We start from the raw sequence: 114,417 nt of genomic DNA, 5'->3' as shown, positions 1-114,417 counted from the left end.
TCACAGCTTACAATCTTTCCAAGTCAACAAGGCTGACTGGAAATGGTCCTGGACCTCGGGCTATTAAGGAGCCTATAAATTTGCATATTGTGTGCATCACACCATGAAGGTTGTGCACTGACCACAGTGCTGCCATCTCCCTCCGGTGCTGGTTCCCCGCCCCCACTCTCCCCCCGCCCCCTGCTCTGACAGCACTGCATCCACCTGCCTCTTCACCCGCAGCTCTTCACCCTGCAACTGTGTTCCTGAACTTTCTCATCTGTTTACACTGTGTGAAGTGCCACCATTTCACCTCCTTCCTCCCCTCCAGACCTGGCAGCGCTTCATCTCTGCACGGGATTTCAGTGCATTCCCTCCTGGGCCCCTGCCTTGGCCCATGGCACCACCACCCCCAACACTGCACCTGAATTAGAAGCCTGGGAATTATCCTACATTCCTCCCCACTCACCACCCGCCCCCACCACCACATTGGATGGTCACGAAATTGCACTGATTGTGCTTTCTGAAAGTCCTTCACCATCCTCATCACCTCCCTGACTGTTGAGGGGCCCAGCTTCTTGGCCTATTTACAAGAGTCCCCTAGCCTGACCCAATGCCCCCCAGTGTACCACACTCTACCCCATCATGGGTACAGCCAGGGCATACTTAAGGTCCTCCTCCTCACCACCAACACAAAGTCCAAGGTCCTCGCCAGGATTCATGTGGCCACTATTTGACCCCTACCTGTCTTTTCAGGCCCATCTCCTGTGCCAAGCCAGCCTAGCTCCAGCCATTCCCAGCTCGTCAGCTGGGAGAACGAGCACTGAGATGACGGACTGTTTACACATGTAACCTAGATATTGCCAGTCCCCTCCCTCTGCTCTTGTTTTCAGCCTGAACAAGAACCCACTCTGACACGTAGCCTGGCACCATCTACCCACTGAAGCATCCATTTGTTCTAAACTTTACTGATGGCTTTACAGGGAGGTACAGAGATTCAACCCACAGCGAGAACCTCACAACCCTCATAGAGATGTCGTGTGTGTGTGTGTGTGTGTGTGTGCACACGATCAGTTGTGTCCTATTCTTTGTGACCCCATGGACTCTAGCCCCCCAGGCTCCACTGTCCATGGAATTTTCCAGGCAAGAATACTGGAGTGGGTTGCCATTTCCTTCTCCAGGGGATCTTCCCGACCCAGGGCTGGAACGTGTCTCCTGTGTCTGCAGGCAGTTTCTTTGCCACTGAGCCACCTGGGAAGCCTAGGGCACCCTGAAGGGCCATCGCTGTCTCGCAGGAGGGGCTTCTCTGTTGGCCTCCGCACATGCACGCTCCCAGGCTCAGTGGCTTCTCTCGCAATGATTCAGGTTTGTTCAGCTTCTCCTAGACAGGAATCCTGAGAATGGGATGTTTTGTCCCCTTGGATCTCACGATTCTTGGGGCAGAGGATGCTGTGCAGACACCAGTTCCTCCCCAGGGAAGCCTAACTCGTCTTCCAAGAGAACCTACCCCCACTCAAAAGGCATCTCCAGCAAGACTTTGTTGGGCCATTATCCCTGCTCCCTCAGGAGCTTACATCTGTCCTGGGGGGCTGTGCACTGAGGGTTGTTGGTTGCTCGTTATTTATCTCACCCCCAACCCCCTGGGGGGCCAGGAATCCGTGAGACAACTTATGTTCCTGATGCCTTGACCCTCTGACTCTTATGGAGTTTTCAAATCCAGGCGGCATTAGTTAATAACTCCTGTCTAGGCATTATGAGCCAGAAAAAAATTTTTCACTACCATTTACATCCAGGATAGCCCAAGGAAGAGGCCTAGTATTTCCTAGGAATTCCCCAGAACCCACGAGGAAATGAGCTCTGTGAAGTCAGAGAAGTTTTCCATTTTGTTCACTGATGTATCCCCAGAGCCTAGAACAGAGCTTGGCATACAGTAGACACTCAATACCTATTTGTCAAGAGAAGGTGTCTAGGAAAGAAACGCAGCTTCTAAGGAGAGTTCTTAAATTTTAAAAACCTCCCTGGAACAGCAGGGGGCGCCAGAGAACTGGGTCTGTCCTGGGGGAGGCCGCCAGACAGAGTCCCAGAGCCTTCTGTGGCTTTGCTTCCTTAGGCTGGGGCCCTGTGGGGGTCCCTTCTAAACACTGCACCTCAGCTTGTTCCACGAAGCCTGGGAGGGCTTCACCCCAAGGTGACCAAGCCATACACCTAGTGCATCATCCTCGTTGGAGGGAGTCCCAGGAAGAAGACCTTGGCCTCTGCACTCCAACTCTTTGCAACCCCACAGACTGTAGCCTGCCGGGCTCCTCTGTCCATTGGATTATCCCAGCAAGAATACTGGAGTGGGTTGCCGTTTCCTCCTCTAAGAGATCTTTCTGACCCAGGGATCGAACCTATGTCCCTTGTGTCCTCTACAATGGCAGGCAGATTCTTTGCCACTGAGCCACCTGGGAAGCCCTCTGAATGCCTAAATCTCAATGACCCTGGCTTGTCCAGCCCCCACCCCAGCCCTCAGCCCCCAGCCCCTATTCCCTCCCAGCTGTGAATTCAGCAGGACTAGATGCCAGGATTTTTGTTTTCTTTTGTTTTTAAGCTTTTCAGGTGGAGATGGCAGAATTGGCAGTTGGAGCTTTAGCCCAGAGATTCTACTCTAGGACCTTCTGCCCCAAAGCTTCCGTGCAGAAAGGAACACGATGGGAGTTAGGAGGCTTCGTAGGCCGTGGTCCTAATTCTGCCACCAAAAGGCTTTGTGACCTTGGAGGAGGGGGGTTGGGAGAAAGGTGTCTCCCATCTTGACAGTCATCTGCTTTCTGAATGTCAGGCCTTCTGTGAAAACCAGGATCCCTCCTCCTGTATCAGTCAGGGTGGGGCCATTACCTTTCAGTAACAAATGGACTCATACCCCACCTAATCTCCCCAACCCCGCCTCCATTCCACAGACTATAACTGAGGACTCTGGCATTTCTTTTCAGCAGAAGAGGCCACAGAGAAGGCTGGGCACGTACTGATCTGAGAGCACTTCCAGCAGGTGAGACTGGAGGACTTCTGGTAGGTGAGCCCAAGACAGAAGGCCACTTCCTAAACTGTGAGCCACTTCTAGGATCCATTTCTGAGGCAGATTTGGAGCCTAGTTGGGTAGAATAAGTACAGTTACATTCTTCTTAGAATCCTGGAAAGAATGTTAGCAATCCAACGAACCCACGTGCTTCTGAGGGTCAGAGAAGCTTGTGGGTAGGCACCCAGAGTGAGTGACACCCCAGCCGGGACACCCCTCTGGACAAGGAAGGACAGACGGGTCGCGAGATGCCCTGCTCACCCCAGACTCACCAAAGTCCTGCCAGGATCCTCAGCACCAACCACCACCACCACCCCGCCCCCTCAGGGCTACTGCCTCTGGTTCTGGGGACCCAGGCATTAGAAGAAGGTATTAGACCCAGGTATTAGAAGACAGGTGAAGAAGGCCCATGTGTTCACACCCCCTCATTCCCCTCCAGAGCGATAATTATTCATGGTTAAAAACAAACAAACCTGCAGGTTGTGAGCAGGAAGAAACTGTGAATCCTGCCCCATTTCCACATAACATGGACAATGAATTCAAGGCCTAGAGATGAAAATCAGAAATGCTTCCCCGTTCATATTAGCTCCCAACCTCTCCGTGCCAACACGTATCATAATCACACGGGCCAAGTACATGCCAGGCACTGTGCCAGCCACATTACATTCATTTCCTCACGTGGGGCCCTCTGTAGGTAGGAAGCACTATCCCCACTTTACAGATATGCACACTGAGGCTCAGAGAAGTTAACTCATTATAGACTCAAAGGGCTAAATGAGCAGCAGGACTTGGTGCGTGGCACCACTGTTTTGGATTCCAAAGCCTGTCTCTTAATAATCTGTAATAACCTCCCCATGATATTTATACCATTATACTAGTTTCCTGTGGCTGCTATAACTACCACCAACTTGGAAACTTACAACAGAAATTCATTCCCGCATAGTTCTGGAGGCCAGAAGCCTAAGATCAAAGAGGATCTAGGAAAGGTTCATGTCCTCAACTCTTCCAGATTCCGATGGCTGCTGGCATTCTTGGCTTGTGGCCACACCCCTCCAATCTCTTCCTCCTGTGGCCACATCGCCTTGTCTTCTGTTTGCGTTAAATCTGCTTTTGCCTCCCTCTTAAGAGGATACTGTGATTGCACTTAGAACCTATCCAGCTAACCCAGGAGACTTTCCAGAGCTTTAACTTCATGACACCTGCAAAGAATCTTTTCCAATAAGGTCATTTACAGGTCCCAGTGATTAGCACATGGGTATCTTTTGAGAAGCTGTGTTTCTGTTTACCACACTATATGTGCCCATTCTTTCCCTAATTTATTCCTTCTCAGACCTCAGTTGTGTGTACTGGACATTGTGCTAGGAGCTGGGAATTAAGAAATCAAGAGAGAAATGACATAGTCCCTGCCTTCATGGGCCTTGTGGTCACTGTGTCAACTCTCATATCTACTTCCCAGATGTTCTCGTAATAAATAACAGGAATAAGAGACATCAGGACAAGTCACAATACATGATCAGGGAAGGCTTCCTGCAAGAGGTGCCATTTCCATGGAATCTGGAAGTATGAGAGTTGGCCAGAGGAAATGGGATGGGGACAGGGTAGGATTGAGCTGTCCCAGGAAGAGGGAGGCAAAAGGAGCTTAGATGCTCTTGGATATGGGGAGGAGAAGTGGGAGTCAGGGAGGGCTCCCCTGAGGAAGGGACTTTTGAATTTTGTGTGACCTTGTTTTGGGGGAGAAGAACCACAAATCTGGTTTGGGCTTTGAGCCTGGGTCACCTGGGATTTGTTCATGCTCGGGTCTGAGGCCCCACCTCTGCCAGCTGAGATTTTTCAGCTTCCCTGGTCTCCTCTTTTGGGGGATTTGATGCAGGGAGAGCTCTGAGAGTCATTTCTACAGCTTCCAAAACAGGGTAACCCAGCCCTGCCCACCTCCCTTCTGTCCTGAACCTCTTGGGAGGGAGAATCAGGGAAGCCACATGGCAGCCCCTGAGCAGGGTACACTCACAGTTGAGCAGGAAGACCACAGAGGGGGAAACTGAGGTCCCCCTTCTCTTCTCAAGAAGAGAAGCCACACAGCTCATGTGCAGAACTGGGCCTCGCTCTAGCCTCTCTGTCTAGGTCCCTACACTGCTCGTGGCTCCTGCCGATGATGGTGTAGGTCCGCATCTCCTCTGGGCAGGGGCTTCCTCCTTGCCTAGAGATGAGGAACAAGAAGTGATGAAGATACATCCTGCCCTGGAGAATTTCCCAGCATGCCATGGGGGGAGATGGGCAGCCCACCAGACAATGACAAAACTAAGTCGGCATCTGTACTTAGGGGGTCAGAAATCAGAGTAACAGGCAAAACGGAGTGCTATCAGGGAAGGCTTCCCAAAGGAGGAAACCTCTGAACTGAGCTGGAAAACTTAAGCGGGGGTGGGTTCAGCCAAGACCTGCATTTGGGCTGGGTACAACTCGTGCCACAAGGGCCCGGCAAGCTGAGCAACAAAAAGGAGAGCCAGGCCAGGTTCCGCAGAGCCGGGGGCGAAACCGGGAGTCCGAGGAGCAGGGATTGGGAGCTAAGCAGGACTGGGAGGAGGCTAAGGTCCAGGCCTGGAGGCTGCCATCAGCCCCAGGGCCAAGACTGTCCCGGGTTCTCAGCTTGAGGGTCCAGGGTGCGATAAAGGGGTGAGCGTGGGAACTCAAGGGAAGGGAGGGAACCTCCCCAAGATGCTGGGCGGCCCGGGCAGGCCTTGTGGGCAGCCCTTGCTTTTCCTTCCTCCTGACTGCTCTGTCTCCCCTTACCCGCTCCTGTCCCAGGGTCCCCGCTCCCGCTCTCCCGGCCCTTGCCCAGCCCGGAGCTGGCCCTGGGTTCTGCTGGGGAGGCCCGTGCTGATCTAAGCCTGGAAACTATTCTTTAAGGGGCAGCAGAGAGGAGGGGAAGAGTAGAGGGCCTAGCTCCATCCCGCTCCAGACTGGCTAGGAATCCTGACCTGGCCCCCCACTGGCTGAGTGGCCTAGGGCAAGTAGTTCCACCTCTCTGAGTCTCAGCTCCCTCTTCGATGAGTGGAACAAGTCCAGCGTGCTAATACAGGAAACCCCTAGGACATACTGAGCGCTCGGCACCGCCGGCGCCCACAAAGGGCGCGGTGAGCTGGGATGGGTTGGCGTCTGGTGGGGGGCTGAGGTGGGGGAGAGGCGGCTGGACCCCAGCGCGGGTGGTCCGGTGGGGGGGGATCGGGCTTCCTCGCGGACTCCTCCAAGCAGGGGCGGGGCCTTGGGGCCGCCCTGGGTTTCCGGGCGCGGGTCGCACACCCACCCTCCGGCTCTCTAGGGGACGGGACGAGCTTGGAGCGGTCCAGGGACCCTGAGCCTGGGGGCGGCGGCGGCGGGGCCGCGCAGGCGGCCGCCCTCGGAGGCGCGCGGCTCCTTTTGTCTGCAGCCTCCCGCTCCCCCGCCCGCCCCGAGCCGCGGGGCTGCGGCGCCGCTGCTGACACGGCTCGGCCGCCGCCGCCACCGGGCGGAGGCTGCGCGTCGCAGCGCCGGGCGGAGGGCGCGCGGCGATGGCGGCGGCGGCGGCGGCGGCGCGGGGCGGGCGGGCGCGGGGCTCGGGCTAGCTGCGGGGCCGGCCCGGATGGCGGGCGGCGCGGGCTGGGCGGGCGCCCCCGCGGCTCTGCTGCGCTCAGTGCGCCGCCTGCGCGAGGTGTTCGAGGTGTGCGGCCGCGACCCCGACGGCTTCTTGCGCGTGGAGCGCGTCGCGGCGCTCGGACTGCGCTTTGGCCAAGGCGAGGAGGTAAGGGCCCCGCGGCGGGGGCGCCCGCGCCCCAGTCCCCCCACCCCCGGCTTCCTCGCCCTTTCACCTGCCCGCTCCCAGTCCCCGGCGGCGGCGGCGGCTGCAGCCCGGAGGCATCCCGCCGGACCTGAGGACTTCGAGCCCCGGGGCTTCCCCACCCTGTCGGACCCTCGCTTTCCTCCATTCGCGCAGGTGCTGTGAGTGTCACCATCACGCCCCGGGGTGGGGGGCAGGGAGGGCTTCTCTGCCCACCTTGCTTACCCCGGGCCCTGAGGGTCCCTCTAACCTTTCTGCAGCCTACTCGGTGTATGGGGCGGGGGGAACCGTCAGGTTCTAGCTCCGGGACCCCCTCCCCTGCCTACCCTGCGGAGACCGAATTGCAGAGGTCCGGTGCAGGAATCCCAGGACGCGGGATGGAGTAGGGGGGAGGCAAGCGCCCCACTGGGCCTGGCCGAGGGGAGGGGAGGACAACTAGGGGCGCTCTACCGCCTCGGCTCCTTGACTGCACCCAGCCGGCCTGGAACCTAGCGGGAGGTGTCTGCCTTCGGCCTTCCTGGATTCTCAGCCTAGCGCCTGGTGACCACCCCTCCTCCCCGCACCCTGCGGGCTCCGAGGGGCAGGCCTGACTGGCAGCTGGCTGTGGCGGCTGCGACAACCCTGCCACAGCCAAGCTGGGGAACAGCAGCTGAGCAGTGTCTGAAACGGGGAGCCCGCGCGGATTTGGGGAAAGCAGAAACAGTGTTAGCAGGGCTGTGATCCGAGGGTGGGTGCTGCCAGTGGGGTGGGCAGAGACCAGTGTCCTCTCATGCCATGGAGGAGAGGTGGCTATGTGTGTGTGGCAGGGGATGTGTAAGGCTCCTACCTGGCAGGAGAGCATCCCACACTCCTGCTACTGCCCACTCTGAAATGGTCAGGGCAGGAAGCCTTGAGTAGTGACTTTCCAAGGCCACCTGAGGCCTCTGGCTCTGTATCGGCACTCCCTGGCCTTCTGTTCCGGGAACAGCTGGGGCCTAGCATTCCAGAACATGGGAGAAGCCGGGCCTGGTTAGGTTGGATCCATGCCTCCCTGTCACCTGGGAAGGGGGAAGATGATAGATAATCATCTGTTTGTGGTCACTGGGCTGGGCCAGGACTCCCAGGAGTCCCTGGGAGCGATAGGTGGAAGAGGATGAGGCAGGTGTCAAGTCTGAGAACTCAGGTACCCCATGTAGGAGAGGCCCATTGCTGCCCGCCCTTTGGAGCCCAGGGTCTCCCTCTGCCAGGATCTGCTCAGGGCGCTTTCCTGCAGCCCTTTGATCCTTCTTCCCAAAGGCTGGTCTGACCCCTCCCATCCTCTGAGGCAGGCTGCAGACCCCAAGCGTGGGGAGAAGAAGCTGCTGGCCCTGGCTGCAACTGGAGTCCCAGAGCCGCGGTCTCAGTGGTGGGAAGAGCTTCCCAGCAGGCTCTGGCAGGCGGCCAATGTGAGCTCTTGGTGAGCCCCTCACCAGCCCCACCTTCTCCCGGAACTGAACAGCTCCTCTTGTTTGCGCTTCTGCCTCTTAACACTCCGGAGCCAAACCTGCTTGTCACTTAGTCATCGTGGTTCTGCACAGGGACTCACATGGGTCTCACTTCTACGTGGCAGTCTTTAAATGTGAAAACAGCACTCCTGTCCCCTTCCCCCTCTCTCCTTCCCATCTTCCCTTCTCCAGGCCAAATACCCCCTATTCTTGAAGCCCCAGGCCATTTCCATAGGCCCTGGCAGGGGCCAAACATCTGGCTTCCAGCCCTGAAGCCACCATCAACTGTGTGACACTTTTCCTTGTAGTAACATGGAGGGGCTGGACCAGGAGACCCCCGGGACTGTCCCAACCCCAACGCATCACACACAGCAGGTGGCTTGGGGCGATGCTGTCTTTTGAGTGGTGCCCTCAGGTTAAGTTTCTGGCCACTGAAATCCCTTGGGATCTTTCTTAGCAACCCGTGCCAAGCCAGGATGCCCCTTCATCCTGGAGGAGGATCAGTGATTTTCTTTTCAGTGTGTTTGTTTATTTAGGGTCTTGGTTGTGCTGGGTCTTAGTTGTGGCATGTAGGATCTTTGATTATCCTTGTGGCACACGAGTTCTTTATTTCCAGCCTGTGGGATCTGGTTCCCTGAGCAGGGATCGAACCTGTGCCGCCGGCATTGGGAACGTGGAGCCCTGATTTTTCTTTTTAAAGCATAATTTTCTATCATTACAAAATCAGTTTATATGCACTGTGGGAATAGAAATATGGGCAAGCAAAAACCAAAGTGCCATGTTCCCATCCTCCCAGGTAGCCGCGCTGTGACACCTCGCTCACATCCTTCCAGAGCTGTTTCTATGCTTATATGTAAATTTTCTCCATAAAATGAGGTCATGCTGTGCATACTGTCTTGTAACCTGATTTTTTCCCAGTAAATGATCAGCACTTTTCTGCTCCAATAAATTCTCATCTTTATTATGCATAACTTATTCAGATTTCCCTATTTGGCCCCAAAAGGCCGATCTGTGCTGTTGTGTTCAAACCGCTTTCCTCACCAGAACCGTGCACTGCTTCCAGTTGTTCTGACCTCTAGGCCCTCTCTTACTTTAATTCAATTCTTTTTTTTTTCAATTTGAATAATCCTGACTTGTTGAAGAGATCAGGCCTGTTGTCTGTGTCAGTAATTTCTTGGATCTAAACCTGTAACGTGGACTTTATTCCTGTTGAATTTCATCTTGTTCATTTCATCCTGTTGTAACAGACAATAGAGAGTTTATTGAGTAGGCCAAAAAGTTCATTCGGCTTTTTCCACGCAATGTTACAGAAGAACCCGAACGAACCTTTTGCCTCCCCGATACAATCCTGCATTTGTCACTCAGATGCTGTGCTCCCTGCTAGTTGGAGAAGTGGGTGCTTCATGTCTCCGTCTCCCAGGCTGGTTGTAAACCCAGGCAGGACCACGGACAGAGCCTTGTAGGGGTGGTTCTGCTCACATAGTGTTAAGAACTGGGATCCACAGAATTACATTTTTTAGCCCTGCTCACTGCACACCAAATTCACAAATGCACACCTGTTTTGCACTAAAAAATAGGAATGTAATTTCCCCTTCAAAATACTATGTTTTCTGACAGTTTCTATCCCGTTTGTTTAAAAATCACATAGAAACCTTGATTTCCCAAACCCCCAGTGCCCTAGAGTAGATTACTATCATTCATTAGAGATGGAGTTCAGTAAATTTATCAGAGCTGATTATCCATATTTTATCAACTACACCCAGAAATACCAGGCACACCAGAATCAAATGCTTTGCAAAAGTATGCTAAGTTGCAAAGTATAAAACAGATATCTATGAGGCCATATTGATATCAGTAAGTGATTTAATAAATGAATAAATAAATACTAGGGAAGTCTCCTGTGCGGAAATTAAAATAATTTATGTAGATAATTGTCCATCAACGAGGTGGAGCATAATCCCCCACCCTTTAAGTGTCACATATGCAGAGTGACACCCCCTAAAGAGCACAGTATGGAAAGAGGGGGAACGTCCAGCTCTTCAGTGGAGAATCCCGACACACACTGCCTCAGCTGGGTCACCAAGGTCAGCATCAGGCATGATAAGTCATGTAGATATTAATAGTATGTATCCTTCATACGATGTGATGGAGAGGACATTTACCCCTGCAGTCTCCCTCCCAAACCTGTCACCCTGGTCATGAGAAAACATCACACAAGCCTCGATGGACAGACATTCTTCTACACAGCACCTGCTTAGTCCTGCACACATTTTTCAAATTCATCAAAACCAAGGGAAGTCTGAGAAACTGTCCTAGCCACGCAGAGTCTAAGGAGACATGACAGCTGAATATAATGTGGTGTCCTGGATGGGGCCCTGGAACAAGAAGAGGACTTTAGGCAAAAACTAAATGGCAACCCACTCCAGTATTCTTGCCTGGAGAATCCCAGGGATGGGGGAGTCTGGTGGGCTGCTGTCTATGGGGTCGCACAGAGTCAGACACGACTGAAGCGACTTAGCAGCAGCAAGGATGTTTGAGTGAAGACAATTGTTAATAATAATGTTATAAATAATATCAGGTTGGCCTCTGATATTCCCCTAATGTATTGACTTGGGAATCATAGTAGAAAAGAGAAGACATTTCTATGAAAATGTGAGTCATATGTGAGATACATAACTTGACGTTTCTCAGAATGTAAGAATGGGGGCAGAGGGGAGGAGACCCAACACTGTCCCAGCCCTGGAAGTCTGTACTAAGTAGGAGGGGGACCTCTATGATGAGGATGAGAAATGATGGCCCAGTGCCCTGAACTCCTGTTGACTTCTCATATCTTGCTTTTGTTTCTAACCTCGCTAGGCCTTTGTTTGCTCATCCATAAAATGGGGATGATAACAGGCTCCATTCCATAGCATTATTGTGGGGCTTGAACACGTTAATATGTGTAAAGCATTCAGTGTCTGCATGGAGTAGGCCCCCTGTCAGAACTGCTGCTACTCTTGCTTTTTTGTAAATACTTGCTAGCATCTTTGAGAGGCTGTTCTGGGCTGAGGGGTTCTTGGGGATTGAGGTCCAGATCTCTGACCAGTCCCTGGTGCTCTGGGCACACGCTTCTTGTCCAGCTCTGAGCTTCTGGCTCTGAGCTGCAGCTGTAAATGGAGGTGTCTCGGGTCAGATCCAGGTGCTCCCCCATATAACTTGGTACAGACAGGAGCATCCATGTTCGTGGGTCCACTGGTGTGGGGTTGGGAGGGGGTCCTGCCCCAGCTCTGGCACGAGCATGCGTGTGTTGGGGGCTGGGGAGTGATGAGGGCAGGTGCTCCTTTGCCTCCTGCTGCAGCGGCCCCCGTGGTCACCCCCACCCCAGGGCCCGGAGCATCCCACCAGGTTGAGCACAGGGGAGCCTAACAGCTGGCTGGGGTTGACGGTTAGAGGTGGATGAATGCAATCTGGAGTGGGATGGAAGGCAAATGCCCATTGGCCTAGAAACAGTGAATGTCATGCCTGGGTGAACCGCTGTCCTCAACATGATTGGGTGAATGCTCTGAAATTTTTATAGGATAGTCTTAATGCAAATACCTTTCACATTTGGTGGTTGTCAATACATGTGTCCAGGATTTAAAAAAAAAATTTTTTTTTCCATTAATATCTTGCATACCTATTATATGTCAAAACTCCTCCAGGCACCAGGACTCAGGAGTGACCTGGAACTCACATGGGGGAGGGGCTGGAAAGGAAACTGGCAAAGGAATGGCAATTACTGTCCGGTGGAGTCAGGTACTAGGAAGAATCAGAAAGTACTGAGACAAGAAGATTTTTGCCCTTAGAATGACCGTGGACAGCCTCTTCTCTCATAGACGGACATTTAGATGGAGCCTGGAATGAAGTGGGGGTTGTGCCTTGCAGAGATCTGGAGAAAGCTGATCCAGGCAGAGGCAGGAGGGGTCCCTGGAGGTTTGAGGCATAGCAAGAGGAGTGAAGGGAGGGGGCAGGGCTGGGCAGGGCAACCTGTGGGGAGGCTGTCTCTCCATCCACGTGAGACTTGCTGGAGGCATGGAGCTAGGGCGAAGCAGAAGGGACGCGCCTGCAACTGAATAATAGAGCCCATTGGAAGTGGGTGTGAGAGGAGAGAATTTGGAGAATTCGGAGGCAGCCATTTCCTGGATGGGAAAGACTGAGGCAGGAGGCAGGTTGGGCAAGGAGTCAGGAGTTCCAAGCTGGCCTGTGAAACCCGCCATGCACCTGGCGTCCCAGTGGGGTTGTGGAGCCGGCCAGGGACAGATCCAAAGAACGCGCTTCAGCCCTGCAATGCATTCACCTGGCTACCTATCTACCTGCCCACCTACGCATCAATCCATCCATCTCCTTATCCATTCCTTACCCATCCATCCATTTGTCCATCCGTCTGTACCCCCCATCCACCAGCCTCCCCATCTCTCCATCCACCACCCAACATTTACGGAATATCTTCGTGCACAAAGCCTAAGCCTAGATCCAGGGATAAGGACTGGCATTTGCAGGGAGTGACAAGTGGCTCCACACAGGGAAGGGCAGGAGGCACAGGAAGGGCAGTGGGGTGAGAGCAAGGGCCTGCTGGTGACCTTAGGGACCTTAGGGAGGGCTCAGGGGCTGGGACTGTGCACCCGGCTCAGAGCTGAGTTTGGATGGTGGCAAGCAGCCCAGCACCTGCCTCCGCTCGCTGGACTTAGCTGTTTTTACAATTTGATTTCTCACTTTCCACAAAGGCTGTTGGGTCTGGCAAGGTCTTTCTGAAAGAAGTGAAAGCCCAGGTTATTTAAAAGGCGCTTATGATGATGGACGGACCTCAGTTTCCTTCTCTGTAAGGTGGGAGTCAGCAGTCCTCTTTGTGGGCCTGTTCTGAGGAAAGGGGATAATATATAAGGCCAAGCAAGCCCCGGTTGGCATGTCTCTCCCGCCCACCGGCTCCATGAGCTGCTTTGGTGCCCCTGCTGCTCTCAGCCCCTGGAGGGCACCCCTGGCCCCTTTCTAACACCTGGTACTTTTCTGGGCTTGGCCTCCTTTGTACGAGGGCCAGAGTTGCTCCTGCAGCCACTGGTGGCTCTGTGGACAGAGTGGGGTGAGGGAAGGAGGAGTGCTGATGGCCTTCATATTTCTTATTCCGTTTCATCCCCGCCATAACCCTGAGGATCTGAGAGGTGCAATAAGTTGTCCCGGGTCCCACAGTAGTTGGAGGAGCTGGGATATGAACCCAGGTCTGTCTGATTCTAAAACTGCCTCCCTAGCTGCCTGCCATTGGGAGTCCCAGGTTCAAGTGCCAGGGGATGGGAAAATGATCAGATCTGAGTTTCACGAACTTGACATAGAATCTTCCAATCCGAGACCTCCTCGGGCTTTCTAAATCTGGGATGGTCTGGGTTCCAGATGCAGAGCAGTGCCAGGCAGGCGCTATAAGTAGATTTGTAATCTATAGGGCGGGCGAGCGCTGCATGTAGGTGGGGCTGCAGGCAGTGTGCCACCCAGAAGATGCTATGGAAGGTGGCAGGTGCCAGCAGGAAGCTGAGGTTCCAGAGCAGAGAGCGACTGCCTGCAGCCTCACCCTGCATTATGCATCACCACCACTTCCTGTGCAAACGGTGATTAAAGAGCCCCGGGAGGCCAGTGTTTCTCTGGCTGCTCCGGTTTCCTGCCTGGCATCCTTCTGAGATCCTCCGCAGTCCCTGGCGGGTATGTGGCAAGGGCAGGGCCTGGACATCAATCTGGACACCCAGTCCATGTTCTCCAGGCCCGCGCTGGGGCTCTTCCCAGCCATGGAAGGCCTGTGACCCCCTCTTACTCTCCAACCACGCCACCTCTCCCTGGCGTCTCAGCTCAGAACAGGCTGGCTTTTAACTTTCTCCCTGTGCCACAGAGAAGTGTTTGGGAGCCCGGCCCTGCCATCAGGCGCACCTGGTTTGAGACCCAGCTCTGCCACTTTCTAGCTACATGACTCCGAGAGGTTACTTAACCTCTCTGTGCCTCAGTCTGCTTATCTGTAAAGTGGGATAATGTTATTGTTCACTTGCTAAGTTGTGTCTGACTCTTTCCAACCCCATGGACTGTAGCCCACCAGGCTCCTCTGTCCTTGGGATTTCCCCAAACAAGACTGCTGGAGTAGCCTGCCATTTCCTCCTCCAGGAGATCTTCCCGACCCAGGGATCGAACCCACGTCACTTGGTTTTCCTGTTAATGTGACTGTTACTGCCGCCCACTCTAGGTTTTCTGGATGGGCTGTTTCCATTACTTTACAGATCTTTTTGAGCATCTGCTCTGTGTCAAGTTTGATGTTGTCAAACCGAACTTGGGTCCACTTGCCCCCTTGCAGTAAATCTCCTGACACCCAGGCTGCGGTGAAAGAAAGTGCAACATTTGTTGCAGGCACCATGCAAGGAATCAAGGCAGCTCAAAAGGCTTCAACTCCCCAGTGGCTTTCAGGGGAAGGTTTTTAAAGACGTAGTGAGGGAGGGCGTTGCATGCACGGTGCGTGATCAGCTCGTGGACGTTCTTCTGATTGGTTGGTGGTGAGGTAATCAGTAGTCATCATCAACTTTCTGGTTCCACCTGGTCTGGGGTCTACATGCTTGTGGTCAGCAGGCACTTAACTTCTTCCACTTGGTGGGGGTTTCAGTATCTGAGGAACAGGTCAAGGACATGGCTCAGAATGTTATCTGTAGCCTTTGAGGAGGAACTACAGGTCCTTGATTTCGCTTAATGGCTAAACTACTATTGTCTTGCTTGTCTTATTTTCCTTTGTTTCTGCCTTTTCTCTCTTCTCTGGTAGCTGGGATCTTTGGAACTCAGGGAAAACCTCAGAGGCTAAAAGTTTTCTACAGACAAGAGGCAGGTGAGGACATGGGGGATGTCCTAGGAAGGCCCCATAGGGTCCTGCTCGGTTATAATGCAGCAGGACACACAGCTGGCGAGGTTAGGACTCCTTCCCTGAGGGAGGGAGCTTCTGCGGGGGAGGGAGGCTCTAAGAGAGAAATCTGGGTTCCCAGCTGTGAGAAGGGCAGGGCTGGTGGCCTCTTCAGGTGTAGCTGGGGCGTGAAGAGAGTAGATGCGCTATGCCTGGAGATGGGAAAGGCTTCCCAGAGGTGATGCTGGGCCTGAGTCTTTTGTTTCCTTTCAAAGATTTCTTTATTTATGGCTACTCTGGGTCTTCTCTAGCTGTGACAAAACGGGAGCTGCTCTTCGTTGCGGTGCGCGGGCTTCCCATTGCGGCGGCTTCTCTTGTTGGGGACACAGGCTGTAGTGTGCAGGCTTTAGCAGTTGCAGCTCAGAGGCCCTGGAGCGTTGCCTCCGTAGCTGTGACGCAGGGGCTCAGCTGTCCCTTGGCATGTGGAATCGTCCCAGATCTGGGGTTGAACCTGTGTCCCCTGCATTGGCAGGAGGATTCTTTACTACTGAGCCACCAGGGAAGCCCCTGGACTTGAGTCTTGATCAGGGTCCCCCAGAGTGGAAGGGAAGGATGGCTGAAGGGTAACTTGGCAAGAGAGAGGGCGGGAGAGAGAGGGGAGGGGCTGTAGGCAGGTGAGGACGGGATGGATTTTATCCCGAAGGTGGAAGCAGAGGGTGAGGCAGCTCTGTTGTGTTTCAGACAAACCCATCTGGAAGTCGGGTGAAAGTCACTCAGTTGTGTCTGACTCTTTGCGACACCATGGACTATACAGTCCATGGAATTCTCCAGGCCAGAATACTGGAGTGGATAGCCTTTCCATTCTCCAGGAGATCTTCCCAAGCCAGGGATCGAGCCCAGGTCTCCCGCGTTGCAGGCGGATTCTTTACCAGCTGAGCCACCAGGGAAGCCCAGAAATCGGGTAGGGCTGGGGAAAAGAGACCAAGTTGGGAGACCTCTCCCCTTCCAGGGACAAGGAAAGGGGCGATTGGGCTGATGGAGCAAAGGGGAGGGTCAGAGGGCAGCTGCTGGGCCGTTTGCAGGACCTCACAGCACAGAGCTGGAACAAACAGGACAGCACATCCTTTCCTGAGTCAGAGCCCTGTGTGACCCGCTAGGTGACCGGGTGATGGGGTCTGAGTTCAAGTGCGGGGACTACCAGTTGGAGGATGCTCACACACGTGAACAGGTCCTGGGGCTCATGGCCCTGCCTTTACTCTCAGGAATTCCCACGAGGGTAGCTGCTCTTTGTTTTAAAAACAAAAAAGTTCCAAATATTGTTGTCGATTTATCAACAACTCTAGGGGACAAGGAAGTTAGCGCTAAACTGTGTTTCTGGATCTCAGAATCCACTTCCTGTCCTTAGCGGTTAACCACGTGCATCTGTGACCCACGTGTGTGAGCTGTTTCGGCTCATACAGTATCCACCTAATGCTATTTGCTGTGTCTAAGTCCCAGACAGAGAGCCGTGTCACCTCTCTGCTTAAACCTGGCCAGGATTGAGCATCCCTGGTCACTACTAATATCTTCCCTGTGTTCCACCTGGAGGGGAACCTGGCTGGCTGGTCAACCCCTCAACCGCTGACGGTCCAGCAGCTTCTGCCGGGCAGCCCCTGAGCTAGTGTGAGCAGGGTGGAGGCCAAACGGAGCTGTGCTCCCAGAGAGTGGAGGTGGGGGTGAAGAGGGAGGGGTCCTGGGCACCCCCCAGCCTGCAGGGCATGCTGGGATGGATCTCCCTCAGTACCACTGACCGTCCCCTGGCTCCCAGCCTGGGTGGGCTCTTCCCAGCCTAGCACTGGGCTGCCAGCCAGCTGACTGGCCTGTGGTACAGACTTCTGAAACCCCGACTCCAAGTGGGCATGACTAGGGGACACCTGCTCCCATGTTCTAGACACTGAGTGGATGGAATTGAAAGCCTGTTTGCCCACTCAACTGGCCACAGCCATTTGGACTTCTGGCCATACTTCTTGGGGCCACGGAGGGTCTTTGTTTCTCTCTGTGTCTGTCCCCTCCCCTTTCGCTTCCCTACCTCCTGATTGGCTGAATATCAGACCCTCTCTGAGGCGTGAGGGTCCCCATCAACAGTGAGTATTAGTTCAGATTTGTTTTGCAGTTTAATGAGTGTATAATAGGATTTCAAACTCATTTAAATTTTCATTTTTAATTGCTAATGCGACCTTGCATTTTTTTCCCATGTTACTGTTTATTCTTGGTATTTCCTTCTGCACAAACGGTTATGTCCATCTCTTCTGAGCACTTATCAAGAGGAATTTTTGTTTTGATCTTTATATTTTTAAATCAGTTCTTTGTATTTTTAATATCATTTATCTTTTTTTCTTATTCTGTTGCTTTTTCATTTTCATTTCATTCTATTTCCTGCATTTGAATAGTTCTGTTTTCAGTTATATCTGCATTATTGCTAATTATATTTTTCACTTTTTAGTAGTTAGGCACTTATTTCCCCTCTCTAGCAAGAAAAAAATAAGCTATCTTGTTTATAACCCCCAATTTATGAAGATATTTGACTTTTACTCATTTGGAATTTATCATGAGGCTCATCCAACATTTGGTTCTATTAATAGTTTGAATTTATTTCTAAACTGGAACTGAATTTCATTGTTTCTTTTTTCTATTTCTTTTCCTCATGCTCTGTTTTGAAAATGTTCAGACAGTTGAAGGCAGGGTCTGATAAACACTCAGATACTCTTCATCTAGATTCACTGTTACTTTCTGTCACATTTGCTTTTCCTTTCTTTATTTTGTCACTGATAATCTGTCATCTGTCTCCTTTCGTGTTGCTTTGCAGAAGCATTTTAAGTAAGTAAAGACATCTTGGCATTTTCCCCATAAACACTTCGGAATGTAGGGACAAGGACAGTCTCCTGTCTAAATAAGAGCCACCGTCACACCTAGGACTTAATGTTATATCAGATTTCCACAGTTGTCCTCAAAATGTCCTGCCTAGCTCCCTTTTGTTTTGATTTAGGATCCAGTCAAGGATCACATACAGCATCTGGTTTGCCCTATGCCTGTTTCATCTCCCTGCAATCAGTACTATCTCTGATTTTCTTTGCTCCTATAACCAGCATTGGTGTTTTCTGCCAACTCCAAGGCCAGTTGTCCTATAGGCTCTGCCATAGCCTGGATGTATCTGATGGTTTCCTCGCACTTTTGGCAAGAAGAGTTGATGGTGTGTGCTCCTCGGAGCATCACATAAGGGGTCACGTGATGTCGGTTTGTCCCATTAACTGGTGATACTGAGTTTGACCAGTTGGGTAAGGCTGCTCTGCTTGATCTCTTCAGTATAATGGTGCTTTTTCTCCTTTATAATTAATCAGTAATTTGTGGGATGATACCTTAGACAGTGTAAATATTTGGTTCTCTCATAGCTTTTCACACAGTGGTGTTAACATTCTTTTTTTAGAGCTTATTTATTTTTTATTTTTGGTTGCTCCGGGTCTCTGTTGCTGTCTGGGCTTTCTTTAGACAGCCCAGAGTGGGAGAGTGGGGGGCTACTCTCGAGTTGGTGTTCCGGGGCTTCTCAATTTGGTGGCTTCTCTTGTTGCAGGGCGCAGGCTCTAGGGCACACAGCTGTGGCACACGGGCTTGGTTGCTCTGTGGCAGGTGGAGTCTTCCTGGACCACGGATTGAACTGGTGTCCCTTGCATTGGCATGCGGATTCTTATCCACTGTGTCACCAAGGAAGTCTGATTTTAGTGTTCCTTGATGCTCCTGGCCCATGTGAATTACACTGGTGGCCGCAAAATGGTGGTTTTTCTGTCGTTCCTTCTAGATATAGAGGTTGTTCTATAAAGAAGGTCTTTCCTTCACTCCCTTTCCTGAGTGTCGCTATGGACTGATGGATGCTTTTCTCTCCCATGTATTATAATCTGTTACCATTGTTATTCTTTTTGATGTGCAAAGATTTTTTGTCTTGTTTTTAATGCAGCATTGTAAAATTTTGATCATTATTTCTTGGTATATTTTAAAATTGAGAAAAGTCAACCATCATTACCTTTAAAAAAAAAAGAGTTCTCTGATTCTTCACCATTTATGGATTTTTAAGTATATAAACACATTTTCAAGTTCTTTAATTGGTATTGCATTAAGCTTATTAATTTAGAGACTATCACCATCTTTATTATATGCTTAGTTCTCCCAGTAGGAGCAAAATATTAACATTAAAAATAAATGTCTTAGAATTAGGCTAAATTAGTGTTTAATATTTAATGTGCTTGGTTACTACTGAGAATGAAATAATTTTTTCCAATAGCTGCATGTCACTAGTATATAAGAATACTATTGATTTTTTTCAATTTATCACATATCTCCCCACTGGTCTGAACTCATTTATTATAGTACTTTTTCCGGTTGATTTCTTGGGATTTTCTAGGTAAACAGTCATGTCCTCTTCCAAAAGTAATGATTTCATTATGTCTTCTTTTCTTATTTTTATGAGTGTAATGACTTTTCCTTCTGAGATGGGACTCACACCCATTTCTAAAACTGTTTGGTTTTATTATTATTGTTGTTGTTGTTATTGGTCTTTGCGGCATGTAGGATCTTAGTTCTCAAACCAGGAATCGAACCCAAGCCCCTTGCAGTGGAAGTGTGCAGTCTTAATTACTGGACCACCAGGGGAGTCCCTAAAACTAGCTGGCTGTAAATCAACTATATTAACTATATATCAATAAATTTTTTAAAAAAGGATAATTGTATAATGTGAAAAAAATAAAACTAGTCGGAACCTGCCTGGGCACTGGAGACATGGCCCTGAGGAGGGCTCAGGAGTAGCTGAGTTGCAAGTTAAGAACAGACTGGGGTGGGTGCCTGAGCTGCAGCTACCCCAGGTGGTCTCACGACAGTGGCCCAAAGGCCGTGCTGCTGAGGCTGGTTTTGCTCCAGGAGCATGTCTAATGCAGAGGGAAGGGCCTGGCAAGAGGCGATCGGGTGTCTAGGCTGAGGATCAGCGGAGGACACCACCCTCCAAAGACAGAGAAACAGAAGCAGCGCACCAGAGGGATGGACAGATTGAAACTTGCTGGGCACAGATGACCACAGAGCTGGGGCTGGGACAGACATGGCTGGTGGGCTGAGGAGGCCGTCCCTCGTTCTCTGCCCTGGTCTTGAACTAGTTGGTGGAGCCACTCGGTGTAAGAGTTGGTGGGGATGTCAGAGGCAGAAGCCCAGCATCCTTTTCTCATTGTTCTTTTCAAATGGAGTGACTGTTACTCACGACTGTTGAGTATAACATTGGTTCCTGGGTTTAGGTTTATCATCTTTAGCATGTTACTGAAGACCAAAGACCACCTCCTCCCTGCCCCATTTTTCCCCTCTTTGGCTGTGGCCACACAGCTTGTGGGATCGTAGTTCCTGACCAAGGATTAAAACCTGGACCACGGCAGTGAAACCACCAAGTCCTAACCACTGGACCGCCAGGGACCTTTCCATTCTTCCATTAGAATGCAATTCAAGACCAGAGGGTAAATTGTACCACGTGTCTTCCCAGCATCTATTCAGTGTTTTAATGATGTTTGCTATTTTCCCAGTCAGGGCGAAGAATTAAGCCTGGAAGGGGGTGGAATCTGTGATGGGCCAGGAATGGGATGGGGTAGTTCCCCAAGGCAAGAAAGATGCACCTGGCAGGTGAGGAGCAACCTGGCACTGGGCAGAGAGAAACCGTAGCTGCGTGGGTCTACCCCACCGTGCAGCCTGCCCGGCAGGGTCAGGAAGGTTTGTGGGAGGCGGTATTGGTTTCTGTGGTTCTCTTGGGAGACAGAATGTGAGAGCTCCTTCAAAATTCCCAGCAGAAGTGACGGTTGTGGCAGAGAGGATGTGAGGGTAGCAACGCCTTAGACGTGGCAGCCTCTTCTGCCCATTTCCACCCCCTTGGGGTCAGGACTCCAGGAGGCCCAGCCAGCTTCCTTTCTGGAAGATGCTTAGTTCTGGAAGGTCTCTGGGAGATCCCATTAGACATCTCGTCTCTGCAGAGGTGCAGTCAGCACTGCACCCCAGGAGCTGCCTGGCAGTGGGGGATGGACGAATGGACCAGGGTACCTTCAGTCTCGAGGTACCACCGTGTGTCACCCACCTCCGTCACCCATCATTTTGCTATGGAAATAGCCCATTTAACGTCCTGCACAGAGAGAAACTCTGATGGTGGTGGCACCTAAAGCAGGGGGTTTGAAGAGCCCTGAGTTTGAAGAATCTTGGTCCTGCAAAGAGAGGGCATCCTGTCAAGCAAGTTCGGAAATATCACCTACTTACCCCTCGCAGCAGTTCAGTCAAAAATTCTGACTTGGGCCCAGAATGTCTCCAAGTTGTTGATCTCAGAATCCTTTTTTCACGGGACACCTTGACATACTCTTAAGAAATGCCCTCCTGGTGACCTTGGGTACGGGTTCAGTCTCTCTGGGTTCTATTTGCTTCCTTAGCAAAACTCGGACCCTAACCCCCATCCTGTGTACCTCACGGGGACAGTGATGAGAAGGGGCTGGGCCACGTTAGTCTCTGCTGTCCCCATTGGCCTGAGAGACAGCTGGACACAGTGACCAGACCATGGTCGAGCCTCTTGGTGTCTCCAGCCCCTACCTGGGCCTGGTCATCCGAAGTGTGGGGTAAACACCCACGAATCCCATGGAAATAGACAGGATCCTGGAAATGGCGCCCTCAGGCTCCAGGCACATGTGGGTTTCAGGTCCCCCTGCCAGGGCCACAGGCTGTGCAGCTCCGCTGAGATCCTTTGGGTTTTCCTCAAGGGAGAGACCTACGGTAGGCAAGACATCACCCTTGCCCTGTGGCTACCATCGGTATCTGCCTGACCCCTACCACGCAACAGGGAGGGGACTTGATTCACGTGGGGGACTTCAGGCTGATGGGGTGTCAGCAGCATATACCTACATGGTATTTACTTTTTTTAATTCATGTATTTTTAATTGAAGGATAAGCACTTTAGCATATGGTGTTGGTTTCTGCCATACATCACCATGAATCAGTCTGGTGTTTATTTTTCGCCAAGCTCTCCAATCCATATTCTCCGTGGGTCCCCACAGGAACAGAATGAGATGGCATCTGCCAGCTCCATCTCACAGGCCAGAACCCCGAGGCTTAGCGAGGTCAGGGTTCGTCCAGGGTCTGGTGGTGAGCGTGCGGCGCGGCTGCGTTTCTCCTCACCCTGATTCAGAAATTCCTCAGTAAGGCTCTCGGGACTCACGGTCTTTCTCGTTTGCCACCTTCTGTTGTGCTGACAGCAACAACATGGACATTTCTGGCTGAAGCCCCCTGTTTTGTTATTTCAAGTAACTAAACCTCAATTCACTAGAAGATAATGAATGAGATGTTTCCTGTTAGCCCCATTTTCTGGGCAACAGAGGGCTGGCAGGAAGGCATTTCTTTTTGACTTGAATTGTCTGTGCGGGGTTGAGGGGTGCAGCCTGGGGCTAAGGTGGGGTGACTGGACCCAGGATCTGGGTCAGTACTGGAGGGTGGGGGTAGGATGGATGGGATGGGTGTGGGAGGGGGTCGGGGGGCCACAGCCTGGGGGAGACACTGGAGTGGCACAGGCTCTCAGCACCCCTGGGCAGCACGCCCCTTTGATGAGCGACCATTCCCGTTAAATAAATAAATGGAACGGACCTAAAACCAACCAAAGCCATAGAGTGAGCCGCGCCTTTCAGACTATTCTGAGGATCCAAGATACCAACCGAGGGCCTAACGCCAAGGTCAGAACCAGTGGATGCAAGCTCCACCCTCCCGGGGCTCTTTGAGCCTGTGCCCAGCCCTCCCCAAACAGTGTCCCAGGACAAGTGCCCTCCCTTACCCCTTAAAGGGAGAGTTCCCTCCTGCCCCACTGGCCAGGAAACCCCCCCCAGGGGCGGGATAGCCTTGGCCTCACCACCCACCTGCCCTCAGGCCCACCCCTGGCCTTCCTCCCGGCGCTGGTACCCCAGAGTCCCAAGTGGCACACACAGACTGGCCTCGCTCTTGGACCCCTCCCTCCCAGTCCTGGAAGGATCCTGAGAAGTCACCCAAAACCTCACTTCCTGAGGGGTCACCTGGAACCTCACGCTGTCCGTGGTATCAGCGTCTCCCAGGAGCTGGTCAGAGATGTGGACTCTAAGCCTGGCCCCAAGCCTCCCTGATGACAGCCTGCATTTAAACGAGCCCCAGGTGTGTCACAGGCACCCCGAAGTCCCGGGCCCGGGGAGGGGATTTCCTGCATCTTTTCCATCCCACAAGAGGGCAGGTCTGCGTTTCCATCTCTTCTTCACACACGGCTGGTGCTGGACCTGCCCATGGCAGGCACAGGCCGACTGAGGGAGGGCACCCATGGGGGCCTCTGCCCAGACCTGCGAGCCTCTCTGAGTCCTGGTCTCTGAAGCCCTCAAGGCACAGCCTTCGCCTTTGTGCGGGTGGCCGTCATCCCAGACACGTTCCCTGCATCTGCCACCATGGAGAGGAGTCAGGGCTGTCCCGCCACCCTTGGAGACAGGTCAGTGTCACTAGTTAGAAGAGGAGGGGACTGTCTTCTCGGCGTCCACTGGGCTTGGCAGGGAGACCTGTACTGAGTGTCCCGGGATCTGGATTTGTGGTCAGGAAAAACCCTGGAGAGTCATCTCCAGCCGCTGAAGTCCTCCCAGTGTGCCTCAGGCTCCTCACCCCAAACTCCTCCTCCTTCTCGGGATCCTCCCAGGGACTGTCCCCATCATCCTCCCAGAGCCCAGAGACGGGGCCTGGGAGTCTGCGAACCTCCTCCCCACCCAAATCCAGCAAGCCCGGCCCCTGGCCTTTAAGCTCTTCCCTCTAGAACTCTCTCTCCTTCCCCCACGCAGCCCTGGTCTGCAGGCCTCCCATCTCCCTCCATGCTGCCCTGTGAACTCTGGGCTCCTTCCCAAACCACAAACCTGCTTCAATGGCCCTGTCCTAAAGGGGAGAGTCTGATGGGTCCCAGCCCTGTTCCCCTCCCCCACTTACTGTCCGCCTGCCCTCCAGCTGCACAAGGCAGCTGATGGTTCCCCAAGTCCTTCAGGCCCCTCCTTAGCCTGGCTGCCTTCTTCCTCCTCCCTGACTTTGCTCATGCAGTCCCCCCATCACCATCCCCCATCCAGCTGTCGTGTTCAACTCTACTGTCTTTTAGGTTCCAGCATAACCACCACCTCCTCCAAGCCCTCTGTTTCCTCTTGGCTCCCACTGCTGAAGATTTTGGTAGTGTTATAGCATTATGGGCTTCCCTGTTGGCTCAGATGGTAAAGAATCCACAGGTGGGAGACCTGGGATCGATCCCTGTGTCGGGAAGATCCCCTGGAGGAGGGCATGGCAACCCACTCCAGTATTCTTGCCTGGAGAATCCCGGGGATTCATGGACAAAGGAGCCTGGTGGGCTACAGTCCATGGAGTCGCAGAGTCGGACATGACTGAGTGGCTAAGCACACATATGAGCATTATGGTGGATTCACAAGTAGCTCAATGGTGAAGAATCCGCTTGCCAGTGCAGAAGACCCGGGTTTGATCCCTGGATCGGAAAGATCCCCTGATGAAGGAACTGGCAACCCACTGCAGTATTCTTGCCTGGAGAATCCCATGGACAGAGGAGCCTGGTGGGCTACAGTCCATGGGGTTGCAAAGAGTCGGGCACAACTGAGCATGCATGCATGGTGAATTCTGTTCTTTTCTAACTCCACAATACCGTGAGTAATTTTTTAAAAGAATAAAACAAACTTTTTGTCCCCTGCTCCGAGTTAAAAAAAAAAAAAAAGATCCAATCCATTTAAAAAATTCAACCAAGTAAAGAATGTAGAAAGAAGAGATGAAAGAACTGCTATCCCAGCTTTGTGACCAGCCTCCGGGCACTGAGTGCCTGGAACACGCTCATTTATCTAGAGTTTGCTCTGTGCCAGGTTCCAGGCTAAGCTCCGTGTCTTTCCCTTTAAATCCTAACACCCCATGAGGCAGACATTGTTGCTCCGAGAGGGTGAGTCAGTCAGTCTTGGTCACACAGCTGGTAAGTGGAGGAGGACCTTCTACTGACCCTGGGCATGTGGCAGTGTTAACAGCCATCTGCACACTTGGTTGCTGTTCCCTAGACTATTTTTATTTTATTTCACTGAGAAATACAGCCCGACAGCTGTCCTTTTCCTGGGAGCTTCCTGGGAGCTGGTCTGTTTCCCCCCCAGGCAATCGGGCTGAGGAGATGTTTCCTGAGGGACTGGACTGGGGACAGATGGATGCATAGGCCAGTTCACCTCAGAGACCACCCAGCTTCCGTCCCTTTCGTTCCTATTCAGACACCGAACAAAGCCCTCTTGGGTGGCCTGAGGGATTCTGGTCAGGAGTAGCCAGGCTGTGAATGAGGAGCCGGGTGGTGACGCTGGGGGGGTCTCATAATGGAAGGCATCTCTAGCCCTGGAGGCGGTGGCCTGGGTACCATGTGACTGGCCCTCCAGGCCACCTGGCCCTAGGCACCCCACCCCATTCCTTTCTCTGTTGTGCACTGAGCACCTTTACTCACACAGCCACCCTCCCACCCCTCCCTTTAACTCCTGCAGCATCTAGAGGAGAGCGTCTTTCATCTGTCAGCCCCCTACACGCGCGCGCACACACACACACACACACACCCAGCTGTAAGAACTAGAAACCAATGCAAAGTGGCTTAAATGCTGAGAAAATGTATTTTTCATCCTAGCACGGGGGCCCAAGGTAGGGCAGCTCCAGGGCTGGCACCTTCAGGGGCTCAGAGGCATCGTCCCGGACCTAACCTCATTCCATCAGCTCCCTCAGTTAGGCCCAGGGTGGTGACCCCTCTCCAGGAGGGCAAGAAGTGGGGGGAGCACTTCCTGTGAGTTGTTTTTTCTTTTTACCCATCATCAAGGAAAACCTCTCCCAGAAGCCTCCTATGGGGGTTTCCTCGTGTCTCATTGGTCAGAAGTATACAACATGCTTTTGCTTAAACCAATCACTGGTAAGGGGGCTGAGCCCACCTGTCTGGCTTGGTCCAGTCAGGACTCATACCCTGGAGTTGAGGTGCCCCAAGACACCTGGTCCAGGAGAGGGGGGCAGCCATCTCAGCCACATCAGGCCTGCCCAAAGGGGAGCGGGTAGAGGAGGGGCAACATGGAGGTGACCAGTGAGATCTGTTTAGGTCCTTGTTCTCATTTCTTGACTTTATAGAAGAAAGGAAGTGAAAGAGTCAGGTTGGATAAGCCCCCAGGGTCACACTTCAGTGTCCCCATGCCATTTATTTACTGCGTCCCTAGTGAAGCTGTTTTAGATGAAGACATTTGCTACTAGCCCTTTACTCCATCTATTTCTTCTGATTTTCTTCTCTATCTGCCTAACTCATTACCCCTCCAACCATGGACTTCCTGGGAAAAATATTAGCATCCTACAGACATCAGAGCGGAAGAGAGCCTCAATGTTAATGGCATCAGTGGCTTCAATTCATTTTCCAAATGGGGAAACTGAGGCCCAGAGAGGGAGGGTTCTCCCCAAGACCACTCTGTGAGGTCACTGATGGCAGAGTTAGCATGGGACTGAGGGCCAAGAAAGCACAGCAAATCTGAGACTCACAACAAGGCTTGGAGCCCACCCTACTGGTATGTGACTTGTGCAGTCACACGGGGTTTAATGCTCCGCAGTCACTATCTTGAAATTCCAAATAAAAATTTAAACGAAGGGTCTTACGTTTCCACCCGCACTGGCCCCACAAATTACAGAGCTGACCCGGAGCCCGCAGCTCCTGACTCCTCGGGGCGCTTCCTACAAGGTGCGCTGCCCCACCCACCTGTGGTCCAGTCAGCAAGTCTGACTGACTCCGTGGGACTGCCCTTCCCAGGGAGCAGAGCAGGCTTCCGGAGACTGGGGGTGGTCCCCAGCGGAGCCAGGGGTGCAGGACCTGACGGACCCCTTGGGAATCCCTCCCTCGTCTCCAGCTGGCTTGGCCTGACTTCCCTCCTCTCCGCTCCCTGCTGAGAATTAACAGAGAGGGCTGGTGGCTGCCCCCACCCCCAACGTCTGTGCCCCGTGTCCTTTGGGCTGGGGGTGGGGGCTCCAGAATACAGGGCCCCATTGTGTGCCCTGATGGCAGGCAGCTGGGCTGCTGGGAAAGTGGATAAACAACAAGCAGTCCTGAGCGCGTGCCCCTGAGGCCCGATGGAAGGCCAGGATCCCCTGGGGTGGTGGGAATAAGATTGGGGTGACCCAGCTCTGTCTCTCGGGAGGACTGGAAGCAGCGAGATGTGTGAAATGCTCAAAATAACCCCCGACACCTAGGCAGTGCTCTTCAGCTGGGGGCTTTGGGACTTGTGACTGTCACTGCTAGGTCTGTGACACTGGGGATAAAGTACCGCCTCCTGGGCGTGGCTTCCAAGCCCTTCTTCAGACCCTGTTCCCTCTCTTCCTGGCCTCATCTGTGGTGACACTCGGCTTCCCATATGCCCTCGTGGCCTCCCTCACCCCAGAACTCTAGCCTTGGCTGGTACCCCCTCTCTCCGCTGCTCCCTTGGCTGCCTGCCACAACTTTCCCCACCAGCCTCTCCCAGCGGAATACTGTCCAGCCAGTCCTGGATTCAGGATGCCCCGGGCCATGTTCCTTACCCCAGGTGTCCCTCTCTCTGGAGCTCTCGGCTCCAGCAGCTGCCTCACCGCCTCCGGGGGTCTTCTCCCCAGAAGCACTCAGAAGGCAGACTAGGCTGGCGGTGGGGCGCATGACTCCCAGAGGTGGTCTCCCATCAGAGCTGACAGCACATCCTGGCCCAGCCCAGGATCCTCCAGGGGCCTGAGCCTCCCCGCTTGACTGTCCACCTGACTTTGCAGCTGCTTATTTATGCTCGGGAATTTCAACTCCATCCAACTTCAAGCCCAGCCCTGGAACTCCCTCCCAGAAAACTTCAGGGGCTCAGCTAAGCCAAGTGTCCACCTAGGGTAGCAGGACCTGCCACTCAGATGCCCCCAGTTTCAGGAAAGGAAGCAGCCTGGGAGGATGAAGAACTTGGACGTTAGGGGTTACCATGACAAACTGGGAGGAGAGCAGAGGCCTGTCTAAAAGAGTTGCTCTGGGACTTCCCTGGGGTCCAGTGGCTAAGACTCCTAAAGCAAGGGGCCGGGTTTGATCCCTGGTCAGGGAACTAGACCCCACATGCCACAATTAAAGATCCAAATGCCTCCACAAAGATCAAAGATCCCGCATGCCGCACCTAAGACTCAGTGCAGCCAAATAAATAAAAATAATTACTAAAAAGAGAGAGGGTATGCTGTAACTCAATGGTGGCCCACTATTGCTGTGGGGAAGTATAAGCTCAATGTTCCAAAATCTTTAAGAAAAGCCTGCAGTTTCCTTGATTTAAAAAGAAATTTTTAGAGAGACTTCCCTGATGGTCCAGTGGTTAAGATTCTGCTCTTCCAGTGCAAGGGGCGTGGGTTCCATCCCCGGTCATGGAATTAAGATTCTGCATGCAGCAGCAGCATGGCCACACACACACAAAGTTAGCTTTACAAATAATAAATTTCACTCTTTGTCGGGGAGGGGACATATGATTCCAGGAGTTTTAACATTTGCATAGATTCCTATAACCACCACCACAGTCGGGGTACAAAACAGTTCACACCCTCCCCCACGTTCCCTGGTGCCGCCCCTTTGCATTTGAACTGTCTCCTCCTCCCTCCCCTTGACAACCACCGACCTGTTCTCTGTCTTGATCGTTTTTTGCCTTTTGCACAGCACTGGAATCGCCATTTGTAACCTTTTGAGACTGGTATCTTTTGCACAGTAAATGCGTTTGAGAGTCATCCATCTGTTACCAATTGTTCCTTTTTATTACAGAACAATTTGCTTACCCACTCACTGTCATAGAACAGTTGACATCTTTCCATGTTTTGGCGCTGTGTATAATGCTGTTAGACACATTCATGTACAGTTTTTTGTGTGTGAACATAAGTTTTTATTTCTCTAGGATAAGGACGTTCCGTTCTATTCCAAGTTGGCCGAGAGTTTTTATCGTGAATGGATGTTGAATTTGTCAGTTGCTTTGTCTACATCCACTGAGATGATCGTGTGATTTTTCTTCTTTGGTCATCTTTAGATTTCATCAATTAATGGTCAAATATTGAACTAGCCTTGGTGGATAAACTCTACTCGGTTGTGGCCGTGTAAATAAATAAATTAATTAACTTATATAAAAATAATACACAAGTATAGATCGCATATTCTGTGGGCTTCACAAATGTATAATGACATATTCCATCATTAAACAGTGGTCTCTCAGTATCTGGGGGTTGGTTCTGGGACCCACATGGATACCAGAAAACTTGGATGCTCAAGTCCCTAAGTTGGCCTCTGTTATCCACGGTTCCTCAGTGTTTGTGGTTCTGCATCCATAGATTCAACTAACCACAGACCGTACAGTATTATATGTACACCAACTGGGTTTTCTGTCATCTCCATGCTGCTTCCAATCCCCTCCAATGAATTTTTAATGTTTCAGTTACTTTATTTTTCCATTTTAAAATTTCCATTCAGTTCTTTTTTCATAGTTTGTATTTTTTCTTCTGAGAGTTTCTTTATTTTCATTTGTTTCAAGAATGCTCACCCTTCCTTCATGGAATACAGTTATGATAATTGCTTTAAAGACTCTGTCTACTAATGATAACATCTGGGTCACCTTGGAGTTGGTGTTTATTATCTTTTCTCTTGTGCGTTGCTGAGCTTTTCCTGTCTCTCTGCACTTCGAGTAATTTTGGACTGTGTCCTGGACATTCTGAATATTATGAGACTCCGGGTTCTGTTAATAATAACTCCTGCTGCATGCTTAGTAGCTCAGTCCTGTCCAACTCTTTTGCTCAGTCCTATCCAACTCTTTCTGGACTCCAGCCTGCCAGGTTCCTCTGCCCATGGGATTTCCCAGGCAAGAATACTGGAGTGGGTTGCCATTTCCTTCTCCAGGGGGATCTTCCCGATCCGGGGATCAAACCCTCATCTCCTGTGTCTCCTGCATCAGCAGGTGGACTCTTTACCACTGAGCCACCTGGGAACCCCTAAAAAATACTCTGAAGAGTACTGATTTTTATTTGTTTGTTTAATCAGAAAATCAACCCAGTTAGGTTGAAGCCTCAGATCCCAACCTGCCCTCTGAGTAGTCAATTCAGTTCTCAAAGACTTTGAAGTGCTATTTGGATCCTCCTCAAATGTACGTCTCCTGGGACCAGACTGTTCACTGTCTACACTGTAGTTCTGTTCTCAAAGCTTTTGGCCTACTCTTTCGGGTTAGTTCCATATATCTGCAGCTCAGGAATGGGCCCAGGACTTCAAGCACATCTTATCAGATCGTAATCTCGAACTCTTGTCTTCTCTGTGATCCCCGCCTCCCCAAACCCCAAGCTCCCAGGAGCCCCTTTTTTCTGGTCCTTTGACTAGAAATCTGAGGTCCTGGCCACGCTGTGCTGTTTCACATCTCCCAGGACTGGTCCACCTGCAGGTCGTAGGGGTGAGAGGGAAAAAAGAGAGGACTGAGGAACAGGAATCCCCCTTCCCCATGTTGACCAAGTTTCCCCAATTTTCCAAGTTTCTCATTCTACAAAGAGAGATTTTCCTCCTCTCTGAGTTTCGGGTGCCTGCCTGGCTGCTCCCACTCGCCTCTGAGACTGGGCCTTGCCTTGGGGGAGGGCTTAGAAACAAACATGTAGTCTTCCCTGGTGGTCCCGTGGTTAAGAGTCAGCCTTCCAATGCAGGGGGTGTGAGTTTGATTCCTGGTTGAGGAGCTAAGATCCTACATGCCTTGCAGCCGAAAAACCCAAAACATGAAAGATAAACAATATTGTAAAAAAATTGAATATACTTTAAAAATGATCCACATTAAAAAAAAAAAAAAACAGCATTTGTCCCCCTTTCTCTATTCCAAAAGGGTCCCCTTTCCTGACCTCTCATCAAAAAGAGAGTTTCTTTGTAAATTAATAAAAAGAAAGGAAACAAAAATTTTTCTTTAAAAAAAAAAAAAAATATATATATATATAAACAGAGTTTCTTTTAGAGCTTTTTCTGTTCACACCTGCTGTGCAGTTGTAGGGTTTGAGCTACCAGAGCCTCAGGCTAGAAATCGTGAGAAAAAGTAAATCAGGGGACTTACCACCATATTCATCTTACTTCAAGTTGTTTGGCTTGTTTTTGGTTTTTATTTTGTTGTTTATGTCGAGTTTTAATTTTTCTCCCAATTTGTCTGCTGTGATTTACTTTTCAGAGTCCTTGTATAGTTGCTTTATGTATATTCTGTCCAGAGTTTCTGGTTAGAACCAGTGCAAGAGACAGAGTGTAGAGCTACTGACTCCATCTTAACCTGAACCAGAAGCCTTTTGGATCTTGGCATTTCATTTTAAATATTTAAATTGCTGCATTTAGGATGTTAGTTGGAGACTTGTGCTTTAGCAAGTCAACATTTGAAATGCTATTATCTAGTATTTCACATCCTTTAAACATTCAAAAAAATTTTTTGGCCATGTCACAGGCTTGTGGGATCTCAGTTCCCTAACCAAAGATTGAACCCAGGCCCACAGCAGTGAAAGTGTGGAGTCCTAATCACTGGACCGCCGGAATTCCCGAAATATTTCAAATTCTTAAACAAAGGTTCTCTGGACCCAATTTTTCTAGGTGAAAAGAGAGTAGAATGTGAATTCTCTGGCTAAGTCTCAGCACTTTCACTATCGTGGGCCATGGGTTTGGTCCCTGGTCAGGGAACTAAGGCCCCACAAGCTGCATGGCGTGGCCAAAAACGAAGAGAATACAGATTTCTCCTTTCTCTGGCCAGAGCAAGCCCCACACTTGTGATAAGAATAGTGAGTATCATTATATTAGTAGAAATAATAGTCATTACTGGTTAAGAGCATGAACTCTGGGGCCAGGCAGCCTGTGTTCAAATCCCAACTCTACCTCTTACTAGCTGTGTGATCTTGACCCTGGATGAGCCTTCCTGAGCCTCAGTGTCCTCACCTGAACAATGGGAATAATAATAGCACCTTCTTCTGAAGTGGTTGTAAGGCTTCCATGAGTTCATATGTATACAGTGCTCAGAGCTGGCCTGGCATCAGAGAGGAGTTACTAAGCATTTGTTTGATTAATAATTTAATCGCTAACATTTATTAGAACTGCAGACTGAGCCAGCGTATCTCCCTTGTTCAGATAATAGCTTGCCTGAGTCCGTCTGGCTTGCAGATGTCCAAATTGGGGAGGCGTGGGTGGCTGGGCTCAGGCTCAGGGCGATCTGGCTGATGATCAATCAGAGGGCAGCGGCAGTGATGCTCCAAACATCGTCTGGCCTGAGATAGAAGAGCTATGACCCGGGGAGGAATGAGTGGGGGAGAAAATCAGCCTGAAGAGAAAGGCAACAGAAATAGAAGGGGAAGCCTGGTAATTGAGTGGCCCAAAAAAGGACGATCAATATTTTGCTGCCAGGGAAACTGATTGCTCCCCTGGCAGCCAGCTCCGCGGCCCAGCTGTGTGCACGCCAGCAACAACAGCTGCTCCTGCAGCCCCTGCCAGGCCCGGTGTGCCCACCCCTCCCACCTGGGAGCCTGCAGGGCAGTGCAACCCAGCCCTGCGTGGTGTGTGCACCCCACACAGGTTGTGAACTGGGGTCCCGGTTCACCGCAAAGACCATATGTGTGTGCTAAGTTGCTTCAGTCTGACTCTGCAACCCCGTGGACTGTACCTCAGCAGGTTCCTCTGTTCATGGGATTCTCCTGGCAAGAATACTGGAGTGGGCTGCCATGCCCTCCTCCAGGGGATCTTCCCAACCCAGGGATCGAACCCGCACTTCTTAGTCTCCTGCTTTGGCAGGTGGGTTCTTTACCCCTAGTGCCACCTGGGAAGCCCAAAGACCACATGTGAGTGGTTATCTACCATACTCACCATGTGACCTTGAGCAAGCCCCTTTCCATCCCTGGACCTTGGCTTCTCATCTGTAAAATCAAGGGCTGGGCCAGCTGAATCCCCCACCACACACACCCAGGGGTACTGGCAAAAGCCTGTCTAGTATCCAGAAAGGCTGAGACTCTTGGTGATCTAGGTGAGGGGAGTCCAGCCATAGAAGCTAAAACTCCTTCCATACATAAGCGGCCAGAAGAGCGAAAGAACATTTTGGTGCAGACAGCCTGGCAAGAGCCGCCTCTGGGAAGTGCAGGGTCAGCGGGACCTGGGGTCAAGGAGGAGTTCCCACTACAGGAACTGTCTAAATGTCTTAGCCTCTCTAAATGTCAGAATCTCAGTTTCCTCAACAATAATGGGAGACTGTAACAGTAGCCACTATTAAGGTTGTTTTAAGGATCAGATGAGGCTAGTCTGCCAGAGTTTATGGCAAGCCCTTGGTGAGCTCTGTCTGGTTTTTAAAGGGCTGTACAATTAAAATAAGCCATTTTTTTTACTGGGCTTCCCCAATGGCTCAGACAGTAAGAATCTGCCTGCAATGCAGGAAACCTGGGTTCAATCCCTGGGTCAAAAAGATCCCCTGGAGAAGAGACTGATTAAACTTAAAGACAACTTACATTAAAAAAAGAAAATTAAAAAAACCAAATGACTGTACAGCAGTTGGTGTGCCGCCTGATTCACACCCACCGTGTTCTGAGACCTTCCCTCTTTGAAGACCCTGTGGGAGTCCTGCGCCCACAGCTCAGGGGCATTCCAGGGACTTTGCAGGGACCCTCATCTATCTGCCTGTCATCAAGGACCCTGGCACCTCTGCTCCAGGTTGGCTTTCCCTGGAGGCAGGGGGATGGACAGTCTGCCCCCCTCCCCCAGTGTCTCCCAGCCGGGGGGAGTCAGGGACTCCACCCACCGACTACAGAATCCACAGCCTGCCTCCCCTTACGTGGATCTGAGGTTGAGATCAACCTCCGCATCAGCCATTCAACACTCCGGGGTAACCTTGACCCTCATCAGAGATAATTAAGGCATAGCTCCTGACCTTAGAGAGGATTGTAGGTGTGAACACCGGGAGCCCCAGCCCATCCCTGCATTCATAGCCCCCCTACATTACCACTGACGAGAGGGCAGGAGGAAAGGAGGCGGGGCACCAGCTGGGAGGGCGGGTGGGGTCCTCGCAGCCCTGCAGGTGGCACCTGGGCATCGCTATTCTCAGAACCCACGTCACTGCCTGGCAGTGTCAGAGGCTGCCTGAGTGATGGGGTGGGGTGGGGGGAACAGCTGCAGTGCTGAGGCGCCACCAGCCAGGATGGGAGCTGGTAGGAAGCCACCTTCCTCCTTCCCTTGGATTCTTCTGGCCTTTCCTGAGGGCCTGCTGGGTGCCAGGTTCAGTGGTGGGGAGGTTACAGAAACAGGATGTAACCTCTGCCCACCCTTCACCCCCAGACTCACACTGGGTGGAGAAGCCTGGTCAGCAAGCTTGGAGACAGAGGAGGGGTGCTTTTCCGTGTAGGGTATTCCCTTGCCACTCATCTTCCAGAGCCCAGTGGGCACATCCCCGTAATTGCAGGGGGCTCCAGAACGTTCGTTCTCCACATGCCAGTCTTTGCAGAAATAACTTGGAGACGGAAGCTCCGCCCAAACAAACCCGGGTTCTGAGCACTGCGCGAAGGGATTTGCTTTTCCTCACTCATGTTGTCCGTCCACCTCAGAATAAAGTGGGCCCCCCATAGTCTGGGCGCGGGCACTGACCCCGCTGAGGGGGCGAGGGCTAGGAAAGGACCACCAGTGTCCCCTTGGCTCAGGTGACAAGCCCTCTCCCCTGGCCAGCCTCACCCCAGCTCTGGGGCGTCCTGGGGGCCTCATGCCTGTCCCTCCTTCCTTCCCACAGGTGGAAAAACTCGTGAAATATCTGGATCCCAACGACCTGGGGAGAATCAACTTCAAGGACTTTTGCCGAGGGGTGTTCGCCATGAAAGGTGAGGCCTTTCACCTGTGGCTTGCCCTCCACATTTGGGAGTCTCTCTTCTGTGTGTTCCCTGCTGAGGTTAGTCCCAGTGGAAGAACACCTGGAGGGCAAGAGCCTGTCTCTCCTCCCTCCACCCAGCCCTGGCCTGGCTTCTCTACAAACTGGATGCCCCATCTCTCTGCCTTTGAATGATCAGCTGGTCTCTTGGAGACTTGGGTTATCTGCCTCCCAGCAGCCCTACCCACCCAAGGCTTATTCATCAGGAGCAAAGCTGCTGGGCTGGGCTCAAGCCCTGACCCTTCTCTGTCTGTCTGTCCATCCACAGGGTGTGAGGAGCTGCTGAAGGACGTGCTGTCCGTGGAGAGTGCTGGGACGCTGCCCTGCGCACCAGAGATCCCAGACTGTGTGGAGCAGGTAAGAGGGCTGCGGGGAGGGGAGGGGAAGCCTCCAGCCGCCCACCTGGCCCCGCTTGGTCTTCTTGCCTTTGCTTCACGTTTTTGGTGTCAGGAAGACACCAGAGCCCCCTCTGAGGGCCCTTTGGCTTCAAAATCAAGAAACAGATTTTGAAATTGGAACAATGCAAGCCACAGCAGAGGATAGGGGAGCTGGGGGCCCTCACGGGGGACCTTCACCCCGCTCTGTGCTCCAAGGAGAAGCTGAGTCCCAGAGGGCAAGTGTCAGCTGGTGGTCAACAGCAGGTGGGGATGTCAGTGTCTCTCTTTTCTCTGACACCAGCTGGATGTCCAGCAACTCAGTTCAACTCTGACACTAACTGCCCAGAGTTAGTGCAGGCCCCAGGGCCAGCGCCTCTGTTCCACCAAACCACCCCCGTTGGGGGCAGCCGCAAAGGGGGTGCCTAGGCACCCTGCACGTCTGCTGGGCTGGCTGCAACCGCAGGGGTTCCCACAACCCCCTTCAGTAGAACAACTTACAGAACTCAGGAAGACACTGTATTTATGATGATTGCTCTATTATAAGGACACAATTCACAAAAGATGCATGGGGCAAGGTCTGGGGGCGGAGCGGGGCCTCCCCAGGGCAGTGTCTCACCAACCCGGAAGCCCTGAGTCTCACTGCTCCAGGGTTTTTATGTCCCCATCTCCAGTCCTCTCACCTCCTGTAGCTGGGGCTGTGTGGAGCTGAAGATCCCAACTTCCGAATAATCACCTGCTTTTGTCTTTCTGGTGACCAGCCCCATCCTGAGGCTCACTGGGGGCCCTGCCTCATTAGCATGAACTCAGGATGGGTTGAAAGGGGCTCCTAATAAATGATAAAAGTCACTCAGAAAGTTCCAAGGGTTTTAGGAGCTCTGTTCTAAGAAGCAGGACAAGCACCACAGGTCCTCAAGGCGCTGTCTTACTGTCATCACCTAATGGTGTGTTCACTGGTGAACTTCGATCATTTCCCCAAATACTTGCAGCTGCATCTTACAGCTAACACAGGTCACCATGCCTGAACTGACAGTCTGGAGGGTCCCTCTGGCTAAGACTCCCAGAACTGGAAGACGATTATCTTGATTTCCAAGATACCAAGCTGGAATACCAGATACCAGGCTGGCTCCAGAACCTCTGCTCCATCCTCTGGTTGGTGCTTCATCTGGCCTCGCAATACAGGCGTATTTTCTGTAACTGAAGGAGGCTCAGGACCCCAGAGGTCGGTCACTTTGGCCAGTGGTGCACCTCTTGGGATCCATCTGAATGGGGAGGTCAGGCTTAGAAATGGGAGAGGGGGACTGTGGACAAAGAATGCTGCCTGCCCTATCAGTAGCAAAGGATGTTGTGGCCATCACACCATCAGCCACTGCAGCCTTTTCCCCCCCTCCAAGCAATGCGCCCTGAGGGGATTCAGAATGGAGAAAGCAGGTTCCTGGCCATAGATAGCTAAAGAGAACGTAAAAGTGAAGTTGCTCAGTTGTGTCCGACTCTGTGACCCCATGGACTGTAGCCCACCAGGCTCCTCTGTCCATGGGATTTTCCATGCCCTTCTCCAAGGGATCTTCCCACCCTAGGAATCAAACTGGGTCTCCTGCATTGCAGGCAGATTCTCTACCATCTAAGCCACCAGGGAAGCCCCTAAATAGCTAAGGTGCGTGTCAAAAAAATGATTTCAACGAGTCCAGACTCTTGCATCTTCCCATACATAGACAAGCGCTAAATTAATCAACTCGAGATATATGTTTTTCTTCAATTGATAGTAATCTTTTGACATTCTGACTCCATGGATTTTGGTTTGCTTGTTTTGCAAAACTCCTGTGTATCCTGGCTCCTCATTACCTCTTAGGAACAGTCTGGCAGAGCTTCTGAGAGGCTATCTCTCAGGCTTAAGTCCTCAGTAAATCGCCGAATAAAACCTAATTCTCAGCTTTTAGGTTGTGCATATTTTTTTCCGTTGACAGGGCCATAATGCCCAGAAGCTGCCCAACAAAGTGGTGTTAGAGAGGGCCAAGGCTCAAAGGTGGCGGAGACCAGGTGTAGGCCAGGACCTCCAAGGTAGGGCTCAGGTGGTTGGACCCCAGGGTGGTGTGCCCAAAACAGGGGCCCGCAGGGAGGAGTGAAGCGAGTTGACTCGAGGAGCCACAGAGGCCAACAGTGAGGGCTCCAGGCCTGCCTTGGGAGGGCCAGTGGATATGGGGTGAGGATGTGTTTGGGCAGAGGACCCTAAAAGCAGGACAAACATGTAGTGTCCTGGACCTCTGGGGAGTGAGCCCCTTGTCGATTGAACAGGAAGCAAGGCGACGAGGTGGGCCATGAGGCCGTTCAAAACTGGGTCCACACTCCCATTTTTGCCACTGACTAGCCTGCAGGCCCAGGCATGTTACCATCCACCCTTGTGAGCCTCATTTCCTGCAGTTGTAAAGCAGGGCTCGCCATACCCGTCTGGTGATTCAGTGAGACAACTGGCTGCTAATACGAGAGAATCCCCTTCCTCCAGGCGTGCAGTGTCTCGGAGATTGGTATGAGAAACAGGCTGAAGTCCGCATCTTTCTTTCACCCTTGAATAGTGTTTCAAAATCACGTCAAAATAAAGACCTGCGTGTGAGGAGCTGGAGGCCAGAGCGGAGCCCCGGCTGGGTTTCCCCGCCAGCCAGCCACCCGGGGCCGGTCCCGTTCCTGCAGCCGTGGGCTGCTTTCATGTCCTCCACACTAGGCCATCCACACTTTCAGGTGGAGAAGAGGGGAGAGGGGGCCTGGAGCAGTTGGCCTCCGAGGGGGTGTGCCTCTTTTTCAAGCAGCATTGTTATTTTATGGAATCTGGGGGTTACAGAAAAGCAGAGAGACCAGGTCAATCGAATTTCAGCAACCCTAACACTCCCACAGCGCCTCTCTCAGGACTTTAGGTATAAGCCCGTCCCGTGAACTCTTTTCTGCCCCTCATGTAGGTCTGGCCCTTACAGGGGGCTCTGGTGGCCGGAGCCCAGCAAGGTGGCCGTTGATTACTACATGCGCTGGGCAGCCTGGTGGGCAGCGTCCATGATTGAGGCTCTGTTCCTCACCAGAGAGTCCTGGGTACTGGGAGAGGAGGGGGACAGTGCAAAGCCAGCCTGCTGGGCTGGTGGGCTCCCACAGGGAGGGGCTGAGAAGGCCTGGGGAACTCTGTGGACAGAGGAGCCTGGCTGCAGTCCTGGAGGCTCCGTGATGTCACTGAAGCCCTTCCTGCAGGAGCACAGGCTCCTGCACCATCTGGGCAGCTGTGGGGTCCATTCGGCTAAAGGCCAGGAAGGGTGAGACCACAGCTCCTCAGGTTGGGAGGGGCCGAGGGGGCCGACTCGGGGCGGTCCTCGTCCTGCAGTCCTGTTCCCTCAGCGGCCTGCCGTGTCTCTCGTGTCCCCTAGGGGTCAGCTCGAGACCAACGAAGCCAGAGCGCGCCTGGATGGTTACTTGGGCTTCCCAGGAGCCACTCGAGGAGGAGGGGTTTGGGACCGAGTGTGGATGACAATGATGACACAGGGTGTTGGGACCACAGGAGCCTGCCCTCCTAGCCTTTCCCCTGACCCCCACTCTCAGGGTGGGGCGGAGACCTCGTGAAGTAGTAAAGCAGTGAAACGCTTTGTGTGCTGGTTGGTAAACTGATGCAAACCCTGCATCCTTAGGGCACCCAGCCCCGCTCAGCCCTCTTCCGGGCCCCTCAAACTTCCCCCGCCATTGACTATCACCGCAGAGGCTCTGGGCCTGCTGTCCAGACAGTGCGAGTCCATCTGGGTTGGTGCCTTCTGCATCCCACCAGCCCTTTTTTCTCTCTGCTGGTGGAAAACTCACTCTCGCTTCCATCTGTGTCACTGTTTATGGTGAAGGATAATATCTGGTATTTCCTTAATGTTGCCGGTTGTTCACACTGCTACTGTGGAATAGTCCCTCTTTCTCCACGTATTTGAAACTTCACCCCTTTATTGTGAGCTAAATTTCTGTATAACGTGGGTCTCTTTCTGGACTCTGGTCTATTTGTGTTGATCTATTTGTCTCCCTATTTCTAAGCCAAAACCACAGCTTCAGTTACTCTTGCTTTATAGTGTAATATCTGATAGAGAAAGCCTTCCTCATCATTCTTTTTATAGATTTATTTATTTGGCTGTACCAGGTCTTAGTTGGAGGATTTGGGATCTTCAGTCTCTGTTGTGGCATGTGGGATCGAGTTCCCTGACCGGGGATCGGACCTGGGTCCCCTACATTGGGAGTGTGGAGTCTTAGCCACTGGACCACCAGGGAAGTCCCGATCATTTAAAAACAAATATTTATTTATTTTTGGCTGTGCTGAGTCTTCGTTGCTGCGTGCGGCTTTTTCTAGTTCCTGCAAGTGGAGGGCTACTCTCCAGCTGCAGTGCGAGGGCTTCTCACTGTGGCGGCTTCTCTTGTTGCAGAGCACGGGCTTTAGGCGCGCGGGCTTCGGTCATTGTGGCATGTGGGCGCAGTAGTTGCGGTTCTCAGACTCCAGAGCGCAGGCTAATTAGTTGTGGCCCGCAGGCTCAGGGGCCCCTCGGCATGTGGATCTTCCGGGACCAGGGATTGAACCAGTGTCTTCTGCATTGCAAGGCGGATTCTCAACCACTGACCACAATGGAAGCCCTCTATCATTCTCTGTTTAAAATGTTTTTTGTTATTCTTGTATATTTTCTCTTCCAGAATACTCCTTTTTTTGGGGGGGGTCAAAATTCATTTTAAATCCCACTAGAGATTTTGTTTGAAATTTGTACATCAATGGAAGGGAACTGTTATTTTTTTTTTTTTCCAATTTTGAATTCTCTCATCCAACAACATAGTATATCTCTTTATTTTTATGTCATTCAGGAAAATGTTACAATTTTCTCAAATAGGCTTTGCACATTTCTTCATAGGGTGATTCTATTTTGAAGTTTCTATTTCTGTTACACGTAGAATCTTTTTGCCATGATATTTTCTAATTGGTTATGGCTAAATGTCTAGGAGACCTCTTGGTTTTGGATGTTAACTTGTCATAACAACCTTACTAAACTCTTTTACTAGTTCTAATAGTTCATTTACAAACCATTTTCTAGTCTGCTTAATCTATATAACAATGCAGTCATATTCTTTTTTTCTGCATAAATTTAAATGGTTACATATTTCATTGCAAGAAGACAATCAAATTTATTTACCAGTTACTTATTATTGGTTTTAAATATATATACATTTTTATATATGTATGTATATGAAAGTGTTAGTCCTTCAGTTGTGTCCAATTCTTTGCAACCCCATAAACTGTAGCCCTCCCGGCTCCTCTGTCCGTGGAGTTCTCCAGGTAAGAATACTAGAGTGGGCTGTCATTCCCTTCTCCAGGGGATCTTCCCTGACCCAGGGATCAAACCCCGGTCTCCTGCATTGCAGGCGGATTCTTTAGCAGCTGAACTACCAGGGCCGCCCCGGGCTTCCTGTTATAATCATTATATAATCATTCTTGTAGCTAAATTGTTCCCCATTGTTTTAGGGTAGGACAAAGGTTGCCAAACTACATTTCCCATGGGCCAAGTCTAGCAGCCTGCTTTTGTAAATAAAGTTTTATTGGAACACGGCCACACCCATCATCTGCTCACTAGTTTGGCTGCTTTCCCACAACAGTGCGGAGTTGAGTGGCTGCCACAGGGCCTAAAATATTTACTATCTGCCCTTTACAGAAAAGGTTTACCAAACTTTTTTATATTATATATTTAGTTATTTATCTTTGGCGGTGCTGGGTCTTCGTGGTTACACAGGCTTTTCTCAAGTTGCGGTGAGTGGGAGCTATTCTCTAGTTGTGGTTCAAGGGCTTCTCATTCTGGTGGCTTCTCTCGTTGCAGAGCCCGGCTGTAGGACACGTGGTCTCCAATAGCTGCGGTTCCTGGGCTCTAGAGCACAGGCTCAGCAGTTGTGGCACACAGGATTAATTGCTCTGCAGCATGTGGGATCTTCCCGGACCGGGGATCGAACCCGTGTCTCCTGCATCGGCAGGCGGATTCTTTACAACCGAACCATCAGGGGAGCCCGTTCACCAATCTTTAAAATAAATTCTGATAGGTGGAAACTGTTTGATCCAAATGATGCAGTTCTTAGAATTTCTCATACATCTGTCAAATTCCTTTCCAGAAAAGTTGTGTCAATTAATCGTTCTTCAGAATTGTGTCAGATTCCTCCTACCCTTGGATACTGGCTGTTCTGCTTTCTCAGATCTTTCTCATTTGAGAGGCTAAAATTAGGATTGCTCTTTTGAATCATAATATGGTTGAACTTTTTATATTGCCTTTATCAGTCACCAGGAGTTCTTTTCTTCATTAACTGGCAGCCCACATTCTTCACCCTTGCTTCTGTGGATGTATTCATTTCCAGTGCTTTAAAAGAACTAGAAATATTAACTTTTAGACATACATCACAAGTATTTTTTCAGCTTGTCATTTATTTTTAACTTTGTTTATGACAGCAAATTTAAAAGATTTTTATAGCCAAGTCATTAATCTTTTCCGTTGTGGCTTCTGCCTTTGGTGTAATACTTAGCTTTCCTGCCCAAGGCTGTGACACTCTTCTGTTTTATTTTTTTTATGTGTTTGGTTTTTATATTTAAAGCTTTGATTCACAGAGTGAACGTTGATGTCTATGGTAAGATCAGCATCCAATTTTCCTTTTTAATCTCAGCCCCTCTCCTGCCCTCTTCACCTCACAGACGAGAAGTTCTTTACAGAGTTATACTTAAGGGGTCCCTGGAGGGCAAAACAGACTGGGGTTTGCTGGGAATCAGGTCTTCAGCCTGAGCCCAAACTGGCTCATAATTAGAGGGAGCTTTGCCCAACTCATCTTTTTTCTTTTTTTAATATTTATTTATTTGGCCGTGCCAGGTCTTATTTGCAGCATGGGGATCTAGTTCCCCGACCAGGGATCAAACCAAGGCCCCTGGCGTTGGGAGCATGGAGTCTGAGCCACTGGACCACCAAGGAAGTCCCCAGACTTCAGTCTTGCCCGCACAGTTTTTATGTATCTGCCCTGAGCTTCTCTTCTAAACTGGGGGTGTGTCAGGCTCGAAGGTCCAAGTCCGCCATTGCTTAATTCCATCCCTTCTGAAGCAAGCATTTCTAAAACCACTGGCAACAACGGTACTTTTAAATTCTAAAAATACTTTTCCTGACAAACAGCGCTGTGATTCAGCGGTGCTGGTGAAGGTGTGGGTGGCGGCACCGAGCTCACACTGGTAAGGAGAGGGGGGCGGCTGCTTCCTAGCTCAGGGAGGGGCCTTGTTTGATCCTCTCTGCTTATATACGGCCCCAGTGCGTGTGTGTGCTTTCTGTTTCAACACCTTCCTCCTTCCAAAGGAAAGAATAATTTACTTATCCCAAGCCCGAGAATTTCTTTAAGAATAAAAAGATCCTTGAGTCATATCTTTGAGAAGAAACTAAATTCTGATTAACCCAAAGGCGGCTGGGGCGAAAGAAGAGGCGATGTTGATGACCTCTGCTGTTCGTTCCCTGGTCTGCCCTGGACCGTCTGTCCCCCGTCTTCTGCCCCAACCATCCCTACCCTAGAAAGGCTGGGCTAAGCCAGGCTTGTAAGTCCTCCTTCCAGGACATCAACTCCATCTTCTGCCTGCATGTACGCATGCTCCGTCACTCAGTGGTGTCTGACTCTTTGCGACTCCATGGGCTGTAGCCCTCCAGGCTCCTGTGTCCATGGAATTCTCCAGGCAAGAATACTGAAGTGGGTAGCTATTCCCTTCTCCAGGGGATCTTCCTGACCCAAGGATCAAACCTGGGTCTCCCACTTTGCAGGCAGATTCTTTACCATCTGAGCCACCAGGGAAGCCTCCACCTCCTGCCTACTCAGGTTTTAATGCTCAAGTTTACGCCTGCTTTTAGAACTTAGATTCACTGAGTTAGAGTTTGAGCAGACTTGAGAGAGTGACCACTTACATCCTGTCTTTTTAAAGCTGAGCAGAAGGAGAAAGGTTTGGTTTTACTATCCTGTAGGATATTAGCCAGGTTCATAAATAAATTGGCCATCTCTCAGCATCCTTTCTTTAAAATATATATACTTTTATATATTAATATATATTTATTTACATATATTAAACATTACATATAAAATATATGTATTACATATAAAATATATTAGTTATATATTATAATATATATACAAAATATATATACATTTGATTTCTTTACTTGGCTGCATTAGGTCTTAGTTGTGGCACGGGGGATCTTCCATCTTCATTGCGGCATGTGGGATCTTTAGTTGCGGCATGCAAACACTTACTTGCGGCTTGTGGGATCTAGTTCCCTGACCAGGGATCGAACCCATGACCCCTGCATTGGGAGCACAGGCTCTTAGCCGCTAGACTATCAGGAAATCCCCTCAAGCATTGTTTCTTTCATTGACTGTACATACTTTGATCTCTCCTGTTCTCCTTTGAAGCTATCTCAGCCTGCTGGTTCCCTCCCTGATGAGTTAAGTAAATTTATGACACAGGTAACTGGGAAAACACACATATACACAATCACTTAAGGACAGACGTTAGTTCACGCATACAGTCGCATCAAGATGGGTGCTAGTGCTCAGAAAGCACCGCCTAAACAAACAGTTCTTAAGCCAGGCTTCAAGCTGGAGTCATGCATTGCATGCCTGCCCAGTCGTGTCAGACTCTTTGCAACCCCGTGGACTGTAGCCTGCCAGGCTCCTCTGTCCATGAGATTCTCCAGGCAAGAATACTGGAGTGGGTTGCCATTTCCTTCTCCAGGGAATCTTCCCCACCCAAGGATCAAACCTGAGTCTCCCGCATTGGCAGGAGGGTTCTTTACCACCAGCAACACCTGGGGTCATGCAGAATGCTTTCAAAACATACTAATACTTTGGTCCCTCCTCCCAGAGATTCTAATTCATTTAGTCTGAGGAGGCATCCACTCATCTGTTTTTAAAAGCTCCCCAGGTAATTAGAATGCACACTTGATGTTGAAAACCAAGGATCTACATCAGGAAGTCTCGATGTTGCAGCATATTAGAATTCCCTGGAAGCTTTTACAATTCCAGATGCCCAGCTGTCCCTCAGACCAATGGACCCAGAACCTCTCGGGGTGAGACCCAGGCGTCAGCACTTTCTAAAGCTCTTCAGGGGATTCCATGAAGCTGTGACCCGTACAGCATCCTGGATTCTCGTCAGTTCACATCAATACTTTCCCTGAGGATGGAATGCAGGGGCTGGGGGTGGAGGTGGGGAGAAGTCTTATACCTTGAAAATGGCCAGTGCCTGGCACAGCACCAGTGTTCAGATGCCAGCTGCCCTTCTCACGTGCTCCTCCTAAAAGTGTCCTCTGGGGAGAGTGGTTCGGGACCACAGGGCCCTGGCGGGAGGTATCCGTCTCCCATAGAACTTGGTTGCCTGGGTGCTCAGGCCCCGGTCAGGGAACATTCTTGGTGGCCAGTGAGCCGTGACTGCTTTCCCGCAGAGAGGCCTGCGAGGACCCATGGGGAGCAGGGCGGGCTCCATGCGTCAGGGCCAAAACAGAATCTCATGTAGAGGGTTTCTCATTGCAAGAGTTCTTCATCTGCGACCCAGTTTTGAAAACCTCTGAGAGCTCAGGGCGCCCCGCAGAAGATGCGAGAACAGAGGGCCAATCACATTGACTTCACAGAGACCCGCAAACGTGCTTGTCCTCCCACTTTCTGCAAAGTTGTGAGCGAACAGTACAGTGAGAACCCATAGATCCGGCGCCCTGCATTCACCAATTGTGAACGTGTTGGCAGTTTTCCTTCTCTGCATCTGCGTGTCTCTGTGCACACACTTTTGGGGGCCTGGGGGGCTTGTCTGTTTGAGAGCTAGTTGCTGACATTATGACACTTCATTCTTAAACACTTGACCCTCCCTCAGACCCTCCTCCATAACCACAACAGTCATCAGCCGTGGGTGTCTAACGTAAACTCCATATTTATTTTTTTCTTGCAATGAAGCCTGCTGCTTCTCTTTTAATTTGTTTCGCTGTGCTGGGTCTTAGTTGTGGCACCCAGGATCTTCAGTCTCCATTGCGACATGTGGGATCTAGTTCCCTGACCAGGGGTTGAACCCAGGTCCCCTGCATTGGGAACTTGGAGTCTAAGCCAATGGACCACCAGTAAAGTTTCTTCCCAATGTATTTATAGCTTTTCTTTTTGATCTCAGATCCAAGTGTTACATTTAGTCGTCATGTCTGTTTAGACTCGGTTAATCTGGAATAATTTACCAGACTTCTGCTCTCTATGCACCATCACCTCCGAGCCCCCAAAAGCACTCTCCCCACTGATTTTGCCTTTGGCTCCAGACTCGTATGGAAATGCTGGGCCCCCTGTGCTAATGTCTAGTGGGTGTTTCACACATGTCTGGCACTAAGCCCTCTGATCCTGCTCCATCCTCTCAGCCGTCTAAAACCTTCCCCGTCTCAGTACCTGCCACCGCCACCCACCTGATCACTCAGATCAAGGACTGAGTCGTGGCCACTGTCTCTCCTTCCTTCCATAGCCACCTGTCCACAAGGCCTGCTGGGTTTTACTTCCAGGATATGTCCCGAGGTGACCGCTTTTTTCCACCTCCATATTACACCCTATCAGAGCATTACACCACCCCCCACCTTGTCACTGCATTGTCACTTGCCTTTCTCCACACCACAGCCAGAGTGTCCTTCCAAACTCTTACATCAGGTCCTACAACTCCCTCACTGAAGAGGTTCCGACCACTTGTCATCTGAGGGTCAGATCCTAAGCTCTGACTTCTCACTGTGACCTAGCAGCTTTCACTTTTGCCTGAACCTCTGACCTGCTCCCCTCCCATCCTCCCCGCGATCCTCGCTGTTCCAGCCACACTGGCCTGTTTTCTGTTCCTCAAACCCCAGAAGCCAGTTCCTTTCCTTTGCCTTGCTATTATTTCTACCTCTAACCCTCATCCTCTAGTCTTTACACAACCATGCTTGTATCCTTCAAGTGTCAGCACAAGTGTCACCTCTCCAGAGAAGCCTTCCTTGCACACTCATCTCAAGGAACGCCCTCTACACCCTGTCCCTGTCATAACACCCTGCTTGTCCTGCACCATTTGCCACGATCTTAACTGTCTGGGTCTTGTCTGTCTCCTCCACGTGGGTGGAGGGCTGTGCCTTCCACGTGGAACACAGTGCTGGCAAGGAGCAGCTGGCAGGTGCATCTCAGCAGTGCAAGGTCAACTCTGCCAGGGAGGGGCGGGCGGTTTCCTCCCACCCGGGAGCAATTGAGAGGCGCTCTCTCCAGGCCAAAGGGTGTAAAAACCACACCGGTGCAGCGAGGGGAGGTAGAGGGGTGGGCATAGGCAAGAACTGAAAAAGGGCTGTTTGTTCTGCCACAGCACCTAGACTCTGAAACTCTAGTGTGTATAGGGCTTCCCCGGTGGTTCAGACAGTAAAGACTCTGCCTGCAATGCAGGAGACCCAGGTTCCATCCCTGAGTTGGGAAGATCCCCTGGAGAAGGAAATGGCAACCCACTCTTGCCCGGAGAATTCCATGGACAGAGGAGCCTGGTGGGCTACAGTCCATGGACTTGCAAAGACTTGGACATGACTGAATGACCAACACTTTCACTTTCTCTCATTTTCTCTGCCTCTGCACTGGGGCTCTGAACCTCTAATATGTATGTTAATGAGTCACTGGGGGCTTGATAGTGCAGACTCTGATCCACACAGCTCTGGGGTTACCCAACTGTGCGTCTCCTACAAGCTCCCCCATGGTGGTGACCGTCCTGGTGAGGGGCCACACCAACCGTGCTTTTGCTACCTTTTGGGTCCACACCTCACCCCCTTCCCTTCAGTGCCATGGGGAAATGTGGAAAGAAAGAGCCTGGACATGCCTCCATTGCCTCTGTCCCTCCCACCCTCTGCCAGGAAGTGTTGTTTCTAGCAGTCGCCGTCCCCTCCGCCCATGCAGAGGTGCGTGGTGTCCGTCTCCACGTGTCTGCTACCGTGGCAGAAAGGACATGCTCTCCCGGGAGCTGTGCTCAGCCGCCTGCTCCATCACTGCTCTCTTTTCTCTCCGAGCTGCTTTCCTTAAGCAGACTCCTGGGGGCTCTGTGTCTTGGGGGAGGTCAGGCCCGGCTCGCTGCCCTGGTGCAGGACGCCACAGCTGACCAGGCTGAGAATCGGGCAATGGAGGGATTCCCGAGCTTCGGCTCCGACTGGCTCTGGCTGGCTTCAGTGCGATCCTTGGGTGGGGAAGATCCCCTGGAGGAGGAAATGGCAACCCGCTCCAGTACTCTTGCCTAGAGAATCCCATGGACAGAGGAGCCTGGTGGGCTACAGTTCACAGGGTCGCAAAGGGACAGACATTGCTGAGCACACACGGACTTGCACTTGGAGGCAGCCTTGGGGCAGGCTTGATCGGCCCCGGGGGCAGAGGGCTGAGTTAACCTTGGGAAGAGCGTGGCCTTTGGGGTCTGAGGGGCCTGGATTTGAATCCCGACCCTGTTACTTACTAGTGGACCACCCTGAGCAAGTTACATAACGTCTCTGAGCCTCAGTTTCTTTTATTTGTTTGTTTATGGCTGCACTGGAGGGGTTACTCACTCACTGCAGAGCATGGGCTCCGGGGCCACAGTCTCAGGAGTTGTAGCGTGCGGGCTCTAGGCTCCAGTGGGCTTCAGTAGTGGTGGCGCGTGGACGTATTGACCAGGGCATGTGGGATCTTCCCAGAGCAGGGATCGAACCTACGTCCCCTGCACTGGCAGGCAGATTCTTAACCACTTGACCACCAGAGAAGTCCCAAGTCTCGCTTTCTTGCATAGCTAAATTGGTGTCTTCTACACAGGGTTATTGTAAAAACAAGAAATGAGAATGCATGCAAAGCACTCAGTAAGGTGCCTAGAAAATGCTGGAATCTCTGAGCTCACAGTGCCTAGACTGGGAGATTTGAAGGTCTTTTGCCCCAGGGTTGCTGACTTCCTTCCACACTAGCATCCCAGAAATTCAGCCCCTGGGGCTTGGGCCCACCCCTGTGTCAGACCCTTCTCCCAGGGTAGTGAGGGCTTGAGGGCCTGAAAACTACACCTACTGAGCCTGAGGGAAAAAAACAAACATTTTATGAGGGATAAACAGCTGTTTCCTTTCCTGACCAGGATAATAAAAATGACTGAACAGAATACAAGACACTGCAGGAAGTCTGGCTCTCAGGGAACTTTCTGTGGGCTCTGTGGGGGCTCCCTGTTAGCTGATGATTCTCCCCCAAGCTTCTCTGATTATCAGCACAGGACAGATAATAAGCACAGGACGGAAGGGCAGGAGGGACACTGCACAAGTCCCTGACTCAGAGCCTTGCCCAGCCCCTGATTTGTTATGGTTGTTCAGTCTCTAAGTCTTTGCCACCCCATGAACTACAGCCCAACAGGCTTCCCTGTCCTTCACTATCTCCAAGAACTTGCTCAGACTCATGTCCATTGAGTTGATGATGCCATCCGACCATCTCATTCTCTGTTGCCCTCTTCTCCTCCTGCTCTCAATCTTTCCCGGCATCAGGATCTTTTCTAATGAGTCGGCTATTTGCATCAGGTGGCCAAAGTATTGGAGCTTCAGCATCAGTCTTTCCAGATCAGTCCTGCTGTGTACACACTCGCTGCATCTGGTTGGATAGAGGGGGACTCCTTTGACCACGGGGCCGGGCAGCTGAGCATCTTCTCAACACTGACACTGTGGCTCCATTCAGAACCCATCTGGAACGGCTGGCTTTACCACTTCTGGCCTAAGCTTTTTCTGGTGCTGAAACTTGGGATTTTCTTGCTTTCCTCAAGGAAATTTTTAATCTGGGCTGAACAGACCCCTGAGATGGGTGAGGGGTTTGGCACCCAGGCAGAGGCTTGTCAGGACCTTTATCTGCTGCAGTGAACATCGGCTGTGGCCTGGAAGGAATCATACCTCCCTCCACCAAGAGTGTGGTCCTGAATTGACAGGCAGGAGCTCAGCCTGGAAGAGTGATATGGGAGAACGTTTTCCTGAGGACACACTAACCCTCATGCCTTTAGACTTTCCACTCCTGGTATCCAGTTCCACGTCAGAAAGCGCTGTTTCATCTTACCTTCTTGCAGAAACCTCTTCATAGACGTGCATTTTTGTTTTTATTCCCTTGGCTCAGTGGAAGGCAACGCTGAACAGCATATTTCTTCAGCCTCCTTCAAATTGTTCCTGGAAACTTTATCCAGTTTGACATTTTTCATGATTTGATCTTTGTGTGTGTGTGTGTGTGTGTGTGTGTGTGTGTATTAGGATTTTGCACCAGAGAAAAAGTCTCTCCTGATGCACTGATTTCCTTCTCGCATCAGATCATGAGAATTGTGCTGTAACTACAGACTTGCTTTCCCTTTTTTCGGTCTTGGTAGTTAGAAAACTTAGAGCCAATGGTGAATCAGCTTTTCATTTTCTTATTTACCTGCTTTTTCTGTAGGGCTTATCTTTATTTTTTTAAGCCCAACTACTATGAGTGTCTTATTATAAATAATTTTACAGATGTCAACCACAACAAAAAAATGAGTCCCCCCCCCAAAAAAATGAGTTTGGATTCAGTAAGAAGAGACTAATTGAAAGGATTATTTCAAGGGAGGGCAAAAAGAAACTCTCAATGTTGAGGAAGCTCTGCAAGCGTCTCAGGCAAGGGTTAGGCAAGAGGAGATTTCTTTACAGGAGGAATAAACAAAGGAAGAACCACTGGGGGGTGGGGGGCCACAGGGCAGCTTGGCCCTCGGGGGTGGATCTGAGGCCAGCCTCTGCTTGGAGAGCTGTTGAGAAGGGGCTGCCTGCTGACTCAGCAAGGGTGGCTGGAGTTCACAGTTCACAGCTCCCCTTTGATGAAGAAGGGAGGCTTCATCAGAGTTTGGTAAACAAGCATTTTGTTCTGTTGGTCATTGGGACCAGCAGTTCAAGAATGGCAATTTGGAGGGTGGGCCCCATTGATTCCTGTTTCCCTCCATCTAGACTGTGTACTCTCGGGGCCCGGGTCCAGCCTCCCTGATTGCTCTGCCCTGCCCAGTCCTGGGCCTGAGCGAGTTCCTCGGTTAGTGTTCACTGACTGGCTGAATGAGGGCCTTCCTGGAGTTGGGAGCTCACCTCTCTGGAAGTGCTGAAACAAGCAGGCTGCACCTACCCCCTCCCTGAGGGACCCCAGCTCTGGGCCATGACCCGTGCCCCCTTTCCTGAGGGATCCCTAGCTCCCCCACCCCCGTCCCCTTCTCTAGAGGGCGCCTGACTCCAGGCAAGCACTGCTGATTCCCACCCACCCCCTCTCTGGGGGGCAAGGTGGAGGAGAGGGTGGGGAGGTGGGGGAAGGAGACAGACCCAGAGGGAGCAGCAAGGCTGCGGCCCTAGGAGTGGGAGCTGGGCCGGGCAGGGCCCCCTTTTGCCTGCTGGCGGGCCTGACCTTCCCCAGGCAACCGCGCGCGCCCCCGCCCTGCTGCCAGGACCCCTCCTCTCAACTGCCCTGTCTATGCCAGGATGCCCTGACTTTTCTCTCTCCCCTGCTTCTTCTCTCTCTGGTCTCTCTCCAGCCCATCTCTCTCTGGCCCTCTGATCTCTCCTATCACTTCGAGTTGGCCCCAGATCTCACCAGGAGCCAGATACAAGGGCAGGGCTGGGGCAGGAGGGATGGAATGTCAAACCTGCAAAGGCTTTTTTCTTATCTAATCTCTCATCACTACCCCCTCCTGTCTACTCAGACCAACCCTGCCAAGGAGGTACCATTACATCCAATTTACTGGTGAGGAAGCTGAGGCACAGACGACATTAAGTAGCTTGCCCACGGTCTCAGGACTGCAGTGTGCAGAGCCAGAACTTGAATCTGCACCTGTCTGGCCCCCCGGTAGTGCAGATAGCCAGCTCTGTGTCCACTTTTCCTGAGGCTTCTCAAGTTTCCCAGGCCTCTCCTCACTTCCCTGACCCCAGTCTGGGAGAAAGGGCCAGAGAGGTTTTCTTAGGACCCAAGGTAACTCATCTGAAATATCTCCATTGCTGAAGGACAATCTTTTACTCAAAAAAAAAAAAAAAAAAGAAACCAAGTCTGGGGGATGGGGGTTAGGCCGGGGCTGGGGAGAGGAGGCAGAATTCCCCCGGCCATTCTACTGTGTTTGGAGCTCTGAAGTGACCTCTGACCTGCACACCAGAAATATCAGTAGCGTTCGTGCTCAGTCGAGTCTGATTCTTTTGCAACCCATGGACTGTAGCCTGCCAGGCTCCTCTGTCCATGGAATTTTCCAAGTAAGAATACTGGAATGTGTTGCCATGCCCTCCTCCAGGGGATGCTCCCGACCCAGGGATCAAATCTGCGTCTCCTGCATTGGCAGCTGGGTTCTTTACCACTAGCACCACTCGCACATAGAGGGTCCTAGAGCCTTTTGGTTGGTTGGTGAAGGCGGCAGGTCATGCCAAGCCTCCCCGTGCGACGCTGTGCTGAGATTGTTAAAAGGTACTTCTCAGAAAGGGGCTCCTCGGGACTTCCCTGGTGGTCCAGTGGTTAAGAATCCACCTTCCCATGCAGGGGACGTGGGTTCCATTCCTGGTGAGAGAACCAAGATCCCATATGCCGCAGGGCAGCTAAGCCCACGTGCCACAACTACTGAACCTGTGACCTCTGGAGCCCAAGAGCCACAACGAGAGAAGCCTGTGTGTTACAACAAAGACCCAGCGCGGCTGCTCCCCCCCCCCCAAAAAAAAAAGAAAGAAAAGAGTTCCTCTGCATGGGAGTCTGATAAAAATGAGCTGCCTTCTCGGCTGCAGGGAGCCTTCAGGATGCTCCGTGCATCTCTAGGGCCGGAGGTGGAGGCCGATGCCAGTCTTCTTTGCTCTGGGAACCCTTCGTGCATCAGCATCTTTGATACAGAAATGCAGAACTGACTGGCCCTGTGGGTAGCCCAGAGTGTGGTGTGAAACATGTCTGGGGTGTGGCTGCCACTGCTTCCCCAGAGGAAGCAGAATGTGGCTTTGTGATAACAGTGTGGGGTTTGGTCAGCAGCTGTTTACTCGGGGACCTCAAGGATGGTGGCAGCGTACACCATCACGTGCGAGTCTGGACCCTCTGTCTCCTAGGAGGGTCGCTGTGCTACACAACTTTGAAGGGGGCTGGATGGCACATCTGGGAGTTGTGCGGTGCACAGCCTGTGCAGCTGAACATGGTAGTCCTGGGCCTGGGCCTCATCGTGGTTGTCTGACTGTTGCAACAGCCTGTCTGTTGACGTCCTGGCTGCAGCTGGTGGCCACTGGTGGCTCCTGCCCCCGTCCCCTGTGTCCGCTCTTCAGTCCTATCCTTCTCCAAGCCCCTTCTCCACTCAGCCAGCTGCCAGTCTACAGGTGCCCTCCAGCTGTGCAGGGCCCTGGGAGAGGAGTTCTGCTTCTGAGATGGATGGGCTGTATCGTCTTGGGCAAATCACTTAACCTCTCTGGGGCCAGCATCTCCATTTGTGAAATGAGGATAAGATGCTTGGGTTGTAGTTTTCTTTATCACTGGATTCTGAGCTTCGGGAGGCCAAAGGCTGTCTGGCACTCATCTCTGTTCTGGTGTCTGGCACCTCCTAGGTCCTGGTGAATGTTTGGTCATTTTGATCAAAACCTTTCTGCAGCCTCCCTGCTTGTGTTAGATTGACTTACCCCGTATTTTTCGAACATTGCCTGCCCTCCTGACTCCCAGGCTTTGCCTCTGCTGTTCTCTTCCCTAGGATTCCCTTCTGCTCTGTCAGCAGCCCTAAGCATTTAGGGGACTGCTCAGCTGCCACCCCAGAACCTTTCCCAGCCCTCTTTCCCCACCCCCACCGACCAGAAGCAGCCTCCCCCTCCGCCATGGCCCTCACACCTCTGTCTGATGGTGGGGTCCTTCTGTCCCAGCCAGGCTCCTCTGTTGTTCTAGGCAGAGGAGGGGTTGGCACTTCACTGCACCTTCTGGGGGTTCCAAGAGCCTGCATGGTGCCAGGTACAGGGCAGGGCTCGGGACGGAAGGGCCCAGCGTGGACCAGAAGTTGCTGATGGCCGCAGTGCTCTTTCCATCTTTCCAGTCTCTCCCAGGCCTCTCAGGTGCCCCTGATGGAAGGAGGAAATTCTGGGCAAGATGGATGGCCCAGCTGCCTCCCAGCATAGGCTCAGGTGGGGCTGGGCTGGATCAGTGTGCTAATACCGACGTGGGGTCTGGGGTGGGGCACTTCAAGTTCGGGTTTGGAGTCCACTGAAAAAGTAGTCTTTGGGTCTAGTGCAGAAGTAAGCACGTTGGACACTCATATTTGGTGTCCTGGTTCACCAAGCCTGCATTGTTGTCATTGCTTAAAAAGGAAAAACACAACATTTAAAATGCTTAATTCAGGACCCGGCCTTGTGGTAAGTGAGCAGTGTCTGCTGTCTGTGAGAGGAGGCACACAACTTTGCCTTGAGAGCCTGGACTTTGGGGTCAGAAAGACCAGGGTCTGAATCCCAGCTCGTCCCATTCCTAGTGAGACTTTGGGTACATCCTGTCATGTCTCAGAACCTCAGTTTCCTTGTCTGTGAAATGGGCACAGCCTGGTACACTCTTCCTCAGACTTGTGAAGATTCAGGGAGATGGAGTCGGAGCCCGAGGCTTTGGTTGTGGAGCCTGACAGCGAGTGGAGCCCTGGAAACACGGATAGCTATAAATATTACGACTTCACTTCTATTGTCTGGCAAAGAACCAGGAAGTTCTTGGACCGCTTTATTTTTTTCTCGCTTTCCATGACTAGCAGGTGGCTTTCTCTCCAGGACTGTTTTTTCATGGAAACAAAATTGTATTTTTTTTGGTATCACTTCACAGGAGTGATCACACATGACTAGTAGAGAACAACTCTGCTGTAAACCTGGCTGGGTGGCGTGCTAAGCCCTCACCTTCCACAGCCCACCACCCAAGAGCCCCGCACCCATGGTTCCCTACCCACACCCCGCCACAGACGCTCACTGCCCACAGACCTCCACCCACTGCAGCCAGAGTTACCCCTGGCGGCCCTCTCACCCACCTCACAGCCCCACCATCCCCAGCCTCCCGGCTCCCCACCCCCAGCTCCCCATCCCCACCTGTCCGATAAGTACCTTAAGGCCATTTGCCACAGAGGAGCAGGTGTGCGGGTGAGACAGAAAGCCCCCTCCCCACACACAAGCCTTGACTCAGGTCAAACGCCATCCACACCTCCATCCTCCCCAAAGACCCCTCAGCCGACCCCTAAGATGCACAGATAAGAACCACGACTAGGAAGCCTGGCAACGCCATGAGCCAAACAGCCAGTCGGAAATCGATGGGGTGTGTCACTGCTGACCCCGTGGTTAAGACTCTGCGCTTCAAATGCAGGGGGCGCAGATTCTATTCCTGGTCAGGGAACCGAGATCCCACATGCAGCAAGAAAATAAAGAAATGGGTGTCAGACGCCTCAGTTTGACGTGGTGCTTTCCCTCGGGACTGTCAAAGAGGCTGACAAGACTTGTCTGGGGACCCTGTCCTCCCCTCAGGAACACGCTGTGGGGACCGCTGTCGCCCAGACTCCAGGTCCTTCCTGTTCAGAGTGTGGTCCGGGGAGGGTACACAGGTGCCTGTCTCTGAGGACTCTGCAGACTCTGAGGCTGAACCCAGACCGGCTGGGACAGAAGCTGCGTTTTAGCAAGAGTCCAGGTGGCTCATTCACGTGCTCCCCCGAAGTCTGAGATGTGCGCCTGAGGGTCCCTGCGATTGAGCTTGGAATCACCTGGGGAATTTAAGCTGTGCTGATACCTGGGTCCCACGCCCAGGTCTGGATTTCACTGGCTTCATGTTTGGCCTGATGCAGATAGTTTTTTTTTTTTTTTTAATTTATTTCTGTATTTATTTATTTTTGGCTACATTGGGTCTTTGTTGCTCTGCACAGGCTTCCTTCAGCTGTGACAAGAAGCGGCTACTCTTCGTTGCAGTGCGCAGGCTTCTCATTGCGGTGGTTTCTCTTGTTGCAGAGCACAGGCTCCAGGTGTGCGGCTTCATTAATTGCAGCACGTGGCCTCATCAGTTGCAGCAGCGGACTCGGTAGTTGTGGCACACAGGCATAGTTGCTCCTAGCGTGTGGGATGTGGGGTCTTCCTGGACCAGGGATTGAACCCATGTCCCCTGCATTGGCAGGTGGATTCTTATCCACTGCACCACCAGGGAAGTCCTGGATGTGAAGAGTTTGTAATGCTCTTCAGGTGATTTTAATGTGCAGAGAAGTTTGGGAAATCGCGGTTCGCAGTCTTATCAATGGACCCCTAAGCTGTGTTATTGCTTGTGTAAGTAGAACTTGGTGAGAGGAAGGGCACAAGTTCGGGCGGCCCTGGCCGGTGCGTGGATGGGTGCACAGCAGACAGGGTCTGGGATATCGCCTTGGAAATGTGCAGGGAAGCAGTGAAGGCCTTGGACCCACCTCAGGGGGGGAGCAAGGCACCATCCTAGGGTCCCAGAGCTGACTGGCTGCAAAGCTGGACCCAACACTTCCTTCCCTGGCATTCAGAGGTGCTAGCTCCACCCCTCAGTCCTCTAAACAAAACCTTGGCTAGGTACTGATCAGTAAGCCCGCTTCGGCTCTGATCTTGCTTTGCTGGCTGTTGGCTCAGGACTGCAGCCAACCAACCCTGAAGCCAAGAAAGGTAAATCCACCAAAGCTGGACGTATTAACCTAGGGGTCCCCAGCCTGCGGGATCTAGTAATGCCTGATGGTCTGAGGTGGAGCTGACGTGATAATAATAGAAGCAAAGAGCATAATAAATGTAATGCGCTGGACTCATCCTGAAACCATCCCTCCTTCCCTGCCCTCGTCCGTGGAAAAATCATCTTCCACGAAACCAGTCTCTGGTGCCAGAGAAGTTGGGACCCGCTGGGTTAACGCCCTGGGACCTCGTCCTCTTGTGTGATGAACACACACTGGGAGGCCCTCAGGTTCACGGAGAGCAGCGGACTCCAGGCGGGAGCCCCAGCCCTGCCACCTGTCAGCTGTGCTGCCTCACACCCGGCGGCGTCTCGGCCCTCAGTTTCCTCATCTGTAAACTGGCACAACAGTACTTCCTGGCTTCAGGGAGTGTTGGGGTTGAGTGGGATGAAGGGGACAGAGCTGCAGGCCGGGCCTGGCAGGGTGGGCACCAGAGAGAGTTGGGGTGGCTGAGGGCTCAGCATCACTTGGCGTGGCCCCGGGGGTTTTGGGAACACCAGTCTCGGTCCCCAGCAGCACACCCTGGACCTCTGGGACCCAGGGCCAAAGGCGCATACCGTTCTTCTCCTCTGCCAGACACACGGGCTCAACTGCCGTCCCCCACGTGTGTGTTTGGTGGCTTCGGGGAGACCTGTGCTCCCTGCGTGGGGGTCTCCCCAGCCTCCCGGGGCTCATCAAGCAGAAGCTGGCCACGGTTTGTGCCACGCTTCCCACTGCATGGGCCCACTCACGACTGAGCAGCTGTCACTGTCATGGTTATTTTTATTCCTCCCTCTGGGAGCCCAGAATCAAAAGGAAACGTCAGCTCTGCAGCCTCGTTACCAAGAGCAGAGGAGCGGGGTAGGGTGGGCGGGTTTAGATCTTCTCAGCCAGGGCTGCACAGGCTCAGAGTCACAGCATCTCAGAGGGCAGGGCCCCTGGAGGCTGTCTCATATGATGCTTCATCTTAGAGATGGGGAGACAGACCATCTGCGGCCCTGGACTTCCCCAGCTGTGAGTGGGGCTGGGCTGGATCCTAGTTCTCCTGGCTCTGGGTCGGGAGGTCATTCCCCTGCCTCCTATGATGGCTGCAGCCAGGGAGGAATTAGGGTTGTGCTCCAGAGACCTCACCCCCTAGCCAGTGTTTCGGTGGGAAATGCAGAGTCTTGGGCCCCAGTGCATGACTCAGGAGCTGGGGTGGACTTAGGGATCTGCATCCTTAGCAAGCTCTTCTGATCAAAGTTTGGAATCACTGGTGTGGACTCTGCCCCTTGGTCCCAAAGCCCCAGACCTGAGCTCTGGGCCTCCTCGCTCCTCTTGGGCATCAAAATCCCAACCCCAAATCACAGAAGGACACCACCTGTGTGGCTCAGCTGCCAAGGGTAGGTCCCAGGGGAAGGGGACAGAGACAGGGTCCTGTCATGGATAAATACATGCACCCTGGATCCAGGCAGCCTGGGATCGAATCCCACATCTGCCACTTCTAGTTGTGGGTCCTTTCATTCATTTAGTTTTTTAGGTCATTATTGAATTTGTTATAGCATTGCTTCTGTTGTTAATATTCTGGTTTTGTGGCAGACAGACAAATGGGAATCTTAGCTCCCTGACCAGGGACTGAGCCTGCACCCCCTGCATTGGAGGGTGAAGTCTTAACCACTAGACCACCAGGGAAGCCCCTAGTTGTGGGTCCTCAACACGTTTCTTCATCCGCTGGTGCCTCTGTTTCCTCACCTGGAGGTTGAGGAAGTGAAGCTTCCCTCCTGAGGTGTTGTGAGGATTCAATGAGTTTGTACAAATAAAGTGCTTAGCCTTGTCTCTGGCACATAATAAAGTCCGTAGAAATGTCGCTGTTTATACCCCTTTTACAGGCTGGGTAAATTATGCTGAGAGAGGTTAAGAAACTGTCCTAAGGTCACATAGCCATTATGCAGCAGAGTTGGTTGGGGTTTCAATCTTTGTCCTACACAATAGCTGCCTGGGTGTCCACAGCCTCCCCAGCCCTGCCAGCCACCTGCAGCTCTGGTGGTGGGTTACAGATTGGCCAGGAAAAACACCCCCTTCCCCACCCCTCCAGCCCCTCATTGCACACCTCGGGTTAGGCTTGGTTATCAGTTCTTTTAGCCCCGGACAGAGCCACCTTTGCCCTAGAATTCCCTTATTGGGACAGAGGCTGCTGCCCCCCTCAATATCGAAACCTCAATTTTTGTTATGGCAACACCCACTTATACTCAGTTGAAAGCTTACTTTCAATTTCTGATAGAAACTGCACTTCCAACCTCTGCACTTTGGTCTAACAGCACGCTTTCAAGCATCAGCTCTTCTGGCCCTGGTGCCACTTTCTTGTCTGGGAAAGAAAGTGGAGTTAAGAACTTCCCTGGTGGTCCAGTGGTTAAGACTCCACGGTTCCAATGAAGGGGCCGCAGGTTCGATCCCTGGTCGGGGAACTAAGATCCCACATGCCACAGAGTGCAGCCAATCGGAAAGTAAAGTCCAGATGTCCTTAAACCGAATCTCTGCCTCGAGCCTTCTGATGTTTGGAAAGGACCTCACAGCGCCCCTCTATCCCACTGCCCACCACCCCATAGTCCTCCTCTGACTTCATTCTCATCTGAGTGGTACCGCTGGAATTGGGAAGTTTGGTCTAGCATCTGGCTGGTGCCCACCTTCAGAAATGGCCTCGAAGTACCTCTCTGGTTGTCCTGAGGCCTCAGCAATAGAGAGGGGCCATTCAAGCCTGTGGAGGGCCTGGCAGGCGCCTCGCCCGCTCTTTCCGCCGCCCACCCCTCTCCCTCTCGGTGGCTCCATTACGGCTCCTTTGCTCTTCTTTCATCCCCGCTGGGATAGAATCTGCCCTGAGCGGTCAGGGCCCGGCCAGCTCTCAGGGCCCATTCTAATGAAGGTAACTGAATGCCCGGGCAGCTGAAACCGGCCCTTTGCAAAGCAGCCAGGGGAGGGCTGCCTTCAAGGGCAGAGTGTGCCAGCTCTTGTTTGCCTCAGCCTGGCATTCGAGATGGGCTGGGCCCTGGCACGCGGGTGGAGGGGCCCAGGAAGGGGAAGGGGCCGGAGAGCAGGTTTATTTGGGGTGAACTGGCCTGGTTCATGGCGGTTTGCGCTCAGTGCTCCCAGAAGTTGGAAAGGCAACAGTGGATTTGGGTCACAAGGGGGTGTGTGAAGGAGACGGTTGGATTAACCAGGATTCTGCTGCCAAATGCAGGGGCCCAGGGCTCTGGACTTGGGGCCCTTCTGATCAGAGCTTCTCCTTCCCTCCTTTCCTTCCTCCTTCCCTCCTCCCTCTGCTCAGATCCCATAGATGCCAAGGTGCCTTGGGCAGACACGTGTCACTACTGTTCGGGGCTTTGTTTCTTAGACTCGAGAGGTCTGCAGAAGAGTGGAAGGGCTTGGGAGGCAGGCCTGCATCCAGATCCTGGCTCTGAATGTCCTTGGGCAGGTTATGTAATGGTTTTGAGCCTCAGTTTTCTCATCTGTGAAATGGGAAAAGTAGCGCCTCTGCTCTGGAGCATCCAGATTTTGTGAGACCTCAAGCTCTTAGACTGTATGGAGTCATCCTTCAGGATCTTGTTGTAGCTTCCTTGTGCAAATTTTACAGAGCACGTAACCGCCTGAACACACTGGCAGGGCCCCTCCGGAGCACGTGAGGATCTTAGACATTTAAGCTTTACTCGCTTCGCGTGTACACATCTACCTGGTGGGACTGTGAAGGATCGAGTGAGCTAATATGTGTAGAGCTCCTAGAACAGTGCCTGGCACAGCGTGAGGCCCTCGTAAGTGTTAATTTTTAATCTTACTGGCTCTCAGGGTTGTCTTGAGCATTAGGTGTGTGCAGTGTTAACTCCTGTAGCCCCACACTTAGTGCTGAAGATATGCTATTAGCTTACCTAATAGTGTTCGCGGTGGGCTGGCCGCAGTGTTGAGGTCTGGGGTCAAAACACTTTCAGTCTGGGAGAGGTAACCAAGACATCAGTTAATCACGTGCATGAGTGTATGCTCAAGTCTCTTCAGTCGTGTTAGACTCTTTGCAACCCCGTGGACTGTAGTCCACCACGCTCCTCTGTCCATGGGATTCTCCAGACAAGAATACTGGAGTGGGTTGCCATGCCCTCCTCCAGGGGATCTTCCCGACCCAGGGATGGAACCCGTGTCTCTTATGTCTCCTACATTGGCAGGCAGGTTCTTTACCCACTAGTGCCACCAGGGAAGCCCCAGTTAATCACACAGATAGGCGGTTCCGAATGGGATGGTGACGGTATGAGACGCTGAAGGCGTGTTGGGTGATCTCTGAGTGAGTGGAAGTCACTCAGTCGGGTCCAACTCTTTGTGACCTCATGGACTATACAGTTCGTGGAATTCTCCAGGCCAGAGTACTGGAGTGGGTAGCCTTTCCCTTCTCCAGGAGATCTTCCCAACCCGGGGATCGAGCCCAGGTCTCCCACATTGCAGGCGGATTCTTTACCAGCTGAGCCACAAGGGTGATCTTTAAAGGAGAGAAAAATGAAATCATTTGACTTGGAATGTAAAGAAAGTTCTCTCTTGAGACATGAAAAGAAGGAACGAATTCTTATTACTCTGATTTATGCATGTCCATCTGGAAGGGAAACTGGCACAGTGACCAAGGCCCAGCTAGAAGCTAAACAAAGGTTATCTTGTTTGATCTCCTTGACAGCTCTGAGATGAGAGAATGGAGCTCAAGTGGGAGAGGTCTTCCTTAGCTGATATATATGTACCCGGTGGTAGAGCTGGGATTCAAACCTCTACCATCCCAGCTCTTTCAGCTACACCACGTGGTTGGCATAGATGCACAGATGCCCTTGTAGGCTCATGGGACCTCATGACCTTCTCAGAGGTCAGACTACCGCTACTACCAAAAGCAGCTGTGACCTCCCTGGGATATCAGACTCCAAGAGCAGTCAGCCTCACAGACTTGGAAAGCCTTCCTGACGTTCTCATGTACCTGCGTCATCAATACAACTCCACAGACCCAGTTCCCATGGCCAGCCCTGTCCTGGCTTTCTGGTCTACCCACTCGTATTCCTTCAGGGGCTACTGATGCTCTGTTACTTGTTACCTTGGAGGCTTGGAGGTGCTCACCATGTGAGGCACAAGATGCACTCAAACCGTTAAGACAAAGCTCAGAGTTCAAAAAAACAAGTAGGGAAGGAGGAGCCCGAGTACTGGGTTCAGAAAACCACAGTAGGGGAATAAGCTTCTCCCTCAGATTGACAGGCATAGCAGAAGGGGGAATGGATGAAACGTAGCTCTCATGACCCACTGGAAGGAAGCAGGTAGTCTGGGGTGGGGTAGGATGGGGACTAGCACCCCTTAAGCACCTACAGTGAGCCCCCCACTCTGTTAGGTGCTCAACACATTTTTGTTGTTGTTGTTGAAGCTTTGTTGACTTCTTTGGCTGTGCCGGGTCTTAGTTGAGGTACGCAAGATCTTCCGTCTTGCATCTTCGTTGCAGTTGGCAGGATCTTTAGTTGCGGCACGTGGGATCTGGTTCCCTGACCAAGGATTGAACCTGGGCCCCCTACACTGGGAGCATGGAGTCTTAGCCACTGGATCACCAGGGAAGTCCCTTCCCTGGCGTCTTCTGGAGACAACACTGAAGGGCTATCCCAGCTCCAAAGCACCTGCAGGGTCAGGTGAGGCTTCGTTACAACTGTTTTACGATTCACCTCTCCCTCTGCTCCATCCTGCTTCCCTCGTGCCCTCTCTGGGTCGACCCCTAACTCGTCCCTCAGTAAACTTCCTCCACGGACAGTAGGGACCTCGGGGGAGAGGTCCAAGCTGGACATAAACCTTTGGGAGCCCCGGGAAAAGGAGAAGTTGGTCCTGGGGAGGAAACCAGGAAGGCAGGCATGCTAGGAAACCAGGCTGACAAGGTGAAGGAAATAGGTCCCATGGGGTCAAGTACTACGGTGAGGTGAGGACCCATGTGGCTCTGGTTTATTCATTTCTGCCCTGTGGAGCTTCGGGAGGGATTTTCAAAGCCAGGGCATAATCTCATATGGAGATAAAGACATTTCAAAGGGGACACTGATGATACAAGGAGTGTCTGGGGTTGGGGGTGGTTGCAGGGACAAAGAAGGATTTGAGAAGGGTCCCTCTGTGAACCAGGCATTGCAGCAGATCGAAGGCAAGAGGGACCTGCACAGGTGGGTGTGCGGACCCATGGAGGGATCAGGAGCAGGGTCTCTTCTGGTTGCTTCTGTTAGGCAATCATCAGCTGCAGGTGAGCAAGGGGAAGCAGTGCTCCATGGCAAGGAGGAGACCCGACTTAGCCTGAGGGCTCCCAGCTGGCCAGCAGTGAAGGTGTGATTCAAACCCAGCCCCAAACTAACTTGAAACCCTGGCCTCTGGGCTTCCTGAGCTGGAGAAAGTGCAAGGAATGACATTCCAAGCAGAGGGAGCAACAAAGGTATGGATTACCTGTTCAGCAGGTAATAGAGGTAGTAACACTACAGACAGATGTGGCGCTATCGCTGTGCTAAGTACCCTTAGTGATCACACGCATTAGCCACCGTGCCGCTGGCCCACACCTCTCAGTGTTCTTCGAGAGTTATTTCACTTAACACCCACCTCCCTCTCCATCCCTCAGTCACCCTATAGCACAGACCCAGTCCATCCTCATATCTTACAGACTCTGTAGTTGCAGACTTGCTAAAATGTATTTGTAATCCCCAAATCAACACCCGCAGCATTTTCGTGCTCATCGGCAGACATGCTCAGAGATGACAATTGGAGTTGCCCAGCTGAGGTCTTCACTTTCAACTCGTTCTGCAAACAAGTGTCCCTTGTTTTTTTCAAGCCATGTTGTTGCAGTGTTTTTTTTTTTTTTTTTGCGGGGGCGGGGCCAGCTTTTGCTGTTTAAAAATGACCCCCACACGTAGGACTGAAGTGCTCCTCGTGTTCCAGAGTGTGGGAAGGCTGTGATATGCCTCATGGAGAAAATGCATGGTGCATAAACTTTGTTCAAGCGTGAGTTATAGATGGCGCTACTGGAAAGAACTCACCTGCCAATGCAGGAGACATAAGAGATAAGGGTTCAATCCCTGGGTTGGGAAGATTCCCTGGAGGAGGGCACAGCAACTCACTCTGGTGTTCTTGTCTGGAGCATCCCCATGGACAGAGGAGCCTGGCGGGCTACAGTCCATGGGGTCGTAAAGAGTCGGAGACGACTAAAGCAAATTTACCCGACACGCACACAGGGCTGTGAGTTCAATGGTAATGAATCAACACCATCCATCAAATAACGTGTCTTTAAACATGCGGAAAACCAGGTCAGGGATTGATTGGTTAACGAAAATGTGATGAGAGGCTGGCAGGAATCGACTTGAACACCAGCTATCTGCTTGAAGCAGAGCTGGGGTTCGAACCTAGCTGGCCAGTGGTGAATGTGGTCCTGTGGTTGAGTGAGACGGCAGGAGGCTGGGCCTAGAAGAAAGGTTTCTTTTTCCGGGCGCAGGGAGCATTCCCTCTCTCCCTCCCTTGCGAGGGCCTCCTCTGGGCCAGGCCCCTCCCACGTCTGTACCTGGACACAGCAGCCCCTTCCGTCTGCCCGCCCGGGCTGTGGTTTTCCCCTAAGTGGGAGGAACACTGGCTCAGTGTCCTGGGGCCAGGGCCTTTGGCTTCCCGTTGCCGAGCCCAGCCCTGGAAGAGAAGCCACAAACGAGGTGTGTGTGTCTGAGAGGGAGGCTGGCTCCCAGCTCCAGATGAGCTTGTTTATTCAGGGGCAGCCGGGCCCAGCCTGCCTGGGTGGGTCCCAGTGCGCCCTGGCCCTGCCCCACCCCACCAAACCTCCCTGCCTGCCGCCCGCGGCTCCCAGCCCTGCTCCCGGCCTCTCATCCTGCAGAACCCGCAGCCCTTCTTTTGTCGCTTACCGGCCGGCTTGTTTGTCGTGGGTTTGGGGTGTTTTCTCATCTCCAGATAATGGAGGAGACAATTGTGGGGGACTGTGTTCTCCGAGTGGAATTACAAGCCCTTAAGGATACGTCCTTCTGCCCTGAAAAAAAAGATGTAAGGTGACGTTCATCCACTCCCAGGCTTGTCTCAAAGTCATGTTCCTCAGCAGCGGCTGAATTCCTGAGATGAATGGCCTCCAGCCTAGAGCGTTCCTGGGGCATGTCTGAATTGCTGCTGAGAGCAGAGGTGCAAGGAGGACTCAGGGCTGTGAAGAAGGGGTCGTGCCCGTGTGAGGGGGCCTCAGCGGGCCTGGGGCCCCACCTTGTTGGAGAGCAGCTGTTCTGGGCAGGCTGCCTCCAGAACGACTCTGGGGAGGGTTGGGGTGGGTGACCCAGCAGAGAGGGCAGCTCGGATGCTAAGCTGTGGGAGCTGAGAAAGGAGCCCGGGCTTGGAGTGAAAAGAGCCGGAATGGGACCCCATCATATACAGAAACTGCAGCTCAAGGACACAGCAGCCCAGGTAGTGTTTGGACCCCAGCATCTCAAGTGGAGGGCCTCTCTGGGGATTCACACACACAGCTCACACGAGTGTGCACCCGCGCTAGTGCCTGGCAGGGAACCCCCCTGCCTTAGCTCTCAGCCCTGGGTGTCCAGCTCTGACACCAGTGAGCCCTGGACTCTGCGTCCCCTTCTTATATTTCCAGGTGGCTGGCCTGTGGTTTCTGCTCAGTGAATGTTTGAATAACTAGTGACTGGATGAATAAATGATCTTGGCTCCACTGTGATTGCTTTGAGGAAGTGATGTTACAAATCTGAGCCTCCTTTTGTTTTGGTGCACTGTCTCTGGGGTCAGCTCCCGGGGTTTGAATTCTGGCTCTCCATTTACAGGCTTTATGTCTTTGAGTAGCCTCGTTAAGCCTCAGTTTCCCCATCTGTAGAATGGGGATAATACCTGCCTCACCAGATTGTTGTGAAAGTTAGATGAATGCATATCATGTGAGGCACTTAGAACAGAGCCTGGCGCACAGCAAGTACTTTGTAGATGTTTGCTATTCTTATCTTTAAAATGAAGACACTAACATCCTGTTGTTGTGTGTGTTTGTGTGTCTGAGTGTGAGCGTGCCAGGAGCCTGATGCATTGTTTTCCCAAGTATGTTCCTTACAACACCGAGTCCTTTTGTTGTTAGTTCAGTGAGAAGGGGTTCTGTCCAAAGCTGGACAGCCTTAAGAAACCCCCAGGCTCTCTCCCCTGACATGCTCTGTGACATCTCCAAGGAGGAGCCAAGAGTTTTGCCCGCTGATTGAACCACAAAGCCCTTTTTATGCTTTCACAGTGCGATAGGGGCTCTGCAAAATACATTTTTGAAAGCAACAAATATTTCTTCCTTCTCTCTCTCCCTAGAGCCCTGGCCCCATCCTTCTTCTCTCATCCAGTAGCACCCAGGGAAAAATGAGGGCTCATCTCCTTGGGCTTGTCTCTGGGGCAGGAGGCAGCAGTCAAGTTCCCACCAGAAGGGTGGCTAGCTCTCCACTCTCATGTGGTCAGCCAGGCAGGGAGGATATCTCACCTTCAAGGGCAAGACGCTTTCCAGGACATATCACAAGGTGCATAGGGACACATCACAGAAGCCAGGTAAGAGCTGCAACTGATTAAAGTAATGTTGAGTTGGACAGTGGATGCTGCCCCAAGAATGATGGAGAAGGGCAGGGGACCTGACTTGCTCACAGTCTTTTGTCACCCTTATTAACTAGTTTCTGGTGATTTCAGACCATTCAGTTGCTGCCAATAAACTGGTTTTGCAGTAAGAGAGGCAGCTGGGAGTCCTGGACATGGGCCCACAGATCTGAGTGTGCATCTTGGTTCTGCCACCCTGGCTAAGCACTAACCCTTTCAAGCCTAAGTTTCCTCATCTGTAATCTAGGTGCAGAACATCTATCACACAAGATGACTGGAGTAAAATAAATGAGAAGAAATGAAATGACAGGCATACAGTGGATGTCCAATAGTTAGCTATTGCTGTTCAGTCACTCAGTCGTGTCCAACTCTGCGACCCCATGGACTGCAGCACGCCAAGCCTTCCTGTTCATCGGCAACTCCCGGAGTTTACTCAAACTCATGTCCATTGAATCGGTGATGCCATCCAACCATCTCATGCTCTGTCGTCCCCTTCTCCTGCCCTCAATCTTTCCCAGCATCAGGGTCTTTTCCAAGGAATCAGTTCTTTGCATCAGGTGGCCAAATTGTTGGAGCTTCAGCTTCAGGATCAGTCCTTCCAATGAATATTCAGGGTTCATTTCCTTTAGGATTGACTAGTTTGATCTCCTTGCAGTCCAAGGGACTCTCAAGAGTCTTCTCCAGCACCACAGTTCAAAGGCATCAATTCTTTAGCGCTCAGCCTTCTTTATCATCCAACTCTCACATCTGTACGTGACTACTAGCTGCTATTAATAATAAGCTGCAGGGGAAGTGGTCTCTCTCTGGTTGCAGAGCCCCTGGCCGAGGCACTCACTAGGGCAGAGGGTGTCTCTTCAGAGCTCAGAGCTGACACGAGCTAGGAGGAGGGCATCTGGATCTTGGAAAACATCTTTCTCATTTCCTTGTTTCTCTCCTTTCAGATTCCATCTCAGGAACTTCAGAAGAGATGCCAGGCCCCACCTAAAGAAATAGCTTAAGGGAAAGACTTAAGCAGCGAGCCCTGTGAGGGGCCAAAGGCAGGACCTTGCGGAATGTCCAGGGAAAGCTGTTTTTTACCCAGACGGCAGGATAAAGTCCAGGACAGTGGGCGGGGGCCCAGCTGCTCTTCCCTGAAGCAAAAGTCAGTGTCTAAATCCAGGGTGAAAATAGTCCTCTACCCCCAAGGTCTCTGTCCTGCTTTGGTTTCCTTCATTTCCTTCATAGTACATGTCACACATCATCATCCGTTCATTGAATTTTGTCTGACTCTCCCCACCTGAAAGCAGGGGCCACAGGAACTGAGACTGTGGATCACAGCTGTGTCTCCAGCACGAGGAAAAGGGTCTGGCTCATAGAAGATGTGTGAGTGAATGACGAAATGAATGAATGATGCCTGCGCCTGCGATCACTCCAGCTCCCACTCTAGTCACAAGCCTTTGGCAAAGTAGTTCCCAAACTTTGTTACATTGCAGTCACCTGGGGCATCTTTAAAAACAGCTGACTCCCGGTTCCCATCCAAGCCATTGTTTTGGTTGCTATCTGATATAACCTGGGCATTGACTTTTTTTTTTTTTAATTTTGGGGGCTGCGCTGGGTCTTTTTTGCTGTGTGCAGGCTTTCTCTAGTTGCAGCGAGTGGGGCTGCTCTCCTTGGAGTGCACAGACTCTCACTGAAGTGGCTGCTCTTGTTGCCAAGCACAGGCTCTTGGGGCACTGATCGCAGCACACTTAGTGACTGTGGCAGGCAGGCCCTTGAGCACGGCATCAGTAGCTCCAAGGCATGAGGAATCTTCCTGGACCAGGAATCCAACCTGTGGCAGATTCTTATCCACTGCGGCACCAGGGAAATCTTGGGCATCGACCTTTTTTAGGCTCCCAAGTGAGTCCAGTGCGCAGGCGATTTTGGAACTGCGGCTTTACTATAGTATAGTGAAGTCGACTCTCTGCAACCCCATGGACTGTAGCCTACCAGGCTTCTCTGTCCATGGGATTCTCCATGGCAAGAATACTGGAGTGGGTTACCATTTCCTTCTCCAGGGGATCTTCCCAACCCAGGGATCGAACCCAGGTCTCCCGCATTGGAGGCGGACGCTTTAACCTCTGAGCCACCAGTGGCTTTACTATCCACTCCTAAAAATCAGAGACGTGGGCTGCCAGGTCTGGGAGGAGGTAGGGAGGGTCAGGGGAGGCATTTGAAACAGAAGAGAGTTGTTTATGCTCTTAAGGGTTTGCAGTCACCTGACTTTACAGAGAGTAAAGGACAGGGAAGTTTTCCCTCCTTGCCCTCTCCCAGTCCAAGTTCCATTTCCTCCTCACTCACCACCACCTCCTCTTAGAGGACTGGTTGAGTCAGAGGGAAGGCAGGTTATCTGACCATTTTCCCTGCTTACTGGGTTTGCATGAGTAAGAAAACCCATTGTTTACATGAGCACAGGTTGACAAAAATAGAGCCTAGCCTTCTAACACTCAGCCCGTGTCCAGAGTCCATAGGACCTGGTCCCAGCCCAACTGCATAGATATCAGCCAGGTACCACACAGGACCGCAGGCCCTGGGGCAGATTGCTAAGGCATCCAAGCCAAAGGACAGACACCAGCACTGAGGTATTTGCCAGTAGGAGGAGGCTCCTGTTTCCGGGGCACACACCTGGTCCAAGACCTGCTCCTGGGCTAGGTAGGATAGGAAGTGATGTGCTGTCCGAACCGCAGCTCCCAGAGCAAGGGGTGGTCCCGGGTGCCTCTTCTTCCCTGTGCAGCACAGACCCTTGGACAGGCCCTCACTGGAGCAGTCGGGGAGTGGGAAGGTCTTTCCCTGGGGGTTAAGAGGCCTCTGTAATCCCATGATCCCACCTACTTCCTTAGTACCTGTTTCTCTTTCTGAAGCCACTGCTGATGTTATCAAAGGTTGAAATTGTCCCCTGGAATGGAAAGCTGAGACTGTTTTGTGTGCATGTGTTTGGCCACACCCTGCAGCATGTGGGATCTTAGTTTCCCCAACCCAGGATCGAACCCGTGCCCCCTGCAATGGAGGAACAGAGGCTTAGCCACTGGACCGCCAGGGAAGTCCCAGAAAGCTGAGACTTGTTTAATACTTGGGGTGATGACTTTGGAATCAAGGGAAGACAAGTGCTAGGGGTGGGTGAAGTCTGAGACAGCAGCGTGCACGGCTTTTTTCCACACACAGAGCAGTAGCTGGTGATACGGTGTTTGGACAGAAATAGAGTCCAATGTGTGACCAGGTTTGACCAGTTTGACAGTCCTGGTTGATGACTGATGTTCGTCTTGGAGAGCCCTAGACAGAGTCAGGAGCCCGGCGCTAATCCCAGCTCTGCTGTGAACTGTGAGAGGAGAAGCCATTTCCCACCTCTGGGCTTGTCTCCTTGTTTGGAAATGAGTGGTTTCACTAGTGATTTGAAACACCTTCTAAGCCATGGCACACCTTGTCCGCGTGCAATTTCCTGTGGAAGCCTTCACGGAAAGCAGATAGAAGTGGAGTTATTCCTATTACTTATGTAGAGCACACCCTCACCCCGCTTTTGCAAGGTCTCCATAGAACCCTGAGGGTTTCAAGGAACCCAGCCTGAGAACTACTGGACCTGACGCTTGCCCCCTGCCCAACTCTGGTATGATTCATGTTGTTCTCTGTTCACTTGGCTCATGTTGGTTGGCATCAGTTGTTTGACTAATGTTAACACCAGGTAATGTTGAGAGAGCTCTTTTCCTGTTTTTGTTTTTTTTAATAATATTTATGGGCTTGTAGGATCTCAGTTCCCCCGCCAGGGATTGAACCCTCACCCCTTGCATTGGAAGGTGGATTCTTTTCTTTAAAAAAAACATAATCATGCTCATTTGTTTTTATTTTGGTTTTTTATGTTTATTAATTTATTTTTGGCTGTGCTGGGTCTGCCTGGCTGTGTGGGCTTTTCCCCAGTTGCAGTGAGTTGGGGCTACCTTCTAATTTGAGGGCTTCTCATTGCTTGTTGTGGAGCATAGGCTCTAGGAGCACAGACTTCAGTAGTTGTGATTCTTGGGCTCAATAGTTTCGGCTCCTGGGCTCTAGAGCACAGGCAAAGTGGTCATGGCGCTCGGGCTTAGTTGCTCCATGGCATGGGATGCTCCATGCTCCAGGGATCTTCCTGGATCAGAGCTCCAACCTGTGTCTCCTGCATTGGCAGGCGGATCCTTTACCATTGAGCCACCAGGGAAGCCCCTGGAAGATGGATTCTTAACCCCTGGACCATGATGATGCCCTACTTGCTTAGCCTGGCCTCCCGCATGGCCCCAAACATGTACAAAATGTTGTCTCTTCACACCCTCTGATGCTGAGCTAACTACTGCACGGTGCAGCAGAAGGAAAGTTAACAAGGGTAGATAACCATGGTACAGAGAGAACTCACTAATCTCTTTCCTCACCTGGATCACCCAGGTGATCATGTGTTTTCCGCCCCATCAGCTTCTGGAGGACCATTAACTCCTGCTTGTCAGCATTCCATCTGCTTCTCTCTGGCTTTGGCATTCAGCGTCATGGGAGTATGCTCCTATCAATGGTGGCATAATCAGTTTCATGACGTAAGAAGAATCCATTAGAATGACTTGCAATCTGAAAATTACTCCTGGGTACGTTCCCTGGGAGAGGGCTTCTGTTTTTAATGAGAATGTTATTTCTCCTGAAGAGACAAGTCGGACCCCTTAGGAGATTCACAGCGCCGGGGAAGCATGTGAGGGCATCACCTCCCTGCCGCTCCCCACCTCGGGCCTGTCTGACCCCATCCCTAGGAAAGAGAGGGTCTGGCACTGGCAGTCAAGAGCCCTGTCTCTACTCATCTGATATCTCGCCGTGTGACTTTGGACAAATTCCCAGCCTTCTCTGAGCCTCTGTCTTCTCATCCATAACATGGGGGATGAGTGTTTTATTTTATAGTATTTATTTATTTATTTGGCTGCACCAGGTCTTAGTTGCGACACACAGGATCTTTGATCTTTGTTGCGGCATGTGCAATCTTTACCTGTGGCCTGTGAACTCTTAGTGGCAGCATGTGAAATCTATTCATAGTTCCCTGACCAGGGATGGAAGCCCTGTATTGGAAGCAGAGTCTTAACCACTGGACCACCAGGGAAGTGCCTATCATTTCATTTAAACCTCACAACTGGAAGAGGCAAGGTCTTGTTCCCACTTTTTAGAGGTGGAAACTGAGGCTCTGAATTATTACATGACTTGCCCATGGTACACTGTAGAACTGGCAGGCTTTAACTCAGCTTGTCCAATGCTAGCATATTGTGATACTCCTCTCTGTCATTCTGCTTCTTAGGACAAATACCTGGAGATGCTCCCTACCACACCAGTTTCAGGAGAAATAAAGAGGGATCAGTAGCATCACCCCCTCTACGGAGCTCTGGACCATGTCCATCAGGTTCCCCCTGGTGGGGGCAAGGAGGGGCTTGCCAGTCTGACTCTCCACTAACCTTGACTGGGAGAAAGCCAAGATCACCTTAGGTTTCTGCTTCTCTTCCCCTGTTCTGGGTGACCCTGTCATGTGACCTGCCTTCTGGAACCTCATAGTCCTTAAGGGGCAACAAGAGACTTGGAAGGAAAGAGGAGAAACTGAGACAGAACCCCAGGATTCAGTGCCACCCTAAAACCTCACCTGAGGGAGCTAAGCTAAGGTCTCAGGGTGGAGCTGAAAAGGCAGAGCAGGCCCAGGGTGCATGGACTCATTCAGGCAGCACACCTTTGATGAATGCCTAAAATCAAGTGTACCCACTGGCTCAGGGTGCAAAACAACCCATGAAGTAGACAGTGCCAGTCCCATTTTACAGATGAACACACTGAGTCTGAGATGTCATAGAACTTGTCCTAAGACTTGCAGGCCAAAGGATTCAAACCGAGGTCTGTCTGATTCCAAAGCCACTGCTCTTTCTGGTACACCACAGTGCTCCTGAGTGTTAGGACTGTGAGGGTGGACACGAAACCAGAGTGAGAAACAGTCTGTGGCCTCCACATGTAGATCTCAGAACTGGAGCGCATAAGCAGGGAGGAGAGGGCCAGTTATGATAGTTTCCACCTACACTGCCCCAGCCTCCTCCCACATGCAACCCTGGCCAGAAGGCTCCCCGCCCTCTGGCTAATGCTGTCCATTTTGGAGAGTCCCCAGCAGGTCTGGGAGCCTCAGTGGAATGCTTTGCCTCAAAAGACAGGCCCTGGTAAACAGAAAGGCAGCTGGAAATTTGTTTACAAGGGAGATATTGGGGCGAGAGGAAGCTGAGAGCAAAGAGCCAAAGATAAGGGGGCTGAAAAGCTCTGTGTGTGTGTATTGATGTTGGACCAAAGGGCGCTACCCATACCAAAGTGCCACCTCGTTGGTCAGTGAGAACTCAGGGATGGCCAAGATAGCTTCACATGGGCTTGAACCGGACAATTAGGAGGGTAAGTCTGCTCTGAACCCTCCCCTGGTTACACAGTGCAACGTCAAGTCAAAGGGAAGCCACACTTGCAAAATTTGCTGGTTTACAGTTTGCCGTCTTTTAATCTGCAGCATAATGAAGAGTTATGAGGGAGCACATTTTTGACTCGTTATATTTACTAAGCTCCAACAGAAGGTCCTTTCCTTGTTTTGATTTTTTTTTTTTTTTTTTTTTAGTTCTTTTTGCTGCTTGCTTGGTTCTTTGTATTCCAATACTGGTTAAAAAGACAGCTTTGACTTTACACCACAAGGTCGGGAAATTTGTGGGTGGGATTCAGGATGAGAATCAATTTAGGAGTCACTAGACTCAGGCTGGTGGTGGTGGCGGCAGTGAGCATTGACGGCGGGTGTAGGGGCTTGTCGGCAGGTCTCAGTTCGCGTCCGCAAACGTGAACCAGGAAGCAGTGACAGCAAACTCAGAGTAGCTTGGAGTGGGTAGCGGCGGCCACAGCGCCCGCCTGAAAGGCGCGTGAATTTACAAACTCCGGAATCCCAGGGCCCCGGCCGCGTAAACGCCGGCGGCAGTAACCTGGCGGCGCGGGCTCGGGAGGGCCCGGCGAGCTCCACCTCCGGAGGCGCCCGCTGGGGCCCAGGGAAGGGGGCGTGGCCCGGGCCCGCCTCGCGGCCGCGCGGCCAATAACTGGCATTGCCCTCGCCACCTGCCCCTACCTTAATGGGCGGGGTTACCTGGACCCCGCCCCCCGCGGCTCGGGTTCCCAGGCCGCGCTTCCTTCTCCCCTCGCCCCGCCCCTGGCGCGAGGTCCCGCCCCCTTCGAACCCTGAGCCCGGGCGCCTCGTGATGTCACGGCGGCTTTGATACAAAGAACCCTTCGGCCCACGCGGGTCTCCCGGCAACGGGCGCGGGTGGGGGCGGGGTCGGCGCCGTCAACTGGTGCCGAACCCGGCACGCAGTCTCCGCGCGCACCGGGCTGTTCCCTGCGCTGAGTCTCCGTTCGCCCCGCCGACCCGCTCCCGCCCGTTTCTCTCCTGCAGCACGCCGACCCGCGCGCGGCCGGACGGGGATGCGCACCCCGCCTGCCCCCGGGGGCCAGGTAAGCGGCTGCTGGGGGTGGGGGAGGCTTGGGGCCCCGACGACGCGCACCTTGCCGGGCCCATGGGCCCGGGACTGGGGAAGTTGCCGGATCACGGAACTTCGCCCGCAGTCCGGGCGCCGGCTCCTTCCCTGGGAGGGTCCGCCTTGGCCGGGGAGGTCCGGTTACCTGCGCCTGGGTGCGCTGGGCCGCAGGGGTGTAAGTCGCCACCCCCGACCCTCTCCGGGTCCCTGGTGAGAGGGTGGGTAGCGGTAGCCCCGGGGCGCGAGGAGAGGCGGCCAGTTCTCTCCTAGGCGCCGTTTCAGAAAGTGTTTAGAGGGGGATCTAGTGGACTGGGAAGGAGGTTTGTTTGTCCGGACGCCTCCCTTAGGACATCCCCCGCCCCCGCGCCCCACCTCGGCTCCCAGGGTTCCTGCCCCTCCGGGGCCAGTGTTGCCCTAGCTCCCTGCCCTTGGCCCTGCTGAGTCCCAAACCGGGCCGTGCACGGGCGAAGTTTTCCCGTAGCTCTCGCAGGCTGCACGGACCGTGTTCCCGGGCTTCCCTCATCTCCAAGGGTCTCTGCCAGACAGGAGGGAGGACCAGCCTGGTTTGGGGTTTGGGCACAGGGCCCTGCTCCTTCCCAGCGGAGGCCGGACGTGTGCGCGGGTTCTCAGCTCCAAGCTCTCAGGGCCCCAAGAGCCCTCAGGTCCGCCCCGGTAGTCGTGGCAGTTGTCACAGCCGCTCCTCTGCGGGCGACAGGCGTCTCTGAGGTCTGGGCGGAGCAGAGACTTGGAGAACCGAGTGAGAGCTGCAGGAACCCTACGCAGCCCCGGACTTTATTTCTTCCCATCCTTGCACACCCTCCAGGGTACCTCTTTCCACAGGTCCCTTTCTCCCCTGCTCTCCTACAGATGGCTGGAGAGGCACATTTCTCAGCCCTGAGGGACATGCCTGTGTTCCTTGACTGATTTACAGGCCGCCTCCTCAAAGGAGGGTGAGGGAGCTGGGCTCTGGTAACTCAGCGTGTGGGGCTTGGGTGGCAGCCCGCTGGGCTGGTTCCTGGTGATCCACCAAACCTCTGTCCTCCCTTCCTGGAGCCTGGTGCTCATCTCAGGGGCTCCTGGGAAGGGAAACCCCCAGGTCCTTTCCCTGGTGAAATGTATTTACAGTGAGGGCTGGGAGGAGGGTCCCAGCTGGTGCACCTCAGAACCCTGCAGTAGGGTTCTCTTATCTCTCTCTCTTTGTAACCATCTAGCCCAGCCTTGGTGGAGTCTTAGAGTCACTGATTTTGACTGGCAAGTCACTGGTCTTGCCACCCACTCGCCACCAGCTTACTCCACGATTGTCCCAAGCTTTACCCTGCTCAGCTGACATTCATGAAATGCCGATTATGTGCCCCGGGGACTATAAAGTGTGGACACTTTCCACCCCTCCAGGTGTTTGAAGGCTGTTGGGAGGTGGGGGACTGATATCCTGGGTTGAATTGCTCCCTGCCCAACCCTGCCCCACCCCAGCCCTCGAGGAGGAGTTGATCTGGCTTGTTTCCAAGGTCCCTGTGACTTCACTCAGGTGCCTGTGTCCCCTGTGGGATTCTTAAGTAGCAGGCAGTACAACTCGGGCAGATGCCAACTGGGGAACAGCTCTGTAATTTGGTAGACCCTGGCTTTGATGGAGACGGTGGGGCAGATGACTAAGGCAGGCATGAGATAAGACTGTACCTAGAGGACAGACAGGACCAGCCAGACCAGGTGAGCAGGCAGGAGGCGTGGCCTTTGCCCCGAGGAGGACCATTGAGAGAGACTGCCTGGAGCCTGTCCTTGGAAAGGACTTTCGTTCAACTGAGGGCAGAAAGAAGAAATCAGAGTGCCTGGAGCAGCCTGCCCTGGGGAGGCACTAGGCTTCAGCTGGAGAACTGGTTGGTGAATATTCTCCTGTTCTTCACCTTCCCTCCCTCCTGGCCTCTCTTCAGAGCATTCAGGCCCCTCCCCAAAGCACACTGGCCCCTTCATGGCCTCCTGGCCCCTTCCCCACCTGCAGGGACCAGCTACCTCTACACCCGGGGCTTGCTCTTCAGCTGCTCACCTGGAGCCCTATCAGCCCTCATCTTCCAGCACCTTCCTCATTCCTCACCAAGGTGGCTAGAAACTTCTTTTCCTAGGGCTCCAATCCCCCCTCTGAGGTGGCTCTTATGCCAAGGGATGTTTCACAGCTGATTCAGCTTTAAGGGGCTTCACAGTTTCACTTTTTATTTACTTTTAAAATGGTTTTATTTGTTGGCTGCGCTGGGTCCTCGTTGCTGCACGGGCTCTTCCCTAGTTGCACAGGGCAGGGGCTGCTCTCTAGCTGCGGCGTGCGGGCTTCTCTGTGCAGAGGCTTCCGTTGTTGCGGAGCACGGGCTCTAGAGCACGGGTTCAGTAGTTGTGGTGCACAGGCTCTGTGGCATGTGGGATCTTCCTGGACCAGGGTTCGAACCTGCATCTCCTGCATTGGCAGGCAGATTCTTTACCACTGAGTCACCAGGGAAGCCCTCACTTTGCCTTTTATATTTTAGGTGTAGATAGAGAAGAGAGGTTCAAAATTAAATAGCAGATGAGCATTTCTGGGAGGTAGACACCTCAGGGACTCAGGACCTTAGACAGGGGGCAGGGGGCAGCCTGGGCAGAGGGAGCCCACCCTCTAGCCCTGTGCCCTGTTCCCCACCGCCCCCTGCCCCCAGCACAAGGCTTATTGCCTTTGGACGAGGAAGCATCTCTGGCATTGTCTACTGCCTGGGCAGTGGGCACAGTGCCTTGGCTCTGCAGGATCCTTGGGGGTGGACGTTTTCCTCTGTGACTTGACCCAGCAACTGGGCATTGATGGCATCAAGTCACTGGCCTCTTGGATGAGGAGGACCGTGCAGGACCATGCCTGATCCCACAGCTGGATAACCTGCCCACAGCCAGCTGAGCACGGGACAGGCGTGCTGATCGGGGAGACCCACCTGGTGTGCGTCTGGACATTGTGTGAACACGTCCCCGGGCTGTGGTACATGGTCTCCTCCTCCAGGCGGTCTCCAGGGCACAGATCCTTCCCCATTCCTATTCTCCCAGCCTGCACCAAGCGCATTGCCCGGCATAGGCAATTCCTTCATTCAGCAATGGTTGAGCATCTAATTCGTGTTAGGTTCTGTGCTGGACACAGTGAACCCAGCCAACAACAATCCCTGCCTTCAGGGAGTGCACTGTGACAGCAGAGAACAGGCGAACAGGGTAAGCCTGCAGCGTGAGAGGTGCTGAGAGAGAAAGCAGGGTCCTAGGGAGTGCGCGGAAAGGTGTTTGAGAGTGGGGAGGGAAGTCCTCCATGAGAAGCCAGCCTCTGACCCCAGAGGCCTGGAGGATGGACCATGGCTGACGAGGTGCACCCACGGACCTGGAGGGAAGCCACCGAGATCGGGGGAAGAGAGACAGGGGCAGGTGTGCTGTGCCAGGGGCCAGCTGGGGTGCCAGGAGGAGAGCAGCCGTGCAGCTGAGAACGCTGCGGGCACAGATGCGTTTCAGTGCTCGGTCCTCATCAGGCCCCTGCTGTCGAGGGGTTTGGACATGAAGGCGTTCCTGGGGAGAGGTGTGGGGGTGTGGCCATCTCTGGGTCACATGGGCCTGTCCAAGTAAATATGGAAACTGTCCTTGTCAGACTGTTGTTTCCATTCCATAAGTCGATACCAGCGAAACCCACCTGGATGGTGTCCATAAACGCTGTCTAAGCCGGTGGATCACAGTCGGGGCTGTCCCTCTGTCCCCATGGGCCAGGTGCTGCCAGGGGTGCGGCAGGCGCAGCCCTCAAGACCCTCAGAGAGCTGGCAGCCCACACTTGACGTCGCTCTGGCTGGCCCCCACCCCCCGGCCCCCAGGGCTCAGCTTCCTAGTCTCCTCCTCCAGCTCCCTGTTTTCCCTTAGCGCCATCTTCACTCCCTCTACCCATGGCCAGGTGGCAGCTCACCTGTGTGCCCCAGTCTCCTTGGGGGGTTCTCACGCACCTGGGCAGCAGCCTCGGGCTCATCTCTTTGTAGCCAAGGGCCCTGATGGTGAATGTGTGTGTGAAGTGGAAGGAGACGCTGGGTATCCAGAAACCAGTGCATCCTCCAAGGGGCACGTGGAGGTCTGGGGGAGGCAGGCTCCCGGTGACCTTGACACAGCTCCTCCTGGCAGACAGTACAAGTAACATTGACTTTTCTAACCCCTCTTCTTGACTTCTTTCAAGAAATGGGAAGTTGCCCGACTGTTGGACATGTTTTTAATTGATTCAACCTGCTTCGTCTTTCCAGACAAGTGGGTTCTTCCCCAGCAATGTAAACATGATTCAAACAAAAACAAAGCTCTATAGCAGTTATTATTAATATCTGCAGCTCTGCTTATGGGTGCTTTTCTCTCTTAAGGGATCGAAAAGAGGAAGGCCTAACCAGAACGGCAGTGTGGGAGAGTGGGTGGGAGCTAGCTCACCCTTGAGTCATCTTTTATCACCCCCACCCTCCTGTGCTCTGCAGGCCTAATTTCCATAAAAAGGGACCACGTGCATTTCATGTAGCCAGTGCTGTCTGCGGTGGACCAGAGAGCAGAGAGGAGTCTTCCGTCAGCCCCAGACTTCAGTCTACCTCCTAGGATAGGAGAGACATAGGAGCAAGTTTCTTCTTCTTGCTCACCTGTTATCCTGGGAGAAATATCTGCTTCAAAACACAAGTGCTCAGGCACCCAATGCCTGTTTTCTTAAAGCGGGAAAAAAAAAAAAAAATGTTACAGCCAGAAAACACCTGCATGTAGATCCCTGGCTCTGCTGCGTGAAGTTGTGGTTCTTCGGGCAGGCTACCTCAACTTCCTGGGCTTCCCTGTTGGCTCAGTTGGTAAAGAATCCACCTGCCAGTGCAGGAGACACAGGTTCAATCCCTGTCTCGGAAAGATCCCCTGGAGAAGGAAATGGCAACCCACTCCAGTATTCTTGCCTGGGAAATCCCTTGGACAGAGGAACCCGGCAGGCTACAGCCCATGGGGTCGCAAAGAGTCAGAGACGACTTAGTGACTACACCACCAACCACTATCTCGACTTCCTGAGCCTCAGTTTTCCCACCTGTAGAATGGGTGTGATACTACTATCCACCTCATAGGGTAGTAATGCAGATAACGTGAGCTCCTGTGACCCGCAGTGCCCACAGTGGGTTCTGAGTCTTGCTCAGTTGGCGCCTGGTGGATGGTTAGGTAACTAGGGCCAGCACAGTCCCTGAGAGTCTGGGCTCCGGAGTCGGGCTCTCTGGGTTCAAGTCCTGGCTCTGCCAGTTGCTGTTTGTGGAATCCTAGGCAACTTATTTAACCTGTCTGTGCCTCAGTTTCCTGTGTGGGAAAAGAGAATGATGCTCCTGCCTCCCTCTAGGGTGGTTATGTGGATCAGATATGTAAATGTATGGGAAGCATTTAAAACAACGCTTGGCATAGGAGCCAACTGTTATTTTTAGTTCCTTCAGGTTCTGCTGGTTTGATTCTTGTGACTGATAGCCATACCACCTAACAGGACTGCTTTTTATTTTTATTTTTTGGCTGCATCTTGTGGCATGTGGGATCTTTGTTCCCTGACCATAGAGTGACCCCTCACCCCGGGCATTGGAAGCACAGAATCTTAACCAATAGACCGCCTGGGAAGTCCCTGACAGAACTTCTTGCAGCCTCGAAATAGGAAGGTGGTGGGAAAAAACCACACTACCCGAGGACCTTTATGGGAGGAGCAAGATTGTACTTCCTTAGCCTCTGGGCTTTTTTTTTTTAATCTTTAAATATTTTCACTTCCTGTAGATAACTTAGATTTTTTAAAAATGTATTTATGTAGGGCTGTGCTGGGTCTTCATTGCTGTGGGGGCTTTTCTGTAGTTGCAGAGAATGGGGGCTACTCTCTAGTTGGGTACGCGGGCTTCTCACTGCACTGGCTTCCCTCGTGGTGGAACATGGGCTTTCGAGCCTGCAGCTTTCAGGAGTTTTGGTGCATGGGCATGTGAAGTCTTCCCGGACCAGGGATCGAACCTGTGTCCCCTACATTGACTGGCAGAAGCTTAACCACTGGACCACCAGGGAAGTCCTTCTGTGCTTTTAAATAAGCCAACATGGCCTTTGCAGATGCCTTCTCTGAGGTTGGATGAAGTAACTGCTGCCTGCCCAGAGGCAGTCTGTGAATGAGATGCAGAGCGTGTTCCTAGGTACCAGCCATCTCCTCCGGGGCTTGGTGTGGGGCTTGGCCTGGCCCTTCCTCCCAGAGGCTGCCTGCCTGATCTGCAGGGCTTGGTCTTTCTACCCAGGAGAAGGGATCTGCGCCACTGCCCTTCACCTCCAGCCAGGGCCTGCCTGTCTGTCCACCTGTGCTCAGCTGGAAAAGCCAGCTTAGACCTGGGCTGCCCGCCTGCCGCTGCCATGCAGTCCCTGCCTTATTGAAGCATTGGGGCTCTGGCTGGTTGCAGGCCCCAGGAGGCTGGGAGAGGGGCTGGATGGAAAGGTGTGGGCTGTGCAGCCACCTGGCCACATCGAGTCATTGCCCTCAGGAGTTTTCCAAGGAGCAGAACTGCCTGTCCCTCCAGCTTGGCTACTCGGAGGTCTGCAGCACCCCTGAGGCGAAGCTGGCCAGGCCGGCCAGCCAGGTGGGTGGTGGTCAGGACAAGCTCTGGCTGACAGTGTTGAGTAACCTTGAATTGGTGGCCTTCTGGCAAAATGAGGGTTCTCATTGACAAGGCAGGTCTGGCCAGTACATTGTTGTGTGATTATCTGCACAAATCATTAGCAGAGAAGGAGCTCACAGTACAGAGTGTGTGTGTATGTGTGTGTGTGTATGTGTACACACACATGCGTGCATGGAGTTGTCACCTGCCCTTCAATGAGTATACACACAGCCAAGGAATGGCTGAGTCCCTTTCCCCTCTAATACCCACGTTTTATAGGTTCTAAGACATACTTTTTTCCCACGTTTTAACATCTCAAATTGCTATGTGTCATACATTTGTTGGTGTGTTATAATTTGACAGTGCCATCTCTTAGCATACTTGAAATAACAGTGCATCTTGAAATCGAAGGCATCTTGGATTTAATGGAACACAAACTAGGTAGCCTGTGGAGGACTTATCAGTGCCCAGTTTCATGAAGGAAGGAAGCAGAGCCACGTTATAGTGGTGGGAGGATTTATGACGTGACGTTCTGATGTGGTTCAAGGGAATGAGCTTGGAAACCGGGCAGACTTGGACTCAGTTCCCAGCTTTATAGCTCAGAAGCTGTGTGATCTTGGGGAAGTAGTGCGACCTCTCTGAGCCTCGGGTTCTTCCTCTACCAGTTGTGGGTCATGGCTCCACGGCCGTCAGGATTGTATGCTGTGGCTGACAGCGTGGCTTTCGCTGTTCCTCTCTTGCTGGGTACTGACCGTCTAAGGTCACACTGCTTCCTTCCGCCTGGGTTGAAAGGGAACATGAAGGCAGCAAGTGGGTCCTTGGCCTTCCCAAGGTAACAGAGGGAGGCTGGCCTTCATTCCCCGGCTTCTTGACTCAGTGTATAATCCCTGAACACATCTTTTCCTTCCTTGCCTCCTCCTCCTCCCACTTTGCCCGAGTTTTCATTTTCACATGTGTTTCCCTTTAGCAATTTTCTTGCAAATCTCTCTCCTCTCCCTTTCTGTAAAATCTTCCCACATGTAGCCTCTTTGAAAAGCTCCCTGTGCTGGGAGAGGGGAGGAGGCTATGCCCCGTTTCCAGGATGGCACAGGCCCCTGGTGCCTCAACAGATAGTGGTCAGTGGTCTAGTGTGCTGTGGTCCCTGCAACCCTCAGCCAAGTCCAACTTCTGATGCCACCAGCCCGGCTTATTCCTGTTCCCACGGCGTACAGAGCTCAGCCTGAGAGGCTGCTGCAATGCTAAGTGATGGATCCTGCCATCGCCAAGAGTATTTAACATTCCTGTACCTTCCTTGCTGTGCTGAAAGCAGATCTTGTTCAAATCCTAGTCCTGCGGTCTTGTCAAATTGCTTAACCCCTCTGAGCCCCGGTTTTCTCATCTGAACCATGGCTGATGCACAGAAACACCGGGCACGTGCTAGGTGCCTGATAGATGTCTTCTTTCCTGGTCTTCCTCAAATGTTTAAGACCCCTTGTGTTTCTTCAGCTGGGTGCCAAGGGCTCAGGGAGTGCCAGCCAACAATGTCACTCCAAGTAAGTCCCCTGAAACGGATGAGGAGTTCAGGGCAGGTGAAGGCACAAGGACCCGCCTGTGTAAGCGGGATGTGATGTGTGGGCTGGCTGGGCTGCAGGGGAGGGAACGGGGTGACCAGTCAGTACTTGGCACAGTACTTGGGGGTGAGATTAACAAGGTGGGGGCTGCTCACTAAGGGAGGAGCAGGTCTGAGGGAGCAGCAAGTTGAGATTGAGGCCTCGTGAGATGTCTAGCTGAAAGTAGGCCACACTGGAGCTCAGTGAGAGATGCAGGCTGGAGGGAAACTGTCAAGAGTGGGCTGTGGTCGCTTTCTTTTTTTCTTAATCTGTTTGGCTGCACTGAGTCTCAGTTGCAGCACTCTAGATCTTTGATCTTATTACAGCACGTGAGCTCTCAGTATGTGCAACATCTAGTTCCCCAGTGAAGTGAAGTCACTCAGTCGTGTCCGACTCTCTGTAGCCCCATGAATTGTAGCCCACCAGGCTCCTCAGTCCCTGGAATTTTCCAGGCAAGAGTACTGGAGTGGATTGCCATTTCCTTCTCCAGGGGATCTTCCCAACCCAGGGATTGAACCCGGGTCTCCTGCATTGCAGGCAGACACTTTACCGTCTGAACCACCAGGGATAGCCCCTTCTAGTTCCCCAACTAGGAATCAAACCTGGGACCCCTGCATTGGGAGCACAGAGTCCTAGCCGGAAGTCCCCGGCTGTAGTCTCAAACCTTGTTTTCATCAGCAGTCTCTCTCTGCCCCTCTTGAGATCCTGATGAAAAGCCAGTAGCCTGACTTCCTCCATTTTGCATTCAGTGGGGGGGGGGGGGTTCGCGGCCCTACCCTTGATGAGATCTGAGGGTGCACCTCAGTTATTTGCGTGTACCAAGGGGTGTAATGCATTAAAACAGACCTGAGAGGCATGGAGATGCGAGTGGGGTAGAACTCTGCTCAAAAGGAGCCCGTATCAGCTGGTGCCGCGGCTCCTCTGGGGCCCCCGGGAGGCAATGCTCCTGGCTTAGGTTGGGGGGGAACCAGTAGGTTAGGTGTGCTAAGGCTGGGACAGAAAAAAAAAACTGCCTGCTCAGTAACACTTTTCTCCTTAAAATGGTACGTAAGGGGCAGGGGAGGTGAATTAGAGGACCCAGCCTGGCGTGTGCCTCTTTACCTGGTGCCCCAGGGAGGGTCATGGGTGGAGGCAGGGCTTACTGTGGGGAGGGCGCCCCGAGATGGCTGGAGGGCTCAGGGAACCCAGTTCGGGGGTGATGGGGGATGGGGGGGGGGAGGGGCTGCCATCCCAGATGTGGTGACTTTCTAACTGGGGGCTTGTTTAGGGACAGGCATGTGTGGCTCAGGGAGGAGTTGTGTTTCAGGCAAAAAGGAATAGCACGTGCCAGGACGTTGGGGGTGAAGCTGGACAGGAGCTTGGGGTATGGGGGCTGGCAGTGTCCTGTCCTGGGGCCGTGTGCGCTGGTCTGAGGAGTCAGGACCTGGTTTTTCTGCGGCCAGTGGGGAGGCCACAGGCTCTATGAGGGGACTGGAGGGACTTCTGTAGTCCTGGACTCCCGGGGGCCTCTCAGCTCTGAGCCCCACGCTCAGTGGTCGGACCTGGTGCTCTCCCCTGTCCCCACTGTGGGGTGGGGGTCCTGGGAGGGGGCCTGGCTCAGTCCACCCTGGCCGGCCGTGCGCTGGTGGCCCTGGTACTGGGCTTCACCCCTGGAACCTAAAGCTTCGGTAGCTGGACCTGGCAGAGGCTGTAAGACAAAAAGGAACTGCTGGACTGAGCCTGCCGGGAGCTTGGTCCTGCTGGGGACCTTGAGCTGATGGAACGTGCTGGAAGGGTGGCTCTGCGGGGTGGGGAGGAAGAGTCATCCTGTCATTGGCCAGCTGATCCCACTGTCTGCTCCAGGTGCTCAGTCACTAAGTTGTGTCTGACTCTTTGCGACCCCATGGACTGTAGGCTCCTCTGTCCGTGGGATTTCCCGGGCAAGAATACCAGAATGGGTTGCCATTTCCTTCTCCCCTGTCCGCTCCAGGAGGATGGGTCAAAAGGAGCCTTGGCTGTCAGCTGTGGGTGAACCCTGGCACCTGCTTGGCCTTTCAAGGCCCAGGGTTTCTGCGGCAGAGAGGGAATGGGTAGGGCTGGGTAGGTACCCAGCCTGGCTTTAGACTGTCAACCCTGCTTAGGTTGGGTGGCATCACCAACTCAAAGAACATGAGTTTGAGCAAATTCCGGGAGACAGTGAAGGACAGGGGAGCCTGGCATGCTGTAGTCCATGGCGTCGCATAGAGTTGGACACAACTGAGCAACTGAACAGCAGCAACTGCTTAGGTATGTTCCCCAAGAAGGTCGTGTCATTGCCTTGTCTGAGGGCGCCCTACTGAAGGGAGTGCAGCTGGGCCCACCTGGTGGACTCAGGGGTGGAGAGCTGGCACCTGGTATCCCTTCCCCAGCATTCACTTTAAACTCCTCTTATCAAGATGGGAACACAGGGAGCCCCCAAGACAAGCCCCACAGACTGTTGGCCGTGTGAGTAATTAAGCCCTCCCTTCAAACAGCCACATCTTTAAAAGCTATAATTTGTAGCCCAAAATAGCTGCCTGTTTTGAGAGCCAGGAGAGCCCTTGATGCGCAACCCCACACACACACACCCCCCAGCGTGCAGCCTGAGAATTCACTTTTGACATTTGGCCTCCACCTCGCCCACGGTTTTCTTGAGGAGAGCTGTAGAGACAATAGCTGGTGGGAACTGGGGCTTCCCGGTGGGCACTTGGGGACTCTCTTTTGAGAATTTAGAGGGGGCCGTGCAAGTTAGGGTTCTTGATTCAGGTTCCCATGGCTGCTCCTGTCTGTGTGATGACAAAGCGGCCCAGAGGGAAGAGTCACAGCATCACTTGAGGGCAAAGTAGATTAAGTTCTCTGGAGTCCTTATCTGTAAGGAGGAGACAGTATTTACTTGCAGGGATTTTAGGGGAAGGAAATGAGACCCACCTCCACAAAGCATGCAGCAGACACAGGCCAGGCAGCTAGTGCTGCCGCGTCTCACCTTCCCGGCCTTGCTTCCTCCCTGGTGTGGTTCCACCTGGCTTCTCGCAGACAGTTCTTGCGTATGGATTCGGGGAGGTGGATGCCAGGGACTCAGCCAACAGGAAACACCTCCCCTGACCCGCAGCCTCTCTGGGCTGACGTGCCTGGAATTCTTGGGGCTGGCTGCTGGGTTTGGTTTCCAGATGTGGAAGCAATTTAAGTTCTGTTTTCATAATCCCCAACAGTTAGCCTCCAGAGTCCACGTTCTCACTTGAAAATCAAGACCTTTGGCTTGACTTCAGGGGCAGTAGGAAGGCTGGATGGCCTGCTTGAATTCTTTTTGTTCAGGAGGTAGCTTCACTAGGGTGCTCAGATCTGGACCCTGGGGTTTGCAGGGACAATTTAAACCCCACCAAGAGCTTGTTCTCTGTGGGAGCAAGAGCTGACCCTAGACCACCTCCCTTGTGGGTTCTCCTTGGATGTGGGTCACTTAGCCTCAGCTGCAGTATCTACCTGGCCTCTTGGTCACTGACCATCATTGACCTTAGACACCCAACCCTGGGGGGGAGTGGAGCCTCTGGTTCTGGCCATGGCAGGAGCAGGCTGGCATCACAGCTGAGTGGGGTGCCCACGTGTCCCAGGAGTGGCAAAGCGCCCTCCTTCCCAAACTGACCACAACAGAGGGAAGAAGTCTGCCCTGGATTTCAAGCAGCCAGAAATACTGCCTGGCGTGGAGAAACTGGTAATATCCTCCTCAATTACTGGGCACTGCTGGCCACGGAGGTGGCCTGGCCCAGGGTTAGATGCTCTGTGGTTCCAGGGCTAACTGCTGATCTCTTGTCAACCAGTCACTATTTAGAGGAAATAACTTTTACATTTATGTAGTATGTACAGTTTTATAGGCACACAGAAATTGCTTTCGCAAGTTTTAAATGCCTGTGGTTGAACTGCATACACACTTCTTTAAAATTAAACTATAATTCCTATGCTATTGAGAGAACACAGGAAATGGAAATAATTTATTTAGGATCTATATATAAATAGTGCTACAAAACATTATCCTGATAATTTTAGATTCACCAGGCTTTCAGTATCTATAAAGTAGTGTATTATCATTTTTAAAGTATATTTATTTGGCTGCACTTGGGGTCTTCACTCTCCATTGTGGCAGGCCGTATCTTTAGTCGCAGCATGAGGCATTTAGTTCCCTGATCAGGGATCAAACCCTGCATTGGGAGCTCGCAGTCTAAGCCACTGGACCCCCAGGGAAGTCCCAGTACAGTCTCTAAGAGCAGCAGGATCTCAAAATGATCATGGAAGAGAAGCCAAGAATTTCTCTAAGGAGAGACCCCTCCCTACCCCCCAAAAAATCCCAAGTTTCTTGACAAGGTTCTGGAGACCCAGCAGTTCTCTGCAGAGGTTGCATTGAATTGACCTTGAAGGAATTTGCTCTTCTTACCTGGATGAGAAGGTGGGTGGGAAACGTGGACCTTGCTGAGGGGTCTCCTCGAAGGCTTCCTGGAGGAGGAGGAAGGTGTACTAGCTTGCTAGGGCCACAGAGACAGTACCGCAGTACCACACTCGCACATCTGAAGTGTCTTTTTTCATGGTGCTGCTGGATTGCAAGGGTCCAAGATCCAGGTGTCCACAGAGTTGGTTTCTTCTGAGGCCTCTCTCCTTGGCTTGTTTTCTCCTTGTGTCTTCGTGTGTGTGTGTGTGTGTGTGTGTGTGTGTGTGTGTGTGTGTGTGTGTGTGTGGACACTGGTCATATTAGATTAGGGCTACCCTTATGACCTCATTTTTCATTTTATTACCTCTTTAAGGACCCTGTCTCCAAATAGTTACATTCTGAAAGACTATTGGTTGGGGGGGTAGGGGGGTTGGGCAGACAGAATTCTGCCCAGAACAGAAAGTTTCTCCGAACCATCCTCCAAGGGTGGAGGAGGTGAGCAGAGCCTCCATCCAGAGAGAGCCTGAGTGGAGAGTGGGCAGCTCTGCCTTTAGGCAAAGGCCCACCGTCGCTGAGGGGCCCTTCCTTCTTATAGCCTGAGCCACCCTCGCCTCTGCATGTAACCCAGACTGCTCACCCTTCAGCTCTCATGCTCAAGGACTGCTGTTACCTGAGGAGCTTGTGCTAGCCCTCCAAGCTCCCTCTTTCTGCCAACCCTGCCTTTTGTTGTCTAGTCGCTGAGTCGTGTCCTGCTCTGTTGCGGCCTCATGGACTGTAGCCCACCAGGCTCCTCTGTCCATGGGGTTCTCCAGGCAAGACTGCTGGAGTGGGTCGCCGTTCTCTTCTCCAGGGATCAAACCCAGGTCTGCCTGCATTGCAGGCCAATTCTTTACCGTCTGGGCCACCAGGGAGACTTCAAAATGAAGCAAGTAATTATCAAAACGAAGGGTATTTCTCCCTCATAACTAGATACAATTAACGTATCTAGTGAAATCAAGCATCATTCTAATATCACCCAGCATCTGTTGAAAGTCCATATTCCAGCTTCCTGTCTGTCCCCAAAAGATCCTTTACAGATCGGCAGCATTGCTTGCTTGCCTGTTTTAACCAGGATCTAACCAAAGGTAATGTTCAGTGTTTATGTCTCATGGTTAATCAAAAACAATAGTTCTCCCAGTGTGGCCTTCACATCCAGCATCTCCTGACAAGTGGTGAGAAATGCACTTAAAAAAAAAAAAAATCTCTTTCAGCCTATCAAAATACACATTTTTAGACCTCACCCCAGACCGACTGAATCAGAAACTGATTCAGTCTGAGTTTCAACCATCCACCCCGCCCTCTCCATGACTCTGGTGCACATTGAAGTTTGAGAACCACTGGTCTAGAAAAATCCCCCTCCGTCTTTATGATATTCTTTCTTGGAAAAGACCAGGCCAGTTGTCTTGTAGAAGATGCCACTCTCTGGCTATCTCCCCCTGGTGATGTGTAACTTTTCCCTCTGTTTGCTGCTTTCCCATCCAGTAGAGGTTAGGCGTTGAGTCTTGATTAGAATTCAGTGTTTTGTGAAGGCTGTATGGTAGGCGATGCTGTGTCCTTCATCCTGTGACACGTCTGGAGGCCAGTGTGTGGTGTTCCCCATTAGAGTGATCGGTTTGATCCCTGCATTAAGATGACAGTAGCCTGTTTTCTCCGTAGTAGCGGTACTAGGGGTGCGGTGGGGACTTCAGCAGTCTGTAGGGTGATGCTTTGATATTGTGCCAGTATCCAGATCTTCATCAACCTTTGGTCTAGCAGTTTTATTCTACAGCTGCTGGGTGTAATGCTCTGTTTGTGTCAGGGCGAACTTGTGTTCGCGTCTTCTGTCTCCCTTGTAATTCGCTTGTTTGTGTGCTCTGTCATTTGCTGAGAGAGAGGAGTTAAAATCTCCAGCTTGTTCTTCTAAGGTTTGCTTTGTGTTTTGTGGCATTGTTTGTTTGGTCAAGCCCCACAGCTTGTGGGGTCTTAATTCTCCGACCAGGATTGAAGCCTGGGCCCGGCAGTGAAAGCACTGACTCCTAACCACTGGACCGCCAGAGAATCCCGGTGGGCCTTGTGTATTTTGAAACGATGTTTTTAGATGCATAAATGCTTAGGAGTGTTACATCTTGTTAAATGATTTGTATTGTTTTTTAATGTCCTCTATCTCTTGCCTTAAAATGTGTTTTGGTATTAATAGAGCCCCTTCAACTTTTGGTTGGTGTTCGTGTGGTCTATTTTCTACCCATCTGTGTCCTTACATTTAAATTGTGTCTCTTATAAATGCCATGCAGTTGTTTTTTTAATCTAATCTGACAATATTTGTCTTTTTTAAACCTTTTATTTTTGGCTGTGGTGGATCTTCATTGGTGCTTGGGCTTTTCTCTAGCTGTGGAGAGCGGGGGCTACTCTCCAGTTGCACTGCACAGGCTTCTCACTGCAGTGACCTCTCGTTGCAGAGCACAGGCTTAGTAATTGGGGTGCACAGCCTTAGTTGCTCTGAGACATGTCAGATCTTCCCGGACCAGGGATCGAACTCATGTCTCCTACACTGGCAGGTGGATTCTTCACTACTGAGCCACCAGGGAAGCCCCAATATTTCAATAGGATAGTTTGTTCCATGTTATTTAATAAATTACTGATACAGTTGAAGTCTTTATATTTGATTCTCTTTTCCTCCCATTTTCCTGAATCCTTTCAGGATGACTTACGTGTTTCCCTATTGCATTTTTTTCTCCATTAGATTTTTAGCAGCAAATTTTTCTTTTTCTTTTTTAACGGATACATTTTGACATGCTCAAATGTGTTCTTGGAACAGAAGTGGGGACAGAGAGCTTAGAATGTCTCCTGGATGGGGGGATGGTGAGGGGTGTTTCCAGGGAGGCCCAGGGTCTGACCCCTTGCCCAAAGAGCCAGATCTCACTGACCCTTCCCATAGCCTAGGATTCGAGTGCCACTTATGCCCACGGATTATCCCTCCGTGGACACCCAGAGCCCAGGTGCCAGCTGAGCCCTGCACTCCGCCGTGAGCTCGGGCAGCCACCTCTCCTTGTCATCAGCCTCCTGGAAAGTCGTCCTGATCCAAGGGGTGGAGGGTGAACTTGGACCCAGGGGAGCTGGTTGGAAGATCTGAATGGACACAGACTGGTATCCAGCTCTGATGACAGGACAGCAAGGTCCCGCAGCGTTTGGGGCAGACAGGACACGCGGGTCAGCTGGACAAAACACGCCTGGCCGGTGCCTGGGTGGTCACTGCCAGGATCTGCCTTAGACACCCCTGCCCGCCACTAACCCTTAATACTTCCAGGCCCTCTGCTCTGCTGCCCTTCAGGGAATTCACCCACCTCTCGTCTTGGTTTGGCTACCAGAGGGACCACCGGGCATCCTTCACTTCTAAAGTTTTCCTGGGGCTGTGTCATGCCCCCAGCCCCTTCCAGTGCACTCCTGCTGCTGCTGCTGCTGAGTCGCTTCAGTCGTGTCCGACTCTGTGCGAGCCCATAGACGGCAGCCCACCAGGCTCCCCCGTCCCTGGGATTCTCCAGGCAAGAACACTGGAGTGGGTTGCCATTTCCTTCTCCAATGCATGAAAGTGAAAAGTGAAGTCACTCAGTCGTGTCCGACTCTTAGTGACCCCATGGACTGCAGCCCACCGGGCTCCTCCGTCCATGGCATTTTCCAGGCAAGAGTACTGGAGTGGGGTGCCACTGCCTTCTCCCATGCACTCGTGGGACACTACTTTATCAGCAGCGCGTGTTGGAGGGAGGGTGGAGAGATCGGGCCAAGACACAGCTCAAGAGCTGAAATTAAAGCACTGAATAAAAGGCAGCGTGGGCTCACATGCCGCTTCCATTGTGTGCAATAGTGGGCCGCCTCATCTGACCACCTTGGCTTTATGTAAATGCATGTTCTTGAGAAACATGAGCATGGCTTTCTCTTCTGTTCGTTACCAGCCTGAGACTCCACAGCTGATGGGGGCCAGATCCAGGACTGAGCCAAGTCTGCTTGAGAGCCTCAGTCCCCCCATCTGCAAAATGGTCTGGTTTAATACCTCCCTCCAGAGGGTGATGTGAGAAGCAAATCTTGTTTGTATTTTTCACTTGAGACTAATAAAAAGCTCCTGAGGAAACCCAGTTGTCACTATGGTCCTGCTTCTAGGAGCTGTGGATCCACTTTATGGTGGAAGTAGTCTGGCAGGTGGGGCTTCCCAGGTGGCTCAGTGGTAAAGAGTCCACTTGCTATGCAGGAGACGCCGGTTTGATCCCTGGGTCGGGAAGATCCCCTGGAGAAGGAACTGGCAAGCCACTCCAGTATTCCTGCTTGGAAAATCCCATGAACAGAGGACCCTGGTGGGCTACAGTCCATGGGGTCACAAAGAATCAGTCACGACTTAGCGACTAAACAAGTGTGGCAGGTGGGGGCGTCTACTCTGAGATCCGCTCCCAGAGGCTCCTGGGGGGACCCCAGTTGAGCGGTGATCTTGAGCTGCCGGTGGCACCCTCCCTAAAGTGAGGGTTCAGGAGGTGGACGCCGCAGCCCCTGGCTGGGAGGAGACAGCTTGAGAGCTGCTTTGGCTGCCCCACTGGCCCCTCTCTGGGAGGGGGGTTAACTAGAGGGGACTCTGCTCTAGGCCTGGCGCTGGAAACATGGAGTCTGTCTGCCTGCCTGGTGTAACCACCCCATCAGAGCACAAAGCTTGAGCTCCAGAGCTTTGATCTCACAGTATGAGATCAGTCCCCAGGGCTGCCTGAGATGGGTGATAACCTGCAACAGTTCAGTAGGCAGGAGCTCCCACTTTGTCTTTGGCTCTGATGGGGATGAGTGTATCTGAGTCAGGGTTGTTTTGTTCAGAAGGCAAGGCTAAGGCACCAGCCTCTCTGTGTGGACACTTTAAATCCCCCTTATTCCCACCTCGCTCCTTGGCTGGCACCCAGGCGCTAAACCAGAATCTTCCATCAGCCACTGATGAGCACCAGCTGCCTGCAGAGCCAGGCCTGGCTTCAGGGCAGGAGTTGTAGCCACAAATGGGTCGGGGACCACCTGCATCGCTGCTAATGGCGGCTGCCGGCATCTCTGCGTGATGAGAGCGGCTGAGCCGCAGTGGCGAGGAGGGGGCCCCCGCCCAGGTGACCCTGTCCCTCCCCCGGGCACCTGGGGCGCTGACACCAACAGGTTAGCTCCTTAACCTGAATTTTCTGCCACCTGCAGGAAAGACCCAGAGAGACCCTGACCCGGCCTGTCACTGTTCCTGGGCGCTTGGCCGGCTGGGAGGGTGGGGAGGGATTCGGGCCCCTGCCCACCACCCCAAGCCCGCTTCAGCCTCGCCCAGACAGCAAGCTGGCCTCTCCCCCACACTGTGCTAGGTTTGTGTCCATCTCTCCCCACATACCTTCCCTGCAGGGGTTCCACGTGTACCCACTGGTGCCTGGCAGGAGGGGAAGCTGAGATGTGCCCACCCAAGCTATTTTTACCCGGCCCTGTCCCCACAGAGCAGTTTTCTGGCTGTGAGTTGCTGCCTGGGGAGCAGAGCCATTGCCAGGGCTGGGGGTGGACAGCTGGAGCTGCGAGCCTCGCAGACCCCCTTGCCCAGGCAGCATGTCACCCTCACACTTATTAAAGGGTGTGATTAGTGTGCAGAGAGATCTTCCAAGACAGTGGGCAGAAGGTGACCTGGTGGGAAACAAGAGGCACCTGTTTGGAGAGCAGTCTTGGTACTTGGGAAAGCCTGGCTTCCAGAAGCTGGACCCAACCTGCTTTTACCCAGTGTGCTGTGGAAGTCAGAGGGGAAGGTTTGTGGGGACTGGAGTGGGGCCACTAGGCCAGCAGGCACCCCAACTGCCTTCTCTCAATACAGTGAAGACAATAATAGATTTTTTTTTTTTACGCTTTCTGCTTAGAACGGTCCTCCCTCAGATGGTATAGAGTCTGCCTACAATGCAGGAGACCCAGGTTCGATCACTGGGTTGGGAAGATCCCCTGGAGAAGGGAATGGCAACCTGCTCTGGTATTTTTGCCTGGAGAATCCCACGGACAGAGGGGTCTGGTGGGCTGAGGTCCATAGGGTTGCAAAGAGTTAGACATGACTGAGCGACTAACACTATAGTTTCGCCTCGGCTTAAAATAGATACCAACTCATTTAATCCTAAGTGTTAACCCCATTCCATGGGTGGGGAAACTGAGAAGTTGAATAACCTGAGAGCCCAGAGCTACTTCAGTAGTGGGGCCGGGATCTGAGCCGGTCAGGCTGCTTTCAGAGTTTGCTCCTCACGCTGCCCTGTGCCTCTTTGCTGTGTTTCTGGCACCTGTGAGGTGCAAGGCATTGTTCTAGATTCTTCACGGCAGTCTTGCCAGGTAGGTGTGTCCACCCCTGTCTTTAGATGAAGCTCAGAGATTGAACAGCTGGGTCACAGCCACCAGCGGCCGCGCTGGGCTCGGCACTCGGGGCTCTCGTGCTGGGCTCTTCGCAGCGATCCATCCGCACCTCGGTTTGGGCGCACTTGTCAGTCACCCGCGCTGTGCTCTCTGATGCTGACTGTGGGGGCTCAGGTGCAGAAGTCCTCATGTTTATCCCCTAGGGTCCTCCCCCTTCCTGGGCAATGTGGAAATGGGGTCACCTGGAGTCTTCTGGCTGCCAGGAAAATGGGCTGGGATGCTAAGTTGCTTCAGTTGTATTCGACTCTTTATGACCCTATGGACAGTAGCCCACCAGGCTCGTCTGTCCATGGAATTCTCAAGGGAAGAGTGCTGGAGTGGGTTGCCATTTCCTTCTCCAGAGGATCTTCCGAAGCCAGGAATGGAACACAAGTCTCTGGCACTGGCAGGTGGATTTTTTACTACTGAGCCACCTGGGAAGCTCCTTGGGCTGGGATGGGGAGGGCCAAAGAAAGTCATCCATTTGGGGCCTTCCACAGCCCCTCAGAGCATGGACAGTGGGGCATTGTTGGCCACTCCAAGGCTTGGAAGGGCCCCACCAGTCCTGAAGTCCAATGGCCTTCTCATCAGCCATTGAATTCAGCTCATGCCAGCTTCCTACAGAGGAAGAGGTGACTTGGGGCCTGCTGGTGGGTGAAGGCTGCTCCTAAGATTAGAGAGAGGGGGTCACCACGGGCAGACTGTGTGCCTCTGGGCTCCCACTTCGAGCTGAGGCCAGCAGCATCCCGCCCCAGCCCAGAACGGGGGCGGGGGGAGCAGATGCTGGTGCTGCAGACCTGCCCTCCCAGAGCAGCTGGCAGGGACCTGTTTGCTCAGCCTTGGACCTCAGAACTCTCCAGAAACCCTAGTCCCTTAAGGACGGCATACCTCCTGGCCTCTGGTCTGTCCTAGATCTGGCTGACTAGCCGGGGACCCATGGGCTATAGGGACAGCTCGGCTCCTGCAACACACAGCCCCTAAGAAGGGGCAGAAATTGTGTTGAGTGGCTCATATAATTGACTGAAAGCTGTAGTAAGTGAAAAACAGAATGGCTGTGATGTGTTCACCCTCATGATCACGTGTCTGACCAGGCACCAAGGCCCCTCAGTATGAGGAGAGCATCAGAACACACATTGTTAGCCTGGAAAAAGAGCAAGATTCGGACTTCAGAGTCCGTGTGTCTACTGGGCGAGTGTGTTTTCACACCATTGTAAAGTCAAAAAATCATAGGTCGAGCCATCACAAGTCAGGGACTGTCTGCCCTAGAAATGGTTTCCAAGTTACAATTAAAATTTCCACTTGCCTTGAGCAACAGTTGTGGGCTGAATGAAGAGGTGTTGCCGTAGGGAGAGCAGCCATTTTCTGAAAGAAAAGGCTGGTGTGTTGAGAGGGTGTGCACATGTGTGTGTAGTGGGGGGTGTGGGGTTGAGGGTCCTGGACATGGCGTGCCTGGAGCCCGGCTCCAGGTCTCAGTGGGGGTGTCTGTGGCCCGGGCATTCCAGGCAGCCCCTCCCACTCCGATCTCCTGTGTGTGTCGATGAACGAGAGGAATCTTCATCCTAACTGCCTCTCCCTGAGCTCTCCCAGGGCTGTTGAGAGACTAACGGTGTGTGTGTGTGTGAGACAAGATGCTTTGTCAAGGGTGAAGGGCCCAGCAGCTGTGGACCCTGCTCAATCAAAGAGTAAAACCATGCCCAGGAGGTGGGGGTCGAGTTGGGGGGGGGCCCGTAGGGTGTCTGACCCCTCTGCTGCCCCTGCCCGTCTGTGGCTGAGACAGCCCACTCCAGGCCACCCTTTCCCCCCTGGGCAGGGCCTTGGGCCAGGTGCCTGGAGTGTGGACATGTCTCCATGGGACCTCAGGTGAGAGGGAGCCGTTGGTTCCCACCTGCTTCCCGTGAGTTGGGTGTCGGGACAGAGTGCCTGGCTGAAATTCAGCCTCCAGCGAGGCAAACATGAGTTGGCCAGAGACCAAGCCAGATGCTTGCACACAGATGCTGGTCTCCACGAGGCCGCCTGCCTGCCTCTGGGAGCTGGCTGGGTGGCAGCCTCCTGGGGACGCCTGCTGACACGGTTCCAGGGGAAAGGCGTGGGCATGGGTGACTCACAGTCTGACCCCAGCACTCCCACTGGTGCCCACGTGGCCCCAGGCCAGACAGCGGTGGAAGGAGACCCGGCCTTCGGGGCCGGGAAGATGGGGAGAAACACCCACTTGCAGAGTGACCAGGCCCCCTCTCGTGAGCCACAGAGCCGGGACTCCCAGCCAGCGCTGCCGTGTCTGGGAGGGTGAAAGCCTGCGGGTGGGTGGACAGAGCACATGCCTTACTCCTCCATAGCCCAGCTCTCCCTGGAGGACCCCTCCAGGCGGCCTTGCGCCAACCCGGAGATGCCCTGCTGGGGGGCGGGCAGGGGTGGCATGTGGAAGTTGCAGCATTAGGCGGAGCCCCCGGGCTTCACAGTTAGTAACGTGGCCCTGTCTTGTGCCTCTTCATGGTCACCGTGGGGTCTGAAAACCCATGAAGCGTGGGTCACATCAGGGATAAATAGAACCAAGTGAGCGGTGGTCAGAGGCAGGTGGGGGTTCTTTGCCCACCGGCCGGGGGACTTCTGACAGGTTACTCTCTGAGCCTTGACTTCCTCGTTAGTAAAATGGGGATGGGAATCTGTGTCTCAAAGGGTCGTAAAGCCCAAATGAGATTATGCATGAACTCTCAACTCAGTCTCCAGAATTGATGGGTGGTCGGTCTGTGAATGTTGGGTTCTCTTTGTTCCTACGGAGACACAGCTTCGGGCTTGCTGACAAGAGCTTGCTTAGGACATAAGATCTGATAAGGTTTGGAGCCCTGTGGGGTTGGATTATGACATCGAGTCAGACACAGCTTGGCGACCGAACAACAGCAAAGGTGGAAAGGGCCACGTGAACACTAGGGGTGAGTTTAATTACACAGCCCCTCGGCCTCCACAGTCGGGGGTGGCTGGCTGCCTGATGCTGGCTTTATTGGTCATCTGGTGCTCAGCCCGAGTCACAGCACAGGCAGGAGCCAGGCTCATTAATCACCATCTATTCTTAGCCCCAGCACGTCTCGGTGGGACAGACCCCCAGGAGGGCTGCCTGCTTACCAGCGGACACAGCCACGCTGCTCGCTCACCACCTTCCTTGCATGTCTCTGATCCTGTTGTTGTCTGAGATGCCCCGAGGCTTTTCACAGCCCTGTTTCTGTTACCCTTCCTGTTGTCCTGGGGCTGGAGAAAGCACCTCTGACCGGGGCTCTGCCAACCCTAACTGAGAAGCAGGCCGAAGAACCTAGGGGGTAGTTGACATCTCGGCTGGGAGCAGGTGGAGGCATCCTTAGGGGCAAAGGATCCTTAGGGGTTCCTACCTCCTTAGGGGCAAAGCAGCCTTGAAAAATGACTTGCAGAAAGCTGCCTCTCAGACTAGGGTAAATGCTGAATGAACCCAGAGCTCTTCTCAGACGGTTTTGGCAAAAGGTTTGGGCAGATCTTTATGGTGTGCTGGCATTGTTCTGGGCAATGTGTGAGGACCCTGGGGACCGGCCCAAAGCTCAGACTTGAGAGACCTAGAATTCTTGCTCCCCAGCGTGGCTGTGGTTGGATAGCCTCACCGATTCGATGAACGCGCACTTGGGTGAACTCTGGGAGATGGTGAGGGCCAGAGAGAGGCCTGGCATGCTGTAGTCCACTGGGTCCCAAAGAGTCGGACACAACTTAACAACTGAACAGAACAGCAGTAAGGTGGCTGTGGCAGGGCTGGGACAGACTCGTGGCCACGGGTTATCCATCGAGGTCCTGCTGGGAACAGGGATCCCATAGGATTCCGTTGCCATTCTCGGCTTACAGAGAGGCCAGAACTGGAGTTCAGAGACAATATTTGACATGCCCAGAATCAAGGCGTTGGGGGACAGAGGGGGGGCCGACCCTCATGCTCTGCTGATGTCCCTGTAGCATGTTGCATCAAACTCTGCTGGGTCATTGTCATTGTCGCTGGGGCTGTGCCCTTACAACCCTAAGAAGCCTTCTCTGAGTCACTTGCCTTCCTGTCCAGACTTTGGGATGGAGACCCTGCCGAGTGGAGTCTGGACCATGCAGCTGGCCTGACTGTGGCCCTTCTCCACGGACAATGGTCCCAGAGGTTCCCACCCCTCACTGGGCTTGCTTAAGAGGTCCCCAAGACAGATCACGTGCCAGGGTCTCATACCCGAGGTCTTGGGGCCTCTGGCTCCCTGGCACCACCTGCCAGTCCCCTCCTGGCGTCCCTGTGGTCTGAGGAGCACTGCTGAGCCCCAGAAGCCAGGCTCACTTACGCTGTCCCTTCTGTCTTCCCCAGGGCAGCGAGGTGCCAGACCCCACCTTTGCTGATGGCGAGCTCCTGCCCACAGAGCCAGACTTCTTTCCCGAGGATGAGGATGAGGCCATGACGCTGGCCCCACCCGAGGGCCCCCAGGAGTCGGACATGGAGGGCCCCATGGAGAGCACTCGGAGCCTGGAGGGGCCAGTTGGAATTCCCGCCGAGAAAGATGCGGGTCTAGGAGGCCTGTTCCTGCCCGAGGACAAGTGAGTTAAGACTGCCTGGAGCTTCAGGCATCAGGAGAAGGTGATGAGCATGTGATGATCAGCCCAGAGATTTGGAAAAGGAAGCAAGGGCTTCCAGTATCCGTTGACCAAACAAAATTGTCAGCTTTTCATCATCTGCACCTTTCAAGGAAAAGGCAATTTCATATGTTCCAGCCTAATGTATTTTCTCAGTTCAGGTATTCTCAAACCCCAGTGGCTCTAGAAGTCACAGTCTTCAAGGGAGGAGATGCCTTTGGAGTTGTTCATCCGTGTTGCATCCTGGGAATGGTCCATCCACTGTGCTTGTGACCACAGCCCATGGACAGCCGGTCATGGGGACCACAGACCCTTTGACCTATTGGCTAATCATTTGCTACCCGATCATTCCCGTTGTTTTCTGGGACCAGTCACCAGGAGGCAGCCAGCAGTGGGTACCAAGAGTTTTAGTAAAATTTATACAAGAACAAAGTGAGGAATATGACAAATGCAACCCCAGGTGCTAAGAAACCGGAGGGCAGATAAATAAGTAAATAAATCAGATAGGGTGGGGGTACCAAAAGACTTGATCTTTGTCACCCTATCATTAAGGCTGTGATGCCTGGATCACTGGTGGAGAGATCCTAGTTAATGAGCAACTACCGCCCCGTGACTCAAGGGAAGATATACTTTGCCAGGTGATGGGTTAGCTGTACTTCTTTGTTCTTAGGTTGCAGAGCAGGTGCAGCCAGCCCCTGACGCTGCCCCAGGCCCCCCTGGGTCACCGGTGAGAGACCCAGGGTCTCTGACCCATGATCTGTGGCGTCAGGCTTCTCTGGACAAGAATTCCTCCCTATAAACATAGGAGACGCATCCTGCCTAGTAACTCGTTGTTTATTTTGAAACCTCATTCATTGTTGGAACATACGCACTTACACAGCTTGAAAAAGGGAGAATGAAGGGCAGGTAACTCACTTTACTGATGGCACCACCCTCCACACCCCAAGCCCGATTGCCATTTAAATATTTTCATTTCCTGCTTTTCCTTCTTCTGTGTAGACTCATCGCATGCTTAGACTTATTATGCCTAAAATTTTACATCTTTTGTTTCATTCTTAGTTTTAATTTTGTGCGTGTGTGCTCAGTCATGTCCGACTCTCTTCTGCCTCATGGACTGTAACCATGCCAGGCTCCTCTGTCCATGGAATTTTCCAGGCAAGAATACTGGAGCGGGTTGCAGGTGGATTCCTTACCATTTAGTGCTACCTGGGAAAACTTAAAAAAAATGTTTTTAAGTTTAGCTTTTAGTTTTAATTAAAAAAAATTTTTTTAAATTAAAAAAGCTTTGAGTTTTAATTTTTCCACATTATTGCCAATTTTTTTTTTTCACAAACCTTTCCACAACAGTTTGAGAGTCTACAATTTGTGTGATCATTTTATTTACTGATACGTGCTATCATTTAATAGCCGTTTCAGTGTCGCTTCAATAAGCCATTGAGTTCTAAGCAGTGTTTTGCTTCCCTGTAGACATGTCGATTTGAACATCTCTGGAGCAGAAACTTTTTCTGTGATGAGATGGTCCCCTTAGGATACGATCCCCAGAGTGTACTTAACCGGGGCAGGAAGGACAGGCTTCATGTCAGGGTCCTGGTGTCCTGGCCTGTCTGTCCGCCACGGGCTGTGGCGCCCCCCCGGTTCGCAGCTGGCCCTTGTCCACTCAGGTCCCTGGGCCACCCTCCGTCCGTGACCACGTCAGACCTCTCCACGCACTCCACCACCTCGCTCATCAGCAACGAGGAGCAGTTTGAGGACTACGGGGAGGCGGATGATGTGGACTGTGCCCCCAGCAGCCCCTGCCCGGATGACGAGACCAGGACCAATGTCTACTCGGACCTGGGGTCGTCAGTGTCCTCCAGGTGGCCCCTCGGTCTACAGCGGCCTTTGGGATCCAGGAAAAGTGGCAGAACCAATCCTGCCTCATCCCGGGGGTGGTTCGGCAGGCAGAGGCGTGAACTAACTGGGCTCTGCTCCTGTAGATGGGCGGGAACTGCCTTTGAATCCTGATTGGGGCTGGGGGTTGGGGGTCTGGAATTCCTCCTTCCTTCTATCTTGGGGAAGAAACTGAATTAACCAGCCTGAGGGGCCGCAGATGCCAAGTGGCATGTTGATACCTTCCCATGCAGCTGAGTCCTTGCTTAGTCTGACGTTAACTGTCAGTTTCCTCCTCTGTAAAATGGGTACAAACAGTTGGCTTCCTGTCTTTGAGAGCACTGGAGGAGGGAGCTCTACTGTTCTAGTTCCACTCCCCACCCCCAAACACACACACACACAGGGCTCACAGGTTTCAGAGAACCTAGTAATGAGCTCAGCGGGATGGGGCACCAAACTGGACAGTGGCTCCGAAGGTGAACCTTTTCCCTTCTTATGACCCAGCGCGGGGCAGACGCCTCGAAAGATGCGGCATGCATACAACAGCGAGCTGCTGGATGTTTACTGCTCTCAGTGCTGCAAGAAAATCAACCTGCTTAATGACCTGGAAGCCCGGCTGAAAAACCTGAAGGCCAATAGGTGAGGCCCCAGAGACCAGCGTAGGGGTCGGGGTGGGGGCAGACCCGGGGAAGAAGCATCGGGGCGGGGGTCCCCTCTCTCTCCTGGTCAGTGACTGGGGGCCCCCGCTCTTTCCTGGCCAGTGATTGGGGGTCCCCACCCTCTCCTGGTCGGTGATCGGGGGCCCCATTCTCTCCTGGCCGGTGATCGGGGGCCCCATTCTCTCCTGGCCAGTCGTCAGGGGCCCTACTGTCTCCTGGCCGGTGATCAGGGGCCCCCACTCTCTCCTGGCCGGTGATCGGGGGCAGTTCTGAGGGCCAAGCTGATGTGTAAATTCCCTTCAATGGGCAGAAAAAAGCCTCGCCTGCATCTGTGTATCCTGTGGCCAGGGCAAAGGAAGCAGTGGTGAACAGAGGCCCCTCTGTTCAATGGACTTCTCTCTCTCTCTGTCTCTCTCTGTAGCCCCAATCGAAAGATCTCCAGTACAGCCTTCGGACGGTAAGGCACCCCCCTCGGGGTGTGTATATGTGTGTTAGTCGCTCAGTTGTGTCCAACTCTTGTGACCCCATGGACTGTAGCCCACCAGGCTCCTCTGTGCATCGGATTCTCCATGCAAGAATAGTAGAATGGGTTGCCACGCCCTACTCCAGGGCATCTTCCTGGCCCAGGAATCGAACCCGGGTCTCCTGCATTTCAGGCAGATTCTTTACCATCTGAGCAGGGTAGCTCGCATTGAATGCTGTCCTCTTGCACTACACTCCTGCTGCCAGGGTGGCCAACTCTGTGCCAGCAACTCAGACCCAGCTAGTGCCCCGCGTGTGGCTGGACGCACGGAGGGGATGAGGTGTCCCAGGGCAATGCAGGCAGCGGAAGATCCACTTCCAGGAAAGAAGGGCTGGGCTCCTCCCCGGCCCATCTGGTGTCCCTCCTGGCAGGGTTCAGCCTCTCTGAACCTGCAGCTACCCCTGCCTCTAGCAGGCACCCCGGGGCTGCCCTGAAAGACACAGTCCGCCCCACACTCCACGTGCTTCCCTGTGCTCTGGAGCAGGCGGCTCTACCTGCAGAGGCCCTGGGCTTCCCGCTGACAGAGACGGAGCGTGAGGGTCTCCCCTGGAGCTGGTCCCTCTGCTCCTGGGCCCACTGGGTCCCACACCAGCTCTCCTGCAGACTCGCCCAGGTCCGCACCCGGGCCCTGGGAGCTGCAGCAAGGGTCCAGGCACTGAGGTGGGGCAGCCTCTTGGCTGAAGACCCCGGCTGCTGCCTGGCACGGAGTAGGAGGTGGGGGCTGCTGGGGAACGACAGGGGTTTTTGCCTTAGGTAAGGGGTCACCTGGATAGCCATGGCCCCCTTTCAGTTCCACCCACTAGCCCATGGTCCTGCACATCCTGGATGGGTTTCCATCCCCCTACCCACGCCTGGGTCCCTAGTGACATAGCAGGAGCCAGCTTGGTTGGGGGGCTGGGTGGTCTCAGGGAGCCCAGGCCCTTGACCTGGATTGTGGTGCCTGGCCGCCTTATTGGGGTGGTTCCCAGGTGAAAGGGGCTCAGGAGGGGGGGCTGGGGGAGGGTGCCTCCACTAGCTGGGGTCCCACGTCACCTCTTAGCTGGACCCCTGGTGAGCACAGGGAGGGGAGAAAAGTCCCTGATGGACTGACCACGTCTGCCGGGGCTCAGGAGGGCCATCGCAGCCTCTCTGCTGTCCTCTGGGCAGAGCGATCTCTTGAGGTCAGGGGTCAGGCCACTCTGCTCCCTGACTGAGGGAGGGCAGCCTCCTCGGGGGTTCCTGGTACTCTCCCAGTGAGTGGTCTGGGGTGCTCCCCCAGCCCATAGGCTGAGTCTGAACCCCAGTCTCCCCAAAGCCCCTGCAGCCAGACGGGCCTTCCCCTCCCCACCCGCAGCTCATGCACAGACATGCATTTCCGCCCCACCCCCCACCCCCAGGCAGCTCATGCACAGCAGCAACTTTAGCAGCAGCAACGGCAGCACCGAGGACCTGTTCCGGGACAGCATCGACTCCTGTGACAACGACATCACGGAGAAGGTGCGCCAGGGCGGGTGTGGGCAGACGGGACTCGCCGCGCGTGCCCCCTGGAGTGGGATTGGGATGCTCCGAGCTACTGCCTTGGGGATGTGGGAGACCCAGGAGTTGGGGGTAGGCAGCCCGGATCACCTGGACACATCCATCCCACCCCACCCCAACATGACTGCTATTCACACACCATCAGTGGGGGGTCCTGGCCTCAGTCCCACCGTCGTTAGGTTCTCTGTGCCGTGGACTCTAAGGTTTTCTCCACCACCCCCTTATGGTAGGTGAGCTTCCTGGAAAAAAAGGTGACAGAGCTGGAGAACGACAGCCTGACCAACGGGGACCTGAAGAGCAAGCTGAAGCAGGAGAATACACAGCTGGTGCACAGGTCAGGCCGGCCTCAGCTGCCACAGCCCCAGGGGAGGTCGGGGTGGGGGTGACCTGCGTGTCCATCTAGCTCGGGGGGTCTGTGACCTGTCAGCGCCTTGCTGTGGGCCCTGCCCATGTTGGGCACCCAGGAGGACAGGTCTTTGGGGGACAGGGAAACAGGCAGAGCTTGACCTCAGCCCTCCAGGTCTGCAGCCCCAGCTCGGGTCAAAGGTAGAAGTTGGGACCCATTTCCTGTCTCTGTCCTGCAACAATGAGAGCCTGGCTCCGTTCCGGGGGACGAGCTTTACAGAGGGAGAGACTGGTGGGAGTCAGGGGCTCACACCTGCCACCTGTGGGAGGGGTCCAGGCATTGCTGCGCCCTCCCTCCAACAGAGGCCCACTGAACACAACTTGAAGAGGTGGTGCATGTAGAGTATAACCCTCTTGACACTTGGTAAACTGATCCCCACCCAGGGTCTGGTCCTCAACCTTGGAGGGCTCAAAGACGGGTCCTCTTGTGCAGCCGGGAGGGTCAGCCTCACAGAGGGTCGTGTCCCGAAGTGGTACACTGTCCAGGCCACCAGTCACAGGTTAGAAGGTCCACAGTGGTGCCAGGCCTTCCCCAGCTCTGGCGTGCTCACCACCAGGCAGGACGTGCCCGTGTCTGCGGTCAGGGTGCCCAGTGAGCTGAACTGTTGGTCAGAGGCATCCCGGCCTGGAAGGGAGGGAGTGAAAAGAGGAGGCGAGGCCTCTGGGCTGTTTGATCCGGCTGCGGTGAGGCCGACCCTCTCCGTGCCACCCTGGGAGACCCGCTTCTCCCCTCTGGACCAACTGCCAGCACCGCCCCTTGGTGGTGTGTGTGGCTGGCCCGCCTCTCCTTAGCTGCTGCGGGGTCCCCTGTTCATCTGTCAGTAGAGCTGCCAGCCCACAGTCGGGGTATCGGTGACGTGGGGTCCGGGGGTCACAGCCTAGGTTGAGGGGAGGACAGTGAGGCCACGAGAGCTGGCCCTGCACTGGGGCCCACGCGCCTCTCCGCAGGGTGCACGAGCTGGAGGAGATGGTGAAGGATCAGGAGACCACGGCCGAGCAGGCCCTGGAGGAGGAGGCGAGGCGCCACCGCGAAGCCTACAGCAAGCTGGAGCGCGAGCGCAGCACGGAGATCGAGCTGCTCACCACCAGGTGGGTCCCTCTGATGCCTCTGTGGGCAGACGTGGTCCCATTATTTAGATGGGAAAACTGAGCCCACGGGGAGGCCTCCGGTCCTAACTGTTCTTTTGATACCTGAACACCTGGGCATGTTCTCTAGGAAGCAGGTAAAAGAATGTTCAAAGTAACACTTTTCACAGCAGGTCGAAATGGAAGCGATGCTTTATCTATCAATTAGAGAATAGGTTAAGGAAATAGGCACACAGGTCTTGCCCTGAGTCCTGGGCTGGGTCTGCTGCCCAGGCTTGGAGCGCCCCCTGCTGTTGGGTTCTCCCCACCCTGACCCGGGCGCCCTGACCCAGGGACGTTGGGGCAGAGGCTGCGCAGGGCTGCCCCTGGGCTGCCCCTGGGCCTCGGCCACAGCTGTTTGCACGGGAGGCAGACAGGGGAGGACGACCTGGGGCCCTGGCCTGGTCACCCACTAGCTCCAGCACGTTGGACGTCCTCTGTCTCTTCCTGGGCCTCAGTATCCATCCGTCAGCCTCCCTGTAGAGTGAGCGGGAAGGCAGATGGGCTGCAGCACAGCTGAACACTGCACTTAGGTGGGGGCTCTGAGGATGTCCAAGGCCCTCCCCCCTGACCCAGGCCAGAGGCCCTCCTGGGCCCCTGACACAGTGGATGGCTGCCCCCCTTCTCCTCAGGCCCCTTGCCGTCCCAGGCTCTGAGCTGAGACTTGGTGAGTCTGCCCGGCCCAGCCTGGGGTGGGAGGTGGTCTCTCACCTTGCACCTCACAGCCAGCAGGGTGAGGCCCAGTCCCTTTGGCCCAAAAGGACTGGGCGGGCCAAACCTCCATGCAATCAGAAACACCCCCCCCACACACACACAATTTCCCTTAATTGTCCACTCATGTTCTAGAAGCTGTTGTTTTGCACCTCTTTCTTAATGAGCCTGGTCCCTCATTCAGCATCATGTCCTCTGCCTGCTCCTGACAGCCGGCCATTCGGCTGGCTGAGAAGTGGCTGGGATGCAGGTGGGAGAAGACAGTGGGTGTGCAGGCCAGGGCGAGGCCAGAGCCCAGGAAGCCGGCCCTCGTGGGAGCCATCCCGGAACCCTGCCCTTTACCTGACCCCAGGGCCGCTGTTCCCTCGGGTGCTCTGTGCCTCTCGTGAGGGCCTCCTCCGAGGCAGGTGGGGGGCAGGTCTGAGTTCCCCTCAAGCCCTGGAGAGGGGTTTTTTTCTCCTGGGGAGCCCAGAGGACAGTTGGGGCCAAGAAGCCCTCCATCCAAGGAGGATGTGACAGTGCGAAGGAGAGGGAACGCCCTGCTGGGAATGGCCCAGCACCATCCCAGGGCCACTGGCTGACGGCCCAGCTCTCTAGCCCCTTTTCTTGGGTCATGTAAAACCAACCTGGACACCCCCTTGTGAACATTAACACAGGGGGTTAGACGGTCAGAACCACTGCCCATGGGCGTCAGAGAACACGCGAAGGGAAGAGCCCCAGGGGAGAACGAAAACCAAGTATGGTGCGTTCATTGCCTTCAAGCTGTGGATCCTCACAGGAGGGCCCTGCCATGGACAGGAAGACTCTCCATTTAGCAGAAAAATACCACTGCTGCCTCTTCCCCCCGAAGGGTGTTTCAGGCCCTAAGCATGTATGTACAAAGAGCCCCGTGCTCTTATGCATTCCCAAGTGAGTTTTTCCTTTTATTCAAAGATGATGATAATTCAGGATCTTTATCATTTTGCCTTGGATGACAGGGAGCTCAAAGCCATACCAGCATTTGGAACAATTCATATTCTCTCTTTCTTTCTCATTTTCTGATATCTTCTTCCTCTAGGGAGCTGAGAATTGCTACAGACTGTCAGATTGTGAGATAATCTCCATGTCTGACATTCTCGTCCTCCTTTCCCCAGGGTGCAGCAATTAGAGGAAGAAAACACCGAGCTTAGAACAACGGTGACTCGGCTCAAGTCACAAACAGAGAAGCTGGATGAGGTGAGCGTTAGGTCCAGGCATTGCTCAGACTTGGATCTTGAGCTGGATCCACAGAGAGGCCGTGTTGGCTGTCACTGGCCTTTTGGTTTCTAGTTTCTGAAATTCTCATTGCCCTAGCCAAAAAAAAAAAGGGAACAAAATACAAATAGTTTGTCTTTGCATATTTCTAATTTTCCAAATGTCATACAGTGAATACGTTTCTCTGTATTATGGGGGAAAATAAGAAGGAGAAAGAGGCCAGATTCTGTTTGGACTTTTACCTTCTATTCAGATCCATCTGGCATCATTGAAGGACTGTGGAGACCTGAGGCTTTTCTTACTGCAGCCCTAGAATTAGGCGTCTAGCTGCTGCTTTAATTCATGCCTCCGAAGGCTCTGTCCAGCGGGTTGGTCTGATTGCCCAGTTGTCGAGGTGGCTGCCCCAGGCCCCCAGCGAAGCCCCCCAGGGCGCAGCGGGCCCCCTGGGAACTCTCCCCCATCCCCGTCTCCCTGCTGCAGGAGCGGCAGCGCATGTCCGACCGGCTGGAGGACACCAGCCTGCGGCTCAAGGATGAGATGGACCTGTACAAGCGCATGATGGACAAGCTGCGGCACAACCGCCTGGAGTTCCAGAAGGAGCGGGAGGCGACGCAGGAGGTGGGTCGGCGGGCTCCAGGGCGCCCCGCCCTACCCCACCCCACAACCCCCCGTATCCATGCTCCTGCCAACCGGCCTCCTTCCCCCACAGCTCATTGAGGACTTGCGGAAGGAGCTGGAGCACCTGCAGATGTACAAGCTGGACTGTGAGCGGCCGGGCAGGGGCCGCAGCTCGTCCTCCAGCCTCGGCGAGTTCAACGCCAGGGCTCGAGAGGTCGAGTTGGAACATGAGGTCAAGCGGCTCAAGCAGGTAGGCCCTGGGAACCCCCGTCCCAGGGGATGAGGTGTCCGGGTCCCCTCGGGGTGCGTCTCCTGTGCAGGGCTGAGCGTTGGAGCGCCTCTTTCCCCCTTGTAACTGTCTGCTCCTCCCGACACCTTGATCATCAGGCCCACTCGGCCCCATCTCACAGCTCAGGCGAGGTGGGTGGAAACCCCAGGGTCGGTCTTTGCTCAGCATCTGTGACGGGAAACAGACACCAGTCTTCTGTCCTGGGCACGTGGGAGGAGGAGACCTCACCCAGCTGCACATCAGTGTCTCCCACCCTGAGCTCAAGAGTCCATTTCAGAGGGTTCCTGGACACTCTCCCGTGACTGAGGAGCCCTTAGGGGTGGGGGAAGCGGGATCAGGAGGGGCAGTGACCCAGCGGGGGCCTGAGGGTGCTCAGAGACCCTGCAGAATAAATTACCCCTGTGGGGCGGCTCCGGGAGGTTCCCGTCCCACAGCAGAAACCCCAGCCCTTCTCAGCCACAAGGGGGCGCCTGGGGTCCCAGATGTGAGCAGGTAGGAGCCTTGAGGCAAAAAGCTAGAGCGTGGGGCTGGTCACCTGGGTCTGGGCAGGATGGTACTGGGCCGGCTGCACACAGGAGCTGAGGGGACCCTGGAAAGAACTTCCCAGAGCAGGATTCCTGAGCCCGACTTCAGGAGGAGCCAAGGAGATGAGCTGACCTGCCACCCCAGGGACCCAGAGCATCACTTTCCCTCACCAAGGGCCCGTGTTGGAGAAGGAGCCACTGAGTGGGCGGTGTCCTCTGGGTCCCCTCTTCCGGCTCACCCACCCCCAGGGAAGGGGTAGTCTGGAGCCATGCTCCTCTCTGGAAACCTGGCTCCCTGAGCAGGGCTATAACTTCTCCTCAGGACCCCAAACCCCCTCAGGACCCAGCCCTCCTCGCCCTGGAACCCAGCAGAGGCCAGGTCATCTGTGGGTGTCCTGAACTGGCCAGTGACATACACCCTGGGGGGTGGTCAGAGGCCATGGATGCAGAGAAGTGGGTCCCAATGGGAGTCAGAGTTGCCTGTGTCCCCTTCCGCAGGAGAATCACAAGCTGCGAGATCAGAATGATGACTTGAATGGACAAATCTTGAGCCTCAGCCTCTACGAAGCCAAGAACCTCTTTGCCACCCAGACCAAAGCCCAGTCCCTGGCAGCGGAAATAGACACAGCCTCTCGCGATGAGGTAACATGCCCACACGCTCTCGCCATGGAGCCTGGCCCCTCGCCCGTGGGTCCTGACCCAGGGCAGGAAAAGCAGGGCAGGGCCTAGCCCCCTGGGAGTCCCCATCTGCAGTGACCCCAAGTGATGCAGAGGTCACAGTGAAGCAGAGCCGTGAGAGGAGGAGCCTGCAGGCGGAGATAAACCTGCTCTGATTTCCTGTATGTGGTGGGAGGAGAGTGGGGTTGGGAGCAGAGCGGAGTTTGAGTTCGTTCGGTCAGGAATGTGCCGGAATGGCCCATTGATGTCATCAGTGTGCGATCCGGGGAGGCCGGATGTCCCCTGGACCCAAGCCAGCAGGAGAAGGATATTAGCATTTTGGGGGGCACCTGCTTGCAGTATGTCTTCATTTAATCTTCTGAGAACGCGAAGGCTTTCTGAACACTTCCATGTCACAGATCGGGAGACCAGGATCACCCAAGATCACCCAGCTTATGGAGAGAGAGGAACCCAGGTCCCTAGCACCAAAGCCCACTCTTTCTGCCCCACTGGGGTATGGTTATGAAAGATCAGGCCTCCGAGATACCCAGGTTAGATTTCAACACGAGTCACTGAACCCCTTTACTCTGTGCCGGGGACACACAGCCAGGAGCTGGTCCCTGGCCTTGAGGAGTGCCCACATGAGCCGGGCACCAGCCTCCAGCCTGTGAGCAGAGGCGCATCCCATGGACACGGCAGGAGTCGACCTGGAGAAGGACAGCGGCAGGACTGGGGGTGGCGAGAGGAAGCAGCAGGCGGTCTTAGGGTTTTGGGACAGTGGGTGTCACTCCTGATTATAAATGCCTCTGGCCAGCATTCTCTGCCTTTATCAAAAACATCACACACATCTGGGCCCCCGCAACGGGCCAGTGATCCAGGCCTCTCTGGGGGTGTGGCCTGCGCCTCTGCACCTTCCCCCCCTGCCCGGATGTGACACCGGAGACTGGTGCCTGGGCTCCGAGGCTGGTTTTGTTGTGACACTGGCTCTGCCCACACCCTGGTCCCCCGCCTGGCCTCTGACCTTGCTTTCTCGTTCCCTCCAGCTCATGGAAGCCCTCAAGGAACAGGAGGAGATCAACTTCCGGCTGAGGCAGTACATGGACAAGATCATCCTCGCCATCCTGGACCACAACCCCTCCATCCTCGAGATCAAACACTGAGACCAGGGTGGCTGGCTGCAGAGCAGCCGCAGGACCCCCAGACCCCAGGATTCAGGGGCAGAACCCCGCTCGAGGATGCGGCCCGGGCCGGGCCTCCCACGCACACTGTAAATGTGTTTCTGGCCACCGCTGTGTAATGTGTACTGGTGTGTATGTGGGGAGGCCGTGCACACAGCAGAGCGTGAGCCTGGGCAGCAGCCGTGGCGCCATCTGCGCCGTCAGCTGTCCTTGTGTTTTGCGGTCCCTTTGCGAGGGGCAGAGGGTCGTGGAGGTGGGCGGGGGCGAGGTCAGCCGTCAGGAGTTACTGTAATGACGAGAGCTACGGGAAGCTTGCATTTCAGATACTGGACAAAATGATTCTACCTCTGGGGACAAGGATTGAAAAGCATTCTAGTGCGACAGGCTCTTTGACCCCCATTCCTGTTTCCCCCTGGGAGCGGGGGCAAAGTGACGACCCCTTCCAGGAGCTTGAATGCCTCACCAACCTCTTCGGCCACCTTTCAGGCCCAGGTGCTTGAGTTCGGAGAGAAAGAAGGAGGTGGGGGAGGGGGGACGTGTCGGGGGTCCTCACAAGCCCTTCCTGCAGCCAGCAGCCCCCTGTGAGGCTTGTGCACAGTATATCCAAAGGACTCAGGCCTACAGGGGAGCTGGAGGTGCGGGGGGTTGGGGATGGGGACAGCCGTCATCCTGAGGGTTCTTGGCACTTTGAGAGTTCTCCGTAAACCTGCCCATCCCTGCTCACCTACCTCTCCTTTCCTGTCTTGGTTTTGTTTTTTAAGACCATGAAAAGCAAGCGGCATTCACTTGGGTGTACATGAAGGATTCAAAGAAAAGGGAAGCGGGTGGGGACAGTCTAGGGTACATGTTGACATTGGGCAGCCAGAGACACGGTCACGTCCCTGTCAGCCTCGTTTCCGGGGGCTGCCTTGTAGGAGAGAGGCGTGGATGGACCCTCTCAACAGCTCCCAAGGGCTGGGAGGGGGCCTTGCTCACCTGTCCCTGGTCACGGCCTTAGGTTTGGGTTTTCAGAATCCATGCTCTGGGTTTGGCTCTGCCGGACAGTGAGGCCCCTCTGTCCCAGCCTCTAGAAACATGCCTGTATTTGGGTCTCAGCTGTGCTGGTGTGAGAGACAGTCAGGGAAGCTGCAGGGAAATTTTAGTCTTCCATTCTGGTGGTGGTGGTTGGTGGTTTAGTCTCTCAGTTGTGTCCAACTCCTTGCAACCCCAAGGACTCTAGCCACCAGGCTCCTCTGTCCATAGGATTCTCCAGGCAAGATACTGGAGTGGGTTGCTATTTCCTCCTCCAGGGCATCTTTCTGACCAGGGATCAAATCCACGCCTCCTGCCTCTGCAGGCAGATTCTTTTACCACTGAGCCACCTGGGAAGCCCAGTTACAGACTTTAAGGGAACAAAAAGGTCAAAAGACATAGCTATGACCAGGCCATGGCTGTACTTGAACCGCAACAGAAACAGTAAATCAGTGCGGACTCCCAGTTCTGTTTCAAAGGTAAAGATCAGCCTGGTGACACAGTGGAAACACCCTCTGGATCTTTCACGTGATCTTTTGTTCTAGGCGGCTGGGAGCAGATATGGTACTCTTCTTTGAGTTTTCCAGTTTGTCTCAATTTTGTGTGGCTTGTGAACCGTATCCTTAATCCAAATACAGATAAATGCGCATGGTCTTATTTCCAACATTCTCCCCCCTCCACCTGCCACTGCCGTTTGTTTCCTTCAGCACTTCTTCTATGAAAGAGAAGGCTTGGGCACGTTGGGGACACATGTGTGCAGAGGAGAGAGGGCTGGGAGGGTGAGCAGGGACCTGGGGATTCGGGTGTGTTCCCAGTGACAGAGCAGGGCTGCGGCCAGGACTGGTCTTCATCCCGTTCCAGTCACTCTCGTTGGATTTTGTGACTTCTGTTTAAGCATGTGCATGGATCTGATCCCAGGACTTTGGGGCCACCCGCACCAGGAAGACGAGGATGGGGGGCGGGGCGTCAGTCTCCTGGGAGTCTCTCCACCCCGCAGGACGCTGGTCTCTTTGGGGCCCCCAGGGGTCTAAGCAGAAGCGGCAGTGGAAGGAAGGGATGGGAAGTGGGTCTCTTGAGAATTTGCTAAGAGGAAGGAATGGCATGAATGAAGACCGGAAAGCTGATGACTCACGCTGCGGCTTGGGTCTGGGTTTTATATGAGAAGGCATCCTGTAGAGAGGCCAGCCGGATCCGGGTCCTGGCCCATGGGGCTGGGGCTCGCCCTGGGGGAGGAGCATTTTATGGGTGATGGTGTATATGCTCTTTAGCCGCACTGATGTGGAATTCCAGGGGAGGCCGCAGAGGCCTGAGTTTATAACAGAGTCAGAATGTGGCATGGAATCTCCACCCAGGGGAAAGTGGGTGGAGAAAGCTGTCAGCCTGAAGGGGGCTCCAAGGGAGCCGACTCCCCCAGGAAGCTCTGGTCAGAAAGCCGCCTCCGGACCTGGTCTGAGAACCGGGCTGACTTTAAATTGAGGCTGAGTTCCATTTAACACATGCCCCAAGTTAAATCCAACCTTCTTCAGCCATAATACATCCAGTAGGCTTGTTCAGATCCTGTAGCTTTTTAGCCTGAGAGGGGGCAATGCCACAGGGGTTCCAAGCCACAGCCCCTGTGCAGGTTCTAGAACGGGGTCCCGGTGGGCAGACCCTGCTCCCCCTGCGTTTTCTCCTGTTTCCTGGTTGAAGGTTGTGCTTTTATCTCTCAGTGGTGGGGCTGCTGGAGAATATACAGGATTCCCCCGTGAAATGTGAATTTCAGGCAAAACAAATAATTTTCAGTAGGTGTTCCATACAATACTTGGGATCTATGCTTGTCTGCAGGTTTTAGAGGTGGTTTCGGGGTGAGGGGAGGGGGTTCTGCTGCAGGCTCACATTTGACATGACCCTGGGCAGTCCTCACATTTAATCAGAGCCCCAGCAAAATTTGTTGAACCAGCAAGTCAGTGTCTAAACACAAATTAACTTTGAATTGCCAGAGTTAGATAAGTTATTTTAAATTTGCAGATTCTTTGAGAATTGTCAAAGAGAAATTATCCTTTATCTGTAAACTCCTAATCTATTTCTGACCCGTTAAAAACAGAGTTTGACAACCTCCCAAAGTACCCAGACCTGAAATAGTAATAGTGATTCTCAACGTGGGCTGTGTATTGGAATCACTGGGGAGCTTTTTTTAAATGCTGCTGCCTGGGCCTCCAGAGATTTGGATTCCATTGGTGTGGGTATGGCCCAGGCACCTGACTGTTCAGAGAGCTCCCCAAGTGATGGTAATGTGCAGCCAAGGTTGGGACTTCTAGGAAGCGGTTGGCCAGAGGCAGAGAAAACCTCTGCTGGGCTTGTTAACCTAGGTGCTAGGTAAAATTGAATTCCCTTGCTGAGACGGTGGCTTTTCCTTTAATGATGTCAGACGGTGAGACGTTAGCAGACGCCCTGACACCCACAAGGGGAGGCCAGATGCCTTCAGGAGTGGGTAGATCCAGCTGTTCTCAGGAGCCTGGAAAATGAAAGTCGCTCAGTCATATCTGATTCTTTGGGACCCCATGGACTATACAGTCCATGGAATTCTCCCCTTCTCCAGGGGATCTTCCCAACCCGGAGATTGAACCCAGGTCTCCCACATTGCAGGCGATTCTTTACCGGCTGAGCCACCAGCCTAGGGGTTAGCAAACCTGAGTGGGCAGGTTGGTCTCTGCCTGTTGCTCATGGAGTTGGTGGGTGGCAGGTGTTGGGATGTATCAGTCACAGGCCCAGTGATTAAAGCGAGAGCAGAACAGAGTGGGGGTGGGTGCTGAAAGCAGCCCCAGAAATAGCAGCTACCTTCTGGCATAGCTGAGCCCAAGGCGATTCCCGCTTTCTGATCTGTTTTCAGGTTGGGTGGATAAAGGTCACCACACCAGCATCCCTCCCCAGCCCTGGAGGCTCCAGGCTCTAGTCTGCTGAACTCCTGGCCCAGCCAGGTTCTGGGGATCAGGAAGGCAGGCTCTTTTGTTCCAATGAGGGACTTAGTAGCAGGGAAGAGACCCGCAGGGGCCAGTGGGGCCTGGTGGACCAGGGAGAAATTAAGTCCTCTTTTCGTGCTGCATAGGTGTGTGGGTTTAATGCATTATCAAATTTATAAACCTAAGAGCTAATTATAGACGCGAACAGAACAGGGGATGTGTTGGGATGGTTGCGGTGCCCAGGCAATGACTTTGTTTGCCTGGAAGATCTACAGCGACTCTCTTAAGGGCTGAGGTGGGTTGTAGACTGAGGAGGGGGCAGTGCAGAACTTCAGAACTTTCCTCTAGGGCAGCCCCTCTCCTGTGATGCTTCAGGCTGGTGAGGGGCAACCTGGGTGACTTTGAGCAAGTCCCTTCCCTCTGCAGACCCTGCCAGCCCATTCTGAGCAGGCCCGAGAGTGGGCAGGGAGCACGAGGGGCGGGAGCCATGGGCCTGCCTGCCTGCCTGCCCGCCCGCCCGCCCGCCCGCCCGCCCTTCTGCCACACTCCTCTTTCTTGGGGAAACAGGCTGCCTTCTAGAAAGGTCTGTTTCTAAAAGCGTAGACCCTGCGAAGCTAGATGTCACGTGACATTGGTGCTCCGACCTCGTAGGTTTCTCTTTCCATTTTTGTTGTGACCGTAAAGGAGGGCCGTCTGCCCGGCGCCACCAGCAGGGGGTGGCTGAGCTGGGCATCCCGGGGCCACCCCATCGGGGGTTTAGGCGCTGCAAGCTCTGGAGACAGGCTTCCCTCCCGGCCCTCGGCTTTGCTGTGCTGCACAGGCTGTGTGTTGTCTGCATGGTTTGGGGTCCTTGTCTTTGTGCCTTCTCCCCCCTCCACCCCCCATCACCCTGTACAGGAGTTCCCACGTTTCCATTGCCCCCTTTTCTACGTCCTCTCGGTTACCCTGGCCCTGTTCCTGCCCGAGCCCTGCAAAGTGTACAAAGCAGCCCTTCTGTGTCCACGCACCTCCGCCCCACGAGGCTGACCCCCCTGCATGCCGTCCCCAGGCCCTCCACTTGCTCAGCCACTCAGACTCGCTAATCTGGGACATGTTTCATTCCGGTCCCTAGCTTGGGGGTCCTGGGCCCACTCAGCGCCTCACCCAGCCTGCCGCTCTTTAGGAACCCTGCACACTATAAAAGGCTCTCTGTGTGCAAAGCAGCTTCTCCCACAAACTGCTCCCCGAGTGGGTGTCAGTACCTGTAGCTGGCAGAGCGTACCTTTCTCACTTGGAGCATTGGCCTGGCAGTGATTGTCATGGGTCTGCAGCCACTCTGTGGGCCCCTGGGAGGATGCACCCGGGGCCCCCAGAAGAAGCTCCAGCTGCGTGGCTCCCAGGGCTTGACGCCGGGCCTGGGTTCAGGGCCATCGCCATCTGCTGTCTGAACAGCTTCAGACCCCAAGCGGGCAGAAGGAAGAGGCTTCAGGCTGCGTCCCCCCAACACCTGCCATTAACAACCGCCGAGCTCTTCCGCCCAAGGTGCTCAGACCCGGGTGCCGTTAAATCCCCCGTGATGTCAGGACCTCGCATCACTGAGGCGCCCAGCTCCTTCCACTTTCTCCGCTGGGTCTCCAGAGCTGAGAGGGATGAGCTGCATGCAAAGGCTCATCCAGGAGGTCGTCAGGTGCCTCTGACGCATCGTGGGATTTCACCCGAGTCTTCTGCCCCTGGAGCCTCCATCCAGAAGCAGGCTTAGCTCTGGGGCTGGGGCGAGACCTCCACATCCAGGCCCCAGCTTGGGGAGAGGGGGTTGAGGCTCCAAGGCTGAGTCCTAGGGTCCCGAGCCCTCTGCCTCCCGCCTGCTCCCGGGCCAAAAAGGAGCAGGCTTGCAGAGGCAGGCTCCCTGGGGAACTCTCGTGTACAGACCAAGATGTAAATAAACACTTTGCTTTTCTTGCCTGACTTGATGGTGTCTCTGTGCTGGGGGAGGGAGGGTGAAAGAGGGGAGGCCTGGTCTCGGAACTTCTGGGGCCAACCTCTCATAGGAAGAGCGGGCCTCACCAGGTAACAGTCTCCAGGGCAGGGCCTCACCCTGCAGACCCTCCTGTGAGCCTGCTGTCCCTGGGAGAGGAGATGAGGGTCCCATCATCATCCCTGGTGATGTTTGAAAACTGTCCTCTGGGCAGCCATGTTCGCTTTCTCAGCTGGGGCCTCCCAGGGTTT

The 114,417-nt window shown here is 53.3% G+C and overlaps 1 protein-coding gene across 2 annotated transcripts; it reads left to right on the top strand.

Annotated features, from left to right (window-relative positions):
- The first annotated feature begins 6,621 nt into the window (after nt 1-6,621).
- Nucleotides 6,622-114,156, top strand: RAB11FIP4 (RAB11 family interacting protein 4). Of its 2 annotated transcripts, XM_024980657.2 has the most exons (15): nt 6,622-6,803; nt 35,003-35,090; nt 35,406-35,494; nt 96,694-96,920; nt 98,618-98,812; nt 99,330-99,464; nt 99,906-99,941; nt 101,384-101,483; nt 101,753-101,856; nt 102,876-103,016; nt 104,897-104,978; nt 105,477-105,614; nt 105,706-105,864; nt 106,926-107,069; nt 108,128-114,156. In XM_024980657.2, exons 1-15 carry the CDS (start codon nt 6,645-6,647, stop codon nt 108,242-108,244), a joined length of 1,914 nt encoding a protein of 637 aa, XP_024836425.1. In that variant the 5' UTR covers nt 6,622-6,644; the 3' UTR covers nt 108,245-114,156. The 2 variants fall into 2 exon arrangements, with proteins under 2 accessions (XP_024836425.1, XP_015314042.1); XM_015458556.2 differs by lacking the exons at nt 6,622-6,803; nt 35,003-35,090; nt 35,406-35,494 and adding an exon at nt 73,038-73,285.
- The last annotated feature ends 261 nt before the right edge of the window (nt 114,157-114,417 follow it).

Source organism: Bos taurus, chromosome 19 (genome assembly GCF_002263795.3).
Source record: "Bos taurus isolate L1 Dominette 01449 registration number 42190680 breed Hereford chromosome 19, ARS-UCD2.0, whole genome shotgun sequence".
Classification (NCBI taxonomy): domain Eukaryota; kingdom Metazoa; phylum Chordata; class Mammalia; order Artiodactyla; family Bovidae; genus Bos; species Bos taurus.
Note: the sequence above shows the minus strand (reverse complement) of the source record. Positions and strands in the feature narration are given on the sequence as shown.

What these genes read in the sequence shown, in the direction of transcription:
- RAB11FIP4 (XM_024980657.2), top strand. Translation starts at nt 6,645, where the DNA reads ATGGCGGGCGGCGCGGGCTGGGCGGGCGCCCCCGCGGCTCTGCTGCGC. An exon ending in CTGTTCCTGCCCGAGGACAA is followed by an intron (nt 96,921 to 98,617) that starts GTGAGTTAAGAC and finishes TTGTCCACTCAG; the next exon opens with GTCCCTGGGCCACCCTCCGT. An exon ending in ATCGAGCTGCTCACCACCAG is followed by an intron (nt 103,017 to 104,896) that starts GTGGGTCCCTCT and finishes TCCTTTCCCCAG; the next exon opens with GGTGCAGCAATTAGAGGAAG.